General features: G+C 45.1%; 1 protein-coding gene and 1 long non-coding RNA gene across 5 annotated transcripts; both read right to left on the reverse strand.

Annotated features, from left to right (window-relative positions):
* Window positions 1-3,924: 3,924 nt before the first annotated feature.
* On the reverse strand, window positions 3,925-107,940 carry FBLN2 (fibulin 2). 3 transcript variants are annotated; one of them, XM_030501795.1, is made up of 17 exons: window positions 107,666-107,940; window positions 78,004-79,472; window positions 41,740-41,851; window positions 37,347-37,476; window positions 32,458-32,644; window positions 30,916-31,122; window positions 28,284-28,400; window positions 27,730-27,831; window positions 20,063-20,197; window positions 17,442-17,579; window positions 16,997-17,140; window positions 13,297-13,425; window positions 12,646-12,771; window positions 11,917-12,033; window positions 11,001-11,129; window positions 6,435-6,558; window positions 3,925-5,183 (listed from the first exon to the last, which is right to left on the reverse strand). In XM_030501795.1, the coding sequence occupies exons 2-17, from the start codon at window positions 79,382-79,384 to the stop codon at window positions 4,826-4,828; spliced, it is 3,636 nt and encodes a 1,211-aa protein (XP_030357655.1). In that variant the 5' UTR covers window positions 79,385-79,472; window positions 107,666-107,940; the 3' UTR covers window positions 3,925-4,825. The 3 variants fall into 3 exon arrangements, with proteins under 3 accessions (XP_030357655.1, XP_030357656.1, XP_030357657.1); XM_030501796.1 differs by lacking the exon at window positions 107,666-107,940 and adding an exon at window positions 107,010-107,137; XM_030501797.1 differs by lacking the exon at window positions 107,666-107,940 and adding an exon at window positions 96,288-96,375.
* A 22,098-nt stretch (window positions 107,941-130,038) lies between these two features.
* LOC115614408 lies at window positions 130,039-137,646 on the reverse strand. 2 transcript variants are annotated; one of them, XR_003993715.1, is made up of 3 exons: window positions 137,326-137,646; window positions 134,423-134,487; window positions 130,039-130,190 (listed from the first exon to the last, which is right to left on the reverse strand). It is a non-coding gene; the product is annotated as an uncharacterized LOC115614408 (long non-coding RNA). The 2 variants fall into 2 exon arrangements; XR_003993716.1 differs by lacking the exon at window positions 130,039-130,190 and adding an exon at window positions 131,077-131,155.
* Window positions 137,647-144,179: the final 6,533 nt, after the last annotated feature.

The raw sequence follows: 144,179 nt of genomic DNA on the forward strand, positions 1-144,179 counted from the left end.
GGTTTAGAATACAAAAGTCCCAAGTGTGTGACTTCAGTTTCACAGCGCTGGAACTGGATATAATTAAACCCTGGTTTCCAACAGCCTCTTCAAAACGAACGTCTCTGTGATGCAGAAAACTCTGAAAGCGTGAAGAGCCTTTTGTTTAACCTCAAAAATCTATTTTTACTCTAGAATCGTAACTCTCCCTGGCTGGAAGTTTCTCTTCCTCCTCACATGGGTGAGAGCAACGGAAAGATGAAGGGGGAAAAAAAGAAGTGGGGAACAGCAGCCAGGGGCTCTCACATGAGCTGTGATGGATAAAGAGGGAGACAAAGACCATGGAACGGATTCCCTATATCCTGCAAACCAGATGAAAGCAAATCCTCACCTTGCAAAGGTCTGATGGGACGTACAGGACTTATCCACCCCCAAAGGACACCAGTTTTAATCACACACTCAGGACTTCACCCCAGGACCACACAAAATCTCAAATGCAGCACCAAAACCACCTATGACAGCACCAGGAAACTGCAAAACCTTACTTCGTTCTTGTTTAGTTTCACTGTTCTTCTTTGCTTTTCACCTTGCGCAGGCAGCTCCCAGCGCTGCTGCCTCTGGCTGGGCTGTGAAGAGCAACACTCTGCAGGGCAATGCAGCCCCAAGGCTGGGTGAAGGTGACGGCACCAGCAGGACCTGCAGGCAGCGAGGGAGGAGCAATGGCTCCTCAAGAAGCTCCACCAAAGCTGGGCGCTGGCAGGTGCTGGGCTCTGCAAGGCCCCGCCAGCCACGGGCCCCCTGTGGGCCCTGTAACATCATCTGAAACCATTTACCACCCGCTCTGCCCGTCCTACCAACCAACACCCAGCACCTGGGCTGGCAGGGGCATTGGAATGGGACCTGTGCAGTGTCTGACCCGCTGATGTTAAAGCTCCTGTTGCAGTATCACAGAATCAGACTGGTTTGGGTTGAAGGGCCCTTAAAGCTCATCCAGTTCCAAGCCCCTGCCATGGGCAGGGACACCTTCCACTAGAGCAGGTTGCTCCAAGCCCCTGTGTCCAACCTGGCCTTGAACACTGCCAGGGATGGGGCAGCCACAGCTTCTCTGGGCACCCTGTGCCAGCGCCTCAGCACCCTCACAGGGAAGAATTTCTGCCTAAGATCTCATATGAATGTACCCCTCTGGCAGGTTAAAGCCATTCCCTACAGGCCCTTGTCCAAAGCCCCTCTCCAGGTTTCTTGTAGCCCCTTTAGGCACTGGAGTTGCTCTAAGATCTCCCCTTCAGGAGCCTTCTCTTCTCCAGACTGACCCAGCCCAGCTCTCTCAGCCTGGCTCCAGAGAGGAGGGGCTCCAGCTCTTTGATCAGTATGTCTCTCATTGCAGCTTTAACCTCAAAGGATGATCAAAACAATAAAATCCACAAGTTTGAAATCAACTTCTGTTCTAAATCTGAGGAATAATTGATATAAAGAAGAAGAAAAAGTACAGTGAATGAAGTTCTGTTTGTGGGATCCTGGAGCTAATGGAAGAATTTTGTCCCATTATAGTTAACATCTTGCTCTTCTGTGATGGGTGACACATGGACTCTGGTCCCTCAGTGTGAGGAGAAGTAAAGCCCAAGCTGAGCAATGCAATGCCGTTTCTCTCCACCAGGCTCAGGGAGGAATGCACAGACCAGACAGCCTCTGCAATAACCTACAGACTTACACTCTTTACATACAAACAGACTGTAAAATACTTCCTCCCTGGTGCAGAAAGGAAACCATTAACATCATCAGGTAAAACCTTCTTTCTCACTCATCTCCTGCTATTTCAACTCTATGTTATGTAAATTCCAGTCAAAAAACAGGCATTGTTCAGACAGGTCACATAAAGGTCATTTCCAATTTTTGGAATCTGAGTTCTTAACACGTATATAATCATCTGCCCCACGTCTGCTCTAATTCTTTATTAGCTTTGCAGCTCTTGTCTTCCTCAAGAATATATCAGCTTGCATAGCTCTTGGGTAGCTGTTCTTCATCCACCTGAACCAGGCCACAGAGAAGCTGGGGGAATAAATAAAAGCTACTTAACTCACGTGGCCATAAAGGTAGAGTCAGGCCTGCGCTCTTCTTGCTGAGACTCTTTGTGTAAGTGGATATACACTCACATTCCCTGTCTCCGTTACCCAAACAAATTAAGCAAAAGGAACATTACTGAAGATGGGAACTGGCCCTTCTAAGAGCTAGACCAGCTGAAAGAGACTAAAGTTCCAACCCAAAGCCATTTGGATCTGGTGAAAGCCCACCCCTGCTGGCCAGTGGGTCTTTGGTGGACAGGTCTGCTCCAGTTCAATCATGAGAAGAGCAAAGGCCGCAGTGCCAATGGCCCCTGCATTGCAGCTCCTCCCAAAACTGACAGGGACCACACTTTGGGTTGGTAAAAGATTCCTGTGGTCATGTTGGGAACAGAAGAATGGGAAATTGTCTCCCACAAGCCTTTCCTTTGCCTTGACCAGCTGCACTGAGCATCTGTTTGAACCCTTTTAGAATGCCTACTGTGCACAGTGCTGATGGAGACAGGCTTTTCTTATAACATAGCACTTCCTGATAATTGTATGCAAAGCCTTTCCTGAACTTTCCTCATCAATTACCTGTCTAGAAAATGAAATGCTGGTGTTACAAACTGCCAGATCCTTCATATGATTGACTGTGGCTGAGTTTAGTCAGCAAAAGGTCTCCAAGTAACAAATGGCTTGTCCATTTGTTCTCTGACAAGAAAGACTGTCAAGGCTCGAATATCATTTACGCTCAATCAAATAGTAACGCTGATGGAAAACTCTGGGTGTTGGCGACTCCTGATGTGCCCCACTGGCACTTGGAGGAATGTATCTCCACTTAACACGGATCCTGCATAATGGATGGGAACGGCTCTCCTGCTTGCTGCTGCAGCCGCCTCTTCCTGTGCCAGGGCTGTGGCTGTGAGATCTGCGTTAACCGAGATGACAAATCACATAAACGTGTGTTTGTCAGCTGGCACTTCCCTGCTCAGTGCCTATGGAACTGTTCACTATGGAAAACAAGGGATGGATGGAAGAAGGTCATTTGTACAAAATGATTTTTATAGGAAAAAACCAAAGAAAAGCTCAATGTGTGCAAATTTCCAAATCTCCCATGTTTTACAGCTGGAGCACAGCAGTAATTTTTCCGTGTTAATGGGTCTTTATGATATCAGATACAGGAAGATTTGCGCTTTATTACCAATAAGTGTCCAAATTAAAGAAGTGACTTTAAGTGGTAGAAATTGGCCTTGGGCTACAGCAAATACAGAACATCTCCCTTCTCACCATACTGGTGGTGTTTACAAGACTTTCAGCTGCAGTTCAATCAAGTATTTTACAATATAATAAAATTGTTGGTTATGGCATAAAAAGCCCCAAGATTTAGTCTCTCCATTTGTTTTGTGTACACACGGCTCAAAATAAGATCAACTGCAGAAAAGAACAGATGATTATTTTACTAGGCAAGGTTGGAGCAGATGACCCATGAGGTCCCTCACAAACTGGTATTCTATAGTTCTATGATTACTGAACTGTACTGTAGTAAACATCCATAGATTGTAGCTATGTTTTTCCTTTAAAACATTTTGCAGAATATTTCTAGCTGGAACAAAGGAAGCTCAAACATTTCAACACTGGAGCTTCTTCGCTGTTTTGGGAGGGAAATTAAAAAAAGAAGAAAAGAGCCATGAGGAAGTTGAGATACTCGTTCCGAAATTCTAACAAACCCTTCGATTATTCTATGCTTTGCCACATCTGGCCTTCAGCTTTGGACCTCGTCCAGTCTCCTGTAGAACTAGAGGAAATCCAACTCAAAACTCTGGTTGTGCTCTTTTCTAAACGGCGTGATACAAACCACCAGCAGAACCAGCATTTTCCTCTGTGCCACACAGTAACACAAGTGAAGTGATTTTGCTGAAGAAGAGAAGTAACTCTCCTTTCTGTTTATTTGAAATCACAAGTGATTCCTCAGTGGCACACCCCCAATCTTTAAAATAAGGAGCAGCAACAGATTCTTTCATCATTTCCATGTTTCCTCTTGGACATCCCTTTGAGAATGATAAAGCACTTACGGGTACCCAAATAGAACAAGACAATCCCAGCCTCTGTAAAGACAACTACAAAAAATGGCAATGTGAGCTTCCACCCTAAAGCAGACATTCTTTTAAGTCTTGCAAATATTTAGCATATGAGTAGTCCCACCAAAGCAAGACTCATTCATAGGCTTTTTCACTGGTGGAGTTTTCCTTTATTTATATATATTTTAGCCAACATAGTATGAAAGTTGGAAGGAGGAAAATAAACTGGTAATATGAGATGAGCCAACCATCAGTGTACACGTATGGCTGCCGACAGCATCCCAACACAGAGAAACCTCAGTGAAGCCCATGGCTAAGCCAAGCCATAAGCTGGTGTCATAAAGAGAAATTGCTCAAGGTTTTTTCCCTTAGTGGCAAAACCCAATACTCCCATGTGAACATCTTTCCTCTCTAGTGCAATACCCTGCAGATGTGACTAAACATAAAAATCATTGCTAAGAAAAGGTTCCAGCATTTAACACAATGTACGTGCTGCCTCTGTAACCCTTCCTTCGTTCCTTGTCAAACGATGATGTAAAGAACTGCTTAAGAAAACAAAACACAAAAGATAAAAATTAACTTAATTTACAAAACCAATAAAAAAGTTTAAAGCAATGATAGAAAAATAATATAAAGGCTAAATACATGAAATGCCAGTTCAACAGGATTAAGCTTTGGTAGAACAGCTAAAGAGCATAGCACCAATAAAATCCAATGTCAATACATGCTTCAGTACGCATGAGCTGTGATGAAAATGTAAATTTTGGCAAGAAAAGTGGTGTATGTTCCCTGACGCCACAGTTTCATTTCCACATCCAGCAAAAAGTCTTTAGGCTCTTTCACTTGCCGCTGAAGATAGACGATGCCCGTGTACGAGTTCAGCCTTCGAGTGCTGAAGTAGTTTTCTTCATTTCCCTTAATAATAGTAAGGATTATGTTGTCTCCAGCATAGGCAGGCGATGGTCCAATACGGAAAATGTGAGCTGGGACCACGATGTTGGTTTGGAAGTTCAGCTGGTAGTAGGTGATGCGCACTGGGGTGTTCTGGCAGTCCAGATAGTTAAAACAACTGATTCGTTCACACCTCCTAAGAGATGACAAATGAAACACAGTCAGTGCCCATGTAAAAGCGCGAAAGAGTCTATGTATTTAAGAATATAGCAAAATATTAGACAAACAGGAGTCCCAGACTTCAGTGTGTAATTACCAACTGCTTGTTCTGCTTTTACAATGCCCATAAAGCATTTGTAAATGATGTAACATTGTCAGAGTACAACATCAAAAGGAAAAGAAAGATCATGGACATGGGGAGCTGTTTTGGGAAGCTCCACAATGAGGAAAGAATCACAGAATCCCAGACTGGTTTGGGTTGAAGGGACCTTAAAGCTCATCCAGTTCCAACCCCCTGCCACGGGCAGGGACACCTTCCACTAGAGCAGGTTGCTCCAAGCCCCTGTGTCCAACCTGGCCTTGAACACTGCCAGGGATGGGGCAGCCACAGCTTCTCTGGGAAAAGTCTGTGCCAGCGCCTCAGCACCCTCACAGGGAAGAAAGATCCAGAGTCATGCTGCAAGCAGCACAGAGCTTGGAGTAGGAGTCTGTGGTTCACCACCAACAGCACAAGCCCCGGACAGTGCCCCAAGAAATATACCTGAAAAAACCCTTAAAAAGGTAGCTAAAACATTGGAATGGCAAAAAAGCTCCTCAACTTGCAAAGCTGCTGCATTCTTTAAGTCAGGAAAAGTATGTTTTAAGTCATAAGCAACTAAATGTGGATTCCTAAAGCACTGGCAGCCACTAAAGCAGGAAATGGGTAGGGAGATTTTGGGGCTCCCAAGCCTCAGCTACTGAGGAGCTGGGAGCTGTGGAGTGTGCCATTCCCAGAACCCTGCAGCCTGGCCAGCTCCTGTTCCTGCTCCACTTCAACGTTTCAACAATCTCTGAGGAACTGCAATCTGAATATGAAACAGGGAGCCCCAAACCCACTGTAAGTGGTGACTGAGCAGCCTGGCAGCCACTGCTGCTGGAAGCAGCATAGAGGATCTCATTTTTTGAAACTTAATCATAAACAGAGCCCTTCTAGAGCTGCAGCACGGAGAGCTGCAAGCTCTGGTGGCTGCTGTTAGAGCAGCAGTTGGAGGGCAAATGGGGGATCTCTAGCTTGGAAGAAAGGAGAGGCAAAACCAGCCAGAAACTCTACATGGGGAAAATCAGTGTGTTCCAGGTACCAAAGCATCTCCTTAGAGCTCTGAGCACTTACACACTCCCTACAAACTAAAGCACGATGTAACACCCCCAAGCACTGGGCTGGGCTGCTCACTGTTCTTGCAGTACTCACATGTCAGACACTTTTCTGTAGTTGGAAGGGCACTCGAAGGACAGGCAGCGGAAGCTGCCCTGGATGTTATAGCAAGTCTCTGCAGCTGAGCAGTTGTGGGTTCCTATTGCACATTCATCGATATCTAACAAGAAGAAACACAAGGAAAAGATAGGGTAAGTTCAAAAGTAAGAAGTAATCACAGTTTAGGGGCTGTAATATGCTCATGAGACTGTGTGCATGAGAAGCAAGAGGAGCCTGGGGCTCTGCAGGCTGAGGGCTCTTGTCCTCACCATTCAGTTGCTGCGTTACCTCTTCAGGCAGGACCGTGTATGACGCACAGCCAGTGGGGTGTGCCAGGCTCACCCCGGTGCACAGGCACTCGCGGTGACGGGTCCACCACACTGCTTCCAACCTGCTAAAATCCGTACGTCCTCAGTGAAAAAGCATTCCTTCCTTGCCACGATCAGCTGATGGGAGCTGCCAGTGCTGCTCGGCAGCCAAGGGAGCCCACCCTACCAGCAGCTTCTGAGCCTTCCCCTGCTCTGTGATAGTCCCTCCCCTGCTCGGCAGCCAGCATGGCTGGTTGCGGGTGCCCAGCACATGGCCAGGGCTGGCCTCCTACCAGAGGGCATGTTTGTCTCTGTGCCTGTGCTTTGCAAACACTGGCACACTCCTGTGGACCTGGCTGTTCTCATTCTGACGCAACACAGGGTTTAACTTTCTGTGGAGAATAAACACAAGAAGGAGAAAAAGTCCTCAAAACCCAGGATCCTCCTGTCTTGCCACTCCACGCTGCAATAAAAGCCAAACACAACCATGTTTGGTTCAAACCAAATGTGCACATCTAGACAGAACTGACCCTGTTGTCACATTCTCTCTTGATCCTGAGGTGACAGAGATGTGTTGTAAGTCATGTTACAACCTAAGCTGAAAGGAAACACAACAAAATACCTAGGTAGCAGTAGTCTAAGGCAGTACAACCCTGAACTTCTCAGAGCAGCCAGCCTGTCCAGCCCCACAGCTGCTCTGTATGCACTCACTGCTGCTCTGCTTGAAGCTACTTTTCAGTTTCCTGAAAGTGATGGGCCAATTCTGACAGCTTCACAGCTCTCTGGTACTCCCTGAACCACAGTTTCTTGCTTAGAGCCAGCCTGTGTCATGCAAGGAGTTCCTAAACAAGCCTGGGGCACGTCCATCACCATGCACTTGTGACAAGCTCATTAGCTGGGGGAAGCATCTATCTGATTTCAAGCATCAGAACATGTGCACAGACATTGGTCCATGCTCCTTCATGGATGAGGCTGTAAAACGTCCACATAGCCCAAGCAAACAAACATTCCCCCATCACCCAGCTTGCACATGTAATGGATGGAGGGATACCCTCTGTCTGCCTACACATTAGCCATTCCCATGTCACATTCATATGTCAAATTCCATATTGTGACAAAAGCTATCCCTCAGGAATAAACAGATCCCATCAGAATATAACCAACCCATGCTAAAAGCCAACAGGACCTTCTCACTGAGGTTTTGAGAACTGAGGAAGCTGGGCTATGTCAGGAGAATTTATTTGTGCATGAAGGTTGGTCTGGATTAAAGCAGGGGGCAAGTACAAAGCAAAGTAACCATGGCTGTACAGCTGCAGCATGCAGGAGGTACAGGGTCCACCAGATCAATGTGAAATATGAGAACTTAAGAACACCACTTTGGAAGAAGGCACACCTATCTGAACATTTAAGTTAATGTCATGGTTTAATCCCAGCTGGCAACTAACTCCCACACAGCCGCTCACTCACTGCTCTGGTGGGAAGAGGGAGAGAACTGGAGGGGTAAAGGTGAGAAAACTGGTGAGTTGAGGTAAAGGCAGTTCAATAGGTAAAGCAAAAGCTGCACATGCAACCAAAGCAAACCAAGGCATTCGTTCCCTGCTTCCCATGGGCAGGCAGGTGATCAGCCATCCCCAGGGCAGCAGGGCTCCATCACACCTAAAGGTATCTTGAGAAACAAATGCCATCACTCCAAATGTTCCCCCATTCCTATTTCTTCCCCCCACTTTATACACTGAGCATGATGCCATATGGTCTGAAACATCCCTTGGGTCAGTTGGGGTCAGCTGTCCTGGCTGGGTCCCCCCCAGCTCTCGCTGGTGGGGTGTGTGAGGAGCAGAAATATTACACACAGCCCTTGCCGTGTGTAAGCACTGCTCAGCAATAGCAAAAACATCCCTGTGTGATCAACACTGCTTCCAGCACAAAGCCAAAACACAGCCCCATACCAGCTACTATGAAGAAAATTAACTCTGCTCCAGCCAAAACCAGCACAGTTAAATATAAATATCTCTCTGCAATGAGAAGTAATGTTGCAGAACACAAAAAAGAACATTTAAAGCTTAAGAACACTTTATGGCCTAGAGCATAAACATGGTTACCTAAATAAGGCCCAAGCCATGGACCTTAAAATGCTGAAAACCAGATGCAATAACAAGGATCCAGCCTGAGCAGAAAATATTGGCAAAGACCTCACAGTCACATTGTGTACTCCCAAATGTCTAGACAACGCACGGAGGCTTTAAAATGAACTAAATGCTAACAGACAAACCATGTGGACTGTGCAGGGCTCTGCAGTTCTGCCAATTGTCACAGAGGAGAGAGACTCTTCAGAGGAAAACTATAACCTCCCACACTCTTCATTCCCCTGGGATGAGAACTGATCTCAGACACCGAACTGACTGGTTTAAAAGTCTTGCAAAGAAAAGCATACAATAGGAAGGAGAGAATCAAAGCAAATGAAATCCTTGGCTGATCCTCAGACGTGCCCCTAGGTGAAAAGAAAATTTCTTCCACATTGCAATCACTGCTGTGAGACCCTCCCTTCACCAGCTTGGCTGTGCTGCAAAATACCACAGGCAGTTTCTCCACAGAGATCCATATGTTGAGATGTTATTACATGAGCTACAAGTCGTCTGTTTGGAATGAAAGGTACAAAGAATATACCACCAGTAACTTGTAAGAGCTGGTCAGATGGTGAGCAACTGGAGCCCAATCTCAGCTGGTGGAAACCAATATAATCTTGAGTTTAGTGCAGCTGACATCGGTTCAGACTGTTTCTCTGACCACAGTTGCAGGGTCAGTGTGTGAGCCTGCCCAAACCTGCAACTACGGATTTGCAGAGCTCAGAAAAAGGGCATGTATCTGGGATTACTCCCAAGGCCTGACTAAATGTTGCACACAGAGCTGCAGCACTTGCACTGTTCTGCAATTTGACCACCTTTGCCCTCTAAGGAGGGTGCATGTACCAAGTGGCATAGGTGCCTTGAAAAGCTTCTCCAAACACTGCTGTTTGGCTGACCTGTACAATAGGAACCCTCCCCACACAGGATGAGCGAGCAGGGAGGATTTCACCCCACACAAACAAGTGCGATCCATTGGTCTGTGTGGCAAAGCCTCTTCCTGCACCTCAGTGACTGGAGCATGCTGGGTGCCTCCAGCTTGGAAGGGCTGTGCTGGCTGATGAATGCAGTGACTCACACTGTTAACTCTGGAACCGGTCCTCAGCTCCAGTCCCAGGTCTGGCAGAGGTGGCAGGGAACATGCCAGCAGCGCTCAGAGTTAGCAGAGGAAAGAAACCAAACAAACAAAGCCTGAGGAGAGGAACAGCTGCAGTTTCTGAAGGTGACTTTTACATAAGAATTTAACTTCATGTGGATGTAACTGCATCCATACTTAAACACACCTTCAAAAAGAACCAAAAAGATTTTGTCGTTCAGTCTGTTTCTCTGTTCCGAAGTCAGGACCAAGCACGCCCATGCTGTTCATGATTTACACAGTGTAAATTTACATCAAGAAGAGAATTTAAGCCTAAGAGATGCATAACCAAAAATTATGTGAAGGGTTCATCAAAACCTGAGAGCAGGAAATGCCTGGTAGTTAGTGTAACAGACTGCAGGAATGCATGTAGAGTATGGAAAGGTAACCAGATCTTCAGTCATTCCACAGTCAGGGCATCCTTTAGAAATGAGGGATTTTTACTTCAAAAACAGACAGCTGTGCACCAAATGAAAACCATCAGACACCCAGAAGACATTTCTATGACTCTGGAGAAAAGGGGTGTGTGTGGAGGACACATGTCATTTACACTAACATTTACTAACATCAACATAATTAAGCTTGGGTGCAGGCTTCTGGATGCCCAGGTCCCCATTAGAGCTCCTGCATTCACTCTCCCAGTTTTCCACGACAGGAAACTGCAACCCATGCTGAAGCCATGGGTTTCTACGTCTGGCACCTCTAAAACACCAGGTCACTTACTGCTGTGCCAAGGTGCACATACAGCTCATGCAAGTAATCAAGTGCCCCAGTCTGAATGATGAAGTGGGGTCCCTTAGGAATTAATTTAAGCAATTAGCTCCCATTGACAGCTGGAATGCTACAGGAAAAAGCTGACATAGCAGATACCAATACTTGGCTTTTTAACAGTGACTGATATAAAACATGGAGACTTGACTGAATAACCAAATTGGCTTAGATCATTCCAAGGATTAAAGCTTCATGATGTAATTGTTTCAGTTCCTAAACTCCTCATTACCTCGACAGGTTCTTCCATTGGCTGCCATGGTATATCCCTGCTCAGGACAAGCACACTGATAACTACCAGGAACATTCACGCAGCGGAAAGTACAAAGAATGCCTGCACTCTGTGTGCACTCATCAATATCTGGGGAAAAAACACAATTACAAACATATGTAAGGAGAAAAACAGGAATCTGGAAAGGGAGGCTGCAGAACACAAGGAAATTCTTATCTGACGCATTTATAATATATTCTTAAACAAGAATGCAACCATGAAAGTTTGACATTGCTCTAGGACCACTGATGGTGCATTCTGAAATGCTGAACATGAGACTGCTCCCAAAAATACTGGTTGGAGGTAGTATGGGCCTATGGAAAAGAACAAGCCTAGGGTACATCTGGGTGAAAAGCTCTCTCTGATAGCTCTGTAATTCTTCTAGGATTTAGTTTATTCTAGGATTCTAGTTTAGGGGCTTCCTTGTGCTACGAAGAACATGGGTTTCTTCACAATTTCTTAAATAGAGACTCTCCAGTGTCAGTATTGGTAACTTCAAGCAAACAGCTAAAACCCTTCCTTTCTCCATTCTGACCACTCCTCATTCAGCCACCATGAGCAGAAGTAAGAGCAAGCCTTCACTCAACCATGACTGAGTGGAGGCTTTAATTGGCGCAATGTAGGTAAACCTATCTTCCCTTCTACTTATTTCAATCATAAGCTCTAGCCCCATGAGACAATAGCCCCACCACTTCTACTGTCACACAAGTGTATTCCAGTCCCAGGTGGAAGGCATGAAAATGAACTGCATTTTCCAATTTGCAGCTTCTGTGGCAGAGTGTAACTCACAATCATCCTTAGGCATCACTTGCAGCATTAGGTCCCTGTTGAAGAGTATACGCATATTTAATTTGACCTGCCAAAGCAGCAGCCTTACCTTTACAAGAATGCCCATCTTCTGCTAGCTGGAAACCTTGCCTGCAGTAACACTGATAGGAACCATAAACATTGGCACACTCCTGGCTGCAGGGACTAGTATCACATTCATTCACATCTGTATCCAAAAACAAACACACAGACATTGCCACAGTGGTCCAGATCAGTATCTTCCACTATTTTTTTCTCCGAGAACAGTTACCAGGTCCTTCTGGTTAGAATGAGTAAGGCTGGACTCATTTGCCCCAAGATGTTTCTGCTCTAGGCAGGATGCCAAGAGGCATAAGGATGTTTGTTCCACCTGAAATTCATTTCTATACATGCCAATGAAAACACATACACATGCAAACATGTGTTTCAGACCCTATGTTACAGTTAATTAAAATTATGTAATCATTGCCTTAAAAAAATCACGGAGAACTTTCAATTCAAAATCAATTTTTTCAAGTTTTGTCACTACCAAGTTTCACCTTTACTAAAATTGGCATGAACAGTCTCCTGCCCTCACTTTGCTCTGTTCTCCTCTGTTAACAAAGGAAAAAGCATGTGAAGGAGAAGGAGAATGGGAAGAAACTTGTTGGCTGTCATCTGACAGTGAGAGGGTTTAATTGAATACTTGCAAATTTGAAGACATCATGGGTTTACTCTATTTATATTGAACTTCAACTCCTTCTTTAAAGTTCCTTAAGTCAGACTGCAATTTCTTCCTCATGGGAAAAACATCTGGTACCTTCGCAGTGCTTCCCATCATAGGACAAGTGGAAACCAGAAGAACAAGTGCAATGGTAGGACCCAGGGGTGTTCTCACACGTGTGCTGACACAGGCGTCCAGGGTAGTTCCAGCACTCATTTATATCTGCCAGCATAAGAAGCAAATACACACTCAACTTAGAAACAAAAGCATCAAACAAAATGCAGGAGGTTATTTTAAAAAGTGTCAGCGATTGATCTGCAGAGCATGAAACACTGCAACCTCAGGTTTTATGCTGTCTGACTTTGTACTCTAACTGGTGTACAGTAGTGATAAACCACAAAATGCTGTATCATAGTCTCTTACGAAGAAAGTTATGGCATCTTCAGAAAGATAAATATCTACAGCAGCAGAAGCATAACCCATAGGGAAGTACTCTGCAGATTACTTTAATTGATAACCTGCACCTAACCCAAACCAAGGGCACCTGGGCCGCAATCACACCACAGAGTGGCAGAGCTCTAAATGACCGGCCGCACACAGGAATGGCTGCTTTGAAGGTGACTCTGTTATCTATTGAGGCTCTGCATTGCAGAACTAATAACTGCACACTACAACGGTGCTAAACACTGCCTTGAGGTCCAAGGCTCAATCAATCAGTCCTTTCATCTCATCTTGTGCCTTACATACCAATGCAGCTCCTGCTGAAGGCATCGTACTGATACCCCATTTTGCAGTCACAGCGGTAAGCCCCAGGCAGGTTATGACAAACCTGCCCTTCGCCACAACGGTGCACACCAGTTTGACATTCATCCACATCTGCAGAAACAGAGAAAGTGATTAGTTAAATACAGTTTGCTAAAAATCAATGTTTATGAAGAGAAAATATAAAGTAACAGGAATAGAAACTGCTTCAAAGAGGGTTGTCCCCTGAACAGAACAAAGAGAATCAGCCTTTCCCACTGTGCTCCTCCAAGTCAGCTTTATATATCCTAAGTCAAATTTTGAAAAGGAATGCATTATCTTAGAAGTGAAAATGGCAACTATAACTGCAATGGACCTTTCCCAGTATATTCTGCATTTCAACCTACACACATTTTGATTCTGATCAAACCATGACATTTAAACACCCTATTCTGATGTTCTGCCATTCTGTGAGTCACGGCAAAGCATTTAAAGCAAACCAAGAACTAGCCAGAAATTCTGCTCATCCCTTCAATTAAAGCAATTGCTATTTTCATCTCCAGTTGCCCTTTCAGTCTTGCTTCTGCTGTCTACCCTTTACTCTTTCTCAATGTTGATCTTTTTTCTTTTCTCAATCAACTCACATTTTCATATTCTTCATGGCCTCCCATCCAAACCCCAACACCAACAAATTAGCTGCTTCTCTACTCATATGCATCATTCCCAATCTCATTTTAATAGTCCTCAGATGAAGACGAGAGTTTTCAATACACGCTGATTTACAAGACTTGCAACATGACTAAATAGCTCATCAGTATCTAACAAATCCCTGTTACCATCTGTGACAAGAAGCATCAAAAATTCTGATTAGCCCTCAGAAACTTGTATTTCTTCAAGTATTCCGAGTTCTGCTGTTTCCTAAGCCATCAGGTTCTGCTTCCTTCCTGTTACTGACACCTTCAACTACTTTTACAACCTAAATTCCTGTTCATGTAACATTAATTAGGATGGTAGTCTAAGGATGGAGGTTCTCCCTACTGCCCTCTTTGAAGTGATCAATTGAAGCACTATTGCTTTTCAAAGGGTTCCTGGGCAGTTCTCCAACAAACAGCAGCCTTGGGAGTGCTCGGGAAAGCAGTCACTTGTGGAGAAAATGATAGGGTAGTGAGAGCAAGTTACATGCCACAGAAACTTGGATGTGGAAAAATGGGGATTATATCAACCCTGATGAGAGGTGCTGACAAATAGTTTGCTCAATATTCAGCACAGATTCCCACCTACACAACTCCTGCTGGCATCGGGAGGTCACAGATGGCAGGGAATGCCAAGCAAGGAATTCCTGACAGGCTCATACATTTCTGCTGAAATGCTGTCTCATTTTCTTTTAATTCAGAGGCAGCATCAAAACAAGGAAGTTTCTAATGCATATATACATTTGTAAAGTAGCAGTTTTATTTGTAATGAATTTGTGTGTGTAAGCATTTTATTACTTTGTCCAAAATGATATATTCCATTGCATTCAGACTTCAATTAGTTCTAGGGAATTATACCATCACTAGTGTGCTGTATTTCACAATAGCTACAGCATTTTCAGTTAAATTAAGAGGTAGCTTTCAATGACTCATTTACTAAACCAGAAAATACTATCATTTTCAAGAGAGGTGAATCCTCTAAGCAGAAGAGATAACCATATAGGTATAGTTCTGCTGGAGAAACGTGCAGGTGGTGTATTTACTACTGTGAATAAATCTGAATCTGGAATCTAATTAGCTATTGTAATGCCTTAAAGAAACTAGCCTTTACCATAGAGAGAGCAAGTAGGACCATATGGTTTTCTGTTTTCTTCTCCACGTCTCTGCCTACTTACAGAAAGGCATACAAAAAACTACCAGAAGATCCTGACTGCGGAGACACAGCGACACAGCAAAGACAGAGAAATCACCAATTAACATTAAACATTTGTTTTCCCAAAATCAAACTAAAGAAGCTTCCTTATACCTGCTCCTTAAAAGCATTGTCAATCATGTAAAGTGGAGACAAAGCATCATCAGTAATTACAATGCATTGTGTTATCTCATCAGGCTATGAAGATATAAATGCTGTATGAATAGTGGCAATTTCCTCCTCTGTCACACATTACACACATTCTCTTTTAGGAACAACTGGGGAAAAAGGCTGGCTTCTTTCTATAAATCATCCATTTGAAATTTAGGAACAGGATTTGCCCTAGCCATTAGCAGGACTTGAAAGTGAAGGCTATTAGCACTGCAGCCAGTACTTCAGTGACAAGACACTGACTTGTCACAGGTCAGTGACAACTGCTGACCTGTGAAGGAAATGGTATTTATGGAGATGTTGATATGGTGGTAACCCTAAAAACAACATCAGGGTTATCACACTTCAGGTGGGGCAAACATACCCAGCCCCCTGACTTCTCTGAAGCAGGACTGATGGAAACCAGCTGAAGAACTGTGTCTTTACAGCAATAGAGAAAGATGGGACTTCGGGACCTTTCCTTTGTGACAACCGAAATACTTCAGGCTGCACTACTCTGCCCCCTGGAGCTGTTTTAGGAAGCTTTCTCCACTTCCTCAGTTACACATAAACTGTCCCCATCTTGTGCTACTTCCAAATCTTCCCCACATTCTCAGTGGCCCAGCATGGTCTGGGTAGTCCTGGGGATAAAATCATGAAGGGAGACAGAGCATAATGAATAGGAAAAAGGAGAATGCAGAAATTTATGCAGAAATGGGGTCTATTTATACCACTATTTTTCATTAAAACTTTCTAGACATAGAATCACAGAGTCATATAGCTTCTAACACAGCTTCCACACACTGGAGCAGCACAAAGCAAATCTTGTTTATTTTTCACCCTTCCTTTTATTCAAAGGGAACGTAAGCACAGATCATTAGGATTTCATCACTAACCAAAATGCTGATTTGTCTTTTTTTTTTCTCCCCACTGTTGTTTTATGATTTCCTACTTTGTGTAACACAGAACATAGGGAATTAAAGAACACATAGCCAACCTTGCCTTGCCAAGCAGCAAGCTTTCAGTTCCTCTGTGCCTAGTGTGCGTTTACAGCACAAATGCTAATAAGAGATAAAATCTGCTATTCTGAGTCAGTAACTCATAAACACATTGGAACAAATACAAATCAGTATCAAGCTGCATGCCAGCCTGTATGAATATTTCAACATTCTTTCACAAAGAAAGTAAGAATTTATCCTAAACAGACACATAACTGGATGTAAATGAGGAGCACCACTCCTAGTGCTACAAAGAACACCCACTTAGTGCTACTCTTGTGAGTCCACAAGCTCAGCGTTTGCTGCATCTCATGGCTTCAGATCATCTCACTCAGCGAGATACTGTAAAAATAGCACAGGATTGTGGTTTTGACTGACAGCATGAGTTTGAGAAGTAACTAGAGTACATTCACTCCAGAACAGAAGCCAGTGAATCCCATATGCAGTCAAAACCAGTGTCACCTGGTGTACCAGGAGGAACTCCATACAGCAGCCAAACACCAGTGCAGCATCCCATAGTGCAAACACATCACCAAGCTGCTTGGACAGCAAATGCATACAACAAACTCCCATTCCTCAAATACAGTTAGCAATCTCAAAACCCTGTTTTTAGAACCGAAATGTTCTTCTTCCTCTGAGAGGGCACCTGACCAGGCCCTGGAGTCTAACCTTACCGACGCATCGCGTTCCATCCTCGTTGGAGTGGTAGCCTCTGCTGCATGTCAGCATGTTCCTTTGGCAGGTGTAAGACCCAACGGTATTGATGCAGTTGAATCCTGGTTTACATGGCTCAGGGAGAGATGTGCATTCATTAATATCTGGTGAAGAAAATGAATTAGAATAGTGAGAGAAGCTACTTAACCTTTCTGGTCTGTTTTCTTCCAGCTGTCACTTCTTTTCCTTCATTTCAATGTATTGTGCTGATGAAGGTCTGCTGTGGCAAGGCTTTCAAATTCAATATGCAAGCATGCATATCTTTAAAAGGACAGTGATGTTTAAATTAAATTCACAGCATGATTTGATGAAGACCACATGTGGTCAATATATACCTCTTGGAGAGGCTAAAAGAGGAGTTGGCCAGTGCTGCTGCACATATGACATATTCCTGGTCAGACTTACCAACGCAGTTTCCCTCAGGGTCTTGTAAAAATCCATCCATGCAGCGCTGCTTTGACTCACAGTAGAATGATCCTTCTGTATTCTGACAAACGAAGTTTACCTTACAACTGTGAGTTCCCCTCTCGCACTCATCAATATCTGTTATCAGATCAAAACACCAAATTGTGACTAGTTAGGCTGTAATTTTCAGTAGTTTTCATGACTTGTTAACTTCTCAGAAGGGAAGTTAGGAGGTACTACTGAAATCAGACAACAAACATTGCCCATGGGAAATCTGAGGTTTAGGTGTGCTTACTCTTGGACATCTATTTCAGCAGAGGCTTCAGAACTTGTCTACAGCAAATTTGATTCAGGTCCCTACTGCCTTGGTCACAGCATCTCTTGTAAACCACAAATACTCAGACATCTGCAGTTTTAAAACCCTAAAGACCCAAATTAAAACTACAAATAAGGTACACATAATAAAATATGTACCACACTCTTTCAAAAGCAAAATGGTCTCTTATTCCTTATATACCTCAGGAATTCCAGGTAGAAACCTACCTCCACTGAATCTGGTATCAATAGGGCACCTCATTTCAATAAGACTGGGGTTTACTGTGTACGCAGGTACACGTGTATATATTCATGTACCTACATACATAGAACAAATACTTATCCAACTCTGAAAACTATCCTGAAAAAACTGGAATGAGAGACAGTACTATCAGTAACCAATGTTCTTCCTCTGCAGCCAGAGCTGAACACAGATTTCTCAGTTTTTATTACATGTGTGAGATTATTTCTCAGACGATGTTCACCAGCCCAGTGCTTTCTGGGCAGACTGAAAGCTTAAAAGTTTCGATGTTATCAATTTACACACAACTGATCTGTGTTGAGTAACTGCAAGGATCAGCTAGCTTGCTGCCACTTTCCAGCTGAGGAAACCTCACCCAGGAAGAGATTTCAGCTGTAAATTCATCCAAAATTCAGCTCCTGTGAATATTTTCAAATGCTGCTGGTTCCTAAGAACACTCCCTGTGATAAACAAAGAGAAGAAACTCTAAACTGAGGAGTCCCCACTCCTCCAGGAGGACAAGGAGAGAACTGTTGGTACTTCTCTTTCTATTCTAACTCCTCAGTTAAATGCTAGGGCCACAAGGGAACACACGGAAGGTACTGTGTTCATAGGTTCATAGAATCCCAGAATAGTTTGTGTTGGAAGGGACCTTAAAGCTCATCCAGCTCCAACCCCTGCCACGGGCAGGGACACCTTGCACTAGAGCAGGTTGCTCCAAGCCCCTGTGTCCAACCTGGCCTTGAACACTGCCAGGGATGGGGCAGCCACAGCTTCTCTGGGAAAAGTCTGTGCCAGCGCCTCAGCACCCTCACAGGGAAGAGCTTCTGCCTCAGAGCTCATCTCAATCTCCCCTCTGGCAGGTTAAAGCCATTCCCCTTGGCCTGTCCCTACAGCCCCTTGTCCAAAGCCCCTCTTCCAGCTTTCTTGTCGTCCCCCTTTAGGTATTGGAAGACTCTTATAAAGTCTGCCCTGAGCCTTCTCTTCTCCAGGCTGAACCAGCCCAGCTCTCTCAGCCTGACATGTATTAATTGTCTTCCTACCATATTTATAGACTGATACAAAGAAAAATGTGGAATTGAGTACTTCACAAACTGCAAATTCAGTAGATCTCTGTAGGCAATTTTACACAGAGCAGTTCTGAAACTTTAGTCCTTCTTATAAGTCATTAATTTAAAGGCTACTTTAAAACTATTTGTAAATTTTGTAATCTTTTATAATCTAACTTTGAGACTAGAAAGATTAGCAATAAATGTGGGAAATGCTATAGAATCAGACAACAGAACAAGACATTCACAAACAACCTCTCCAAGTAAACCAAGGTTTACTTATGACAGCTATATACAAAGCAAGATTTCTGAACAGTTCTGTTTATGACCTTATGGTATATGTCAAGAGCTCAGTTCTTCCCTTGGGCATCTCTTACTTCAGCTGTCAGGAAACTCTTTGTGTAAAAAATTTAGGAGTAAATAGCACTGACTTTTGCCCTGGAAGACAGGGCACATGTGTCTATTGCACACTCCCATGCTGCAGAGCAACTTCTGCTGTGACTACTGATGCTAGGAGCTCCAGTCAACCTCTATAATAGATCAAGAAGAGGGAGATGAAGAATAACTTCTTAACCCCATGAGAATTCCAAATGTAAATAAATGCAGACAGACGTCCTAAACACAGGAAGGGCCAGACTGAATCAGCCCCATGATCCACTCAGGCTGTGATTCAGTGCTTAACAGCAAACAGTATCAGCCCCTTCAGAGAAAAGCAGAGCTGGGCAGAGGAATGTAGTAGGAATTCCTCCATCAGTGAAATCTCTCTCTAACACCTTAAAGACAGGGTAAATTCTAATTCATAAGGTTTCATCCATTTTCCAAATAATTTATAGTTATTGCTGGAAACTATTTCAAATAAATGCATGTCAGAAGTGGCCTATGAAGCCAAACATTTGATCAGCCTTTTATAGTTACAACTCTGGTATCACAGCCCAACCACAATAAAATGCTTTGCAATCCCTTTCCTTTCCTTTTTGCTAACAGCTATTGCATCAGCTGAAAACCACTTGTCTTACCAACACATTCTCCATCTTTCAGTTCATAACCTGGCTGACAGCTCAGTTCCTGGAGACATTTGAATGATCCCACTGTGTTGAGGCAGTGCTCTCTCCGCTGGCAGGTGTGCGTGTCTGTCACGCATTCGTTAATGTCTACAAGAAACAGTTCAAGAAGTCAGTGCCATGTATTTGGCAAGGGATCTGCCTCTTCCTGCTCTTTTGGAAGGAGTCAAAAGCTCAAGTGAAATAGTTTCTTCCAAAAGATAGCCAATACAGACTGTGCTACAGTGTTCTGATGAAAGACTTTTGTCCCAGGATCTTCTGTTAACACAGAGTAACTCGAGAGACACAAATCACAGGGAGATCTCCTTCTCCTCTCCTCTTGCCAAACGTACAGTGGCATCGAGGACAAGGGATGCACAAAACTGATTAAATGGAGGATATGGGCAGAGGATTGATAATCAGCTTCTGGTTTACTGGAGAGAAACCTCCTGGATGAGAAAGTGGTTAATGCTCATTGCTCATGACCAGGTTTTCCCAGCTCAGGGTATGGAACAGCCCTGCTGCTCCGAGCCGCACAGGCAGGAGCTGCTGGTATGGAACTGCTGCTTGAGACAGGAACTGAAACTGCCTGCCTGGCTGAAGGTGGAGTCATGTAACACACTGATTGCCTAAGGAATATGTCATTAGAACTGGATATGACAAGAAAATATGGAGAGAGGAATCCTGAAAGGCTCAATCAAGTTTGTAAATTTGTATTTCAATATTAAAAGAGATCTGATTTCAGCAGGTGGAGAAGGAGAAAAGGTCTTTTTTTAAAAAAATTACTCAAATACAAGGTTGCAGAACGTAGGCCAATTTGGGAAGGAAATGCCATGCCTCTAAAATTTTGACAGGCTTGGATGAAATAACCTCAGATTTAGGTTTTGCTTATTTTAATACTGAAAGCTAGGAATAGCACAATGAGCAAGTACTTAAAAGCAACAAAAAGGGGTAGAGACTGGGAAGAGAAACTTTCCTGCGCTTCTCCACAAAATCTTACACATTCACATCTCTCTATGCAGCTAAGAAGTACTTCTGGAACTAACAAAAGCCAAATGTGACAATAACCATTACCAATGATCTGGTTTCTCTGCACATGAAGCTGTTTTCATGCATACACTAAAGCAAGTATTGTTTAAATCAGATTCTCATATTGGCTGTAGAACCTCACTCTCAGAGCAGTACAACACAATCAGATACATTACTTCCCCTTGTGAAGCGTGAAAACAGGAAAAGCCGTTTTTAAAAGCTTTGTCTCAGAAAATGTCTCAGCTTGTTTTCTACCAAGTAGATTAAGAGGAGCACCAAGACATTTCAGTTCCTGCTGAAGTCAGCTAACTGGTGACATGCACTGAGTTTGGCAAGAGCAGTGAGTTAGCTTGGTGCCATTTCATTTCTCATTTATTTGTGCTTTCTTTTCTTGCCATCACTATTCTTCACATGTTGTGTACTTGCTGTCCAATGGCAGCTGATTAATCCACAGCAAGGTCACTGCTGTGCTGGAGATCTCTCTGCCTGTCCCACACAATGCTGGAGTACTTCCACTAAGCGGCAGGTACTTGCCTCGCTCAGTGTTTTTACATAGTGCTGGCCTCCTAAGGCTTGTACATGCTACAGATTAGAATGCTTGCTACGGATTAGAATGAAGAGTAAGGAACAATATTCTCATAAGTGGTCTTGGGTGGGGGGAAGCACAGCCAAAACAAAGAAAAAACCCAAAACCAAACAAACACCCCCAGCTCACATGAGCTGCTGCGATAGACCTCTCACCCAACTAGACCCAGCTCTTAAGTAAATTAGAGAGGTTTTTCTCTTGTTGTTGCTTGGGTTTTATCGAACTTTAGAGGTAAATGGCTATGGATAGCCACTCAACAGCACCCAAACCAGTTCAAAGACTCTCTGCTGGCTATACAACACATCTGAGATTATCTTTTCTTGCAAACCACAAAAAGCCTTCCCATATAAACAAACTGTCAGCACTACACTGCATCACGTGAACTCCACTCAGTTCACCACGACGCTGGAAAAGCCGCTAGGAGGAAAGCGTGCTCGTCTGAAATACTACCCAGAGAAGGAAGGAAGCGTTCCAGCTGACTCGCAGGGGTACACAGGTAGAAAGGTCAAGATTTCACAGACGAAAAAAGATCTAACATAATTTCCTGGTTTGTCTACATTTTTTTATTCAATTTTCAGATCTCTGAGTACTTGAGAGAATAAGAAGTCCAACTGGCCAGAAGGCATCTGAGGAAATTACAATTATGGAAACTGGATGATTACAAGCAGAATTTCTGCTTTCAATGAAAATCCTGTGCACAAGTGATGCACTGACCATCTCTAAAGCCTAATGATTGTAACCTGGGTTTAAACTGTGAGCCATGCAATATGCAAAGCTCTGCTCTGTCATATCCAGTGTTAGGGCATGAATCTCCACCTCTGGTATCAGGCCAGTTGCCAGCCCACCAAAGTTCCCTCTTCATTTTATTACAGAGACATGCCCTTTTTTGTTCATTTTCCTAAACAAATTCCTAAATGGTCATGCCACAAAATGAGATCTCTGAAGACTTGCAGCATCTTTCTCCTCAGTTCCCACCTGCCCATGTCATTGCTCTCCCTATCAATGCCTATTGCAAAACAGCATTTCTTAGCGTGAGCAGGGGAAAAGGCATCCCTGGGAATACGGCCCGTTTGTGTTCGGGCAGCACACGGCTCCTGCACTAGCTCTGTTCAGCCCAGGTGGTACCTACTATCATTTTCCTCTACAATTATGACACACGGTAGAAGGGAGTGAGGACTGACTGCATTTCTATAAAACAGGACAATCTCTCTCCTTTTTCCCTCCCTGTTGATTATCCATAAAATCAAGAGTGCCCATAACCTGTCTCTTGTCAGTACTGGAAACCAGCTCAACAAGTCAGCAAGATGATTTGCAGAGCACTAGTAAAAACATGAGTTACGTTTTAAGTTTGAAACGAAGTTAACTCCCAACACTGGAAGCTGCAGCCTTCATCTGGCGCAGTTCAGACTGGGAGGTAGGGCAAGATGGTATTTAAAAAACACAGGAATAAGAGGAAAAATAATTCAGTAAATATTAAAACCAAGGAACAGTTAATTTTTGAAAAACCTACTAGGTCTGTGTGTGTGGCAACAACATTCCTCACGTGATGTCAGTAAAACCCAGAATGAAATGTAATCATGCAATACCTCTTCTTTTCAATACGTACTTTGACATTAAAAGTTAATTTTTATGCACTTTTTGTAACAATGTGAAATGCAGACTTTGATTTTTCCTGCAGCTGTAGTTCCTTGGGATTTTTTTTTTCTCTTCAAATGACTTCAGCTCAATTTGCTTTATGGAATACATCTGCTTAATGTAGACCCGCTGTTACTTTGCAACCACCCATCCTGTGCTCACGCGCAGTCCCTGTGGGTCAGCAATAAAATGACTGCTTGCTGCTGACTCTGGCAGAAGGGGAAATTTAGATGGAAGAGCAAAGAAAGCAGCAAAGTAGCCTCCTGTCAGTGTGCATGTAGGTGGTGGTAATGACTTTGCCTGAAAGTCACCAGGAAAAGCAATCCACATTAAAAACATCCAACCTGGCTCTTATCTCTGGAGAACACTGAGCTTTCAAGCCTAAAGACATTTTAATATCTGTTCACACAGTTATACAAAGCTGGTGTGCACAAGCTGTTTAAACAGCTGGTGACTCTTCATTGTGCGTGGTTGGCTTTCAGGAATTCTGGATATCTGCTCTTGAATGCACCTGGAATTATAATCTTCCACAGTTTGACTAAAGGAAATTCAAGAGATAAAAGGTTATCGGCTGTTTTGTTGCTGTGCAAAGATTGCTCCTCCTGTCCCTAAAATATGCAAAGAGTAACATCATTAAAACAACGATAATTTGCAAACAAATCACCAAAAAGCTTTCCTCATGGAGTTTGAGATAGCTCAAGATGGAGCACAAAAGCGGTTAAGCTGGCAAAGGATACCTTAGGTGAATATGGCTGCAGTGAGGCAGTTGAACAAAACAAACCACAGTATGCTTGTGGCTTTCCCCTCTGAGTAGAAAAGTAGGAAAAATGTTAACTGCTGCAAATGTCCTCCAGCACCACAGAGCAGAGCTGTGTACGAGCAGGGAGCACACAGGGCTGATCTAGCAAAAAAAGAGAAACTTCGAGTTTTCTAGATTGTTTACAAGGATACCTGTAAAAACCTGACCTGCATTAGAGAAATACAGAGGTTTGATACTTCGTGAAGGAGAAGAGGATCTTTCATCTTTACAAATGAGAGCTGTATCCTTCATTTAATAAGCAATGCCTAAGGTTTATCTTGTATCAGTCACAATAAAACTCTGTATAATGTCATGGGGTAGAGGACAGGAGATGAAGAAAGTGAAAAAAAGGAAGCACTTGGCATCTTCTATAGCCCCTTCTGCCAAAATTGCTGACAAACATGCATTAATTTACTTTCAGAGCACTCCTGGGAGATGTAGAAAAGGACAGCTCTCTGTATGTATCTGCATAGTCCAAGAAAAACATCAGGGGATTAAATAGCAAGATCTTCAGAAGCAGAATGCAAGGTGAGGCAGTTCCTTCAGCTCCCCACTTACCAGACCTTCTATTCAGAAGTGTGGTACATGCAGCAGGCTCTGTGAAAGCCATGAAACCCACCATGCAGACTGTAGCTAACTACAAGTACTATCTTTCATCTCACAATCTGGTACTTTCTCTGTAAAGGCATCCTTACCTCCAGTAGTGTTTTCTCAGCCATTTAATTTAAACTACATCATTTCATTAGTTTTCCATGCTTACTAGTATCTCTGATTTCAAAAGAAATAATAAAACTAAATAAATAAAAATCCAATTTTGACAATTTAAGGAAAACCCAGAAGATAGTAAATTGCATTTCTGCTCTAAACTATGACACTGTAAAAACTTTCCTGCTCATGCCCTTATGCCATATCATAGAGTCATGGAATGGTTTGGGTTGGAAGGGACCTTAAAGCTCATCCAGTTCCAACCCCCTGCCACAGGCAGGGACACCTTCCACTAGAGCAGGTTGCTCCAAGCCCCTGTGTCCAACCTGGCCTTGAACACTGCCAGGGATGGGGCAGCCACAGCTTCTCTGGGCACCCTGTGCCAGCGCCTCAGCACCCTCCCAGGGAAGAACATCTGCCTGAGAGCTCATCTCAATCTCCCCTCTGGCAGGTTAAAACCATTGCCTATACGATGCTCATTAATAAGATGAGAGCATAGAGCTTTAAAAGATAGGAACAAAACCAAAGCTGTGATTGTCAGAAAATCGATGTTATAAATGTAGAAGGACAGGAGTGGAAGGAGGTGAATGTATTCACACATGACATTATAGTCACAGGCACTGCTGCTTTCATTAATGACTGCAGGTCTCTGGGTGCTCCATTTTTCCAGCGTTACCACACAACACTGCTGCAGCTCAGGTATCTCCTAAACCAGCCTCTAGAAAAGAACCCCCAGTAGAAGCTCTTTCATAAGCTCGCCTTGGCTTTTGGAAGGAAATTAAATCCTCATAAATACACTTGTAAAAATAGATTGGTTTCTTACATGAACTTAAATAGCAGGGATGATACAGCAGAATTATGATGCATCTTTGACTTTTACACAAAGAAATTGGTGCCAGAATCACCAATGGACTAATCCGAATTTTTTCCATTGCTTTGGAATGGATCTTTTCCACTGCCCAGACTTATGCAGATTTCTTGAACTGTATATATGAACTTTTGTCGCTTCATGATGTCTGGTGATTTGCCACTATTGACACTGTCTAGAGAGATCAACTGCTGGTTTCTTAGTCCAGTTTAATAGTTATTGGTACTGCTGTGGTCATCATACCTATGAAGTTTTATGATTTTTGCACAAAGTTATATGTATCCTGAGGATGTATTGCTAGGGAAAAAGCCAAATAGCATACAACTCATGATGTTAAGTGGCTGAGCAAATGGTGCACATGTGTTTTTACTAACTCATATTGAAATGTCATATGCAAAGATGGCCAGAGAGCCTTTGAGCACAAATGGTTTAAATGCATTGCAGAGCATGAAGAATTATGATGCTGTGGTGAACGGCTTACACCTATCATCTTACCAACACATTTTCTATGCCTGTTGAGTATAAAGCCCTCTGCACAGATCACTCTGTGGTTGACACAGTAGAATGATCCCAATGTGTTCACACATAATTGTCCTCTGGAACAAGCGTGAGCACCTGTGAGGCACTCATCCAAATCTATATCAACATGTTGCAGCCAAAAGGGAAAAACAGAATTCTATTAGAACAATTGCTGAAATGAAACGATACTTCTTGCACAATGGAGATGTCTAAATGAAGTGTGTTGGAACTACCACATCAGCACCATGCTATAATACATACAGTGTTACACTGAAAATAGGGCTGGAATAAACCCTCAGAGATCATCCAGTCCCTGCTTGCACCCCTACACTGTTGTCATCACAGAAAGAGACATTCTTGGAAACAGTCACACAGAGGCCATGCACACTCTGCAGGAACCTGTTCCAATGCACCACCACCCTTACCATGAAATCCTTACTTGAATACAGATAATAAATGTCTCTTGCTGCAATTTAAACTCACTACTTCCACTGACATGACCAAATTCTTTCACCTCCTGTAGGAAAATGATTGCCTGGAAATGCCCCTTTTGATGCTGACATCAATTAATCAGATTAGCTTCCACCACACTTGAGTAAGCAATGCACAGTGACTATTTCGGCTGGTGATATTAAATGCCCATTTTCTTCAGAGACTATCCAGAATTTCATGAAAATGATTTGTAATTTGTTACTCAATAAGATCTGAGATTAAGAGGGATGTGGATCACTTGTTAGCGATTCTGAGCGTCAGAAGCTTCTTTCACTTCACTGCTGGCTGTTATTGCTCCCATACTTACAGATTTATAATTAAAGTATGTCACAGGGCATTGCTTTTAACCTCCAGCGCTTTCCCGAGCAAACATATCCTTTGTCACCTCCCAAACATGTCCATTTAAGATTTATACAACATGAACAATCATGACGCAGCTTTGGAATTCACCATTCATCATTGTGCAGGCCTGAGCTTCAGTGTCGAGTGAAACACATGGAGCTGGACCAGCTCACAATGGCACATTCTTCACAGCAGTAAAGCCTCATTGAATTCAGGTTTTCAAGAAATAAAACCAAACAGAACAGATGACAGGGCAGAGCTGTAGCTCTGAGCGGGTTCTCCAGGACAGCAAACATGCCCAAGTCCTGCTAGCTGCTCCTGTTCTCAGGAAGAAAAGCTGCGTGTCCGTAGCTGTGTAGACAGACACTGGGGAGGAACAGCAGTGGGAAGAGAAACCAAGAGGGCTGAAAAAAAAGCCTGGAACGTCAAAGGAAAAGAGCACACATCCAGGCTTGGCTTCACCTGAAGTCCCCAGGTAATAGGCACACTGGACAGATGTGCTTCAGGAGTCATCTGTGAAGCAGATCTGGTACTCCTCTGCCAGTGGTCTCTGTATTGCCATTTGCAAGTCACAATACTGAAAAGAAGGAACTCTTAGAGAAACACCTAGGGATATGAGGTAGAAAAGTGCTTTAACCATGTCTCTGTGGTGAACATGAACCACTTACCTTCACAAGAAATCCCATCAGCCATGATTGTATATCCAGACAAACAAGAGCACACAACATTTCCTTCCACAACATTGCAGATGTGTTTGCAGGGACCGTTATCTATACAAAGAAAATTGCAAAATACATTAGCATTCACAACGCAGATCAGCTGAAGTTACAAACCTCCGGGTCATCCAAACACAATCCCAGTTTAGGCAATGAGGAATGCAGTTTGTAAACAATCTGTCCAGGCAGCCTTAATCACTACTTACAACCCTCCTACTACACAGAAGCACACCTGTGCCACTCCTTACCTGTATTGCTCACATTATGCTGCACAGCTGTACTGCTTACCTTAAACTACACAGCAGGTGTGTAATAACCCTGAAATAAGAGCATAGCCTCAAATTACTTCCACAGCTTTCCCCTGTCAATTCCTCAGCCTCATGCCAGAGGTAACAAATTGAGGATGTGCATTGAAAGCAGATTGGTGAAGGGATGTGTGGAATTCTATTCTGGTTCTCTAAATATTCCTCATTCATCTGCACCTTCAGTTTATACCTCCCACATACCTTTACACTTATCCTGCTCTTCTTCTAAGGACACAATGCGAAGAGGCTGAGAAGGAGAGGCTACCGGAGGGATGGTGGCTTCTGCTTCCAGCCTTGTCACCTGTCCTCTGTCAGGATCTGTAAGGCAAGAGAGGCAGAGATGGATCAGGGACAGCATCACCTCCACCAGACACCCCATGGCAAAGGTCCCCTTCATCCCACTCCATTGTGGTTTGCAGGAGGAAACATTCTGGTGACCTGAAGAACTGCCTTTGCATGGAGGTGAAGAGTCAGTTTTGGAAGCTGCCATCTGTTTGATATGAGCAACTGTCCGACAGCACACACATGTAGAGTGCTGCATGCTAATGGGGATGCTCGCAAACACCGTGGATACAGATCAGGGAGTTTGCCTGAAAACAACTTCTGTAGAGTAAAATGAATAAAACAAAGTGTTAATTCTGTTTCCTCAGATACTGTTCTATTGTAAACACAGTGGCTGTCTTTCAGTCGGTGTATGACCAAAAGAAGAGCTGAACTCAAGCCAAGTCTTTAAAGTTCTTCTGTACATCCCATTTCAACATGGATGAAAAGGAGATGCTGACCTTTGCAAGCACAGGATACCCTGGAATGACTTTTACACACCCAAGTGGAAAACATGACAGCTGCTGTCTGTCATGGAGATTTTCAACAAACAGTAATGTTAAAGGTATCAGAATAGTTAAAAAGACAAAAAGCTCCATTCCATTAATAGCAGTAATCCAGTTTATCAGTATCACCAAACCAGAAGCCTAAATCGTAGAATCACAGAATGGTTTGGATTGGAAAGGGCCTTAAGATCATCTAGTTCCAAACCCCTTTGCTAAGGCTAAATTCTTTCTGAAGAGGGATGTGTCCTATTCCCACCGGTTTGAGTTCAAGTGTCACCTGGAGCAAACTGTGAGCCACCAAACAGTGACAATGTTAAATGCCTGAGTGATTGCAATGCAGCTTTGGGGTACAAAAAGAACCACTTAATTAGAAAAATACAAACATTAAATCAGAGACAACCAATGGGCTATAACATAGAGGCAAATAAGTCACCTGCTTGTGGCATAACCTGAACGATTTCCCCAGAAAGAGAGCAGAGAACAAGTAGCTTTTGAAGTTTCATCGATGTCTGCTTTCTCCTTGCCTCACAGAGCCATTGCAAGAACATCCCTCCTTCCAAGGCTCATGAAAAAGTGTGACATGTTTTAAAAAGCAAAAGTTACACGCAAAAACATTCACAGTCCAAAGAGCAGGAAATGTCCTGGGACAGGTTCAAATACAAAAGCATTCTATCTAATCACAGGAGTACAAATTACCACCCGTATGAGATTTACAACTGCCTGGTGCGGGCCTCTGTGCACAGAGCGCATGACAGAGCTGTGCACATACACAGAGAAAAATGGGAAACGGAAGGCCACTGTGCCACGTTGCCAGGTAGAGCACAGCTTATGCAGGTGTAGCAAGAGAGGTGCCCTGCCATCTCCCTTCCCAGCCTTTGATTTGACCAGGACTGGAGGACAGCAGCAACCCTTTCCCACCTCACTCTTCCTATGTGTCTCAGCTGTGCCACTTGCAGTCCCTACCCTCGCTGCAATCCTCTTCCTCAAGGGATCTCTGTAAACCCCCCCTCACTTCTTGGCACAGCCATGAGCACTGCAGTCCTGCACATCTGCCAGGAGCACTGACTACCCAGATACAAGATGTATTAACCCAAATCTGTACTCAGAGTTAATAGTGGGACAAGCAAAGCAAAGCAAAACCACACATATGGTCCAGGTGAAGGATGAAGCCAAATTTTGCAGTGCTAAACTAAGAACCATTTTCTTTGCCTCTTTTGGATCAGGTTCCTTCCCCAGATTTTTAATATAAGCAATAAAGCAGAGCGCTGCTGCAGAAACCCTGTCAAACACATTACTGATGTAAGCACTGTAACATCACGTTGAGAAGAATGACATAATGAATGTTGTTTGGCTTGGGCAGAAAGTATCTGAAGTCTACGGAACTGTGTCATTGGATGGCAGCACTTACTCTGCTTGTTAAATAACTGAAAGCAGTTGTAACTAACATAAAGTTTCAACTTTTGGGGTTATCTGATTTCAAATCTTGCCATTGGAGAACTCCAGACATCAAAACAATTACAGCACAAGAGACTTTCTTTTCAAGCCTTCCACCACACTAGATGTATTTAGATTTTGTATCACTGAAAGATGTTAATGATTTTAGATAAAAATCAAAGCTCAGGAAGCAATGATGTCTGTCTGAACTGGGGAAAGTTCATCTAAAGGGAAGCTAACGGTGAAATACAAAATGACTCTGAGAAGAAAAGGTATTTCATTAACAATCTTTACAAATCCTCTTCTGAATAGTGAAAACAGTCTTGATTTGAACGTATTAAATACCACTGTGACCCCATGCCACCGATACACAAAAATAAGGCATAATTAAGTTTCCTAAATGGTTGTTTTCCTCTACATTATTAACCTGTCCAATTTCTACAGCAAACGTCCATGTATCAACACCCATAAAATACCTCACAGAAACTACCGAGAAACAAAGAAAGCTTGGTAGATAATGCAGGTGGCAAAAAGACATCATCGTTTATGGTGTTTCCTGCCCATTTTCTCACCTGGAGAGCAGCTGGTCCCATCCTCTTGCAAAGTGAATTCTGGAAAACACGAGCACTTGTAGGACCCCACAGTGTTTATACACAAATGCTGACAGAGCTCTCCACCATAGATAAGACATTCATCCAGGTCATCTCCAGGCAGGTTATTTGACAACTCAGCTTCATTATTGATAGACAAAGCTTCATTGTGATCTTCTGTCTCTGAAACTACAACAGAACAACACTTGCTGGTTCTCTGGCAGGTGTGTTAGCATTAGGACTGTACAGTACAGAGTGTTTCACCACACGAACTCCAAATATAGTTAAATCTACCCAAAACAATCCAAGGACAAGAGCAAATGAACCCATCCTGAAGATAAGACCATTGTGCTGCAGGTCCACCACCACCTCCTTCCGTAAGGCTGGAGGAATAGGCATTTCACAGGAGCCACCAAGAAATACAGTGACACTGGGAGGTCACAAGCTCACCTTTCACGTGGACTAACACCATTGCTACTTGTTATTTGAACCAATGTACCACACTGCAGCCCCATCTGAAATTGGCCCCCGTGAAGAACCACACTGAATTTCAAATTTCAGGAGAAAAACTTGAGCAGTTGGTTTGGAAACTCTTTTCAACACGATACTACTTTATTGGTTACCTCTGTAGCTAGCATCACAAACCTTCGGGGACTCTCTTGACAATGACATGGCTGTCCTGCCTATTGCTTTTAAACCCTGCCAAAAGCACCATCCTTTTCATTTCTTGACCAGGTTTGACAAGACTTTCTGCCATACTAAAATTAGTTTTTCAGCCAGCTTTCCTTAAACATATACGTGCAAACTTCCTCAGTGAGGCCTCAGCTAGGTCAAAATAAACCCTTACATTTGCTGGTGAGGAAGAATACACACTTAGTTCATAAGAAGAGAATGGACAAAAATGGAACCTCAGCATATGCAGGAGGTCACCATGCAACTCGTGTGACCAGTGGCTACAGAGTGATGCAGAAGGAGTGTGATCTTGGGCTAAGGGAGGAAGCAAAGCTGTCGGAGCTCCAGATTCCTCATGCTCTCTTTGTCACACCTCTTTGTCTGCAGGGGTTTGACTTAGCTCTTCACCATCACTATGTTCATATGCTGAAAGAGTGCAACCTAACTTGCAGTGCTCTGGGGCTTCTCCAGAGCATGCTGAGAGAAAGCTGCTGTGATGTTCAGCAGTACAATAGGAAATCTATTCCCAGGACATTTCACTGGTATCATAACCCATGGGACTACTTTGTCTTGAAAAAAAAAAAATCATTATTTGCTTAATGAAGAATCTTTCAGGATTGCTTCTGCTAAAAGACAATGACCTGCTTCAACTTTGCTTCTTACCAATGGCTTGTGGCAGGTCCCTGTACTATGTGACTCAGCGGGAAAACCCAAACAAACCCCCACACTACTAAAGAAGGTACATTTTAACAATCAGAACACCTGCCTTTTTTTTTTTTTTCTTTTTAAAAACTGTTCTAAGAACAAGGAACTCTTTCCTGCAGTGTCTTCAAATCATAACTGGACACTTACCCTTCTCTGGTGTCACTGTCGGCAGAGGTTCAGGTTGCCTTTTTATTTCTGGATGGATGAAGTGGTCTCCCCCTTCACAGCAGGACAGCATCACATGGCTGCAGGGGTAGCCCAGATTGATGCTGGACTCACAGGATTTCCCCTCACTCCTCAGTCGCAGGCCCAGATTACAGCAGTCACAGCATTGCTGCAAGAGGAGGAGAAGCTCGGTGACAAGGATTTAACACAGCCCACTCAGGGGTGAGCCCACACACACCCCTGGCACTGATCTGCACTGTTCTCAACAGTGGAGCAGCTGGAAAAGCACCTTGGTTTAGACAGTTGCAGACATCAAAGCTTTGCTGGTGCTTGGTTTTGCTATGATTCTGTGATCCTACACTAACTGTGCCAGGCTGCACACCACGTCTCCGTGTGACAACGATTTCAGCAACTCTGCATGCGAGGAAGTAATGGCACCACAGACCAACTCTTTGCAGCTCTTGCACACAGCCACTGCTCTGCATATAGCATATTATAAACAAAATAACACCGACGTACACCTCTTTGCATCAGAGCTCAAAAAATGGTTAGTTGTTTGAAGCAATGTGAAACGACTTGTAAATACCTTGCATGGACATGAGGATCAGCATCAGCATCTGAGCTCTGGCAGTAAAGACTTTCCCCTGTGCACCACTGCCCTGCAAACCTACTCTGACCTTTAATCACCTGAGTGTCCAGGGGACACCCTCCTGCTGAGACAGTGGCTAATGAAAGACCAGCATGAATTTTATGAGCTATTGGCCTTCCTTCTCTTTCCTGAGTGCATCTAAGCAGCAGCTTCACTGACAATTGATGCAATGGAGCATCCCTGAAATGTTGTCTCTCCTCCAGTTTCCCCTGCTGCAGGTGGCAGACAGAAGCTGTGTTGTGCTTTACTCAGCCACATCCAATATATTGCAGTCAGGCCACAGAAATACATCGGGTTTCTATCGGATTCAGAAAGTCCATAATATGTATGCATAGTGGATACCTAATCAAGAAAGGAAGCTGAGGAGCTGCAAGTCTCTGCTAGAAACATACAGGAATTACATGTGAATTGAAGATGCCTGTCTGGATTTAAATGCAAGTATTCTGACATCTCTAATATATACATACATTTAGATGCTTTCACTGACAGAATAATTATAAAATGTAGAGTCTCCTTCCCCCTGCAATTCCTTTCATGGTCAGGACATCCAGCCCAGCAGCAGTCATTTACAGGTTGCAGCTACACTGAAACAGCCTCTCTGAACCAGGGGAAGTGATTTCAGGGTCTATTCAGATACTCAAGTCTATAAAAAGCTGTCAGACACGTAAAATGAAGGTCATAATTCAAACTGGCACCAGTTGGCTGCATCAACAGAAAGCCCAAGGATGGAACTGAAGAAAACTAAACTAACTCCTACTTCCCAGGAGAGAGATCCCTGACCTGAGGAAAGCAAATAAGAGCAGCAGTGTTGTGAAGGTTGGACGCAGTATGGAAGTGGCAAGGAATCACGTTTCATGATTAGCAATCCTAGACGGGTATTCACACAAAACAGAGCCTGTCTCTGCTAGAAAGGCAGCGAAAATGTCCTCTAACAGGACTCTTCCCTGAGTCACCCTTCTCCAGTTTCAAATGCTGTAGCTTTTCGGTTTTGAGCATTTCACACACAGTTTGTATCCCCTGCATGTTCAGCCCAGTACCTATGACTACAGCTCATGTTTTATGTCCCTCTTTCTAATCTGACCCCCCCCGAACATCATAAATATTAGATGTTGTTCACATTTGCAAATATGCACAGCCATAAAGAGTTGCCTTTATATGCCCAAATACTTGTTTGTGACAAATGTACAACACAGGTCCTGAAGATGCTGCATTATTTTTGATACTAACTGGGCTAAATCATCTCTTCAAAAGATGTATTAAAAAATAACACCTAAATAATGGCTTGTGGTCATGCTGGAAAAGAGAAACATCCTGTTTTCATCCCCCCAAACCCAGAATCCCCAAATTTAAGATTTTATGAACTGAAAATTCTACTTTCTGTAAATATTTTTTGTATGGGTACAGTTTTTTTTCAGTTTCAATATGCAAAACAGAAGTAATTAAGAAAAACGCATGGTTTTACTTAAGTATTGTAAAATACTGGAGTATTTGCCTTGCAGAATATGTATTTTTCGGTCATAGTTTTGATTCACAGCTTCTCCTATGTGCAGGCATCACAGGGAGTATTAAATCACTCACACACTTTTCACAGGGTTCACATATTTTCCAGTGGAAAAACTTGTTCATCGAAAAGTTCCTTTTAAAATGTAAAAACTTGAATGTCTTGATCTTCTATGAGCTCCCTTTTGAACTACACCAGTTTCCACAACCGATTTAATAACAAATATAATTATTTTTACATTACAATCAAGAAACACACCTTTAGAACCACTGTTAGATTCACAACATTCTATGTTCCTCTCAAATATATCTTTGCTGGAATCATTTACCACGGTGGCATCTCCATCCACTAGGAGAAAGTCCCTAAGCATGTGCTTTTTGTATTAGACTAAATAACAACTGAAAGCAGCCTAAAATTAAGTTGTATTGAACACAAGTTGAATACCTATATCTAAAGACTTGGCACTGCTGCATTCATCTAGAAGCAAAAGAAAGGACCCTAAATCTAAAATGCCTGAAGAAGCACACGTTCATTATCTGGAAGTAAAACCCCTGGCTTTGGGCAGGACAGTCTAAACATCTTGCAAGTCTTTGGGGCAAAAATCTTTCCATGTTCCAGACAAGTATCTCTGATCTATGGCTCTCAGCCATAGCAGTCACTAACACCAGAGTGGATCAGGGGAAACACTGCTACACACGGTCAGCATTTTCTGTGAGGTCACCTCTGAAGGAATGTTTCATAGAATCCCAGACTGGTTTGGGTTGGAAGGGAGCTTAAAGCTCATCCAGCTCCAACCCCCTGCCATGGGCAGGGACACCTTCAACTAGAGCAGGTTGCTCCAAGCCCCGTCGAACCTGGGCTTCCTAACATCTCATCTCCTCTTTCAACTTAAAGCCTTGTCCTGTCCCTCCAGGCCCTTGTCCAAAGCCCCTCTCCAGGTTTCCTGGAGCCCCTTTAGGCACTGGAGCTGCTCTGAGGTCTCCCCTTCAGGAGCCTTCTCTTCTCCAGGCTGCCCCAGCCCAGCTCTCTCAGCCTGGCTCCAGAGCAGAGCTGCTCCAGCCCTCGCAGCAGCTCCGTGGCCTCCTCTGGACTCGTTCCAACAGCTCCACGTCCCTCTTGTGCTGGGAACCCCAGAGCTTGGACATTGAGCTGTTGACAACAACTCTCTGTGTGCAGCCATCCAGCCAACTCCTTACCCAGCAAGTGGTCCATCTGTCACATCCATGCCTCTCCAATTTAGAGACAAGGATGTCACGTAGGCAGCATCAAAAGCTTTGCACAAGCCCAGGTAGATGATGTCAGTCCCTTATCCACCAATGTCGTGGCCCCATCATAGATGGCCACCAAATTTGTCAAGCATGATTGTCCCTTAGTGAGGCCTTAGTGAAGCCATTAACTATAACAGAACAATAAAGCCTTTCTTCGAGTCTCAACAGTATTTATTCATTTTTGTTATTTTTTCAAGCAGTAGCTGCAATGACTAAGGAGCTAAAGGAGGAAAGAGGAGGGAAAACCTGTTCCTTGATAATTATACCATTTCAGATAGTTTCTCTTGAAGGAAAATGTGACATTGGAACTGGCATGAGGAGCTATTCCACAAGCGTATTTTGTAACTTGTTTCAGTTCAGACAGGAATTATGACGTTTTCCCTCTCCACTTCTTTCTGAGCAATGGCATGTGTGCTAAGACTTACTCTACAGCTCGTGCTCTGTCTGGCATGCAAGAGACCTACAGTGAAAACCTAAGGATAATCATTCTGCCACACTTCTGAAATATTAGTGTTTTCTCCCAAATGCACAAATTCTCTTTTTATTCTAATGGTGAACTCCAAACCCAAGTAAATAACAGTTGTGAAAACTACAAATCAACGCAGCTGATTAAACCTTAAGCTCCACAGCAGCCACCCATGTATTTTGCTTTTCCAGTGAACAATTGTCCACAAGAATCTCCAGTGTATGAGAACAGACAGAACTAATGAGTTCCCTGCTGAGACAACGGAAGCTGCACTTTATCTTAGCTATGGCTATGTAAATTGTTATCAGAATGAAATGACTTCTGATATGCACTCTTCTGGTAAAAAGACAAGCGAGCAAGCAAGATGCTGAATCTTCAAACTGGTTTAAATTGGTTTGGCTCCACTGATTCTCATAAAACAAATCTCATTTTTATAAGCTGAGGCTGTGGCTCATGATTTGTGATTTGAACCATTCTTTAATGGTCTGCCTTTATTTATGAACAAAAGCTTCCATCATCATCTCAAATGCTGCTTCATCTAGGCTGTCATCTTGTTTAACTGATAAGTGAGGCTACAGTTCAACACTGTAGGCAAGCAAACTCTTCACTAATGGGTTTCACATCAGATCTTTGAATCAGTTTTGCTCTATCATTTTCTAAAGTCTTCTACACCACAGATAGATAGAAAAATTAAAATGGTCTTTTAAGCTATTTCCAAGGTGAGGAAGCAAAAGTAATACAGCAAGTTACATCTTAAAAACAGAGCTGGAAATAATTCAAAGCAACATTCCTGTGAAGTTTTCAAAGAGACTGCATCACCAGGCAATTGAAACCTCAACACAAACAGCATCATTTCCCTGCCACATTCCTGCAACTTTATAATCTTCTCTGCTCCATGATAATGTATGAAGAAATTACTGCTAAATGCAGGACATGAGGACACCTTATATTCGCAGCAAAACCTGTAGAAGCATCAGAGCAACTCACCTTGTATGCTGATCCTCCACAGGGATCCCCTTCCTCTGGCCCACACATGTCTCCTTCCTTCGCAGCGATCATGCCAGCCAGGCAGCTGTTCTCCTTCACAGTGGAGACGCAGCACTGCTTCTGAGCAATCCTGCAAAGGAACACGAGCTCAAGCGTTCACTGACACTGAAGACATCAGGAGGGGATGCAAAACCCCCCAGACCTATTGGATTCACAACACATTCCACAGATTTGGTCTCTCTTTGACATATGTCTCAATACTAGTGCAATACAGATGGTACCACTGACCTTTACAGGATATATTTTGTTCATATTACTAGTAAAAAGATTCACTAATAAATGCTCAAGAAGCGTTGAGTTTAGGTCTCTCAAAATCCGGTCACTAATATCCTTTACAGCTCAGCTATACTTGTGCAAGAGTCCCTCTGCCGTAGGTTTTATTTCTCAGAAGTCTTCGGAAGGTTTCAGAAACAGAAAACAGACAGAAGCCTTCTTCCCTTGACAGTAGCAAAGGGAAACACACATCTACACACTTCTTCAGCAGCCAGAGGACTGAAGCTCTGGACAGGATTTAAGGAAAGTGTTACATCACAAAACCCCTATAAACTCTCCTTTATAGCTCCACAGATTGTAACCCAGAATTTAGGGTTCTGGTTATCAAATAGAAGGTTATGGGTGACTTGATCACTGCATATGACGTACTTTGGGTAGGTACATTTCCTATACATGGCTCTCCAAATCAAACATTTTAACAAGATTCACTGAAGGTTGAAATGAAACAGATTAAAAATCTAAATGGCAATTTCGTAAATGAAATTCAGATGTTCACTGAAATTAATATTCTTCCCTACTATTTTAAAGTCTATAGTGTATTTCCCCACTCCAGCCCCTTCAAAGAGGTACATGCTTCTTTTATTCATATACGAAAGGGGAGCAAAATCACACAGTCCCTTTGGCTGTACCCCATGGCTGTACCCCATGGCCCTGTCTCTTAGTGCATGCAGTGCAGCACCAGGAGTGTCTGTTCCTGGGAGAGGGAAGGGTCCCTGTGATGAGGAAGGGTGAAGACTTAGAGCTTCAGGCCACAAGAATTCTCCTGAGGGGCTTATGCTGAGTATGTGATCTGTGGATTGGGCATATGTGACACAGAGGAACGTGTTAAAGCTCAGATTAAATTGTGTATTATGTTATGAGTAAGGGACGACAAATCTGTTCTGGACAGATTTGGTGGCATGAAGAAATTAAGCAAAGTTTTTCTTTCTCCAAGAATAACCTTGGTGTCTAACTATCTTTTGCTGATGCACTGTCACAGGGCATGCTGCCTTGTGGGGCACCCTGGTAATGGTGAATGGGAGGTTGGTGCATTTAACAGCCAGCAACTCACAGCAAAGCAATTCTCCTGCAAACAACTTCTGTCAGTCAGATACCATTATTACTGAAATAAAATAAAATAAAATACAGTTGTCCCAGGAAACAAAAGCTTTCCTTTTCTGAAATTTTCTGAAAATATATTTCTAATTCACAGCTTTCATCCTAATGCTTCAATTGAAATTAAAAAGGAAAGAGATGGTTATTGCCCAAATATATTTAAGTACCAGTAATTTAACCACTACTGCTTACCTGAGACATCCCAATCTTCACTGAAAAATGAAAAAAAAACCCAAAACTAACTAACTGAAAGGTTTCACCATTTGTTGAAATGACAAAATGCTACTAGAAGCATTTTTTATGTGCAAAGTGTTTACTGTATTGAAACACTGAAACACTCCATAGATTCGTGTTCTTCTGAAATGTGACATTTATCCACGAGACATTCCTTTCCTGTATGAAATATATCCTAGGAACAGCACTGGCTGGAGTACTAATGTATCAGTGACTATTTTTTATGTTGGTATTTCTTCACCTATCAGCACAGCTCAGCTACAGCTGCTCTTTCTCCAGAAATGAATTGGGAACAGTATTAATCACATTCTCTTGTTTTTTCTTCACAAACCTCCTCTTTGCAGACCAGATCAATGAGTTGTTGGTTCAAAAATAATATTCAGAATGTTTCTGCTTTAGGGGAAGAGTTAATGAGTTCAGATCAGTGAAATGACGTCAATGTATTAAACTGATGTGAGTCTCTAATCAGGACACAGTGTCAGCAAAAAGCAGGATTCATACTTGTACAACTGATGCAGATGCCACCCAGATAAACACTGATCTGCTATGATAAAACACACATCAGTTAGGAAATAAAAACTGCTATATTGGGTCAGAGGAGATTTCATCTAGCCCAACATCCTATTTCTGATACAGCCAGTGGCACAAGCTCTGGGAATATTTTTATATCTGGCTATCAAGTGACTATCTAAGGATTTCCTTAACTTGCTTTAAGTTCATCCACCAGTTACCACACGTGACCTCTTTTAGGTAGCCCCAGGTCCCATCCTTCAGTTAGGGATGTTGGTTGCTACACAGAGATAGGCCAATTTGGTACATGAATGTCCAGAGACATCAAGATACATAGAATCCAGCCTGGTTTGGGTTGAAGGGACCTTAAAGCTCATCCAGTTCCAAGCCTTCCACTAGAGCAGGTTGCTCCAAGCCCCTGTGTCCAACCTGGCATTGAACACTGCCAGGGATGGGGCAGCCACAGCTTCTCTGGGAAAAGTCTGTGCCAGCGCCTCAGCACCCTCACAGGGAAGAGCTTCTGCCTAAGAGCTCATCTCAATCTCCCCTCTGGCAGGTTAAAGCCATTCCCCTTGTCCTGTCCCTACAGGCCCTTGCCCAAAGCCCCTCTCCAGGTTTCTTGTACCCCCTTTAGCACTGGAAGCTGCTCTTAGGTCTCCCCTTAAGGAGCCTTCTCTTCTCCAGGCTGAACAAGCACATCCATGAGTAGCTTTAACCTTTAAGATTTCACCACTCTAAAAACCCAAAATGACATTTGGAAGCAAGAGACCCCTCAATCTGCAACCTCTCCAGAAACAATCTCCAGCCTTGGCAGACACAGGGGAGGCTTCACACATTTGCCTCAGCTGAAGCAAATCAATACCTTGTACAGTGATGGTCGCTTGTAAACCCCAAGGACTTATAGAAAACTACCCTGGCACAGGAACCAGTTTTTACAATCAGCATCTACCTTCTACTTTCTAAAATCTTCAGTTACTGAGGCAAGCAAGTGGCAGACCCCTGGGAGCTTGTGTTACTTGCAGACACTCTGCCACACAAAGTGGTGCACTTGAGGTCTGGATACATGCATGGTGACCAGCTCTGCCACTCTCCAGTGCGGGAGCAGCAAGGTTTTGCCTATGCTTTCCTTTCTGAGGCCAAGGATTTGAATATGTCTTCATGTCAAATGTTTTCTTTACACAGAATTTTACAGGTGGTTTTAAATCTTTAGAGCAGGGACACAACTGAAAGTTTGAAAGTAAAACAACTGAACTCTTGATAGCTTTTAAATCACAGCAGATTCACAGGGACTGAAACATTTCGGATCTGGGATTTTTCATCTAACCCCAGCCTCAGATGTGCACGTGCAGCTCATTACTGTATTGGATTTGCACCTACTTAGGGCAAGGCTGGAATTTTTTAATCTGTCTTTACTTCGCAGACAGTTGGTATGTGTCAATTATGTCATGCCACATCCCAGCGGGAGGGATTTTCATCTCCCAGTAACTCCAGAAAGGTGCAATGATATTAACTTTGATAAAACCAGTTATGTCAGACTCTTTTTAATGTTGAAAACATTGGGATCACTCTTACAGAAACCCATCTGGCTCACGTTGTGCCATGTGAGTCTCAGATAACTTTGCTTTCATCCCTCCCTAAGGCCTATTTCAGACTAGGGGGGAGGAGAGAGAGATGAGATGAATTACAGCCAGTGTAATATGCTGTCCATGTTACTCTGCACCCATTCTTCTTTCCTTGCTGTGCAGTTGGATTCTGGCACCCTCACTCAGCCCAGATGCTACTGGTACCAGCACTATTGCCAAGGCCTATGGTCCCCCCTCCAGCTGAACACAGACATCATACTGGACAATAAACACATCATTTCATGATCCAGATAACCATTGCATTTAGCATTGCCAAATGGAAGACAAACTCTGCCCTGTTATTTATCTGCAACTCCACAGATGTGCGTAAAACTGGGAAACACAAAATCATGCTTTGCTCACGCAAGAGAGGGAAAGAAACCTTAAGAGGCTTTTGTTTAGATAAGATTTTGGGAAAAGGGAGGGGGAAATTCTTCTTTCTAATTTGCCAAGACATATTGCCAGTCTACCAATAATTCACCCAATGAATGAAGCAATTCCCAGTCTCCTGGACATCCCATGAACTGTACAATCATTTGATTTCTCCTGAAGGGTTGCTCTCTAAGTTAACCTAAACCACTCGGGTTTGCCTCACGTACCTGCAAATGTCACCATCCATTCCACTGACAGGGATTTCTGTGCACTCCCCATTGTCTATAGCCCACTGCTGGCCAGCTCCACAGCAGCTCTCAATCAATTCCTTTGTGGAACCTGCATAAAACACACACAGCATTTTTTATATGGAATAGATTGGTTTTAGCTCTGTTTTCTTAATTGAGAAGATCTTTAAAATAACAATACTTCAGGTTTTCCTTCTTCTTCTTTCTTTCCCCATTTCATTTGCTTATATGCAAAAAGAGGCAACTGATACCTGCAGTATCTTGACATGATCGATCACCTGGTAACATCTTTCAGGGAGGAACAACAGAAGCAAATTAGAGTTTTAAACACAATAAAAGACATAACTGGTTTGAAGACAACTCCACCTTTGACATCTCTGAACAAAAAAAGCCCTGTAAAATCATGCATGGCTACCTAACTCAAGTTGGTTTAGTAAGTCATGACGCTGTTGCAACAGTGCCTTCACCACAAGACCAGGTTGCTCCTGAACACTGCCAGGAACGAGGCAGCCACAACTTCTCCAAGCACCCTGTGCCAGTGCCTGAGCAATGCAAGGCACACGTGCCTCACATGTCAATACTCATAATAAAGATGGGCTATCAGACCACAGAGCTCTGCTTTCTCCACAAAGAGTCAATGGCCCGGTGCTGCACCTGCTGTCTCCATTGGCTCATCAGAAATGAGTTCACCACTTCCTTTTAAAGCCATTTATGTGGATGTAAGGAACATCTTGCATATTTCATTCATACTTCCAGGCCAGTCTCTGGGATGGTTTGGTGTTGCCATCAAGAGGAAACAAGACAAAACCACCCCAAGTCCAGTTGTAAGAGATGTGTGGGTGCAATGGACCTTGGATGTCTCCACACCTGGGCACTCTCTGACCAACACCCAGCAACCCCATACTGCACAACAATGTGTTTTCAAGAACCCTCAGCCACTTTTGGGGCTTCAGTCTGTGCAATGCTTCCATTCTATACAGCATCATTAACAATGTTAAAAATGTACTTGAGTCTCAAAAGCTGTGTTATGTCTAAGAGTTGCTGTATGAAACAAGAGGGATGATATGTGCAGTTAAACTAGGCAGGAAATATACTTGGTGTCAGGTAATTACAAGACATTGTTATAAAACAGTGTTTCAACACCATTTTAATTCAGTCCCTTGGTGTAAATGCCATTCATTTTACCAAGTGCTGAAACACATTTGTTGCTACACTACTGTTAGGTTTAAAACACAAGAATACAGCAGAAATTACTAATCTACAGTAATCTACATGATTTATAATTCCAATCAAAATGAATTACTCAGTCCTCACTAAGGATTCAATAGCAGATTGTTGGGCTCGAGTGCCATACTACCGAGCAGTCACATTTACAAAATATATTGCCTTCTGAGTTTATGAATAATTAACTCTAGAATGCAGTTATAATAAAATGAACTATTGCATTTTATCTCAATCAGGAATTAGAAAAACTGAATAATTCATAATAGGACTCAGTCATTAGCATGGATTTATGATACTTTGATTTTACATTAGAACTAGATACATGCACAAGACTGAAGATCACATAGGTCTATGCGGGATGAAGACTTTCAGCTGTAACAGACTTTGAAATACTTAAACATTCAAACAGAGCTTTGTTTATCTGGGGCTTTCATGATTTTAGCAGATTTAGAAGTAGATTTGCATCTGCTCATGGAAAACAAAGTCATTTTAGTTGAGAACACCATAATCCTGAATATTTGTTATACTGTGTGCATCTCTGATACTTCACAGAGTCATTTAACAGGACCTGTTAACAGATAATTTGCTACTTATGAATTTCTTCACAAGTAAAAAAACCAAACAACTTATTCAGGCTATACTATAAAACACCATCACGTCTCCTCACTTGTTTTCCATTTAGTAACTTATTTCCTACAATTATCACTCCATGTCACTCTGAAGATAGATATGAACCAAAGTACATTTTGACATAATCTCAAGTTTGTGTATTGTCTTTTAGAGGCATTCAAAATTTAATTCAAATAGTTAGAGAAACATTTTCTCTCCAGAGAATTTTAACTCCTCCTTGACTGTGCCTTAAAATGTCACCTTGCCTCAATGCAGGTCCAAACCTGATTCGTGGTGCGACGGCCTCCCACTGACTCAGAGATACATCAAGGTTTTCCGTATGATATCCCTGCAGCTTTGACATGCTGGTCCCCAGGAATTTCATCTTTCAGCTACAAGAATCAAAAAATCTGCTATGGGAGGTGGGGGTGTGTGTGTGTGTGTGTGTGTGCGCGTGTTTTAAAAAGTTCAGCTGAAGCTCAACCTTTACACTGCAGAAAGCAGACAGTTAAAGGCTACTGAATTATTTACACAGGGAGTTTGATAGAATAGCAAAGGAGGCAAAAGGGATTTTCAAAAACCCTCCCCTGCTTTTCATCCCCCAGTGTTCACAAATCATGTTTTGAGAGTGATAAAGCACCAGCCAGCTCTCTGGTGGTCAAGAAGGGATAGGATATTTCAGTTGCTTAGCAGAGGTTTCCTGACACTAAAGTTCCACTGATTTCAGCTTCACCCGAATTTCCACAAAAAGGCAATGTTCATACCTCCGTAACTGAGCTGAGCTCCTGTTCTTATGATGAAGCAAGCTATCCAGTTCCTATACCTGAGGAAAATAATTTATCTTCCTCAGAACTACAGAACTTACTCTTGGGAGGGACAGACAACGACACTAAAAGCCAACAAACACCACAGGATCTTGCAAGGAAATGAGTTTGTGCACTGAGATTAATTTTCATGTGGAGCCTTCTAGAAATGAGGCACTCCATTAAGATGCATCTTCATTCTGCGGGTCTCATTGCTCATCCACACGGGAAGCTGACAGCCCTGACTCTCAAGCCATAACATCATTTTGAACAAAACAACTGCACAAACTGCCCGAGTCCTGAGCTGCCATAAATTATCCACCCCCGAGACCAGCAGAGCGGCCTCGCAGCCCAGCATCACCTGCAGGAAGGCAGCAGCACATCAGCTTAACGGGCTGGCCTCAGGGAGCCCCATATGAGCCTCCTCAGCAACACCAGTGGCGGATGATGACTTCCCAAGTAGCAAAGTGTAGAATCATAGAATCCTAGACTGGTTTGGGTTGGAAAGGACCTTAAGATCACCCAGTTCCAACCCCCTGCTATGGGCAGGGAAAGCACGAAGGCTGACTCCTTCATTGGTGCGCACCTAGCACCCTTCTGCACCTTAAAAGCAAGCTGTGATGTGGTATAAAAGCTGACCCGGTAGGATAGGCTGCTTTCACTTGCTGCAACCACCCTCACCCATCAGAAATGAGTGGAAAAGGAACAAAAATGGTACAGAGCAGAACAGGAGCAGTTTCCATCACCTTTCCATGAGCACGTATGATCAAGGAAAGGACCAAAGCAGCGTGCTGCTTTTCCTGTCTAGTCAGTGCTCATGACTTGTTTCCCACTCCCTTATAAAAAAACCCAAGGCAACTTGAACATGTGTTTATAGTTTCATATGTGTCTATCTTTCCTCTTAAAAGAAGGGGTACCTAGACCTGCAGAGCACCCAGCACATGCATTTTACAAGAATTCTTTGCTCACACTGGAGAAAAAGGTATTGTATTTCCTTATCAAATACCTGCCTGAGAACATAAACCTCTATGTTATGGCAAATAATGAAGAACTTCACAGAACAACGATTAACTTGATGGAGTTCTTAAAAAACTCAAAAATACCTGTTTCCAGGGGGTCTTTTTTCTGCTCCAGTCTCTTAATCACTTAAAGCTTTAATAAATAATAATAATCATAAAGTACTGTAGCCCTGTAATAGTTTGTCATTTCTTACCCATCAACAGTCTGAGAGGCTTTATGAAATTCCCTCACTGAATTTTGCCATTCGGTTTGCAGTGTAACATATTCTGAACTTGATTCATCAGAGATGGCTGGGAAGACATTTTAATGAGTAAAGGTGAAGAGGAGAACAAGATTTATCTTGGCAAAGACAGAGGAGGGGAGAGTGACAACACAGTCCCAGAGCCAGCTGCTTTCACTTCAATCTGAACCACCACTTACGTCATTACGCCTGGTTAAGCTTTCTTCAGGACCTGTTCCCAGATAAATGAGTACATGGTTTATTCTGTGCAGGTTACTCCAGGCTTCTCAAAGTGCTCAGTGTTCAGGAGCAGATTTGACTCTAAATCTCACTGAAATGAGAGGAGTGCTTGAGTGTTTCCGTGACCAAACCCTCAGTTAGCTCATTGCTCGGGAAGGGGCTTTAACCCACATGCACTCATGAGGCTTTTAGGCTCCTCTCATTGGAAATAATGAAAAAGCAGATTGCAGGAGAAATACAGGCTGAGCTGAGTTCAACGCATATCCCATGGCTTCAGTCCAGTACCTAATCCTTCTCTCTTCTTTTCCATCATCCCCTTTCATTCCTACAGGACTCAATTTGCCATGCCATCACCACAGTAATGTGAGTGAGTTCCATCACGCTTGCGGCAACCTGCCTTCATTTTAAACTTCATGCAGCAAAGCGGCTTTCTACGGTCTCCTTCTTCCCCTCAAGTCACCTGCATCTCTTTAGAAATCCATCCCACTGTTCATCCAGGACAAGTTCCTGTTTTATTACCTTCACTCCTTGGGAGGCATCTGCTTTCTATTTCAACCTGAAAATGCTGTTTCCTACATTATTCTTTTTTCATAAATTCCTTATGCTGGCTTGCTTGGCAAAATATAAAGAGTTGTGTCTGCCCAAAGGCACAATATAAAACTGGATAAACCCAAGTGAATGTTCTCATTTTACTATGCACTGTACAATAGAGACATACATCAACATAGCCTCAGCCAGGATTGTTTGGCAGATTTTGTTCAAAGTGTGAATGAATAGCAACCTTATATTCCCTCTGGCTTTAGCTCTGGATAATCCTTGCAAGTCAAAACCTGTATTACCTGTGCCAGAGGTCAGATAATTTAGACTGTGTTTGGTCTTTAATGTTTCCATGACAGCACCCTTTATTAGGTCCAGGTTGGGGGGGGGGGGGGGCAACTAAATAAATTCCTTAACCTTTTTCACCAACTAGAAATCTAAGCAATTTCTCTTCCTGCTTTTGAAAACTTTGGCTCACTGAGATCCATCCTTCTGTCACTGAGTTTAAAGTGAAATGGTTCGTACACAACCATCCTTCTATTAGCTACAATAATAACTCAAAGCAAGCATAATGTTTCTTGCCCTTCAGCATAGTCTTGGCTGTATTTTCCTCCTTGACTTTCCTTCCCCAGATATTGCACACAGTATATTTCTGCTGGCTATTAACTTTCAAAAGAGCTGAGGCTTTGAAAGCCTGGTTCCGATTATCCTTGTAATTCCTGCCTAAAGAATTTTATCTTGGAGGACAGCGTGCTCTTTGCAAGCTCCTTTTTGTGGCTAGGTAGGCTTCTTTCTTCACAGCCATCATTTCCACCAGCCCTGTTGAATTTCCAAGTTAAATCAAGAGGCACAGTGAGATGTAGCCAGGGAGTGCCTGTCGGAGCACTTGGGAAATTCAGGCAGGACGACTGAATCTGCTGCAACTCAAGCATTCAGTAACACAAGCACTTTGAGTATGTTCTTACAAATTGAGCTGTGGCTGGAATGGGAGTTAAATTACAGACATAATATTCCTTAAAAAGAAAAAGCAAATAAACATAAAGAGGCAAAAGGATGTGTAAGAGCTTAATGTAGCTTATGTGCTCCCCCTACTTCTGAGGGGTTTTCTACAGAAAAAAAATCACTAGTTTCACCATGTAACTATTCAACCCCCATGGCTGCAGTGCTAGGGACAGCCACCCATCAAGACATGTTGCTGCTTCTTTAAGAGTGTAGCAGTGAAAAAGGTCTTTGGGAAGGTTGAAGGACAAGCCAAGCTGCTGTGCCATGTCGGAGTTCAAGTGCTTAACAATGCTAAATACACCTTAATCACGTAATCCGTATCAATAATATATGTATCACCATTTGATCTCATACCAATCACAGCAGAAATTGTACTTTTGTTTAGAGTCACAAAGGAGGGTTGTACATTTGTACCTGGATCGTATCTTCTCCACTGGGGCACACATTGCAGGTTCAGACACTGCACACACACATGAGAGGGAACTGCTTATGAACAGTCATAGGAAGCCAATCCCAAAGTCCCCTCATCTTTCACGTTGCATCTTTGCATTTGAGTTTTGCAACTTCAGTAACTGAAAAACAAGAAGTCAAGAAGCTGACCAGTGCTTGATGTGCTTCCATGAGTCCAACCACACGTGGCACAGACCTGGAATACGCACCCCGAGCTGCACTCTAGGAGAGCCCATCCAGACACTGCTCACAGAACAACTCTTGAATCATTCTGGGGGGAAAAAAAAGCCAAGATTTTCTTTCTCTTCACAACCAATTCGTGCAAAGTAGAAAACCAGTAAAATTCATCAGAGAAGTTATTCACTGTGAATTGAATGCTCATCTCTATTTAGAACACTGCTGAAACAAAGTGGGAAAATTGACTCACTGACTCATCCCCAGCTGCTGCCTTGATTTTCCTGCTGCATTTCTCAGCACAGCTTTCAAAGTAACCTGACACAGGGTGTTAAGCAGGGGCCGCAGCCCTTGCAAACCACCTCGCGTACCTTGAGAAGGTAACAGAAGGCAGGATTACACACCAGCATCAGGCAGTGACCCGGTCCCAGGGGAGGTATGTGCCCTCCAGCTCTGCTGGGACAGGGCTGAGGCTTGTTCACCACAAACTGCTCATCAGAGGAGGGAAAACTCCGAGTTTCACTGAGTTTCTCATTAGTGCATAGGGATGCTTAAACTGCTCAGAAAAGCTGCTGCAGGGCTCCAGCTCTCCTTACCTGGGTATCCTCCTGTACCCCTTGCTAGCCCTTGTCAAGCTTCTAATCCTAAATGGCATTATTTGTTTTACGATGTTCTGAAGAGCTCTCTCATTTCCTTTGACTTTTCTTTATGAAGTTCTGCAGCCAGTGTTTGTGCAAGGATTGCAGCAATAACGATCGTGGCCCGGGGCATTTCCTGGATTAATGACAGGCTGGAAGAGTTGATGGCCCACGGCTCCGCCTTGATCCATTAACCCCGAGGACTTTCAATTCTCCAGGAAGCACCCACTGCCAGAGCAGTTATTGTGAAGGAAATTCAGTGGGATACTTTAGTGAACGGCACAGAACAAACTTCCTTTTATCCCTCACAAATGTAGGAGGAAATATTAATTCGAATGAGCTGATAATGCTGTTTGGAGTGTTTCAGAGGAGTTTAGCAGCCACTGGCAGGAAGCACAGCAGGAAATTTCTCTTTTGCCATGCAGTGTGCATCAGAACCAGAGCTGTTTGGAAACAAGATTGTTCAATTCCCTAAGAAAACAATAATTTAGGGTGGAAATTAGGAAATGAAGCACCTTGTTTGAAACTGTCGCTGTGATTTCACCCAAGAGGTACTGGGTACTCATTTGTCTCATTTCCACTTCCAACTTTACCTCCAGCTCAAACTATCTGGTCTCCCAGCTGCAGCTCAGTGTGACCCCACTAGAGCCTCTGGCCACGATACACCAAGAGAAATACAATGACATGAAGTGTTTAATTCCCTATTTCCTCCCTGTCAAAAATCTACATCACTCAGATCACACACAAAAGTCCTATGATTTGTTACAACTCCATATTTCTAACTAAAGGTAGCAAGTCTTGCTTGTATGTGCTCATCAGCATTAACAATACCGTTGCATACTTGCAAGTACTGTTAGCGAAGCCACCTTCAAATAAGACACCTTTTGCAAATTACTGTAAACTATGGTCAAAGTGGGTGTTTTCACCTGAAGCTAGGGCTTGAACCAGTGCCCATGGAAACCTACAGGCCCTGTCTGCTCCTTTACTAAAACTTAAAGCACTGAGCCCTTGAATAGGTAGAGTAACTATGAACGTGTTTATATCCATGCAAGTCCTTAGTTCAGCAGCATTGATGAAACTCAGACACGTGCTGATTCAAGTCCTGTACGAGGCGCAGTGTGATGGAGGATAATAGTGCTTCCTCCAGGGAACATTCAACAAGAAACAGCTGTCTCCCACAGAGTATGAAACAATCATAGGGATGTTGTGAATAGATTGGCATTTCATTAGCTGACAGCTTGTATCTGTCTCCACAGAAACTATTCCTTCAGCCATATCATCATTTTATGCTTTACGTAAAGACAGTCGCGATGCTTTTCCTTCTCAAGCTCTTATGCATACACCACTTGAACCAAGCACAAACACAACTGGAAAGAAGGAGCCACGGCCCAGTTTAACCATGTGCTCCATACGCAGCTAGGAAGGAGGTTTCCCTTCCTGATCCTGCCCATCTGGAGGAGGGCTGTGTGCCACAGCAGCACCGGGGCAGGCTCCACTGCCTGCCTGCAGCACCCGAACCAGGCACGAGTTAAATCTCAGCCGGAATTCCATCTCCTGCAATGGACTCTGGCTACACTTCCCACTTGGAAACTACAGACTGCAGCCAATTTTAAAGGAATTTACATTCCTGAACATATTTTACTTTGGAACCAGAGATGAAGAGAGAGAAAAGGGACTGACTTGTGAGAAGCTCCAACTCTGATTTAAATGTGTTTTGGAGCATTTGGGATAAAGGCAGCAAATTCTACTGAAGGGTGGAGGAGTCTCTTCATCTCTCCCACAGAGGCTCATTACAGTTACTTACTGCAGGAGACTTCTGAAACAGAGTAAAAGAAAATACTGAAAGAGGCAGAGCTTTACATGCCATTTCATCAATACATTTCCAAAAAGCAGGATTTATTATTTGTATGTAAGTAGTAAAGAGTCCACTGCTCATTTTCTTTCTTTTTTAATATTCAACCACAAAGTGGGAAAGCAATGTCCATTGGCACACAGCACCTGCTGAGGCTGAGGAAACAGAAGCTAGATAAAGGAGGAGATGGTGGAGAACAGAAGTAACTGCAAAGCGGAGGAGGGAAGTGGACTCAGTGCTCCAGGTTTAAAGATCAAATTGTAATTGGATGATGGAAGTATCAGGACAGTTCCGTTTTGAAACTTCTTACCCAGGTTTCCACTTCAAGTCAGCCTACTACTAGCTAGTGATTAGTGTGCAGTCTTAGTTCAGTACTGGAGGCTGTTGATAATAAGATCCATACGAAGCACTTTGTGGTGATGGAAACCTTTTGGGGCAGCACATGAGAAAGGAACTAAGTGTCTGTATATTTAAACCCAGAAAAGTCTGGACACAGCTGCAAAAAGAAAATAACTTGCTGAGTCATCAGCCATGAAGAAGGGATCTGAGTGGTTGAAACCAGGCTCTGGGTGGCTGAGAGGTTTTGGAGCCCCACCAAACTGTAGAGGCCCACACAGGCAAGCACAATGCCTGGGAAGGCCGAGGCCCTTCGCATCATTTTCACAATTTTAGTTCTTAGCTTAACAACTGTGCTCCATTAGCAGAGTTAGCCAACAGCTTCAAATGGGACAGTGTTTGTTTATTGTCTTAGGCTACAAAAGGTTGATGCAGAGTCAAGCTTTTTAATGTCTGCCTGTGTTTAAAATGAAAGTTTTTCTCTCCCCCATCTTGAGTTCTCAGTGGCCTCTTAATTCGTAAGGAAAAAGAGCACAGTCCTTGCACCCTCACTGAGAGGGACCTGCCCATTTTGTCTGGGGAATGGAAAAATACATTCACAGCCCAATAAGGCATAAATGTATCTTCACATATGAGGCACTTACTTCATACAGAGCTGCTTGCATTCTGAATCACTACAAGGAGAATTCTGGTAAGTACTGACACATCGTTCACACAGTCTGCATGCAGTCTGAATGCAGAATGTCTGAAGTGTGTGGTTACCACCTCAACCGTGTTCCAACAATCCAGCTACATTTCCACCCTTGAAATCAAAGGGATAGAAATATATCCTGCACAGAGACCAAAATCACTAGGCAGATACTGGGTTTCAGTGCTTTTGCCTCCCTGTGTCAGTACACCTTGTGAAAAACAGATCCTTTACATAAGGTCTGAGAGCACAAGTGAAAGAAACTCATCCCCTCTTGGTTGTTCAATAGATCCAGGCCAAGAGGAGAAATATCTTAGTGCTACCTATGCACTGGCTGTAGTTGCAAACACTGACACCATTCTGTAAAAGGGACTGTAACGTACATTTTTAATTCTGTAGCTAACAACCTAATTTGTTATTTACGTGCACAAAGGACAATGAGCACAAACCAGGTCTTTTATAACCTACTCCACAGCAGCAGGACTCTGCATAACTTCTGGTCTCTCCAGCAATCACAGAGATTTGCTTTTATTTGGATTTGCCAATTACACCTTTCTATGCTGTATCTGAAATCTCAAATGGGTGGGAAATGGATCTGTAAAGGCAAATTACAACACTAGTGAGCAGCACAGGCAACCTAGAGATTCCAGTGAAGTGCCAGTGGCATCCCCTCATTTTCCTCATCGGATGCAATTTCTTCTATTAACCTCCAAACCACCCTCTCTTGCTGAGAAAGTCCTCTGACAAACCAATATCCCACACATCCCAGATGGGATCCTGGAGGCAGGGAAGAAGCGAGTTCCTGTGGGAAGGACTCTACCTCTGCCAGGCTTCCGGTCACATTTAAACCCACCAACTCTTTACCTCAGTACCTGACTAACTCATGCAAGGGTTAGAACTCACGCAAGAGGCTAGAACTCAAATGGTTTAAGACTTCAGAGATGAAACCTGATGTAATGCAGCATGAACTTCAGAATAATGTGCTTTCTGATGACACCTGTGAGATGAGAGCTTCCACGCTTGGCACCAGCTGCATTTCTACATGGCCTAGAAGCTGTTGCACCACTTCCCACCCCCCATTGCCCCATCACTGATAAACTGATGCAGAACTCAGTGGGAAGAAGAACGGAAGCAACGTGCAGGATGGCGCGGAACGGTACAGCACGTTCTTGGCAGTGGCCGGGCACCAGCCACATCCCTCCCCCAGTAAGGAATGCATCTTTCTTAATCAAGGGAGAGGTTCAACTTTGAACTTGCGGCTTCTCCCAGCCTACAAACACTCTTTGTTAACTGTCAGCTGTTTCTTAATCGCTGCAGGACATCAGCTTTCACATAGGACAGGGGCCACGCAGGGGTGAGAGGTGAAGAATTGTTCCCCTCTACCATACAGCTGGAAACATGGGGTCAAAATCTGACTTCTGCTGTGGCTTTGCCACTCCACATAAACCTGCAAGGAAAAGGAAAGGGGTGGAGGCAAGACAGGGTATATACAATTGTAACGGAGTATCAGCACATATCTTCACCAGTGTCTGCAAACCAAAACGAAAGCCAGAAATCTTTATCACATCAGAGAGGCGAGTCCTTATAAATATTTGAAGAAAAATATACCTGTTCCCAATACAGGAGTGCTTGGAAGGACATTGGCCCAGTGAGCCCAAGCTGCACGTATCTAAAATGCGTTTTGATTTGAAGGATTTTCCAGTCCTTTCTGCAGATGAGATAGAAAGCTTTCTGAGCCCGAACACTGTCCCCATGGCTCTGATGGTTGGTACAAGGACATGGGAGAAGGCTCTCCTGTAGCAGCAGCACCACGACAAGTTAAAGCTGCTGTGCCAGGGGGAGCTCCAAAGCTGCTGGGAGAAGCACGTGCTCCAAGCCCTGCTGCCCTCGGCAAGGGTTGGGACCACCAGCAGCCTGTTGGCAAGGCTGCTTTTAGGGAGGAGTTGTTTGTTTTTAAATTCAAGTTAAATGCACTGCAACCACATTATAATGACAGATTGGCTATCTGGCAAAAAGACAAAGTAAAAACTCTTGGGATCACAAGCTTTCTAGGCAATTTGTTACAAAAACTTTCACACAAAATATGAATATTCAGCTTTCAACAACAGAGAAGTGCCATCCACATGTTTCAGGTTAGGACCACTCTAATCTTGCCTCACCCAAATTGCACTGGGCAAAGGCAGAGCAGTGCATGCAGCTGTGTCCTGAGCCGAGCCTGTCTCACACAGCACTGTACCGTGTTGACAAAAGCATCAGTCACCCAGCTGCTGGGGCAGACAGAAGTAACCAGAGCAGCAACAGCCCCTACAACACTAAGCAATGTCATCTGTGTCCAGCTGGCTTCCTGTAGCTCTTACCCTGGAAGGTTTCTCTCTTTCACTCCTGCTTTTCATCTCCAAGTCCCTTAGTCTTCTCCCTTTGCTAACCACATGCATTATTCCTATTTTTCTTGACCTTTTTTCTTTATCTCCCCCAAATCTCTTTTCCCATGTCTTTTTGGAAACTCTCCAACAGAAAAAGGCAATCCCCTTCCTTTGGAAAGGGACTGTGGAAGCCCACAATTCCTGATGTTCCACACACTGCTCACAGTCTACATTTCCCCTAGCCCTTGATCAGTCTTAAACGTTTTTGCACTTTGGCTCACTGACTCAGCAAAGCTTCTGATTTCAGCACGTATTAAAGATCTGGGAAGAGGAGCATTCTGCTGTTGGCAGCACCAGCACATGGTGTGCCTGCGCTGCACCACCCCACCGCACAATTCCTGCCTGCAACCACCTCAAGCCAATGGATGAAATCAAAGTAATACAACACCTGCACTCAATTCATACAGTTGGAAAAGATTTGATTCCTGTGCAGTGATTCACTGACTTCATACGACGTTCAGTCTCCAGCATCTGCACATGAACCAGCACTCTAATAGAGTGAATAATATTTATCATAGAATCCCAGGTTGGAAGGGACCTCAAGGATCGTCTGATCCAACCTTTCTTGGCAAAAGCACAGTCTAGACAAGATGCCCAGCACCCTGACCAGCTGAATCCTAAAGTATCCAACATTGGGGAATCCACCACTTCCCTGGGAAGATTATTGCAGTGGCTGATTCTCACTGTGAGAAATCCTCCTCTTGAGTCCAATTGGAATCTCCCCAGGCGAAACTCCTACCCATCACCCCTTGTCTTCTCCATGGGACTCCCGGTAAAAAGGGAGTCTTCATCTTCTTTGTAGCCACACTTTAAATACTGGCACAGAGTGACAAGCTCTCTCCTGAGACCTCTTTTCTCTGAGCCTTTTCTCCAGGCTGCACAATCCCAGCTCTCTCAGCCTTTCCTCACATGGTGCCCAGTCCTCGATTATCTTTGTGGCCCTTCTCTGGACCTCTCCGGCCCATCCACATCTTTTTTGTACAGCAGGGACCAAAACTGAGCCCAGTATTCCAGGGGTGGCCTGACCAGCACTGAGCAGAGTGGGACAATGACATCTTTATCTCTGCTGGTGATGCCCCTGTTGATGTAACCCCGCATCCTGTCGGCTTTCTTTGCTGCAGCTGCACACTGGTCACTCCCATTGAGCTTGTGTCCCCCAAGACCCCCAGCTGCCTTTCCACAGAGCTGTTCCAAATCCAGGCAGATCCCAGCCTGTGCTGCATGCCTGTGTTTTCCCAGGTGCAAGACCTTACACTTGTCCTTGTTGAACTCCATCAGGTTCTTGTCAGCCCCCTTCCAGTCTGTAGAGGTCATCCTGCAAGGGTGGCTCTCCCTTCCCAAGTGTCCACTTACCCACTCAGTTTGGTGTCATCGGCAAACTTCATCAGGGTGCATCTGATCCCAGCATCCAGATCACTTATGAAGATGTAAAACAGGTATTTGAAGAACTTGAGAGAACATAGAAACCTGAGTTCAGAGTTTCATGAATTCCTAATGTTACTGAAGTAACTTACATTTCCAGCATGTTAAGCATAGAGCAGAACTGCCTGGCGTAGCGTAACCAATTTGTTAGTGAGGCTGATTTCTTTTCCACACCCTCACCTGTTCCAGTAATGACCAGTGCAACTCCGTGCACTTGATTTGTGCATTTGTGGATTATTTAGATAGGAAGTAATATTTAATACTGAAAGGAGTGAAAAGAAGCCTTCTAAATACATTTTTGCTTTCACCATTCTCATCCCCTCTATAAATCATCTCACATTTTAGTTGCTTAACTGGCTAGGAGTGGGGAACTGTTTCACCACTTCCAGCATTCCAAGGTCAATGTACATCTAGGATACAAAGTTTAATAACATCAATTGTCACTGATAATCAGAGATAAAAGAAGTTATTTTACAAACATCTGTGCAGTGGAGTTGGCACATAAAAAAAACTGCAAATGAGCAAAATATGTTAACATTTAGACACAGAAGGTTACATTAGTTCCCAAGAGTCAACATCTGGCTTCAAACAAAACCAGCCCAAGGCCAGCAAGGGCCTAAATTGTCCAGTTCTCTGCCAGCATCATATAGATCCAACTTGAACAGAAACATGACAGGTAAGACTTTCTGAAGGTTTTTTCCATGGAGCAGTTCCAAAACACTTCATATGTTGAAGAAGTCAATTAAATTTGATATGGTTGCTTGACATCCAGTGACATTTGCTAAAAAGACAGACTTGACATTTTTAACTCTTGATGTAATATTTTCACAATCCAGCCCAGCATAAGAAAACAAGTTACAAGTTGAACTTATGAACTATGTACCCAGCACCATCCAGTATCAATCCTATTGGAGGAGTGCAAGTGATCTGAGGTTTTACAGGTACACATACTATCAGCAATGTAAAAAATAACTATTGATTACAACCACACAGCTTCACAAGTGACAGATCCTCTCCTGATTTTTCCCACTGCGACGCATCCACTTTTTTAGTTACTATTTTCTTACTTTAAATTCTGAGGACAGACTGACCTGACACTCATTAGAATGACTGCAAGCTGAGGACACTTTCCCTTCAGTATGGCCACAAATGTAAACCCCAGCAGCCTAACTCACAGCAATCTCTCTTTATGCATAGCTTGACAATCTTCTCAATGCCTTAAGAACATGTTTTGGCTTCACGTTTACAGCATGAAGTATTGTGCCCATATATGAAGCTATGTACAGCGTGGCTGAGGTCACCTTCATTTCATACAGATCTTTTTCCTTCCTTTGTCACCCAGATAAATAGATGGGTCTGTCACACCCCATCTTTGCAAAGTCATTTTTTTAAAGTAGGACCCAAGCTAACATGCAAGTTTTATATATTTTTTAATCATCTTATCAAGGTACTTCTCCCTTAATAGTGGTAATCTTCACTTACCAGAGCTGGTGCAATACAAACGCCCCTCCCAGTCCTTCTGCCCCCATAAAAGAAAAGATTATGCAATTGTTTATGTTTTGTGAAAAAACACATTCATTTTCCTTTTGCAGCTGGCAGGATTTGAGGAAACCAGGGAATGGGGATGTGACAAAAGACTAAAACATGGTGGGGCTCCTGACAACAGCAGGGAGGGGCAGACTCCTCCAGACAACGAGGAAAACATTGCAGCCGAGCTCCTGCTCCACGTCACTCGCTCAAGCGAAGGCTGCCAATTCCTGTGCCAAGAGCCTCTGCAGGTGCCAACATCCGCTGCGGAGCCAGAGGGAGGGAGGCGCAGGCAGGGAGGGGGTGCCTCCCGTGCTGAATGGGTTTGCACCATGCGCTGCGCCCGTGGGCCAGGACACCCACTGCCGGTGCCCTGCTGTGGTCCCAGCGGCAGAGCCCTGCGCCACCCGGGGCCACTGGCTAGCTCTGCTCTGGAGCAACACACGTTCCTCCTTCACCGGGGCAGGAGCCAACAGGTCAGGCTGTCTACGCCAAAGTTCTCCTTCAAGAGCTATCTCCAGCTCTGCTGCCACTCAGGAGTTCATGCAAACCATGTGCATTGTTCTCTTCATTTACTACAACTACGTAGCACATTCCTGCCTCCCCCCAGGAGGCCTGGCTCAGCCAGCTCCAGCTCACAGGTATGAGCATTATGTTAGTTATGATTTACTTCCACAGTCACAAGTTTATTTCAGCAGACCAAAAAAAAAAAAAAAAAAAAAAAAAAACCCAAGAAAGAAGAAAACAACAAAAGATGCCGGCCATATGTCCTGATAGATCCAGAGGATCACACTTTCTGCAGCTGAATCTGACACTGTGACAAATGAAGATCTGCCCTGTCTCATAGCACGTGGCTTTTGAATGACATGTTCAAGAAGTACATTTGTAAATAAGTCATAACTGGCGTAAACTGAAGAACACAGGTCGAAAAAAGTGATGCCCTGGCAAGAAACCAACAAAAAGTAGGCGCTACATGTACTGCTGTTCCTTTCCGAGTTCCTTAAAAATGGATATGGAGATCCACCAAAATCCCCCACGCTTCACTTGCTATTCTGTGTTTTCTTTAAAAATATCTGAGAATATGCAGTGCAAATTATACCCATGTCTGCAGAGCAAAGAGGAAGCTGCAGTCACTTACCTATTCCTATTACCTGACACAATACTCATTTGTTTTCTTTTTTCCCATAGGATTTCATAAACTGCAAATGACAGAAGTGGACTTTTGACCTGTAGGGATTAATGCTGCTTATCATAGCACAGTCCCCAAAGATAAGTCATTCTGTGTAAAGACCAGCCTTAAAGCTGCAATGACAGCTGAAGCAAGGATGCTGAGTACATCTTCAGACAGCCCACTCTGTTCTGTAAGCCTTGCGGCAGCTTTAAGCCCTGCGTGGTGCAAAGCTGTTTGCTTTGCCAGGCTGTAAGGAGTAAGCTTTCTCTTTTTTTTAGAATCACAGAATCACCCAGGTTGGAAAAGACCTTCAAGATGATCAGGTCCAACCGTTCCCAGCACTGCCAAGGCCACCACTAACCCATGGCACTGAGGGGCTCGTCTGCACAGTGTGTGAACACTTGCAGGGACAGTGACTCCAGCACTGCCCTGGGCAGCCTGTTCCTGTTCTTTCCTGACTGAAGAGCCTGTGTGAATGACCTCGCATTTGACCGTGGCTACAGTGCAAGCAATGCACACAGCCCTGTGCAGGCCTCCTTGCTACTCGCTGCTCCCTCAGCCTACGTGTCATCTACAGGCTGCATCTACCATGACTTCTAATTTGCTGCTACAAATGCTGCTACAGGACCCCATGGGAGCAGCACACAGGCTCTGCTCTGCTGCCTTTTGCACTTTCATACCTCATGTCAAAAAGAAATGCCCCACAGAACAGCACATTACATGTCTCTATAACTATGTCCAATCTTACACATTTTTTTAACTTGTCAGCCAGACTTCCAGTTGAATCCCAGATTCCCAGCCTGGTTTGGGTTAAAGGGACCTTAAGGCTCATCCAGTTCCAACCCCCTGCCATGGGCAGGGACACCTCCCACTAGAGCAGGTTGCTCCAAGCCCCTGTGTCCAACCTGGCCTTGAACACTGCCAGGGATGGGGCAGCCACAGCTTCTCTGGGAAAAGTCTGTGCCAGCGCCTCAGCACCCTCACAGGGAAGAACTTCTGCCTAAGAGCTCATCTCAATCTCCCCTCTGGCAGGTTAAAGCCATTCCCCAGTATCCTGTCCCTACAGGCCCTTGTCCACAGCCCCTCTGCACGTTTCCTGTAGCCCCTTTAGGCACTGGAGCTGCTCTAAGGTCTCCCCTTCAGGAGCCTTCTCTTCTCCAGGCTGCCCCAGCCCAGCTCTCTCAGCCTGGCTCCAGAGCAGAGCTGCTCCAGCCCTCGCAGCAGCTCCGGGGCCTCCTCTGGACTCGCTCCAACAGCTCCACGTCCCTCTTGTGCTGTTGCCCCAGAGCTGGATCAGGACTGCAGGGGGGGTCTCCCCAGAGCGCAGCAGAGGGGCAGAATCCCCTCCCTGACCTGCTGCTCACGCTCTGGGAGTGCAGCCCAGCACACGGGGGGGGGTCTGGCTCAAGCCCCACTGAAGCTGGGTCATGGGGAGGTTCTCACCCAACACCACCAAGTCCTTCTCCTCAGGCTGCTCCATCCAGGCTCCCCAGCCTGTAGTTGTGCTTGGTGCTTGAAGTTGCAGACAGACAGCCATGACAAAGTGTCAGGCTCCTGGAAACACTGTGAGGCTGGCTGGCCCGGGCAGAGAGAGGCAGCCCGACTGCGGTGCCACAGGGAGGACCAGCCTCATGCCAGGCAGCACCTCACCACAGACACACAGACCTCCTCTCTGGAGGACTGTTTGAAATGCCTGCCCTCCCAAGGAGGCTCAGCTTGCACGACCAGTATTTAGGACAACTAACACCATACTGAAGTGCAAAACAGACTTTGATCTTTTTTAAATGGGTAGACCCACACCTTCTCATGCATAAACACATTTCTTTCAATTTAGAGACTGGAAGAGGAAAACCAACTGTGCTGGACTTTGAAATGCCCTCCCCCCGAGCAGCTTCCAAGCTCTGATGGACAAATGGTTGAACTAAACTGGTTTGGCCAGAATTAAGATGATACTGTCTGGAGAACCTGCAAGTGCCTCACACATGTACTGCTGGGCGAGGTCAGGCCCCAAGCGCCTAGGTCCGAATTCACCCCTTGCAATCCAGTTCAGTTCAGTTCCCTTCCTTCCTTCAAGAAAACTTCAGCTGCACACACAAACTGTTCCAGCATCATTGCCCAGAGAAGCTGTGGCTGCCTCATCCCTGGCAGTGTTCAAGGCCAGGTTGGACACAGGGGCTTGGAGCAACCTGGTCTAGTGGAAGATGTCCCTGCCCGTGGGACAGGGATCATAATCTTTAAGGCCCCTTCCAACCCCAATCATTCTATGATTCAATTAAATCACAGGTAGTTCACTAGTTAACTAAAATGCTTTTTATTTTTCACACATACACCATGGGCTCACCCTCTGGTTCAGCTGCAGAAATCCTTATCACGTAGGATCTACCTCTTCCTGCCTTGGAACTCCAGCTATTAAGTATCGCAATGTCACAAGCCATCATCTCCTCTGTTCCCAGATTTAGGATGTTCTATCAACCCCCCTCAGCCTGGAAGAGGCCCAGGGCAGAGTCACCTTGCACATCAGTGGAGCCAACCCTGCGTAAACCTTTTACTTGGGCACAGATGTGGTGCAGCCACAAAACTTTCATGTCACTTAGCACAGCAGCTCCCTGTTTACTTATTTCACGCTTCTCTCATGACACCTTCAAGTGTTCTTTCCAATTGTGACACAGTGACATTTCACTGGTGATGCTGCAGGACCACATGGATTGGCGCTGCACTGGAGCTCCGCTGTGCAAGAGGCTTTCTTGGACCACAGACTCTGCTGCTCAAGCCATGAGTCCAGGTCCAGTGATGAACAAGTTCAGAATCATTATGATGAATGCAACTCCTTCAAAAATAAAGGTATTCTTACATTGTCTTAAATGACTGTTTTGGTAAATGGCAAAAACAATGACAAAAGTAACATACAGCTATTCACAGAGTGGGAAATGGTTTAGGAGTTCATTCTGGCTGTACTAATTCCATCATGTATCAAATATTCGGTTAAAGAAATACCTCTGAAGTAAAGAAGAAAGTCTCATTCTTCTTTTTGAAGAAGTACTTAATGGGGTATTTAAAATCAAGCTCCATTAAAACCAACAGAAACTACCACAACAGCCTGCTACCTATCAAGAGATAACAATTTCAATCTGTAAAAATGCAGCCCTGAAGTGACAACCCAAAGTGAGAGAGTGATAGAGAAACCTGCTTATCTGCTCATTAAAAGACAATTAAAAACTAAATCTCTCATTCTGTTGAACCAAATTACTAGCAAACAGATAGCTATTAAATGCTACTAAATTAATCTTTGCAAGCCTCAGACTCTTAATTTCTTGATTGTATGTGTAATAAATACCAAGAGCTTGAGGTAATACAATATGCAAGAGGACTGAATCATTTCTTGGCCATACAAAGAGGAGATAATTTAAAAACTTTATGTAATCTTAGCAGACTGACAGCTGAGGTAACCACCTGGAATGACAGATATATCTAAAGAACCATATGAGACACGGCATTATCCCAAAACTCCCTTCTCTGTCATCATTCACTGAGTGAAAGCTATTGTCAGTGTGCAACTTTGAATACTAGAACCTCTTTTCAGCATGGAAAGAAAACCTTTACCCAAAATATGAAGCCAATAATACACGGAGTGGAAAAGTCAATCAAAAGTAAGGATGATTTGCTATCATGAATGTGGTGCAGGCAACAAGAGGATAACTCCAAGTAGTGCAATGGCAGTGCCAGTTCAGAGTACACAACTTTGGTAATGAAACCCATGGAAAAGCAAAATAAATTATTTACTCACTGCAGTGCACTGTATATTAAACATTAGAGTCCATTTTGCTCATAGGAGGATGAGGGTGACTTACAAAAGGAAAAGAAAGCTTACTGCACACCTCAATGCTACTAATGAGTTGGCTGATGAACATCCTGACCAGTAACCCAGACCAAGACGCAGAGGAAGGACTGAGAGGAGGTGGAAGGACTCATCTGTGCATGAGGCCATCACCTCCCCCTAGCACACAGGACTCCGGGTGGGAACTTGTGGTGTTCCTTCAGGAGCAAAAATGTACTGTAGCCTTAAACAGCAGAGGTTAAGTCTTAAATGTGTATGTACAGGCAGGTCATTCTAAAAGGAGTTAAACACCTTATGACACCTGCACCTCCACTCCTGCAGCCTAACCTGCAAAGTAAGAGTCCTGAAAGGTTCTGCTGCAGACCCTGAAGCTGACAGACATGTCACACCAGCAGCACAAACACTGTGTGAGACTTGCCCACAGCTGTAGCACAGCTCTGGAGCCTCTGAACTCCAATGTGCTAGGACATCCTGCACAGAGGCACATGGCACTTCAGAGCATTGTAGCCCTCTAAGCCTCCTGTGATCAACAAGGATTTCTGTGAATCCCATGGGTTTGTTGCTCAGTACACTGCCCATCAATTAGCTTCCTTAAAACATTATTATATTCACTATAAACTTCAGTAACAAAATCTCAAACGTTGTTGCAAAGGTGATCGGTGACACCACAGAACTCCACACAGACCATGCTATATGATGGACAGATCACATTGGGAATTCATTATACTGGCAAACCACTCACAGGAAAGCTGGAAGAGGAAAGATCTGTTCCCATTCTAGACAGAAGGACTCAGAGGCATACATCTTTGCAATCTAGGCTTCTCAGCTGCAGCTTCAAGACTTGAGACAACCTGAAAACACGAGAAGTGAATTTTTACCCTAAAACTTTCTTAAAACTCGAGTTAAATTTAAAAGTGTGGCCAGCAGTGCCAGTCATTTTTAAGCTGTGAGGAGAATGAACTCCTTAGCGAAGCATACATTATCACAGCACAATAGCAATGAGAGAAGATGCTGATGATAAAGAAGCTGAGTCAGATCAGGAATAGACAGCTTGAGAGCATCTGCAAAGCAGGATGGCTGAGAACGCTCTGGGATGAGTCACCGGAGATACGTAGGAAATGAGGATTACTCAAACCAGGAACAATTATCAGAGCAACATAATGGTTTTTAATGGAAAATTAATGTTTTATTCAAGTACTGTTTGAGAGGTGTAATTCCTTGTATCCAAGCAAGTCTGGAACTCCAGCTCCACCTTTAAGATGTGGATCTGATCGAACTCCCACAACTGCACAAGCCTCCTGAATGACAGACTTGGGCCTTTTCAAAAGCTAGGAACAGAATGGTATAAATGAGATTTATCAGAAATAAGGTCATATAGATGTGGATGACTTTTTTTTTTTTAATAGATAAAAGCTCTTTGGGAACAAACATTTATCCCAGTATATGGTATAAAAGATAAACAAGCACTGTAAAGTCTTCCATAGATTTTGAGAAAGGCTGAGCCACAAAGAACACTCAGCTCCAGCCTTATCCAGAAATGTAAACAGTTTCAGGGGGCTGGTTGCTGTCCACAGCCTGCAAGTAATTAAACACTAATTCTCTACCACCTACTGAGCAAGAAATTGGAGAGGAAACACGACACAATGTTCAGTATGTGCTTCTCAGGCCAGACTGTGTTGCATCTCTGTCATCTTCACCAGAGCAGTACTTACTGACTTGCCCTCCTCATCTAACAACAGACAGATGAGGCTAGAAACCTCCACAGGCAATATGACAGATTTCTATCTCAAAGTGAGGGATTTCCAGTGTCAGCTGAAATTGTCCCAATACGTCCAAAGCCACCCACAAAGCAGAAGGATAGGGCAAGAAACATTTCCAGTTCCCTAAGTGGGGCTCATTTGCGATAACCAAATCCTTGAAAAGACCTTCATACATTTCACCAAAACATTTTCCACTTTATTTGCAGATTCTTTTTCACTGAAAGAAGATGAAAGGCTTCATTGCTTTATCTGTAATTAGACACACATTGGCCACACATTCCTGGGACAAATAAACTGAATTTACCTTAATAGGATGCTTTCATCCAGCTGAACTACTTTAAATGTGCTGCTGCTTTGTTGCACAGAAACATTTACAAAACACAAATCAAACCCAGTCCCAGGATTCCATGGCATTTTTCCGAGCTCTACAGACCTCCTGGGGCAAAAAGTAGGAGGAAAGTGTTTGAAGCATGAAGGATTTTTCCCTTCCCAGTCTCCAGGCCCATATGAACCATTGCTGGAGCTGCTTGGTGATGTCAAACACATCCTCACCCTCTGCAGCAAGGCTGAATCAGACTGTGGCAACGCGAGCGTCGGCATCACTCCTCAAACCCACTCGGGTTTCATCACCGGGTCCAAGCTTTGCCTTGGCGGACAGACAGAATGCCTGGTCCAGACCTCTATTTCCAATTCAGACCTGTATCTATGGCAACTATGATACTATTTCAAACCACTCCTGTCTAGCTGCCTCCAAGTTGCAAGTAAAAGAGAAAAAGCCAACCCCAGCCTATCCATCCACTCCTCTACCAGCACAGTGTGTGACAAGCAGGACATACCTGTCTGATCATCTCCCTCCCTGCTGAAAATTTCTGCACAGCTGATTTCCCTCTTCAGTGTTCCCTGCGGGGCTCAGCAAGAGAAATGCCTTCATCTTTCACCTCACACTCTGAATTTAGCAGCTCCTCTCTGGTTCCTCCTTGCTGCACTGACCTTCCTCTGAATGTGTTCCAGGTACATACAAAGAGAGGAGCTCAGAAAGATGGGTCCCCCCTGGGTTACGGCCACCCCACCTCAGCCTGCATGCCCACAGAGCACGATGGCTGGGGAAGCGCAGCAACAGGGCCTGACCCAAAACACATACATGTTTGAATGCTTTTCATTTGCATTTTTTCTTTTTTTTTTTTTAATTAACTTTTGCTTTCCTTTGCTTCTTCTAATTGTCTACACTTTATTTAGAAGGTGGGTTGAGTTTTTTGTTTGGTTTTAAACACTTGAGATTTAGTTTTCAAGGAAGATTCTGTGGCTCTCTTACATTTTAACTGAAAGGTGATGTTTTGGGACAGCCACATGACTCTAGGGGGTTTACAAATAACCTCAAATACCAGATTACTTGAAACACGGTGTGGAATTTGGCACTCCTTCGTTAATTCTGCAGGTGATGTCCAAGGCACACATTTCCATGCTGGAAAACATTTATCAGTCTCCCTCACCTACTTCACCACCCTCCTAATCCTATCTCACATCATCACATCCTTAGAAAACAAAATGCTTAACTACTGAAGTACTCCAACAGTTTATGAAAAGCATTGGTCTTGTAAACCAAAAAGTGAAGACTACACCTTTTCTTAGAGCTCCCAAAACATCTCAAAATAATTGGGGCTGTTCAGCCTGGAGAAGAGAAGCTGCATGGAGATTCATAGCAGCCTTCCAGTATCTGAAGGGGGCTACAAGGATGCTGGAGAGGGACACTTCATCAGGGACTGTAGTGATAGGACAAGGGGTGATGGATTCAAACTGAAACAGGGGAAGTTCAGGTTCGATATAAGGAAGAAGTTCTTTACTGTGAGGGTGCTGAGGCGCTGGAATGGGTTGCCCAAGGAAGTTGTGAATGCTCCATCCCTGGCAGTGTTCAAGGCCAGGTTGGACAGAGCCCTGGGTGACATGGTCTAGTGTGAGGTGTCCCTGCCTATGGCAGGGGGTTGGAACTGGATGATCTTAAGATCCTTTCCAACCCAAACCATTCTATGATTCTGTGATCTCAGAAAAAGAGGGCTCAAACCTCTCTCTTCCCCAACTCCCAAAGCCAGTATTTTACATTAAACTGTTTCCTGTTTTCCCTCATCCCTTCCCCTCCTAAACTACCCGAATTGCTCTACGAGACAAGCCCCGCACAATCTCCAACACAACCAAGTCAACAATAGCCCTCAACCAGACACCAAAACCAGCCCTACCCCACAGGAATAAAATATAGCCACCCCACTAACCTCCAACTGAACAGAAACCATCCCCCACTATCAACAGTACCCACCCTTAACTTTCAATTCCCAATAACCCCCCCAAGAGCTGCCCCCATAACAAGTACCAAAACAAGACTCACATATACTCCATAACACACCAATCCCCCCAAGCTTGGGTAAGGGCTTAGCTGCTAAAGCAGCAGAACAAACATTACTTTGCATGACTTTTGAGGACTTTGGGCTCACCTCCCTCACCCAAGCAAAGGCTCCCTGGTTCAGGAGGGATAGCCTGCAGCACAGGTTGACCACCTACTCCCAAACCCAGGGGGCTCTCTGCAGCACCTCACTTTTCAGAGACATGAATATAGTTTCCATCAGTCTATATGCTAAATCTTTACACTGAGCTAGCAAGCATTCCTACAGCACCATGCAAGCCTCTGGAGGAATTTTGCCACTTATAAACTCCTGCTTACAGAACTTCTCTTTTCAATGGCCATCATCACTGCAAGACTGAACTCTCCCCTGCTTGACAGACTGGATCAGAGAACATTAGGAAGCATTTTAGTGTCAGATTGAGGTGGTTTTATAAGTACACAAGTACTTAAAAGTTGCTCAGCAGTTTTAAAGTTAGTAACCAAGTCTTGCTACCAAGGAATAAGAAAAGGGCAAAAAAGATAAAGTAATTTTCCAGGTCCCCAGCACACAGCTGGAAGTTACTTTGCACCTTTTCTAAGGTATGTGATACTCAACAGAGTAACACACAATCTGTACATCAGTGTTGGCTGTATTTACACATTATACTTATGGTCAGGTGCAGGATTAACTCCCTGGGGGAGAATGGACTTTTCTGTGTCCTATCTGAAATGCAACAGTGTGGATCTCAGTTCTATTCTGCAGGCATGGGTAGGGGAAGCACATTCATGGATCAGCACCAGCTCTTTCTCCTGCAGGACTGCGGTTTGTGATGCCGGATCAGTTGCATCAAGCCCTTTCCTGCCTGCCATGGGAGGAGGCAGTCAGCACCATGCTGTGCTGTGGGCTCAGTCACTGCTATCAACTGCATCTCCATAAATATCCATTATCCAGACATTCAATTTGTGGAATTTATAAATAAAAAGACAAATGGGTATCATAATGTATTTGTATAATGATTGTGGGGTTTATGAGGGTTTTGTTTATTGTAACTTGAAGATCTGGGAGAGGAATTTGAGTCTGCCTGAAAAATGTAACATACAAGTTTTTTGTGACTGCAAAGAAAGGCGTGTGAGGAGAGACCAACTGCTGTATGTTCATGGAAGATGTAGGGAGTTCTTTCTTAGGGATAGAATTTGATTTTTAGGATTTCTAATGCTTAACAGTTGTCCTTCACCACTTTAAAATACTACAGGAAGCAGCAATACAGCTAAATGAGTGTATTCCTTACTGAAACAAATGGGGTTAACATGGCAGTAACAGGACAGGATTTGACCTTCAAAGTCTTCTTTTTAAGAAATGTTACTGACTCCATTGAAAAGCTGAATATCAGTGAGCAACCCCCCTGAAATATCAGGGTCAGATTCCAAGACTATGTAAAGCTGCTCCTCACTCCAAAACAGGACTTTAATATCACCTAATAAGGGTCAGATCCCATGGTTTGAAGGAGTGCAGACAAACAGCAGTGCTGATGAAGCATCCACCTTTGAAGGCCCTGATGTTTCATCATGCAGAAGCTGCTTGCTCTGCCCGGCTGCCCCAGCATTCTGCAGGGCCAGCACTCACCAAAGTGAGAATGGGGACTCTGGACTGAAGGATAAAGGATGCTTAGTTTCAGCCTCAAAGTGTTAGACCCATCTAACCTTAGCACAGGAGTGTGAGTATAAATATTAAGCCCATGCTGGCCTCTGCCACATACAGAATTTTTCAGCATACCAAGTTATTCACACTGAAAAGCAGATGTAACTGGTTCACTCCACAAGCTCCTATCCATTTTAACTGGTTGGTTACATTCATCAAGCATAAGAACACCAGAAGTATAACTTTTCTCATCTGATTTGGCTAGTTTCACCTAATACTCAGGGAGTGAGAGTCCCTGCCTGTCCCACAACAGATTCTCACAACAGTACAAACCTGCTCCCCTTGTCCCTGAGGCCAAGAACAAAGGAGAAATAGTGCAGGCACCACCAGGAATGTTGCTTCCCACGGCCAGAGGCTAAGGAAGGCAAAAAAGTCCATTCTTCAAGAACATATGTAAAGCACATTCATTAGTTTAATGAAACAACTGAAACCTTTGAGACCAGTGCACAAGATCTTGCAAAGTCTCCATACTTATCTTCCACCTCACTTAGAGATACAAGAAAAACACAAGTTGCTTGTGACTGCAGTCAATCCAAGCTGATTTAAATTAAACATCTATGTAACATTCTAATGTCAAACCCAGCCACTGCTGATGTGTACTATAAGTTTCTTTTGATTTCAATGCCATGAGTTAAGGCAGAGCTTATCAACTTTGATCCAGAACCAGCAAAAGTACAAATTTTATCATTATTACACGAGACATTACTTAAGTGTGCATTATCGTCAATGAAAACAGTCCCTCAGAGTAAATGTCTTACAAAATCATTTGGCTAGAAAGCTGCAGTTCTGAATCTGGAAATTAAAACTACAAGTAGTTTCATGCAAGGCAATTCCAATACAAGGAAAATTAATGCACATTGCAGAGAAAGAATTCTTGGATGAGAGGGAGAACTATACTAATCTTCGGCTGCTTATAGGCCATAAACAAGATGTTTTATAGAAGTAGCTGAAGAATTACAATTGGGTCTACTTGACCTTTAGAGAGAAACAGCCATCAACTGAAGGCTGGATGGCCAAATACTGACAGCGTTTGGCAGAGGTGTCGGGTGGGTGTAAGGCTTTCCATGCCACCAAGCAGCCAATGGATTGACTTAATACTCTTATCTGGAAGTCCTCCTCCTAGTGATTTCTCAGAATCATTATTAAAGAAAAAATAAAGAAGACTCCTTAAACACCCTTGAACAAGCTGAAAGTTTCCCATTCTGCTTGTTCAGTGCAAAAGAGCTCTTTGTGGAAAGAGTCCAAAGAAGTAACCATTATATACAGTAAGCTCCATTTTCATTCAAAAGATGTGTTTTCAGTACCAAAGCTAGCCAAGGCTATCCACTTTTGCCACCCAGCTGCGGAAGATGATGTGCTTTTCAGTTCAGTGTTTGCTTTGCAGGAAATTCTGTTCCGCAGTGGAGCAAGGTTTGTGTTTCTGGAATGTCAGTGCATGTGGCATGTGCCAGTGGCAGGCTGTAGATTTGGTATTCAGTATAATAAATTCTACGTTACAAACCACTGACAGCAAAATATAATTGTTTCCTACGTTCCTGTAGGATGTCTCAATCAGAATATACAAATACAAGAAACACTTCTGCTGCTTCACTTCATACAAGATGTATAACTCTGTAATATTAATCAATTTAACTTGTGCTCAGAAAATGCTTCCAGTAAGTAGCACATACAATGTCTTTCAAACCTCAGACAGAAACTAACATATAAATAGTGAGAGGTGAGAAGAAAAGGAAACTGAAGTATAGCCAGATGTTCTTGCTGCAAGAGCTCATTCATTTTCTTCTCAATTCTGTTCCCTGCATATGAGCCAGCTCCAGTCAAACTCCAGCTCCCCTGCTCCAAACACAGCTGATGTTGTTGCTCACAGTGAACATAAGGAGGAGGTGAGTGCTATTACAGCTTCATGCCAGACTGTAGCCCTCACATGGTGCTATCAAGGTTATGACTCACAGAAATACACCAAAACATCTCAGTGACATACTAAGACCAGAATATACTGTGTAAAATTAGCTTAAAATTTCTTGGACTATGTATTTCTTGGACTATCCATGGCCATGACGTTTTTCCCCATCTGGTACTTTTCTGTCCCTTTTCAGCAGTGCTCATTGATGATCCCGTACTGAGCACTTGTCTGAGCACAGTTTATATGGGTTTTGTTAACCTGGTGACTTCCCTAACACCACTGGAGGCAAGTCTTTCTCCTGCAGCTCTCTCAGAAGGGTTTCTCTACTGGTCCGCAGCGTCTGGTGGCCACCTCCAGGCTGCAAAGTCCCTGTGCTAGCTCACCAAGCCCCCATGCTGTGCTGCAGCCACCCACTGCCACTGCAGCAATCAGGGGCTGCCACTCCACCCCAACCTGCAGCTACCAGCATGCCCCAGAGTGCTGCTTCAGGTGGAAGGAAACAATTCCTCAACTGCGAAGCCACACGACATGGCTTCTCAAGGGCTATGGGGAGGGAAGAGGAGACAGCGTCAAACAAGGAGGGGGGAAATCCACAATGAGGCCCAGTGATAGCAAAAAAACACACGGGAGGTAATGGTGCAGCACAGATAGCTAACACAGGAGAGAAGGTGCAAATTCTTCTTCTTGAAATAAGATTTCTACAAAGTGACCTCATACAAAATAAAGCTTATCCAAAGCACTTACTTTACTTGAGACATACTCATGTGCCCAATTCACCACATAACCCCCGTGGAAAGGGGTACAACACTGTGTACAAACCTGTTCCTGTGCAGTACCGGTCACTGGAGATGCAAGCAACAACTTGCCCCGTGAATGGTAGCAGTAAGGCTACGAGGTTGCCTTTGATGATGTTCATTGCTTTTGAGATGTGTATCATACACAGGGGATGCAGCTCCCTGGCCCACAGGCAAAGACAGGAAAGGAAAAACCCTCCAGTGGAGGTTTGATGCTCCTAAAGATAGCACAGTTCCTTTTTTCCCCTGTCCCTCTCAGGGTCTGGCTTAGTGCCCACACCACCACTGCTTTGGGATGGCAGTTTAGGACTTTTTGGTAGCTTTGGAAGAGAATTGGCCATCTCAGGCACAGCACAGGCAGACTGGGAATAGTCAGTAAAACATAAAACCTGCTCACACATAAGGGGATCTTTATGAAATTCCAATTACTGCTGGCTTGTTACCTAAGAATCCCTAAGAGGTAGGAGAGATTGCTCGCTGTGAGGCCCAGGGTAATGAAATTACAAATCCTTTCATGAGTAAGCAGATGCTAGAAAGCTACGTCTGTTTGGCCTATGTATTTGAAACTGTTCAAAAGGTTATTGTCCCACCAAATTTGAATCACACAGTGCTTCTATTTGCCTTTCTCTAACAAGGAGCTGTATTCAGGGTCATTTTTAATTCCTCAGTGATCGATTAGAATACTACAAACATGGCTGCAAAGAACTCTCATTTCAGTTCTGCCTTCTGAAGACTTATCAATCATGCAAACCAACCCAAAAATACTCTCAGATACATGCTATAAATAACCAGCAAATGCAGTCCCCTCAGGAAACCTGGCGAGCCCAGCAGCCTTAGCTTTTCAAGTGCTTCATTCATTTGTACAAGAAAACTCCCATCTTATTTCCATAGTTTGTCTCCAGCATGTTTTAATTTCATAACTGGGATCAAATGTTCTTGTTGCAAGCCGTAGATGGAGTTAACTTTTCACAAATGGTGATGTTTACCTCTATACAATAGGTACATGGGATGGGATTCCAAACATATATTGATGCCTCCATAGGTTAGGTTCTCAACTCCAGTAGAATTTATCATTTCAACATATAAGATTTGAACTCTCTTGGTAATTAAATCCCATGAAGTTAAGGATATTTGAAAGCCCTAGCCTGTGTTCAGTGTCACTGTGCAAGACCTGTCCCATGCAGACACTGCCTTTGGGGCTTGTCCCAGCAGCGCTGTGCTCCTCCAGAGCAGAAAGGGACATGGATACCATATCGCCCACCTACATTCCCCAGCCAGGTGTGAATGCTTCATCCTGCTTCACTTTCTCTTCAAACATTCTCTGCACCTCCCCTTGGTGCCAACACTTAACACAATGAATTTCCTTATAAAACACTGCTCCAGCCAACTGCCTGAGTACCAGTCCTTGTGCTGCAGCAGAAGAGCCGTGTATAAACGCACTATCAGTGATGGGAAGTCTGACTACACCACATCATCGCACCAGGAGCTGGGAAAAACACTTTGCTCTTTAGAGTGTTTAATGAAGGTATAACTAGCTATATCTGAAGGAACATGCATGTTCATCCCACCCTGTACTGCACATTGTACCTGCTTGCAGTGGTCCCCAGGGATTCACAGCCTTATCCCTAAGATCACACTGAAGCTAGGAGCCATTATCTTCATTGTATGGGTAACTCAAGAAGACAGGGAGCCACTTTCTCAAACAGCTCTAGTTATGGATTAGTGGGTACTGGGGTTTAAAAAGAAAAGGCCTTGAGATCTGAGCATTTCTGTAAGTTCATAGAATCACAGACTGGTTTGGATTGGATGGGACCTTCAAAGCTCATCTAGTCCAATTCCCCTGCAACGAGCAGGGACATCTTCAACTAGATCAGGTTGGTCAGAACCACATCCAGCCTAGCCTAAATCTGTCCACGTCTGCCTACAGCAGGTAACGCAGTTTTTAGAAAAGCATGGCACTGAACCTTGGCACTCTGCCTACCAGGCTGGTGCTTGCACCTCTTCGCAGATCTTCACATCACTAAGAAAAGATCCTCTGAACTATTTTCTCTAACTCAAGATCATAAGCTCCTGGTTCAGTATACAGCTACCTCTTAAAATACTTTCTAAGAGCTAAGGACCAAACCAGCACCACAAAAGACTGTACAAAAGTATTTTTTTATAATTATAAAAATATTCATGACCTTTGGTTAGTATCTCCATTTTAGCAAGGAGATGCACGTGATGAATGGAAGGTCTGTGGTGAGGAGGGCTTGGGTCACCAGGGGGATTCTTGCAAAGGAAGAACAATGCTCTATGTTCAGTGTCCGCAGCTGTCAGAGGCTCAGTGACCTGAAGCCAGCTGGAACAGCAGCAGCAGTGCTCTGACCCACAGCAGTTCCCAAAACACAACCAGGCAAGCAGCAGTCATGCAGCAACACGTCCAGAAAGACCAGCTAGACACAAACACCAACCCATGACCAGTGACCCCACGGGTATGCTCCTGGGTAGGGCAAGCCTGGATGCCCACAGTTCAGCTGCATGTCCAGGCTGGCAGGATGCATCAGCCCTCCTGATACGTGCTCTAATTCCTCAAGTGGGACTACAGGCCTAATGCTGCTTCCACTGAAAGCAAGAGCTGTGGAAATGGAAAGTCAGGCCACATCTGGCAGTCCAGGAAATTACAGAATCAGGGAATCTCAGGTTGGAAAGGACCTCAAGGATCATCTGGTCCAACCTCTCCTGCAAAAGCATGGTCTAGACTAGATGTCCCAGCACCCTGACCAGCTGAATCCTAAAGTATCCAACACTGGGGAATCCACCACTTCCCTGGGGAGATTATTCCAGTGGCTGGTGTTCTCATGGTGAAAAACTTCCCTCTTGTGTCCAGTCAGAATCTCTCCAGCCCATCATCCCTCCCCTCTTCCAAGTGAAGATCCAAGTGAAGTGCCTGGCGATTTGCTGCTTTTGGCTACTGTTTATTTCAGAGCCTGCAAACAATTGGTGTGAATGCACTCCTCATGTCCTTGAGGCAGGCTTTGGTTTTCCTTGCACCCTTTGCCCACAAACTCATGCCACAAGCAGTGTTTAGTGCACACACACTTGAAATTACTGGTGGTCTTTAAACAGAAAGTGCCAAGAGGGCCATCCCATCCCAAGTGGTTCCCTTCATCTTGCTATCCAGCTTCAGCCCCTACTTATGCTTTAAGGTTGCATTTTTTCCTCCTAAACTAGTATCCAGCTACCTAATCAGGTCTGAATGCCACTGTTGGCACAATAGAGACTTCTATTTTGCAGTTTTCTCTTAAAACTTTTCTTAATTTTACAGTATTTTAGTCTTCCTTTATCTTAGCCTGCTTTATCTCCATTCACACTATCTTCCTCTATAATCTATCTCAGAACTTTAACTACCAAAGAGAAACAACTGAGCACAGTCCCCTGGGGCTGGAATTCATGCCAATTCACACTTGCAGGCCCAGAGGCTTTTCTCTCCACACCCCACTCTCCCAAGGTTTATTTTTATTCCTTAAGTTATCCTAGTTTGAGGGCTCAAAGCTGATTGCTTTCTGTTGCAGAGAGAACTGGGACCAAGTAGACAAAAGCAGAATTGAGCCTGAGGTAATTTAAGGAGATGTGAAAGAACACTTCATCCGATATCAAAAAATACAGCGTAATTGCAAATAGCTTGTGTTTCTGAGGCACCATCCACAGCATCCTCCCACCTGCAGCGACGTTACGGTGGCAGAAGGAGGGATGAAGGGTTGGTGTGCTCAGGGAAGACCTCGATGCAGGTCTGCTTAATGGATCTCATTTCCTGATTGTCCTCAGTTCAGAAATTCAAGGTCATCTTTCTTCATGAGCCTCAATATTAGCAATCATGCAGTAGATGGCCTGTTTGAAACCTCAACTACATCCTTACAAGTTAGAGAGCCTCCTAGTACCTTCTACCTGATCAGGATTCACATGCCATAAAAGCCATTCTCACATTCACTGTTCTCAGCTTGCAAATTGGTGAGAGCAGTTGGAGAGCAATTATCTTTATCTCTAAAAACAACCACGATAAACTCATCCACAGCTGGGGGTTGTTTTAAGTGGAAAATACCTCCATTCTGAAACACAAAGGTTCCAAGCTAGACACAAATTCCTATCCAGCCTGCCAAACCCAGAATGCAAATCATAACCTATTCACAACAAGGCTCTTTGCTACCTGAGTTACATTGATCCAGGAAATAGTACTCCACTGGCAGAGCATGGGGAAATGGGAAAAAAGCGGGAAAATCATAACAAAATTTGACAGTAAGATCTTTAAATACGTTTTATCCAACCCTCCCCTGTTCAGGGCATTTTCAGGATGAGGAAATACGGAAACCTAAAATCCCTGTATTTGCTGCTCTTGCAGTAAGTGACAGGGTAAGATCAATGTTTGGAAAGAGACTGTATAATGAGAATATTCTCCATTAATCTCAACCCTTCCCTTTGTGAAAGTACTTAATTTATACTTTCTCAGCAGAGTAAGTACCTCTACTTTACACTTACAGCTCCTTTAGGAATGATGCAATTAGCATTTGCCACAGAAACTGCAATAGATCTGTACGTTCCTGAAGAAAGTTGCTCTTCAACCTATATTCAGGATCTACGACAACAGCACTCACACATGGAGTAAAAGCCCAATGTTTCCTCTGCAGGGAGTGCTATGGGCTGGCACTGAGCACAGGGTGCTGGAAACCACAGCCACCCCTGTCAGAGGCAGGAAAGCATCCACTGGGATCACCCAGCCCTGCAGAGCTGGTGCTGTGCTTCCCACCTTGCGAACGGAGAAACCAGCTCCCCAAAGTCACCCTCTTACCAGCCGGTTTGCAACAGAGCCCATTTCTGTGATGGCAGCAGCTCCCTGGGGCTGTGAGTGCTGCTGCTGCCCCAGAGGGCCACCAGCGAGGGCCGGGTACCACACAGCACCCAGAGAATCACCGTGAGGGTGCTGAGGCCCTGGCTCCCCTGGAGGCCCAGAGAAGCTGTGGCTGCCCCATCCCTGGCAGTGTTCAAGGCCAGGTTGGACACAGGGGCTTGGAGCAACCTGCTCTAGTGGAAGGTGTCCCAGGTTGGAACTGGATGAGCTTAAAGGTCCCTTCCAATCCAAACCAGGCTGGGATTCCATGAAAACAGATGGTTCCAAAAAAGCTCAGAGCAGCCAAATAAGGAGAGGGGAAAAAATGCCCCCAGACAAAATGCACCTCACTGGAGTCCACGAGCTAAATGGATCATGTGAACTGGCTGATGCAAAATACAGTGCAGTGTAACATCTTGTTGCACGTGCTTGTGTCTAACAGCAGCAGCTTGTCAGATGCAGTAATTGCTGTCCCCAGGGTGGCCTCACCAGGACACAGCCTCTCCCAGGGACCAGACCAGGGCTCAGTGGGAAGGGAACCAGCGTGGGTCATACTGGAACACAGGGAAAAGCAAAGCGCAAAAGGAGAAAGAGAATCAAAATACAAAATTAACCTTTCTTAAGCACCGAAGTCCTCCACATTGTTTCCACCATTAGATTACATATGAGCCATCAGAGATTTAGGAGATGAAAACTCAGCTACATATAAAACCAAAGTGAGATATATAAAATATAAGTAATGTAGCCAAGTTTTTAACCAAAGGCATCAGGGATCCAGCCACAGCTGAGTTCTTGTGCCAGGATACAACTAATAGGAAGAACAAATGCAATAGCCATCTAGCTTGGGCTCAATTTTTAGTGAATTTCTGTGAAGCCTTCTATACTTTTCATAGAATCACAGAATCCCAGACTGGTTTGGGTTGAAGGGACCTTTAAGCTCATCCAGTTCCAACCCCCTGCCACAGGCAGGGACACCTTGCACTAGAGCAGGTTGCTCCAAGCCCCGTCCAGCCTGGCGTCAGACAGTTTTCTTAATTCTGGAGAATTACTACAAAAGCCCACCAAACTAGAACGATCCCACAGCCACTAAAGTGCGTCTGAGTGACGCTGGAACAAATGTAAGTGAAGAGCTTTGTGCTTCAGCTGCACAGTAATACTGCAGATTAACTCAGTGCACCACGTAGGCAGATGCTTTCTGCCACTTGCGTTTGCACTGGGCAGATGAAGGTGTTATGGACAGATCCTCTTATTCATGTTACACAAACTGGAATGCTGGAATCAGTTCACTATTCCCCCAGGATAATCAGCCCTTCACCCCTGTTTGATTCACCTTTCACATAACAAAAGGAGCTAGAAGTAAAATACAACAGGCAGCCGTGAAGAGAAGGTAGCACAGAGGTAAGGCTTGGAGCACATGAACTATCTATTAAATCACTTTTGAAAGTCTGCACTTCCTAATGGCATCCCTCTGGATGGTGGGTGTGAGGTTCTTCAGGCAAGACTGGTTTGTAGAGCATCATTTTGGTGAAATCCAGAAGTCAAGTCACCTCACTAACTGTGAGGTAAACGTTTACAACAAAAACAGACGTGGAAGTGACAGAAAAAGCGCCACCATCTCCATTCGTGGACCTGGCACATCTTTTGTTTGGTAAACAGTCATGAGGTGCTGTTTGTGTTGGACCTAGAGTCCCAGCTCCAAATCTGCTCTCCTCCTATCTCCCTTAGGCTTCTTGAGTAGATGGACTAGGCAGCTCAAGATGTTGAAGGGCCATCTAGATAACCTGGGAAGAAGTATCACTGTCTAGGGAGTAATCAGTATTCTCTACTCAGACTGCAAGTACTATACATTTGAGTCTCAGGAGACCATTTTGTGTCACATCTTGAAAAAGGAGATATTACTCTTGATTTGATGAAAAATGAATTGGAAATATGAGCTGCATATGTGCTAATTTCTAGCGATGAAGTTTGCATTCATTACAGTAATGAGCATTGCATAAAGCATATAATCAAAATCCACTGCAGATGTCAAGAGGAATCTGGAGGCACAGAGGAAATACGTACACTTGCCACAGTTGATCATAAACATCATAAACTTCCAGCCCTCAAAAAACACAAGGCAAGAGGGAGTCCTTTTTCTCCCTGCTAGTCCTCAGGGGTATTTGAGTGTATCTACCAAGTTCTTGTACTAAGCAGCTTAGACAGCCTTTCAACCATGGGATAAATATTACAACAAGTGCTGTCAATATTTTTGTAGTGGAATCACGACATTCCACTTCCTCCCCAGCAAAAGACAAAAGCTACAAATGTCATTACATTCAGGTGGTAACTAGAGGATCCAAGCAAATAACTGATTAAATCCTGGTGTGTAGAGTAAGATCTTTCTCCAACATCACATTAGAAATCAAAAGCAAGTAATGGAAGGAAAAGGTCGGAATTCATCTGAAATAAAGTTCAAATACCAGAAAACACCATCCACGGTCTGTGAAATCAAAGCAAGGCAGGCAATAGTGAAAGGGAATCTATTATGTCAAATGAAACACAAACCATCCTCTGACAGAGATCAAAGAAGGTAAGTGGTTTCATGCCCATGTGGAGCAATAAGGAGAAAAGAACAGTGGATATACACCAACATTATTATGAGTAAATGCTCTCTAGGCATCTACACTGGAAGCAGTTCTTACCTTCTGGTAACCTGGGGTTAGCGTGAATAGAGTTGGGATCTCCATCTTCCTCGGGATGGTAACGATAAAGCGTCTGGGACTGCTTTTGGGATGACTGACTACAGTCTTCCTTTAGAGCAACAGGAGGAGAAGTTGTAGCACTGAACTTTACCTTGGGGAAAGCATTTCCCTCCTGTGTTTCATGGGAAGATTTTGATGCGCTCAGCTCTGTCAAATTCACCTCTTTCAAGCCTAGATACATGCTGTTCCCTGGGTCGTCTTTTCTGGCATGCTTTTTCATTTTAGAGTGAGGGGCTCGTTCTTGATCTTGCTTCTCTTTGTCTCCTTGCTTCCCCTTTGGTCTCCTCTCCAATTCCTCTGGGTGCTTGGGTGTCTCAGTGGTGGCTCTTGTGTGCTCTGGAGGAGCACTTGTGGTCAGTGGTGCTTCCTTATGTGTCACTTGCTGGAGGGATGCTGCAGTGGTGCGCGGCACCCTCTTTCGCTTGTTTCTCTCTGTGGCACTGCGAACTTCAGAGGGGGCCCTGGGCACTGGCGTGGTGAGCAGAGGAGCCGGTTCCTCCGTGTCCAGGTCGGCCGGAGCCAAAGCTGAAGGAGCGATGCTGGCTGGTAGGTAGTCATAATCCTCGCTCTGCTCCTGGCTGATGCTCTCTTGCTCTAGGTGGGACGAGTAACTCCTGTATTTTTTTGGAGACTCCACCTGGGTGTTGTCTCCTTCTGGTGCCTCCTGGTCATAGCTGTATGGATCGTCATAGTGCCTCTCAGGCTCGCTATCTTCAGCATCTATTGGACTTGCAGTGTTCAGGGCGAATGTGTTACAGTCTGGAAGCTGGTAGCACATCAGCTCACCACCAGCATTCGGGCAATGGCAAACCTTGCAGGGGGGCATGTGGAAGGTGTGCCCCGCTACATACTTCTGGCCCTCGTGGAGGCAGCCTATTCTCCCACACTGAGGACACCCGTCTGCTGGCACCACCGCATCGATGCAGTTGGGGGGCAGCTCTGGGCACAGCATGAACTGGCAGCTGATCTTGCCTCCTCCCTTGGGGCACGAGCACTCAGTGCTTCCAAAGTCCACAAAGTAAGACTGCCCCTCGGGCACCTTGCCATTGATGAAGCCCACGTTGACGCAGTCATAGTACTGGTAGCCTTCACACGTGCAGCCGTGCTGCAGGCACGTGGCACAGCACTCGCCGGGCTCCAGCACGTCCTCGATGCAGTTGTCCAGCGGCTGGCACTCTGCGCCCGTGCAGTCCCTCTGGGCATGGGAAATGCTGCTCCACAGCAGCACAAGGAGGATGGCATTCAAACAGTTCTGCTGCCAACTCTGGTACCTATCCATAGTCTTCCCAAACAAACACAGCTCCAGTTCAAACTTGCACATTTAATGGTTTTGGGGTTTTTTTCCTAGAAGGTTGTAGATTTAGCTCCAAATCTGCAGTGTTTTCCCGAGTTACCTTGTCTCATAGATCCTAGAGTTATGAAAGAAAACTCTGTTAAAGACTATACTCAGCATATATCCTGTTAAACATTAGAGGTCTTTGAAAGTTGGGACAAAATCCAACATCTGGAAACCTAAGTACAAAATTAATCATAATGTCTTCCAAGCATCATAGGCACTAAGTTTGGAGTTGCGTGCTTTCCCCTCACCCCCATTTTGAAACAGAAAAAGAAAGAAAGAAAAGGTTTTGACTGTTCTCTTTTGAATCGGTTCACAAAATGTAGATATTTTCAATAAAAAGAATGCCTTTATACTTCAATGCCTTTTTGTTACTCTTTCTAGCTAAAGAGAGAGATTTTTTTGGCAGATAAGAAGTAAACACACAGTTCTTGCTCTGCAGATGTAAGTTTAAGATAATGATTCTTTCTGGTTTAATTACAAAGACCCAAATCATAAAGATCTTTCTCAGACAAAACTTAGCCTTGAGACGTGAGAATTTGTCTGTACACATGTTAACTCAAAAGAAGAGGAGGCTTTTTCCTGCCTCCTTCTCCCACTTTGCCATCTTTTGCTCTTCAGTCTTCAGCATTAACAGCTAATTTTTTTTTTGCTCTAGCAGTGCTAAAATAGAACTTCTTTGTATATTGTGGTTACTGTGTGGTTAAACATCATATTAGCTATCCTGTAATACAGATTAGAGGCCGGATCCTCAGCTCACAGAAGCTGGCACAGCTCCACAGCAGGCCTGTAGCTACAGAGGGATCAACTCTGACTTCACTCGAGTTACAACTGTATATGCAGTGGATGTTCACACCAGCTGAGGATATGCCACCATTGGCAAGTACCTCTTATTTTTGACATCAGTAATAACTTATAGTGAACTATTATACTATGAACAGAATATATATATATGTATATAAATGAACTGGCATAATAACACTTTGTTAAAATGTGCTGAGGAAAAGGAAGTGGTTTGTTTTTAATTACTAAACCCTTTGACCACAGAAAAGTTTAAGAGTTAAAGTAAATCAGCTGGTGTCCTTTGTATCAAAAGCATGCTAAAAAAGCTACACAATTAACAAGGAAAAGTAGTTAAAACCAAAAAGGTTTCCTATAGAATTTTATGGAATTAGCAGCCTGATTCTTTTTCCAGAACCCCTCCCATCAACAAAAAACTAACGACCCTCAACCATTAATCTAGGGGGTAAAATGTGGTCACATCACCAAGAACAATGAGCCACACACGCAACAGGAACCCTGCCAGAAAATCCATTCAGAAAGATTACTTCTCCCATTGAAACTGGGCTTCCAGCAAGTGTGTGGGGCGCTGCCGGCGGGGGAAGCTGTGCTGATAAGATACGGACACGCTGTGCTGAGAGTTTCCACAGCTCTGCCTGGCAACTTGAATGACTCCAGTATAGTGCACGCAAAGAGAGACTTCTTACAAATTCAGGTTTTCCATTACTAACGTGAGTGTAGTGGGGTCAGTGTGCTTCAACCAGGATACTGGTTGAAGGAAAAATAAACTTGGCAGAAATATGGCTTAGAAGAATCATAGAATCAACCAGGTTGGAAAAGACCTTCAAGACGATCAAGTCCAACCGCTCGCCAGCACTGCCAAGGCCACCACTGACCCATGGCACTGAGGGCCTCGGCTACGCGGTGTGTGAACACTTGCAGGGCCGGTGACTCCAGCACTGCCCTGGGCAGCCTGTTCCAATACCTGAGCACCCTTTGGGGAAGGAATTGTTCCTCATCTCCATCTAAACCTCCCCTGGTGCAGCTTGAGGCTGTTTCCTCTTGCCCCATCCCTTGTTCCTTGGGAGCAGAGACCAGCCCCCTCCTGGCTCCACCTTCCTGTCAGGTTGTTGTAGGGAGCAATAACAACCCCCCGAGCCTTCTCTTCACTGTTTAAGAACTGCTCTCAAACCCAGGATATTTTGTATGCAGGAAAATTTTCAATATGTGGTGCTGCAATTAATTCTTCAGAATCCAGGTTGGGAATTAATAATTTATCCTACTTTCATCAGCTTTTCCAGGTAATCCAAATTTGTAATTATTACATAGCTTTAGCTGGGAAATAATGAATGGAAGGACAATTAAAGATAAGCTGCTTCTGTAGGGGTCCCACCACAGGATGTTGTCACCATCCCCTCCCATTGGTACCTCCTGGCTCCAATGCTCCAGCACACACAAGTCCTGTGGCCAGACTCTGTGCTGGTGCCAGCTGAGCACAGTTATACCCTGGCCTGGCTGAAGGAAAAAAGCCCCAGGACCCCGATGTGGCCATTTGGGTGCCACAGCCCCAGGCCTGCCCAGCCTCTGCAAGCATGAAGATAGGGCACAGCACTGCCATGATAATCAGCACCCGCAGGCCACATCAAGGGCAAGCTTGTGTGCATCACCCACTTTATATCCAACCAGCATCTGCTCACTACTGCTGGCAGTGAGGCTACTGCTGGCAGTGAGGCAATTATTGCTGCCCTGGTACAGTGCAGCTCGCAAGGTAAATGTGACAATGGGAGCAGGACACCCGCGTGAACAGTGTTTGCCCTCCAGCTTGTACCTTTAGGTTTCCCAAAACAAGCACTCACTTCTTGGGCATAAACTTGAACTGCCAACAAGAAACCCCCAGATCACCCCGTACCCTGAAGCAAGAAGCAGAAAGCCAGTCATATCTATATCTAACATGCCTGGAAGTTCAAGCACAGCTGAGGGTTATCATGGGACAGTCCTGGTTTTGTGCAAGGAGCTGCTCAACTGCCCTCCCTGTACAATTGCCTCCTCTCCCCATCTGCACCCCTCTTCTGCCCAAGGGTTCGCTTGCTTGTCTAGGTCATCTCCAGTTTTCCCTCTGTTCCTCTCCTTGCTCCCTTGCCTCTTGCCCACAGAGAGGCCAGAGGGCTGGTGGCCCCTCTCCGCAGCAAGCCCTGCCCCTGCTCCCCACCTCTCAAGCTTTCTGCTCAATGCCTCATTCAGTCCCTCTGTACCCTTTCTCTTTTGATCATTTCCACATCCTTCAACATTTGGTTTCTCAAGCTACTAACCTCAAACTGATAAGGCTGAAATCCTTACAACCCCCTTTTCTGTCAACAGCACCACAATCTTCCCCATCCTCAGGCTCACTTTCCTTCATCAGAGGCTCCTTGTTTCTAGTGCAACGATCCCAACAAAAGTATCTCTTTTAATTCCTCTCAAGCACTGCATTTTCCCTGTGCTTTCTGCATCTGTTCCCCACACCCATCACTCCCCCACCCCATAAACTTGCATATCAAAGAAACAGTCTCTACTTCAGGCACTGAGAAAACAGCTTTGAGTGAAGCACAGACACGGCTGTTGAGCCCCACTGTGAAAGCACATCCCTCCAAACTGAGCGTGTGTGCTCGTGCCAGCCATGCAGCTGATGTGCTGCTGCCTCTGGATCCATCCCTTCCCAGTGATGAAACAATGCTCTGGAGACAGCAGCTAATTACTTGCTAATGGCATCAAAAGCTGGAGCTGTGAAATAAAGGTGTCTGTACCAAGAGGGTAAAAAAAGCACTATCTCTGGAGGACAGGAGAGTCTAACACCAATAGATATCGCAATCCTTTGGTTCTGTTAAATATTTTAATGCTTTCCTCAATGTCCTTTTACATAACCAGGACAATAGGTTCACCTCAACGAAAATCAAGTCTTCTTACTCTCAGCTCTGTCCTTCACCCACTGTTAACAATGTCTCTGACTTTCACTGCTCAGTTGAGATGTCACCACAAATTAAGCCCTGCACATCTAAAACAAAGGTCTTTCAAAGTCTCTGTTGAAAGCTTTACAGAGCTCTACAGCAAGATAATCCAAGTGTCACCCCAGTCCTCATGCCCATGAAGCCCTTCATGACCCAGAAGGCTTCAATTTATGTCCTTTGTGGAGTTCCCTAACCCACTGTGCTGCATGTCCTGCTCTCTTTTGGTTCAAGGACTAACCCCGTTGGCTTTAGCAGGGTTGTACTGGGCCACTATTCATGTAGCTGTTGCCAGTCCCGTGCACACTGTGTGTCCTGAGCCCATGCACGGGAGGGGCAGCGCTCTGAACTTGGACTACGTCCCTCAAAGTCATCAGAGGTAAACCTGTGAGGTAAATCAGCAGTAAACAGAGGATGGTCAGAACACCAAGGAGTTCCTTCTTCCGCAGTTCCTTCATTAACAATGATTCCTAGGACAGGCAGAGCAAAGACACCTTATGGAAAACCAGCTTGAAGAAGTGAGAGTCCAAATGAACATGAAATATAGGTACACGTATTCATGGAAAAGGAAATGAGAATGCTTCACACTGCAGATGAAACCATTATCTGTGTGACACAACAACCAGAGCTAACAGCAACCACCAAAATTTTAACTAGCACTGGCTGAAAACCATCATATTCCTGTCTCCTGGCAGGGGAACAGAACAGAATTTCAAAATGCTTACTTCAATTCAATTTAGGGCCAGAAAGTTATAAATTCTGATGTTTTTGCAAAACAATATACTCAGAGTGATTTACTTCAATCAAAGCCATAACATCAAGTCAAAAGGAAGAATGTTGACTTGATTAAACCAGTTCAGCTGCATTACTTGAAAATGTTGATGAAACCAGCGTGTTCCCACAGAAGATCTAGACATTTTAAATGTGCAACTTCTTTAAATTAAGAGGAGTATTTTATTGGGAGATTCTTTTTGCAGATGGTTTCATTTCAGTGCTGAACCAAAAAGCTTATTCTAGGTAAGCAGAGGTGACAGGAGGCACTTTCCTTCAAAGACTTAACACAAACACCATCTTTCTGTGTGAAGGTTGCTCCAGAGACAGCAGAACAACTGCAGAATGTCTGCACGTGTGGAAGAGATGCTGCAGGATCAAGAGCATTCTTTCAAATGTTCACTGCATAAAGAAAGCCTGCCATTTACAAGCAAAAAGCGATAAATAGAATAATTCAGGCCGCTGCAGGGGACACCACCTGCATGAGCACCCACTGACCTCCGGCTTTGCAGATGTACCTGCCATTTACCCAGCTACAGACCCTGCAAACAGGTTTAGACAGAACAGTTATTTTCTCTATCCCACTTTGCAGTTCCTCACTAAACTGCCCTTTTCGAGGATGGAAAAAATAGAAATGCTGGTTTGATACACATAATCTCCTGTTGAACAATGTGCAGGGCCAGATGCCAGCCTGATGTGAGGGCAGAATGTGGCAGACACATGCGAGCCCTCCTGTGCCATGTCCTGGGAGCATACTCCCTGCTGGGTGCAACCACTGGGTTTGCCACTTTGGTTGTCCATTAATCCACATGCAGGCTCACACATACAAAGAACAAGCCTGGCTGTGCCCTGAGCTGTGGGAAAGCAAATGCACTCGTGGCACTCACCACGTGTGCGCAAAGCAGGTTCATCAGCCCATGGCGATGCTGTGAACAGCTCTCCTGGTCTGCAGGCTCAGGCTGTCCATGGCCAGGCACCAAACACAGCCCTGCTCTGTGGTATTGCAGCTCTTCTCCGTCGTGTTGGTGAGGGCATTGCAAAAAGCCCAGCAGCAGTTTGAAGCACACGTGCACACCCACACTGAACACCCGGGTGAATGTGTTTCACCAGCCTGTGTTTGAGCACCTCTGTGCAGCCAGCGGTCTGTCTGCTCAGCTGCCAGCAGCTCCTGAATGGCTGCGGTCATAGTTTAGACTAAGGGAGGAAGGAGGGAGCGGACGGAAGGAAACATCCATTTAAAACAATCCCTTTTAAATGCAAGAGAAAAATGGAAACTTGTGAGAGAACTTTCTTGTATGAAAAGCAGAAAAAGCCCTGAGCCCAGTCACTCCTGTGCCAGGCAGTGGATTAGCTCTTCCTTTCACACCCTCCCAATCTGGAACCTGGTGATCTCATGGAGCGCTGGAAGGGCTGGATGGCTGCAGCAGCAGAGGTACCGGCAGTGCTGCTCACCACAGAGAGCAATGAGCAGTGCAGAAGGGTTTCCTCCACTGCTCTTGCACAACATCCAGTGCACACAGCCCAGCCTGTCTGCCTGCTGATGAATGGAATCTGGATGAGCTGGAGCCAGCCTTTGCAGTCCGGGTACAAGGGGTGGGGAGAAAAAGGAGAGGGGTAGGATAAACCCCAGCGTAAAGCCAAGTTCAGTGAGCTACTTTTGCTTATCAAATGGAAAGCACAAGATGCTTAGTCACTTCAGTGTTGTCAACACTCCAGCTCTTGGCAAAACGAGCCTGTTTTCAGGAGTCATAGCTTTTGCAGGCGGTTTTCCTCAGCTTTATTTTCAATAAGCAATCAGTTACAGTTAACTCCCTTTTCATGGAAAAGCTTAAAAAAATGGACATTTGGAAGTCCGGAGGATCACTCAGAGAACTCGAAAGTGGGACAAACACGGAGCAAGAAGCACAGGATCAAAACTCACGCAGCTTCCCAAGAGCAGCTCTGATATGAACTCCCTTCCCAGAAGCAGCACGCCAGGCAGAGATGCTCCCAACACTCTCCAGGACATTCCCAACACTCCAAACAGGAATCTGACATGCTGCAGTAATGGAAAGGCATCACCCAAGGAATTTCAGCTGAAGTACCCAAACGTTAGCACTAGTGACGAGGCAGCTCTGGGATGTCCTTCCAGACTGCGCAGCTTTTGAAGCCATTTCTGAAGACCTGGAGTGTGAAGGCAGCTTTTTTCCAGTGACAGGGCAGAGCCAAGGAGGGGAGAATCATGTCTTGGGTCTCTTGTGTCAGTGCTCCCCTCTCATCCCAGACCAGCCCACACTAACAGAGCAGTTACGTGGCTCACTGAAGGGTGAAATCGTGTGTCATTAGGAGTCACCACTGCAGCAGGTCCAAGTGATCAGCAGGAGCACGGCAGCTGCAGAGGAGCCAGAGAGACACAATCCACACGGGTGAACAGATGTGAACAGAAACACTGTCCTGCCCACCGCATGGGCCGGGGCATAGAATCACAGAATAGCTGGGGTTAGAAGGGACCTTCAAAGCTCATCTAGTCCAAACCCCTGCAATAAGCAGAGACCTCTTCATCTAGATCAGGTTGCTCAGAACCACATCCAGCCTGACCGTGAATATGTCCAGGGATGGTGCATCCACCACCTCTCTGAAAAACCTGTGCCAGTGTTTTACCACCCTTATTGTAAACAATTTTTTCATCACATCCAGCCTGAACCTCCCTCTTTTAGTTTAAAACCATCACCCCTCGTCCTGTCACAACAGGCCCTGCTGAAAAGTCTCTCCCCATCTTTCTTATAGGCCCCTTTTAAGTACTGAAAGGCCACAGTAAGGTCTCCCTGGAGTCTTCTCCAGCCGAACAACCCCAACTCTCTCAGCCACTCCTCACAGGAGATGCGCTCCATCCCTCTGACCACTTTTGTGGCCTCCTCTGGACCCTCCCCAACAGGTCCATGTCTTTCCTGTACTGAAGGACTGCAGAGCTGGATGCTGTACTCCAGGTGGGGTCTCACCAGAGCAGAGTAGAGGGGGAGAATCCCCTCCCTTGACCTGCTGGCCATGGTCCTCTGGATGCAACCCAAGATATGACTGGCTTCTAGGCTGCAAGCACACACTGCTGGGTCATGGTCCCCCTCCCAGCTCTGACCCCCTGGCAATGGAGGGCTCAGCAGAAGGGCTGTGTGTGGCCAAGGGGACTGGAGCAGCTGAAACAGGCCAAGCATGGAGTCTCCAACAAACCAACAGAGATCTGGTTTCTCTCAGGACAATGCTGCCTCCATTCACAGGAGGCTTGGCATGGACTTGCAGCTAGGCCAAGGTCACACAGCTCTGCTTTTTAGTGAAAATATATGTGCTTGTTACTGACACATGAGTTTTTTACACCACCAGAATTCAGGTGACTATATATGCACCTCAAAAACACGATTAAAATAATCCCGCTATTTCTGTGACAGCCAAAAGAATCTGGGCAAAGATTAAAGCACAGCAACAGCCACTCAGAAACATTTCCCAAGGCACAGCCAACAAAAACTTGTCAAAGCTCCCAAGTTATGAACCAATTTGCACAGAGAGCTCCCCTGGCAGCAGGCAGAGTGTGCCCCCCGGCTCCACAGCACCTCGAGCAGCCGCACGTGTCTGGACACAGCCTCAGGAGATGTGGCAGCACAGCCCCAGCGACAGCCCTGCCCCGGTGTCAGCCCCAGCTCAGGTGAACAGTCAGTGGGAACCCTGGTAGCTGCCATGATGAGTGAAGGGAAGGACTTTTTCCCATTTACTTAAAGAGCTGCACTCCTCCCTTCCCGCTCAAGAAGGGACAAATCCTGTTTCCACAGTGCTCCCCAGCATGTAGATACCTCTTGGTGAGAAACTGTAACTCAAGCAGAGCATAACCCTGTACAGACTCGTAACTAGCTCCTCAAAAAGCATCCTGCCAAGGTCCTGGATTATATTTCTCTCTCTTCTCCTTTCTTTCCCTATCTTCCTCCAAGATACTCCAGTCCTCTGCCCCATCCACTGTTTTACAGACCTCACGCACCTGCAGGGCTGCTGCTGACTCTTACTAAGGAGAAAACCTCCTGCAACCTCAAGGACGGTGCCATGCAAAACCTGAGCATCCCATCCCCACTCTCTGCAATTCCCTTCCTGACTTCTTCTTTCCTCAATTACATGACTATGATGCCTATTAGAACTTCCTGTAAGCAACAGATTTAAGCTTTGGGTTTGTTTTCTTAATCCGGTGTCCCATCACGCACGAGTCCTGTCAGCACTCTGAACCCCACTGCCTGAAGCAGTGGCTAATACAGATGATCTCCTTTTGTTGAGAAACGTTGGAGCACCTGGGCACTACTGAGAACCACATCTGGGCACTACCTGCCTATTTCAGGCAGCCCTTTTGGAACAGTTGAAAATGCAAATTAACCCCACACCTCACCTAAAACACAAATTAGCAAATGAAAGGCCACTATTTGCTGATAGCTTTGCAAGTGGCCTTCCCTGCCCTGTGCACTGCCACGTGCCAGACTGGACATAATGAACAGCCGTTTGCATTGAGGGAAGGCTGAAGGGAACTGCAGCAGCTTTCCACAGCCTACCTGAGGCAGAACTGCTCAGAGAGGAGCGGCGGCTCCTCCATCGTCTCAGCTTCAACCTCAGAAGTGAAGACTGTGATTTGAGACTCCCCAGAGCAATTCGAGGGGTTTGCTTCAGCCTGTCAATTAATTCCAAATGAGTGTCAAAACAAAACGCCAATACAGTCAGTTTATAGTAAATAATTCTTTAGTAAACATGTCCTGGCCTTGTCATTGTCATGATTAGTAGTGAAATTCTATCTGCTGATGAGGTGAAAACACCACATATTATACAGTGAGCATTTTATAGTCTCTTACTAATTTGCTTCACAGTTTCTCCAGGGCTTTCATTTAGCACTTGATCAACATACCTCTTGTGATCAACAACACAAAGCTGCTGTCTACAATTAGGATTTCCCTAGGAGTAAACTATGAATCTTGGCATCTTCCCCTCAAAAGGCACAACAGTTTTTCACGATATAGCAAAATCCTCAGACAGACCCAAGATCAAACCCTTTTCTCTGTGACTCAACAGGATCCAGATCTGTCCCTCAAGAGAGTAAACGTGCTTCCAGCAACCAACTGTAGCAACAAACCAGCTCCTTTCATTAGCCATGCTCTGCTCCACAGCTGAGAAAATACATGTAGGGCTGTCGCAGCTGCAGAACGCACCTAGCTGAGCCCCGCGTGAGAGCAGTGAACTGCACACCCACCGTCCTGCCCATGCTCTGCCTCTTCATGGGTAACACTGACACACAGCACACCAGGCCATCGCTGCCTTTGCTCCATACAGGGCATTCTCTGCCCTGTTCTTCTGGATGAAGGCTGGGGACACAGGGATGCCACTGGAGAAGGAAGACTCCTTAGCTTGTTATAAACTGCTAGCTCAAATGTAGCCATCGCAAGCATACCATAGCTTGTGATCCTTTTCAGGTTTTGGAGGCATCATTGCTGTCATCCTCACCTCCACCTTATACTTGGAGGAAGCATCTCTGTCTTGAGCCACAGGGATGGCATCTTCTTCATTACAGTATGTGTTTCAGAATTTTTCATTTACAGCATTGTCAGCCCCCTGTGTAGCCCTGAGCATGTGAGTACTGCTGGAATCATCCCCACATTTGCCACTTCTGCCCTTGACAGTGATCCTGAGAGTTTGCTGTGCTCCAACCTGCACAGAGCCTTCCTGTTAGAATGATGGGGCAAGAATAAACAGTGTAAGAAGAAACAACTGTCTTGACCACTACTGCTGCCTGTAATGAACCGAAACCTGGAAGCTTCACTGCAGGACAGGTTGTGCAGGACCTCTACTGCCTGAACCTGCACACAAGAATCATGGATACAGGATGATATGCATATCCCTACTCAAACTAGTATCAGTATCACTAAATACTCATCTCCTTTGCTTTCCTGCTGCTCAGCCCCATTTCTTGATTCCCCAATCCTATGGTTTTCTACAAGCCATGAAAGAGGTAAAAGTTTAGAAACCAACTCCACGAAGACAGGCTGGGTGAAGGATCCAGCCGTGTAATACCGCACTGAAAGATCTTCCGCTAGTTAATCTGGTTGAGTATCTGCCCAGACACTCTTTGGTGGGAAGACAAGTAACCCAGATTTACTTCAGCACTCCCATCCATGCCCTCTCTCCACCCCACAACCAGACAGTGGGCTGCAGACAGGAGCGTATCTGTAGAAGTGGATGGGATGTACCATGAGGCACATATTGCCAATTATAAATTAATGAAGCACAGAAAAAGCAGCAGTGTCATTCCTCAGGAACAGTTTCCTCTCATATGGTGAGGGAAGAACTCCCATACCAGGGTTATTCTAGATACCAATTAAATTCTTTAGCTAAAGCAAAAAATATATTACGTTAATGAAGGAAAAACTAGACCATTTGGTTACGATGTTCTCCCAGAAATGTTAATTAGCACAAGCATTAAGCAAATGGAAATAAAAGCCTGCCATTTGTTGAGTACTTTGAAAAGTTGTAATGCAAAAAAAAACATGCTGGAAAGAAACCTGCAATTTTTCCTGATGAATGAAAGCAAATCCCTGTAAATGAAGCTACATCTATCATGCTGCTAATCAGTCAGCAGCCGCAGACACAATCCATCAATCAAAACTGGCACTGCACCAACTCTCCATAAAAGATAATGGAATTAATTTGGTTTGTTGGATACCAAAATGCAGAGAGCTGCCCCTCTGCTATTCCATCTGAGAGCCGATCGTTCAGAGACAACAATAATGCCAGATGTTACTAACAGAAGCTACACTCGCAATACCTCCCATCTTCCACCCTGTGGGTATTGTCACTGATCCTCAGAGACTGTGAAGAGTTGTGTAAGAGAAGATGAGAGTTCCTGTGTTTGGAATGTAAACTACCTGGCACTTCACTGGCTGGGCACAAGGCTGAGGAAGGTTTTGCTCCTCAGCTGCCAGCGAGTCCTTGAGGTGATGGGACAAGCCAGTTGGGGTCCCATGTACCCAGCACACACACGCTGCCTGGGACCTTTTATTGTAACTGCTGTCACACACAATCATATGAACTAAACATGATGCTGACCAGGAACAGGCCTAGTTAGACAGACAGGGCCAGTTCCCTGCTGGAGAGGATCTGGATGGATGGCTCTTAGAGCCCTATTCATCCTTCAAGAGATGCCAAGGCCAGTAATGCTCCCTCCTTTACTGAAAATTAAAATCTAGAGAAGTGTTTCAGAGGACGCACCATGGAATCACAGAATCAGCTAGACTGGAAAAGACCTTTAAGATCATCGTACTACATGCTGGAGAAAGTCTGGTTTGTTTCTTCAGTGATAAGACCCGTTTCTCTTCTGGGTAGTAAATGTATTTATAACCAACCTGAAATAGATTTAAAGCTCTTTAGAGGCCGTTATAAAATGGAAGCTCTGACTGGTACTTTGAAACTCATAAAAGCAAACTATCTAGTATTAATTTACTGAAAGGTTCCAATATAAACAGATGCAGAAACTTGTAAATACACACATTTCTTGTACTCCCCTGTCATGCTTTTGCTCTCCAAGGAAGGTACGCAATCCATTTGTCTGCTGCACATGTGGAACCCCAGATCCTGAACTCCTTCCATTGATCTCAGTACCTTTGGACTGGGTCCAAATTGTCCAAGTTGTAACCTTAATGTGGAGGATGATTTCCTGGAGATAGGAACACTGGGTTTTTCCTGTATACTGTAGAGAATCTCAAGCTGACACACTCACAGTTCACCAACACATAGTTTGCTGCATGTTTAAAAGCATTCAGCCAACTTCTGCCCTCGGATACATGAATTTAGTTCTTGTGTTCTAACGATCTGTGGTTCTGCACCATATTTACCCTGCAAACCAGAACAATCATTAGAAGAGCAAATCTGGTTTACTTTGTAAGTAAGTTATACATTACATTATCTGTTACCACAGGAAGCTAATACGATCTGCTATGTAAATAGGCAACCCATACTCCTGAATATTTTAAGTTACTGATCATCAGCAGATACAAGTAAACCCGTGGAAATTTGCAACTAAAGGCAGAACATCGACATTAGAAATCTCAGCAATCCAGAAACACTGACAGTGTAGAATTTGGCCTTATTTTGACAGGGAAGGTACTATGGTTTTTAAGCTATCTATCTAACAACATGCAAGTTTAACTGCTGCCCAGAACAGAATAGGTGTCATCACCAAAGAAACCAACCAGACTTCTCCAACCTTTGTGAGAAGGCGGCAGCTCCTTTCACGCTGAACAGTAAGCTAGCCCTATGTTCTGGTACAGCATTTGAGGAAATGAACACACTGATGTAAACTCTGCTTTTCATGTCAGGCTACACCCAAGTATTCTGTCAACGCTGGAGAGAGAACCCAGAGCAATCAACTGATGAGAGCACTATTTTTGCATTAAATATGTAGCTGCAGGTAGTCCCACTAATATAATGAGCTGATTGAATATTTTTATGTTAGCTTATAGAGGTGCATAGAATTTAAACATGAATACTTCTTTTCCATTCACAACAGCTTGTTTTTGTAGAACACATTAACCAAACAATAAATGGAATGTGATTTTCATTGCAATGAACAATACTCCACTAAGGTGGTATTGACTAGTGCACACAATTGATTTAGTCTTGGTACATTTATGTATATGTGTGTGTGTGTGTGTATATATATATATGTATGTATGTTTTGGTCAATCTTTCCCTGGAAGGGGAGGAAGTTATTTTATTTTCCATCTGAAGAAATCTTACAACTGTAAAGATGATTTATGCAAGGGGAAAGAAATCATTAATACAACAGAAGAATGAGCTGATACTCCCTCCTTTCACGCTGCTTATGCACAGTCCAGCACATGACTGACAACAAAAATTAAGATGACTAAATTACTAATCTGAAAAAGATAAAATAATGTCTCCCAAAAATGACAGAACACTTGATATTTAAAAAACAACCACCACACCCCAATAAACCCAAACACCATGGAAAGCAAAGCAAGCTGAATGAGAGGTACCCCAGCTTCCCAGCTCCTCTCAAATTCCTCCCTTGTGCTTCCGCGAGCGCAGGCTCCATCCAGCAGAAAGGGCACCTGCAGAGAGGCTTCCTGAGGCACGACCTTGCCTCAGCCCACAGTGATGTTACATACTCTGGCAGCCCAGCCAGACCTTCACACCAGCTGCCTCATTCTGGAGGCTGGAAGAGGGAACGGTTTCACTGCATTTCCAATACTATAAAGGTACTACAACTTTGTAGAATCATTTCTAAAAGCAAGTTGCTGATATAGTGACCTTGGGTATTCAAAGTACAAAGAACAAGAATAGAACAAAGGGGACCATGAATTAAATTCTGCAAAGATCACACGTTCAGTTTAACTCCAGTTTTCTAGAAGTTACCTTGCTGCTGAAGCTTCCTATACAGTCAGTGGAGAGGTGGGTAAAACTTCAGAGGGCAACTCGTATCACTGATACTCTCTTTATAGTGGATTGCCCTCCTAGGTGTGAGCTTGTCTTCATGCACCATACGGGGACCTTACGTGATTAATCACCTAATCTTCAGGTAGATAAACCTGAAGAGCCTGTGATTTTTCAATTTGCAAAGGAAAACTCTACAGGGAATATGAACAAAACGTATAGAATTGTAAGAAAGACAGATAAACTGAAGGGGATGTTCCTTCAGCAAATGCTGACCCCAAAAGTGCAGAGGCTGGTGAAGAGAAAGCAATCATTCCCCAAGAGGCCAACCAGAAGAATCGCAGGAGAGCTCTGAAAATCATGGATTCCATCATCCTAGCAATTCCTGGTCATTTAGAAGAATGGAGAAGGAAAGCAGGGCAACTTCTCACAATGCTGCCAATCCTGTTTAACTTTCATGGAGGCTGCAAGATGGGCATCACAATGGAGATGTTCTGCTCAGTTCTGCAGGGTTGGCTACATTATATATTGACACAAGGAGGACTATCAGGACCTGCATCTTCATTGCTTCCATGCTATTCTCAGAGAGCCAAAGCTCTATAAATCAAACAAGACCCAACTTTATTGCATGGAGACAAGATGAAGCCATATCCAATCTATCTGACTGTAAATGTGACATACTCTTGTTACACACAGACTACTGTCAGTACATATTGACCAGGTTATATACTAAGCACTGCCTTCCAAGCCCTAGTATATAAGATTGCCCATTGAGAATGTTTAACCAAAGTAAGCGTTCATTTAAATAAAGGTAAGCCATAGCTTTCCACATTACCTTCCAATGCACGCTCCCACCTTAACCTACAAGCACCGGTTTTCCTTCACTAGAGAATTTCAAGTTGTTTGTCTCTACCCTGTTTATTTTACACAAATGCTATTCCTTTCTTACAGATGGATATGATCTATTGAAGACCTGGAACATTTTATCCCATAGCAAAACTCATTCAAAAGTACCATCTGTTCTTCCTGCAGGGGCACAGTAATGCCAGAAACTGTTTAACATTCCATAAATTAAGACCATATAATGGATAGCTCATTGTTAAAGTGAAGCAAGGAATCGTTTGGAACCTGATGACAGACATTTTGCTGGGATTTTGCCTTAAAAATAGTATCCAGTGTATTTTTTTTGGTTTGCTGCTTTAAAAACTTCTCATTCAATATTAGACAGCAAAGGCATGTGGCAATCTAGACCATCTTAATGCCTGGCTTTATCCCCACTTCCACCAGTGTCAGCAGGGTCCTTTCTAATAACTTCAGGGGAAGGCTTGGATGGGGCCAGTGGGTTAGAACAGACTCACTGAGAAACCAAATTCCGTTCTCATTTACCCTGGTATGTGTCTGTTGTATCTGCATGATACACTTCCTAAGAGAACAGAATTCAATCTTCGAGTTTAACAGCCATTAAAATATGTCTTATTTTATAACGCTACACTAATATATCACACACACACAGAGCTCCCCACCCTGCCTTTCACTTATTGGGAAGAAACCTTAGCCAGAAATGAACTGCCATTTGCTATTCCTTTCTACATCCAAGTGCTAAGACATGCAGATGTTTAATGAATAAAAAGGCTGGACATAAAATCCTGCTATGAGTATGTATCACTGGAGTCAACATTCAAACAGCCTTCATTTGCTATTCATACAGAGAAACCACAGATGTAAAAAAAGAAAGAAGCTTACAACAAAAAGAATAAACCAGGCACAGAAGAGCTCAATAGCGCTTAATTGGAACAAAATGGCACTGCGAGCCCCTCCACCCGAGAGCGGGGCTCGGTGGCACCGTGCCGCGGCTCCCGGCTGCCCGGGGACACGCGGTCCTGCCTCAGCGCAGCCCCGCCACACGCGCCAGGAGCCGTGCCGAGCGCCCGCACCTCTGCAACCGCAGCACCGCCGTGCGCTGCGGCCATTCACCACCGAGACACAGAACCAGGTGACGCTCACGCACTCTCAGTCACAAGAATTAGCATCTAAGAATTGAGCTATTTAAGCACGCAAGTCCTTATTTAACGCTATGTGTGTAAGCATAGAGTTATTATCATCTCTTGGTGAGGCTCACACATTGCTACAGTAAAATTTGCAGAAGCAACACACTTTCAGCCCAACCATTACTATTCCCAGGGACAATGCATATATTTTTCCATCACATCAGATCCTGGCTGGTGGGGGAAGGGCAGGAGTGGAGGGAAGAGGGAAATGCAACTTGAGAAGTGGTAAGCGTGTCAAAATCTAAATTACTTGGAGATATTTTGCAGCACAATCATCCTTTATGTTTGTGCAGCTCGGCTCATATGGCTCACATTCAGCCTGTCACAGTGAATCATTGCTACTTCTTGACTTCCATTAACAAAAACAAACCTCACTTTCGCTGCAGTATGTGAGGTAAAATGCTCCGAATTCCCACTCAAAAGGCCAGAAGCGGTGTTAAAAATAATTGTTTTTGTAAGAAGCGCTTCTGAGGAGAAGAGGAAGAAAAAAGCCCGTGAAGATCTAACTAATGGCACAAACATGTGTTGCTTATGGAGTGGTTTGCAGAAGAGAAAAAAACCCTGACTGCAAAAAGCTTTGTCCAGGAGCAGACACAGCTTTAGCAGTGCTAACAAAGCCAATCCGCCCCAATCTACTTGAGTCTTTAAACTTTATCAAACAGAAGACACTTAGCAAGAGCTTTAGATGAACAGTTAGAAAGGAAATCTGGAAAGGAAAACAAAGTACAGAATCAGAGCAACACAGCCAGTTAGAATCTTTGCAGCCAGCAGAACACAGGCACACAGCAAAGCCAGCACTCAAAGTTCTTTTACACTTCTCCCAGTAAATCTGCAACAAACGGCCAGTTAGGAAGAGTTTCTGCTGACCTGTGGATGCGCAGCAATTCGGATGCAGGGAGTTTTCCTATCACCTTTTGTTCCCAGCCATGTCAGCTGTGCTCTGCTCCAAGTGCTGCTCACACTCCCAAATCCCCTTTTCCAGCTCTATCTTAGGAACTGCCCAGATTTTGTAGTGTAATCTGAGCAGGGAAGTACCATGTGCCTATGATATGGTTAATTCTCTTTTTACCCCCCTCCCCAGTGCCTAAAGAAGCTGCTTCACATTTCAAAGCCCTGCCTATGGCCGCCTGACCCAGGTAGGGCCAGGGCAGCACTGGGGCTGCCTTCTCCACCCAAATGGGGCCCTTAAACAGCTTGTTCCCACCTACCAAACCCTGGGATGGGGGTCACTGGGCCAACGAGGCCCTTGTCTCCCCTTCCCCAGGTGCCCAGTGCAGAGGGGACCATAGCCCACACACCAAATGGGGCCAGCCCTCCTTGCTCAGGGCCACCACCACCCCCAAGGCCGATCCCAAGGCTCTCCGCTGAGATAGCTCTGGAAAGGCCCACTGAGGTGCCTCGAGACCCAGCAAAGCCTGGGCAGCTGGTTCTGGATCTTTGGCAATGCAGATGTTACACAGGTTGGGCTGCAAGACTCCCATCCTCTCCTCTCGAGTGCTGCCATCAGCTAACTGAGAAACAATCTGTTTTCTGCCAACAAAAGAAATCTTTCTCCTACCAAAAAAAAAAAAAAAAAGGGTGAAAAGGTGCCTCTCAACTTTCTATTGATCTACTTCTGGTTTGTATTTGCAATCATCATCATGATTAATGATGAGAAGACTACACTCCAGAGAAGAAGGAAATGTCTCTTCTTCCCCAATTCTGCACAGGGAAGAGTTAAACCAGTTGTGAAACACACAGGCACAGAAAAGGCACAGAGAAGAAAGGGTAGAGTAGCCCTCAAGTCCTGTCGTTCCGGCTCATCCAGCCCCAACCACACCATCAGGTCCTAAGTGCTGTGCACCATACCCAGGTGATTGACAACTAGCACCAAGCTGATGTAGGCTTTTCCCTGATGTTTAGATCTTGAAAAGGGTAAAGTGCAAACTGTTATTCCGCTACTTTCTTGAAAGCCAATTCCATTAAATCCCAACATCAACATGGTCAGTGTCTCAAACACTGCTAAATCAGGTTACACAGGGAGGCTGAAGGACCCCACTTAGCAAGGAAAGAGGAGGTTTCTACTACTCTGCCAGCCCCTGGCAGATGTAGGGAGCAGCTATAGCTGCTGTCAAACAGCTGAGAAAAGAGATTAAAGGGGAGCAACAGTCCAGGATCTTGGAAAAGCAAGGAAGTAAGGCACAAAGATGGCAGAAAATAAAAAAGCTATGGGGGAATTTTAACTCTCGGCCAGAGGAAAGCAAAGCAATTTCATGTAAGGAACCTGCTTTTTACATTCTTGGCCTTGTAACACCTGCAAACACTTGTGTGGGATTTCTAATGACTGCATTATGCATCTGCAGAGGTTTCCTTTCTTCAAACTCTAGCCATTATTTTAATGCAAAGGTGCTAGTTGCAGCTTCCCTGTGGCATAATTTACTAAGACCAGCTATGTTTGAAATCAGCATGTGAAACCTGACATAATGTACTCTGTAGGACTGTGTATCAGAGAAAAACATACATTCTTCAATGATGAATTCAAGATCTCAGCTTGGAAATGTGAACTTGATCAGCAATTGCTTAGAAAAAGTAACAAAAAGGAAGTGAAGTGATTTCAAAGGTTAGGAATTGTGGCCAGCAGACATCTCTCTTGCTGGCTGGCTGTGTTTCTGTCCACAACTTGTACCTCTGCCAGGCAAAGGCATCATCTTCCCTGTGCCCTGGGCACTGCTCCGTGGTACTCACCCCATTCAGTCGGACTCTACACTCCCCATCCTGACTCCTGACAGCAATGCTGGTGTGCACCTCAAGCCCTGCAGGTCCGGGCCAGGCGATGAGGCTGCACAGCTAGGGCAGGTCACAGCTAGCTGCAGGAAGCAGCTCTTCCCTGATTGCTTTCATTACCCCCTGTAGGACAGGCTATAATTTGCTGAAATGATGATTAATCAGATCTTATTTTTCTCTATGGCAGTTAATGAACAGCCAATTCAGTGTCTCAGTAATTCTGTAATGACAAAGGAACACTTTTGTGACAACTAGCAGCTACTTAACAGCACAAGCTAGCATCCCAGCAAGAGCCAGTCTGGCTGAGAGGGCAGAAGATACATGACAGGAAGGTCCTTTCATGCACACCACCACAAAGCCACCAATTTTTCCTGCTTCAGACAGTCCCTTAGAGCTCAGATGCCCTTTACTGACCACTGAGCGTGCCAAGTCTGGGTGCACCACCCCCCTCCCTGCTTGCTGCCAGGGCTTTGCCTTTTTATTCCTGCACCCCAGGCTGCAAAACCCCTCCCTTTCCCAGCTGCAGAAGGAACCAGCAGCTGTCTCCAGCCCATCCCCTGTGCCCATCACTGCTCCTCAGGCCTCTGAGCAGTGAGGAGGGCCAGGGAACAGGTACCTCTTGCTGGGACGCTGGGAACGAGGGCAGCACATGGCTACAGCAGCCCGACACCCAAAGCCTGCGCGTTCAGCAGAGCAGCGACCGCCTGTCTTGAGGCTCAGTTCGTATCTTCTCCAGACTCCAAACAAACCCATGAATGCTTGGTTTTGATCATATAAATCGGGGTAAGATTAAGATACATAAACACAACTTAGTGCCGTACCCACCCAGCAAAGAATTACTTTTTTACAAGAATCCATAATCTTGTTTTTGAAGTATTTCTTCAGTGGGAATTGTGCTGGAGCAAAGAATGCAAAACTCTGACTCTTCCAAGAGGGGGTCATGTGAAATTACTCTATTTCAAGATTTTTCCAAATCACTAACATTTTGATTCTGAGTGTATTTGTAAGAATCTGCCAACAAACCATTTTTCACTATCAGAACAGGCAAGTTTTTGCAGTTTTTAACTGTCCTTCTTTCCAGGTTGAGAAAAAGAGGATTCTGCAATCCACAATGACACTGCATATTTTTTTCATCTAAAAAGCACCCCCCCAAAAGAAGAACAAAGAACATCCTTTGTTTCAGACAAAGAATTTCAGGAGAAACCACAAAACATTCAAGCAAAACATTAAACATTTGATTTTCCACCCCTTTTGCCAGCAGTCTAAGTTTTCCCATAGTTCTAATATCAGTGTCAATAGGAGAGGAGGGGAGGTGGGTCACATGGATGACACTCACTCTGCAGTTTCAAATCTGTGCTAATCGAATGTGGATGAAAACAGGATGTGATTTGCAGAAAGCAGTTTTCTTCTTTAGCTTTGTTTCGTTTTAATGAGGGAACAACCTCCTTCATTTACCCATCAGGAAAGAATGCACTGAAAAGCAGCTCGAAGCTGTTCGCAGCATCATTACCCAAACCCTGGGCTCTGCTCCCGCCCGGTCCTGCTGCGAACCCCTCGCTCTGCGCCCATCCTCAGGACTGACGGGAACGCCACATGCTGGGCACTGCCGGGGCGAGGGCCCAAACTGAAGGGTGTTCCTGATGGCAGATGTTATTTAGGCTCTTTAAAGGAGTTATAGAAAAGCAGGCTTAAAAAGCAATGGAAGCGTTTCCTTTTAAACCCAGTGGAGACTATTCTGTTTGAAATACACACACATGCTTGCCTGACACACTTCCCTGCCTCTTTTAGCGGGTTTTTCCCAGAGCAAAACCAGACCACAATCGTGGCAGCATGTGGAAACTGAGCTGTGTATTAGAGTACCACAGTGCCCAGACATGCAACAAAGTGCCAGTCGCAGCCCCAGAGCCAAGCAACCACAAACTAGAGACATGTAATCAAGAATCAGAATGACATACATGCAACTGTCTAGCCTACATCAAAGAGCTAAGTTATTTTTCACTCTTTACAGGAGGAGAGATTATAGTAAATGTAAGTACAAGTGAGTTTCCTTTTTGATTACGAGCATCCGAGTTAATTCTATTTCAATGTAGGAATAAAAGTAGTGCCCTCAAGTTAACCTATTTGCCCAGACTGAAGAGACATTATTGCATATTCTTGTTCTTTTACACATCTTTAATATTCAGACACTTCCAGCACCCCAGGGTACAGTGAACTATAGCAACACTTCCAGAAGAATGCAAAAATCTTCATTTTTATAGAGAGCCACTGCCTATCATGCACTCTTGCCACTGATGTCTGCAGTTCAGAAAAGCCCACAAATGCTTACAAATGCTTTCCACAGAACGTATCCTTCTGGATATGCAAGCAGCCATGCCAGGAACCAAACTGCATGTCAGAAAGCTGATTGCCTGTTTGGTTTTGCTCTAAAGGCAAACTAAGGTTTCAGAGTATATTGTAGTTCCTCTTACTGAGCGGATCCATTTACCCTATTTACCACTTCGGAACTGACGAGTAATCCCCCAAATCAATCTGCTCTGCACAGTATCAGTTTATATCCTTTCCAAGTGGCCATCCAAGTTTTACACACTAATCATACCCAGTCTCTCAAAATCATCAGGCAGTATGTGATACTGATTATACATATGACAGAGCTCTATGCATGAGGCAGATTAGTTTGGAATAGGAGAACATGACATGCTACCAAACGTAAGGGTTCTGGTTATGAGAATTTAGTAAGTAGAAACTAAGCCTCATCAGAGGTGGTAGAGCCACTGGGCAAGCCTCAGCAACCCAGGAAGAAAGATGTTCTCCTTCAATAATGACTTCATTAGGCTGCTAGTGAGCCATGGTGACTATCCATCCCCCCTCTCAGCTGCAGCAGTGCTGGTGAGCAGACCCCCATCTGCCTGCTCTTACACCAACAGCCCAGCTCCCTTCAGATGTGGCTGGTCAAGCAGCCTCTCATGCTCCTCCCTAATTCACTTCAGGAAAGAAAAAGACAAACCCAAAAGCCAGCAGGATTATCTTCAATAGTCTAATTACTGGCTTGAGATAATCCACTTGATTTGGCCTAAAGCAAGTCAGGAAGTGCTCCTGTGAACCACGCAGCAGGACTGCTACCCTCGGCCAAGAGGCAGCACTGGGAAGCAGTGACCACCAGGCACAGCCGGTGCAAGGGGAAGGTCTGGTGGTGGGCAGAGAGGTGGGATATCTGCAGAGATGCCACCCTTGACCCCTTCTCAAGGGGTTCAGAAGGTGCAAGCCAGGTCCGGTAACTCTGCTCAGGCGAGCTGCTAGCATGTCTGCCAACTCCATTACAAGCCAGCAATACATTCTGCAAAGCAAAATGATATTATAAACAAAACAAAATGGGGCTTTGGTATCAGAACTAAACTCTGGCAGCCTATTCCCATGCAAAAATCCATCACAAGTGATACATTTGTGGAAGACAGCTGGAACAAATCCATGACATTTAATGGCATGGTAAAAGCAAACCTTGAGCAAACAACTTTAAATCATTTGAAATACTACTGTGAATAGATGAGACTTTACAGCACTCCCATGTTACAATAATTCATCATTTCTAAACAGCTGGGTTTAATTCTTTAAAAAAAAAAAAAAAAGAAAAAAATCATCATTTGCAGAAGTGGGGGGGGGAGGTTCCCATTCCAGACATATATTAAAAGTAGCATTCTCCTGTGAAAAGGTTTCAGGCTACACAACACTTCAGAGTGTTAAATGCATTCTGTCTCTCCTCTACCTAAAGATCCATGACACCAGCAAACCACCACTCTCCCAGCTTCCATCTTCTTTTATAAGTAACCTGGCCTCCAAAGCCCAGTGCACAGGACAGAAAGGCAAAAGTCCTAGAAGCTGTTTCTATGGAACACTTCAAATGGGATTGCCACAGAAACACAAACACAGATATCAAACTGCCTTTCAATTTAAATGGGGATTCAAATCTCAAAGGCATCCTCTCAATCTCTGTCCACGCATGAATATCCAGTATCATCCCAGAAGGTTCACAGATCCCCAGGTAAAAGAACAGGCCTGTCCTTCCACGGACAAAATCGGTGTTCACTCTGAACCACAGCCACCTGAAGGAGTTCAGCCGGTCCCACTCGTGCAGTGTCCAAGTGCACAGCAGCAGCGGGTGCCCTGTGACGTTTCCCAGGAAGAACTGCTAATGGGAGCCCAGCTCAGAGCTGGGGCACAGGCACCACGCTGAGATGATTTAGGACAGCACAAACATGAGTGTAAGGGGCACATCTTAAGCTGTCTCTGTCAAACGTGGTTGATACTGGACGAAGGCTCGGCTCTCATTTAAGCAAAGCCTGGAGGACACACAGATGGTCTCTCCTGGATGTGGCTACAGCAGGAGCTGGCTGAGGACCAGCAGCTGGCTGGTAGTCCCCCACCACACGTCTGGCAGGAGGGACAGAGAGAACATTCACTGCACTAGTGCAGACTCAGCTAATTTAAGTCAAAAACAAAGGTGGTTTGAGCTAACCTGGCTGGCTTTGCACTGAGGTGGATTAAGAACACCCATAAGACCCCTTCTGCCAGCTCTGTTAGGGATATAACCTTTGCTGGTTTTATTTTCTACTTCCAAAAAGTCATGTATCCATGCCCCAGGAATTGCTTTCTCTCCCTCCCTCCGTCACAAGTCTAGACAAAACCACATTAAAATCCCTTTTTGACTATACATGTACAGGTGTAAAGGGTTAGCAGTTACTAAAAGGTTTTGTGGATACAGGAAAAAATGAGCTCCTTGTCTCCAAGGTGTGTTCACTGAATAGAGCCACGAGTGAAAATCAGACCTGAACCAAAAGAAGTTTCATGCTGAGGATCAAAAAGAAATTCCTACCAAAACAGGCAGGAGAGAGCCTGTGAGGCAAGAGGGATGCTTTGTAAGCCTTCACACCACAATATACTTCTTCAGTTGCTCTCTCCAGGGTCCCCTGAGCCCAGGCTCCCCAGAGCACAGGAGCAGCACGGCTGTGCCAGGGCTGGACACGCTCCCGCTCCTGCCTCCACCCTCGTGGCTACAATAGCAGGTTGCTGGCACCGGTGGGGACTGCCTCCATTCATAAAATGAGACCACACTGAGGGAAGCCACAGGCTCCAGTGCTCCCAGAGCACATGTCAGTGACACCTCCCGGGCAGACATTCACTTCCACAGCCGCCCCTGTGGGAAGCCTGGAGGTCACATCTGGACAATGACGTCAGGGCGAGCTGCATGCGTGGATCAGTGACAGTGCTTAAACTTCTGCCTGATTTTGGATTTAATCCATAGAGTTCATTAGCAAACAAGACAGACAGGAATGTACATCTGTCTTAAAGCAGACCAGGAGATGGAATTAACACAGCTTAATTTTCATGAATAAGATATTAGGCTTGTAACACCAGAATGAGAAGGTAAAATTCAAAGGGTCTGGTCTGGCTCTAACGATGTTCAGCAGAAGGAGGAGTGGATCCAGGCCACAAGTGAGCTGCAATTTCTTCATACCTAAGTGGGATACATATTTGTTTCAGCAGTTTGATTTCTTACGAAAAGACCACAATAATGTAAGCAGAAGAAAACAAACCACTTTTTGGAAAGTCCCTTTCAGAAGTCTCTTTCTTTTAGCTCTAGATCTGTACAAACATGGGAGTCAGAAAAGGACTACGTGGGATATTAAATCCAGGTCTCTGTTATTAAAGACAACATGTCACTTCCAGCAAAACAAAAGGTTAATGTTATGCCAATGAGCTAGAAGGAAATCACATATCTAATGCAAGAGAATGAGGGGAAAAGCTAAACAAAAGTGAATGCATGAGACCATAGCACTGCATCAGAGCCTTACTCTAAACACACAGGCTGTTGGTACATCCAAGAGGAGATAACAGGCAGAATAACTAAGACCAAGGTTCTTTCTCTCACCAGGGACCTGCACACAACTTTGCAAAGAAACGCCTCAGCGCAGTTCAGCCCTGGCCCGAGGGGGATGGGGAGCTCCGGGCAGGCACGGCCCTCTCCTGCGGCGGAGGTGGCTCATGGAAGAGGCACGCAGCCCCGGCACTGGTGGGCCACCCAGCAGCCCTCTGCTTTCTTCTGCTGGAAAGCCAGACGGCAGCTGTAGGAGAGCATGTGCCCACTGTAAGTCTTTCAGCAACCACAAACATCTCTGCATAACTTAAAGGACACTTCTGGTTTTGCCAGAAGTAGTTAAATCCCACCTCTGACCCACAAACTAGGGGAAGAAACTCCCAGGCATGGAAAAAATCCCAAAGAACTGCTTGAAAGAGAAGACCAATACTGTAAACATTTGTCATCTCCTAGAATAAAGGAAAGAAGGCAGCTGTGAAGGTCATGGTTGGCAGTAGGCTTGGTTTGGTTTACACAGGATAAAACCTAAGGGCAGAGGGATGACAAGGAAGGACAGCCAAAGGACCCTCCATACCCAACAGTGTCCACGCAGGCTTTGAGAACAGATACCAGACACTACAGCAATGAGAGCCACAGGAGCCCTTGGAGGTTCAAACACACACACAAAAGGGAGAAAAAGCATGGTTTGTAACATGGAGTGAAAGCAGGTCACAGCCTAGAGATAGGATGTAGCTACTCTCTGCTCCTGCAAATCCTTCGGAATGGACATCCACAGGGCCGGCGCGGTTCTGGCAGCATGGAAGTGCCCCAGCACTGTCCTTCCTGTCGATGAGGAACTGTCCAGCAAAACAAAGTGTTTCCCAAAAGTTTAACAACAGAGCTCAACGCAACCAGAGACACAGCAGCTGAGAAGATGCCATGCCAAAAAAAGAGCCAAAAGCCAGCCTGGGGTGTCTGGTGGGCTTCACCTTGCACATGTGCAGGAGTAAAGCTACACCCATGAGCACCCCAGTACAGACTCCTGTGTGCAACGATCCTCAGCTCTGGTCCCCCAGCAGCCCTTGGGTATGGGCATGGCTGTAGCTCTCCCATGCTGCATGCCTGAGTGGGACAGAAGATGCTGACGGCACTGGGATATCACCTTTAATGCCATCAATCTCTGTGGGACTTTGCGCATCATCACCCCTGAAAGGCTACCTACCCCTCAGTGCACAAAACTGCATAAAGATGGCTTCTTCCAGCTGCATGGAGACCAGATAAATTTAGCAATATATAATGTCACATTATCACCTAATGACACTGAAAAGGTCTTCAAGTGGATGGATGGAAAACAGTGAGATCTCTCTCCAATTACAGAAACTGATTTGAATTAAAAGAAAAACATTTTTCCTAGGATTTAAGTACCCTCCAAGGCTATCATTTACCTATTATTCATCCCATAAAGCAAAGCAGCTTCCTGCAGAATGCTCAGACCAGCAGTCCCACAGGAGTGCAATCCCTGAGGATTGTCACTGGTTTCTTGTCTGTACTGCAGAAGGTAAAGCTCCAGCCACCACACTGAATTCAGTAATTCCTGCCCAGAGCCATGCCCGTGAGACAGAATATACGGATACAATTAAACTAAGGCTGCTGAAGAGCAAGGCAGCACTGGAAAAGGTTTGCCAACTCAGGAATGCCAAGTAAGGGTGTGATTTTTGGATGGTATTTTTACACCAACACCAGCCCTGTTAATGCTTCAGAGCGATTCTGAAGGTGCAGCTGACTCCATTTGGGAAAAGCAGTGGTTGAAAGGCCCTTTTTTGGTCTCCATAGGCCCCATTCTGCCATTAGGGGAAAATCTTTCACACTAAATTCAGTTTTATCCATTCCACTAATAAGGATGGTTCGTGTCCAGAAAGCTGTGTCTTTCTCTGGTAATTTCACACCCATTAACCATATACTACAAACTGTAGGGTTTGTTGCTAAATAACAGTCGAACCTATTTATAAGTAAAGCCATGTTTGTGGGATGTGCCCACAGCCTCCCCCTGCAACCAAAAGGATGCCTGAAACAAAGATGTCTCATGAGGAGGAGCAGGAAAGGAGAATTCAGGTGCTGATGGTGTGTTAGAAAGCCATAGGAACAGAAGCACTGCCAAGCACCACCCCTCTACTCATCATCTCTGGGTGCAAAGAAACAAACCTCAGTACTTGTATAGCTCAGCATCACATCTTTTCCTTCAGCACCAAAGGCTTAGAGAAAAAAACTCGCTGTGGCACCAGTAAGCTCAAAGGACCTTCCTGGAGCCTGCACCCAAGCCCACCTCCTGTGGCCTCAGTCCCTGCGGGTGGCTCAGCGCCGGGTGGACCTCCAGGCCCCAGCACAGGGCTTTGAGTGACAAGAGGAAGAGATAAGGTGAGGGAGGCGTGGGGCAGAGAAGAGGCTGGCTCTCGCTCAACCGTGGACGCGCCGGGGGCGACTCTGCTGCCGGGCTGGATTTCTGCAGCGATCCTGCAAGCCTGGTCCCCGAAATCTCCCCAGCACAGCACACCCTGCCAGGGAGGCGGCTAGCACGTGTTCTCCCCCAGCACCCCTCGGCTCCAGGAGTCCCAGCACACCGGCAAAAGCACGCAGAAAGCACTTTCCTTAGTTATCCCATGTATTTCCTCCTCTTCCTTTCAAACTTGCCATTGGCTTTGGCTGGGCTCGCACGAGGCAGTCCAGCCTGCACAGCTTGGAGAGCGCGCTCCTGGAACAATCCTGCCAGATTTCCCCCCACCTCCAAATGACATTTGATTTGCAAACACTCCCACCGAACCGCAGGCTGCTCCCCCTCCACCCAGGGAGTTGTCTGCACTAAAGCAACAGCCCTGAAACATCTCCAGCAACTTTTCTGCTTTGACAATCTGCCACTTGCAGAACAACAGAAAACTAAAAAAGAGAAGGAGAGAGCGCAGAGGAGCACCGTAAGGAAATACCCGCGTGTCTGTCCCACGAGCAGGGAAAGGGTTGTGGATGGTGTCCCCCGCACCGAGGGGGTGCAGCCGGCTCCGCTCCGCCCGGCACCGGCACCTCCCGCTGTGCTCCGCGGATGGGGCGCCGGGGCCGATCAGCGGCCGCGCTGCCTCCGCCGCTGCACTTACCGCGCCGCGCTGCTCCGCTCGGCTCCGCGGGGGAAGGGGCAAGCGGACCCCGGGAGCCAGAGGGAGGGGCCGGAAAGCCGCGGCGGGGCTGCCCGAGCGCGGGGTGTTTGTCTAACCCGACACCGGCGCTGCCGCCCCGCTCCGCTCCGGGCGCCCGCAGCCCCGGCGAGCGCGAAGCGGGGCCGGGCACGGCCGGACAATGAGCGGGGCTGTTGGGCAGCGCTCACGTGGAGGAGGAGAGGCTGCAACCCGCTTCCTGGGGCTTGCCATTGAAAAGAGAAAAGCAACCACCACCACAAAACAAAAAGGGGAGGGGGGGGGAAGGCCGAGCCCCGCGCCCGCCGTGGGGCAGAGCCGCCTCGCCTCTGGGGTCTGCCCAGGTTCACCCGCTCAGGCCACCAGAGGTGGCTTCGAAACTCCGCTAAGAAGTGCTTTCCGGTTTGTTTTCATCCCACCGCTGCTTACCGAGGTTTAAGCAGCCGCAAACTTACCTCGCTGCAAGCCGCCACGGAAGCGTTTGGTGATTTTGATCCTAATCTTTACCTCGAGAGGGTCCAGTCGTCATATTTCTATGACAATAGAGACTGTTTATAGAAACCCATCCTGATATAAATTAGAGACAAGTCCCCGGGAAGAGAACAAAGTCACTGCAGCACTATGTCATCGAGAAAACATCCCTCAGAGGGTCGTAAGAACAGCCCGGGGTGCCTTCTCCCCTCCAGGCAGCAGGACGTGCTTGCAGGCGGAGGGAGCCTGGTCCACCCTGGGTGGGGAGCTTTGGGCCCTGCCTTGGGACACCCTTATAGCCTGGCTGTAGGGCCAGCCCTGAACCTCTGCAGCAAGACCCTGGGGCAGCAGCAGCACAGGGAGACCCAGCTGGGCTGGTTTCACGCTGCAGAGCTCCTCCTTCTTCTCAGGCATTTAGTTATGGGACTGACCAAACACCCCCTGCATGTCCAGGCTCCACTGCTTGTCCTGCTTGATGCCCACCAAAGCTGCCAGCAGAGCTCAGCTCTGGCCAGGCCTGCACGGGAAGCACCAAAGCGTGGTGCTCAGTGCCCCACCAAGGCTGCCCATTCAGCCCTCAGCACAACGGCCCTGCACTGCCCCTGCCCTGGCCCAGGCGACACGGACACCAGCCTGGAGCAACTGGCTGGTGGAGGTAGTGCTATGGTCTGGCTGATGACTTTGCCTTTCCTTGCAGCCAAGGGATGGAGCAGCATCTACTCCTGCAGTCAGAGGTGGTGGATCCCGGCAGTGCTTGGCCAGCTTCTCCTGTCACTGCCACCCTGGGGAGAGGTTCCTCGTCATGCCCTCCTTCTCCAGCAGTCTTCTCCTTACAGCAAGCACAGCTCAGCCCTGTCTATGGCAGGAAAAACGCAACATTATCAAAAACAGTTTTGGGCTGCCCCTGGCTCTCAGCAGCTCCCATTCACAGGCAAGTCTGAAATCGGCACAGACACAATGTGCGGACAATTAGGGAGAAGTAGCAGTGGAAGAGTTTCCATTTCTGAATGCTGCGGTATCCTGTCTCCGACACAGCCAAAGCTTGGGAAAGTGGGACTGTCTTATTGTGTGATGTTGCAGCATGTGTGGGGAGGGGGGTTGCTGCCGATTGCTGCTGGACACCCTCAGGGCTTGACCAGCTTTACAAAATCATTGTGTAACTTTAGCCAGAGAGAAAATGCTGTTTACTGTGTGGGGAAACAACCCTCAAAAACTGATCCTACACAGTCCCGGATTTCATCCGCAGGAGAAAAAGCACAGGAAGGACAGAGGACTCTGATTTCTGTGTACCTCTGTGAAGGTGCAACGTGAGCACTGCTGCTCTGAAGGTGGCATCTACAGTCTCCTTAAAACACCTAGTGACAGCCTGTGAGTTCCATTTGCTGTCACCCCGCTGCACCATGAGGGGACGAGAAGCAGCAGGGCCCGCGGTAACGCCTCAGCCAGGCTTGGCCCTGGCTTTGTGGCTGAGCTGGGAGCGAGACCACATCCCCCAGCTCCACAACCTGGGGTCAGAGTCATGCGTGTTTGAGGGAGACCAGAGGAATCACCCCCAGCACTGGGGCAGAACTAAAACACGAATTACAGGAGACTCCCAAAATCACTCCAGCAGTTTTTGCTGTTAAAGTCATGGTGGCCTCAGCAAGGCAGAGTCTCTAAGTAGGGGTAAAACTTCTCAGACCAATTGGTGCACATTGAGAATACTTAAGAACCTTTCAGGCACATAAATCCACCCTCGGATCTAAGGGGGGGGTGCAAGCTGCACCTCTGACTACGTTAGACCTTCAACATGAGGTTTCCTCTCCCTGAAACACCCAACTGTGCCCACCATTTTTGCTCCACTAACACAACCAGGCAGAGGCAGCAGGAGATCCCAACAGCCAGACCCCTTAAAGACTGGTTCACAGTCCTTCTCACCACTTGTACAACAGCGTTTCCAATGTCCTTGCTATGGCCAGAGCTGCACGTACAACAATGAGGAGGACTTCAGGAGGAAACACAACCACAGACTCTGTCGGTGCACCTTTAGGAGAGGTGTGGGGAAGTCATGCTCAGGGTGTCAGTCTTGTGTCCAGCAGCTGAGGATTGAGCCAAAGGAGAGTAGGGTGGATAACTGTGGCACAGGGAGCAGACTCTACCCTGCTCTGCCATTGATCTCCTCACATACCACTGGGACAAACCAGTTCATCCCTCTACATGCCAGTGTGAAACAGCAATGATGGATGCAAGACAGCCCCAGGGGACCTTGCTGTAGAGCATAGAAACTCCTCAGCACAGCAGAGCAAAATGGCTGTTAAGAACCCGCCAGCTGAGCTCTGCTGCACCTCAGCACACCACCACTCACCTGCATAAACCCAGGAGGCCCTAAACCTGAATGGACAGTTGGAGCCCTACGCTGGTGGCCCATCCTCAGGCAGTGCTTTCACTGCCCGAGTGAAAATATGGCTCAGAAACAGGAATTTTTTTAACAACATCAGCTCACTTAAAACATTTTGCTTTGGCTTCAAGTGACACTGCAGAACTAATACATCCAGGATTTAATGAAGTGAGGCTGAATGGAAATATCCATCATTCCTGAATGGAAGAAAACTGACAACATTGTTTGGGGCCTGAAAGGATAAGGCAGGTCATACGAATGCACACAAAGATACAAAGCAGCCATCATCAGTGGTGTGATTAGCACATACACACTCAGGGACTAGCTTTGGAAAGCAAAACTAACTCTGGAAGTCTGACATAAGGAGGGAAAGTGTTCTGTTGGACTTTCATTCAGCCATTTTTTGCATCTCCAACACTCCTGAAACTCTGAGCTCTGCACTGGGCACCAAAGGGGAGAGGGGTAGCACTGCCTCCTTCCAAGAGACAGGAGGGAAACCAGAACATATAGAGAAGACTCTATACATGGTGTGGTAAATCCTAGAGATGGTTAATCCTAGACAGCTTGACCCACTTAGAAGCAACTGGAGCTTTTCCAAATAAAAGCCCCAAAGTGGAACCAAATCAGGGAAGATGGGACTTTTTAGAATTCCAGACCTAACACAAAAAAAGTCTCTAATGTTTCCTAAGCAACCATTTCCTAATTGCAAACCAGTGGGAAGCACATCCCAGTGTCCTCTGCCCCTTTTTTTTTCTGCCACTGTCAATTGTAGGAACTCTTTTGTCACATCTCTTCCATGACTCTCTCTTCCACATGGCTACAGCATTCCCGCTTCAAAGCAGTGCTACTCTGGTTGAATAACCACGGAGCAGAACAATGTGAAGTGCAGGCAGGCTCAGACTGAAACATTTCCTCCCCTGTCCTCATCCAACCACAGTTTTTCAGACTTTGGGAAGATGTCACACAGCAGCAGAAGACGATGCCTACGTGTCCAAAGTCAGGCCACTCGGCAGCGTGCCTTTGACTGCAGTGTACAGGTGAGAAGCATAAGAAACGTACAGCTCACACAGGAAAAGCTTTCAGCAGATACTGCTGCTTTGAAATGCCAGAGTCTGACACATTTCAAATGGGAGAAAAATGGCACAGTTTATAGACTAGCCCAATCCAAACAGATCAGTTACAATGTATGTCTACTCTGAACCCGGTGGAGAAAAGCTCATACCCTCTGGAGACTTCTGCTCACCAGGACTCACAAAGATGTGCTGTGAACGGTACAGTTGAATTCTCAACAGTGGAAAGTTGAAGAAACAGCTTACAAGAGAAGGTTCCTGCAGCGCTGGATGAATGCAGCAGGAGAATTACCTACATGGGCAGTTCAGGAGGAAAACAACATCACACTTTCTTTATCATCAGAGAGTTTTTCAGCAGGTATTTGGTCAAATTCAGTACTCTGCTGTACCCATCCAGTGCCCTTGGAGGAAGTAAAGTCATACACGCGAAACAGAGTAAAGCATAATTCTTCAAGCAAGGAGCAAGTGTGCCCAACAGTGACTTTAATGTTTTAATTTAATTTAGTTAATGTACTGACAAACCAAGAGCACTTTTAAGCAGCATTTGTGTCGTGGTTTGAGCCCAGCCGGTAACTCAGAACCACACAGCCGCTCGCTCACTCCCCCCCCCCCGCTTCTTCCTCCCCCCGCTCCCGGAGGGATGGGGAGGAGAATGGGAAGAATGTAACTCCCACGGGTTGAGATAAGAGCAGTCCCGCAACTAAGGTATAACACAAAACCACTACTGCTACCACCAATGATAATAACGATTAGTGAAATAACAAGGGGAGAGGATACAATTGCTCACCACCCGCCGACCGATACCCAGCCCGACCTGAGCAGTGATCAGGGCCTTCCGGGTAACTCCCCCCGGTTTATATACTGGGCATGACGTGCTGTGGTATGGAATACCCCTTTGGCTAGTTTGGGTCAGGTGTCCTGTCTCTGCTTCCTCCCGGCTTCCCCTCCTCCCTGGCAAAGCATGAGACTGAGAAAGTCCTTGGTTGGAATAAACATTACTTAGCAACAACTAAAAACATCGGTGTTATCAGCGTTGTTCCCAGGCTGAAAGTTAAAAAACACAGCACTGCACCAGCTACTAAGCAGGAGAAAAATGACTGCTATAGCTGAACCCAGGACAATTTGATAAGTTCTTTCAGATTCTGACATTTTACTGCGTCTGAAAAATGTACCCAAATCTAAGATCAAAGGGCTCTTCCAGACAAATAGCAGGAAAATTATCTCTATCTTGGAACCTGACTCAAAACTACTCCTTGTTCTCAGACTCTTTCACCATCTCTTTTTCCATTGCACGATGGAAAACACGGCTCTCGGAAATCAGCACTCTGATGCCAGCAAATGTCACCTCGTTGATGAACTTTCAGACAGCAAAGGCTACTGAGACAAATCCTCTGACAAGGAGAGCTCTTCCTTTACCCCACAGTCATAGAAACAAGTACTACATGCCCTCTTCCAGGGCTTGTTACCTTCATTTTTGTCCCACACATTTCCCAAGAAACCCCATCAGAGCACATCCATTGCACTTTAGTTTGGACTGATTCCTGGTTATGCAGTAGTGGCCCAAACCCGACATCCACACAGATGTGCAGCGAGCAGGCAGAGTTGTGTTTCTCCCCCGTCACCCCTGTTGGCATCTCCCATTTCCTCCTGGCCACCCCAGTTCCTCTCAGAGTCTTCTGTACCTGAACGTTTTGAGAGTGAGGAGGTTGAGGGTGCAATTCAAACAATGAGTTTCTTTTCACTGTTTTCTTTTTGGAAAGGGTTAAGCACTGACCTTGAAAGTTTTCAAAAACCAGATGAAGCTCTAGCTCTTCTTATGGTGGAGTCGATTTATGCACACTGTTCAAATCCACTTCAGATTTGCTGCAGCAAACAGCATGCAGGTTGATAAACTAAACACAACAGATATCCAAGATAAGAATAACCACCAGCACACCGCGTCATGCAAAGCTACCCTCCAAATAATGCTTCACATAATGATTCTGAAACATGCTCCTAATTTAGAAGGGGTAACAGTATTGAAATGTCATTTCAGCAGAACATATTACAAATATTTAAGGTTGTCAACTAGGACCCAGACCCCACAGGCTCTTTCTGTGTGGGCTCTTTTCATGTGGGTTTTGCACCCGCATACAGCTCTGCTAACGTCAGCAGGGTTCTCTGTGGGTGCAGAGATCTGTCAGCACTGCCCCAGCCTTGCTGGATATAGCAATAGGTAGGATGCAGGAGAGCAGCCAGTGTGAAAGCCAGGATGGCTACAGGTTGCAAGAAGAAAGTAAGCAAGGGGAGGCCTGGCAGCCAGGCCTGAGCAGGGCTGAAACGCCTTGTGGAGCTGTGCACGCTCTATGTGGCTGCTCTTGTAAAGAGCCACTCCAGTTTTCAAAGTCTGGAATCCTCTTATAGTTTTGTCCCCTATTGGTGCATGGAACAAATTAATGTCACAAGACAGTAATTTGTCTGGAGAGGACATACTGACAAGGCAAATAGGTGGCATTGCCCAGAGCTATTCAGAGCAAAGGAGGAATTAAGGATTAGGGTGTCTCCTAAAGAACATCGACTGGCAGGGGGTAAAACCAGGAGAGGGACTAACAGCAAAGGAAACAGGAGGCAGCAAAGGGCTGCTGTTTGGTAACATGGGACCATTGCTTCTCCATGTCCAGGCAGGATCTGAGCATGGGGCAGGGGCACAGGGTGCTCCCAGGGGTGCCCGGAGCAGCCCCCGAGAGCTGCACAGTGAGGAGACTGGGCAGCAGCCACTGGCCAGGGGTGAGAAGGGATGAAGCAGGAGAGGCTGAGGGGCACGCAGCCAGCCCCAGGCAGCATGGCTGGGGAACTTCAACCTCTCCCTTCAGTTTGTGTGGGGTTGGTTTTTAATCCCTTGCCCTTTCAATGCAAGTGAGGACTTGCCAGGCTGCTAACCTGAAGTAAATTGTGTCTTCTGTCATTCCTTTACTTACTTAGTTTACGTCCCTCCCAACTGCTGAATTTTGCCTGCTCCTCTTCTACTGCCAGAAGCTCTTCCCTTTCTGGAAACATTTCTGTTCACAGCAGTGTAGTGGCTCATATTTGCATGAGCACCTCAAAATTAACTGTTCTCGCATTTGCTTCCAAGGTGAGCGCATATCCACCTCCTGCTGTAGTATCCTGTAGCTATCAGAAGGAGCTGCTGCTGGAGTCAGCGCCTTTGCTCTTGTGCACCCTGCCTGCACCACGGAACTCCCCAAACCCAGTGTATGTGTGTTCACCAGGGCACAGACAGCCCTGCAGGCACATGCTTCTGCACTCGTATTTCTGCTCTTGTAAAATCTGGGGTTTGCTCCCATGTCCATAACATTAACTCTGTGCTTTTCACATGTCCCAGCCTACGCAGGATCCCTTTCTTTCCTTTCCATACTCTAAATTAGTTTTGTAAAGGTTTCATTCCCATCTAGATGCCAATGGCAAGCTTGTCATCCCCATAACACACTCTGCAAAATGGGAAGATTGTGTCTTCCCAAAGCAAGGTATGATTTCCATCTGATCTTTCTGTGTTTCACTGCATGGGAAGATTCATTTCTCAAGCTTCTGCTTTGCCATCTGGCTTGCCCACTCCCTAAGGTATCAGAAAACTGCCATAAACATAAAACTCTTCAAACCCCCTAGAATCATAAATAAGACTACCTCTGTCTCATCTCTATACTCACAAACACAGAGGAAAACACTGTTTACGCCTTCCACAGAGCCCCTCTATTCTCCAGCAGGATCTCAAATCCCAGCAGCACTTTACATCACCTTGTTAACAGAGGTTGTGGCTTTGTCTCATCTGCCCCAGATACCCGGCACTGCTCAGTCCCCACATACGACTCACACAGATACGTTTGTTCTAACCAGCACCTGGATTGTTGTGAGGACCCTGGTGTAACCCCAGCTGTGATAACACACAAGGCTAAGGCAGAAACCACCACTACTGATGAGAGGTTTCCAGCTCAGCCTGCTACCAATGACTGCCGGTCACCTGTGCACTTGGGGAGGTATAGCATGGTCCCCTTTGACAAAGAAGTGCATAAACCCCTAGAATTACTTGACACAGGTCATTGTTTTCCTCTGGTGGATGACTCAAATAAAGATGTTTGCACTGAGGTCAAGAGTGCAGGGTCTGAACCCTAGTGACATCCTGCATTCGTAACAAATACCTATTATACAAATAAAACACCCAAATGGCTGTTTCCCCAGATGACCAAAGTTACCCCATTCACAAGCTGCCGTTTGATGCTGCCTGCAATCCCAAAGGAGCGTGACAGGCAAAATGTCATGCTTGCCAAAATACCTTTCAGTAGCTCTTACAAGCTATTACAGTTAAAGCATGCAAGAAGCTGCCCAAGCCTGAGTGTGGGTTCAGCCATGAGGCTGGCAGAGCTGTGCCACACTGCCTGGCTCTGCCCTCCAGTAACGCACCATTGTGGGGACAACATGGCACAGGCTGCTGGTTTTACCACTAAACCTGTCGATCCCACCAGGCAGTGGTGGCCACCACCAGAACACTCTTCTTCCATTTTCTTTCCCCAAAGCTGTTCTCTAGTAAAAGCCTCATCCTCAGGCTTTCCACAGAAAACCAGCCTTATGCTGGAATAAACCAATTAGGTTAGAAAATAACTTACTGTTATTTAGTATGCAATTGTCATGACTGATTTCCTTGCTTGTTTTAAAATGCAAGTGGTCCAAAGAAACAAGTAAAATCACGCTTTGACTGCTGTGGGGAAAGGGGCGACCATCACCAAGTACTAACAGACCATACCTCACCCCCAGCCAGGAACAGGGCCTCCTATTAGAAGCTTCCCAAATTGGGTAAGGGGTGGAGCTAATAAAAACTTGAATCAGCCTAGAGACCTGATGATTAAACCTTGGAAAGCTGAAGGCCATGTGAGCCGGTTAGTACTGACTTCTACTGTGATGTATCTCTAACAACATGTGAAAGTTATCATCTAGTGAGGCAAAACATCCCTGTTGTTGGGCAGCACAGACATGCAGCTAGCCAAGTTCTTAGCAAAACCATCTCATGAGCCCCACAGGGACTATTTGGAGATGTCATCCTGCATAAATATACCTAGTTCACACAAAATCATCTCAGTTGAGAGTTAAAAAGTAGTCCCAATGTTACCTGCTCCGGAAAATCCAACTGAAAAGTTTCCTTTTCTTTTTTTCCACTGCAGCTGAAACTGCAGCTTTGGAGCTTGGTCCATGCAATAGGCATCCACATACAGCACATACTTTGCTGAATTTATGGATGCTGCTGTGTAGGAAAGTAAGAAGGCTGTAATACTGTGTAGCCCTGGTTAGTTCATACTCAAAGGTCAACTCGTGATTGCCTTGGATGTGTTTCTCCTGTTACTACTGAAGGGAATAGATGACCGTATAGAGCAGACAGCAGCAACGCCCCTTTCACAGCTGTCTGCAGTTTCTTTCTCTCCTGAAATGTGGCTGGGTGTTTTCTTCCAGATTCAGAGCACAGATGTAAACTGTTTAGGGATATCCCTATATCCCTGTTTCTCCTTAGCAATGCCAGAGAGAATGAGAAATGTGATCCATTAGTTTTATAACCATCAGAAAGCAAAAATAAATAAATAAACAGGACCTGCAGCGGCCTGGGCTGCCTTCTAGGGAAGCGTTGTTCTGCAGAAGTGTCGGGGCAGGTCCCACACCGGTGGTCTCCAGTGTAAACCATGAGCCTTTGCAGGGAAAAGAGAGGCTCAAAGGGGAGAGGTTGGCTGGTTGGGGGGGTTTTCTGTTGTTGAGGTCAGAGAACTGGGGTTACCAGAGCACTGTGGCAGCTGCTCATCCCAAAGGCGCCGCTGAACCTGTGCTGCCTGCTCACCTCCAGGTTTCCTGGCACAGTTACAGCTGTGCTACGCTCTGCCCTCGCACAGGGGGAGAGGGAAAACTGGAGCCCGTCGCTGCCACCAGAGAAGGAAGGAGGGTCTGATTTTCCCCCCAGTTTTAACATGAGCCAGGCGTTAGGAGGAGGAGAGGGAACCCTGCATGGCTGCCAAAGCCCTGTTCAACATGGCAAGCCCTTGGAGACACAGGGCTCCTCCTGCCTCTCCTGCCCCAGCACCTCTGCAGGGGCTGGACTCCTCGTCTGTGCAGGTGGCAATCCTGCAGGAGCAGGGTTCCCACTGGGAAGTGCCTTGGCCCAGGGTCAGAGACAGGGGAGGTAATTAAGGGAGGGAACATGGAGGAGTGCAGCTTGCAGCCCCCGAGGAGGAGCATCTGCCTGGAGCCAGGGAGCTGCTGACCACCGGGAAGGGTTTCAGGCCAGGGGAAAGGGGATGAGCAGGGGGACAGTGTCCTGGGAGAGGCCCCGGCACGGACATGGCTGGTTCTGGCCGCTTCAGCCCCTCAGGGAGCGGGCGGCGCCTCTGAGGAGAGGTGGGTAACAAAGGTTAAAATGCCACATGGCCGTGAGGAAACCAGTGTTGGAACCAGCCCCATGATGCCTAGGAGAGAGCAGGGAGGTGGTGTAGGGGTTGATTTGTGACAGTCCCTGTTTTAACCAGCAATAAATTACATTACTTTTCTCTCAGACTGACACCAGTCCTCTAGAAACAGGAAAAGATAATGAAGATTTCCCTCTTAAGTATTATCTGCATAAAGATAGTTGGAAGTTATCGCCATAGGAAGAACACCTCATCACGTTTATGACAGGAGTAGCTAATGTCCTCACAGTTTCGGATGAAGCCGGATGGCCAGCACCCGCCAGCCTGCACCTCTGGGCGAGGGCAGCTCGCCTGTTGTCACACCACTGCTGAATTCCACCCCGAGGTGGTGTGTGCACTGTGTGCTTAACCCCTATTTATCTTACAGGGGAGCTGTGGTGTTAGATCAGTGCTTGGGAACAGTTGGGAGATCCTCTGGAGGCGAACCCTGTGGCAGAGCAAGTCACGTTTCCATGCCGGCGCCCAGGCAGTGCCTCACATTCACAAGTTTTCCAGCAGACCTTTCAGCGGCTCCGCACGAGGCTCAGAACGGCTAAATTTAAGCTTGCTGTTATTTAAAAAGAAGATAATAAACTCATTTCTTAATGAGACGTATCTGTGCGCAAAGCACTTTGCGGGAAGTGCGTGTGGGCTTGAGGAGTGGGAGAGAGCTGTGAATAGATTCAAGTTTGCCAGCAGTTACCAAAAGTCTGCTCAAGATGTAAATTCATCCTTAGTGCTGAGAGCTTAAAACTGGGTGGAGGCCTGAGCTGATATTGTCTTTTTTATTTTGTGTAGACCTTTACCTTCAAATGCTAAAGCAATGCTTTGGCTTATGCAAGGCACTGCTGAAGAGGGAGAGAGAACCCTTTTATTTCCTACCTTGTTGTTACATGGCCTCAACAAAGCATTTAATAAAAAACATCTTGATATAATAATAATAATAAAGTTTGTTTTCCAAACAAAACTGTGTTTGGCCATAGTAATGTAAATTTGCAGTTCTCCTTCACCCTTCACAGACGAGGAGAGAAAAAGATTCTAAGACCTCCCCAAAGGAGAGATTTAATTGTAAAACAAAGCACTAAGTATGACATTTAGCTGAGACTGTAAAGGCTACAGTAATTAAAAAAGACTAAAACATATGGTGCACATCATGAGAGTCATTAATGTGATCTCCCAAACCAAACCTTTATAGTTACTGAGAAGAAACAGGAAAATACAGCTATTCTCCTCAATCCCAAATCACTAAAGAAGCCTTTGCTTTAGTCCTGGTGAATCAGGAATGACACTCCCATTTTAATTCAGTTAATCTGGAGGAGAATTATCTCCTTTCATCTGCTAAGCAAGATATGAGCTACAGTTGTGATCTACTAATGCATTTACAATCTGATATGAGGGAAGGAAATCGTCATTAGTGGCTTGTAATAGTCATGTCAGCTGATGCCAGCACATGATAGTGCCATGCTTCAGCTGGACAAGTGACAGATAATCAACACTTCAGTTACACTCAGGGCACCTCTCTAGTCACAAATGCTACGTTATATTTCAGTGATGTTGTAGATGTAACATGGACCACAACAAAGCTTTTGTCAGCAGGCTCTTTGACAGGATTCTAGCTGGAGATGTTGCAATGCTGTCAAATCCCAGAACGGCGGACCTGGAGATAGAAACAAAACAAAACCAAGCCCACAACAATAACAACTTGTGTAATCAGATAATTTATAGGAGCTGAAAGCCAAATCCTTAGCTCGTGTAAACTAGCACATGTATACTCACTTTCTCAATTCTGGCTTAGTTCTCATTATTCCATAGTTTTTAAGATCTACCTTCCCACTTCAAGGTGCAGAGCGAAAGACTGTAAACTTAGAGCTGGCAGTCTGAAACTGTTTTGTGAAAATCTATGCTTGTATAAAATCCATAAATGTCTTTTCCAAACATTTACATCTTCTGCTGCTGTGCTTCACTTGGATGCACACATCTTGGAAAAGCGTTCATTTCATTTAGATTAGACATTAGGCAGAAGTTCTCCCCTGTGAGGGTGCTGAGGCACTGGCACAGACTTTTCCCAGAGAAGCTGTGGCTGACCCATCCCTGGCAGTGTTCAAGGCCAGGTTGGACACAGGGGCTTGGAGCAACCTGCTCTAGTGGAAGGTGTCCCTGCCCGTGGCAGGGGGTTGGAACTGGATGAGCTTTAAGGTCCCTTCAACCCAAACCAGTCTGGGATTCTGGGATTCTATGACTGGTAAAGTGTTCATTTCTGACAGTACATCTGTACCTGCTTGTTACTTGAGCCCTCCATCCGAGAGTGCACTATGAATTAAACTAAAAGTGATGAATAGTAACAGGTTTTTTGCTTTCAGGAAGATAGTCCAAAAGGAAGCCAAGGAAAAGGGTGTATTTCTTGTTTCTGCTCCCTGAAAGGGCAGCCAGAAAAATAAGAATATCAGCAAAAGGCAAAAATACATATATGAAAAGGAAAGTAGCTAAGAAAACATGTCTGACTGCCATTGAGTCAAGCATTCAGTATCACACACTTGCCCATATGAGCCAGTATATTACATGTATGCTATGCTACATAAAGTGTATCACAAGAAGACTATCTGATGCTGGGCTCATGTTAGCTTCCAGTGCAATCCCTGGTGTCACTCGGGAAGATGGCATCCATTACACAAGCATGTGAGTATAACATTGACCAAGAACCCTCATCCTCAGCCTGAGCAGCCCCCACCACACAGAGCTTTCTCCCTGATCTCCTTTTGAATTGTCTCTAGATTCACAGTCACTTTGCTCTCAATCATAAACACCAGCACCCAGGAGCACATGCGGTAATAACCACACTCAGCACAACAGCAAGCCCCATCCTCACATCTCAGCAGGCAGGAGGGCTGGTGCATGCCACACTAATTAAGTCGGTAGCTCCATCGATTCAATGTGGCACTTCCAAAGGGAAAGAGAGGAATTTTGGCATGTTTTCCCTGGAGGGTAACCTGAAGCTCATAGCCTTCTGCCAGCAGTATTTATAAGAGATAATTTGCCCAATTAAATGACATGACTGGTCAGGAAAGATGGGCTGATCTGTCAGACCTGCAAAGCAAGAAATGTCCGTGACAGCAGCTACTAGAAGAGTAAGTGCATAGCAACAAGTAGCCCAAACCTTTAGCAAAGGAAGGAAAATTCTTCCCTAAGATACACCTTTCCTTAAAAAGTAATATCAAGCTCATAAAAGCTGGTAGGGTTTTTTACCTTTCCTTCTTTTTCTTCTTCTGTATAAGTAACATGGAAACAAAACAGAAGAGAGAGGATAATTTCTCTGGTATTAAAGTGCTTTCTGACTGCAACTATTTCTGGATTCCACCAACCCGACAGTTGCAGTTTCATCCCAGTTGGAAATGGTGTGGCTTGCATTTTTAGGAGAAAAAATCTCAGATGAATTTGTGCAGATTGGGATACAAATTACTTTCAGGCTCAGCTTCCATCACGATGGCAAGTCTTGTTTGTGACTCCCCAACTGTCTGCAGTCTCCAGTAATTGTAGCAGCCTGTAGGTATTCTCTCAAGTTGGGTTTGCTTCATTCATTTGAGAAAGACCTCAAAGGCAAAAATACGTTGTCTTCTACCAGATGCCTTATTTAGATGTGATTTACATAAGGGAAAAAAAGTGTGAGAAATATCAATATTTGCATTTTAAACATGATTTCAGGATGTCAGTCATGGCTCATTCATCTGCTTTTTGGCTCTTCAATAGATTTAGCTCACTTTTATTTGACTGCACAAGCATATGGGTCTCATTAGCTTAATGGTGTGCTTATTTATTCTTCATCCTTGCTGGCAGTTTTTAGCTGCAGTGGGGGTTTAGGTGAACTATGTTGATATTCAATATCATCCATATCATAACTAACCTGATTGGTAACTCATTGATCCTGGCTAAACACCCAAGGAAACCAGGTGATGATCATCTTGAGTTTCCTCTTTTCAGGTAAGATGAGGTACCTTTCTGCTGAGCAGAGCCTTTGGAGAGGGAAGGCCATCAAGGAAATGTTTCCTGAAGCTGACTCAGGACTCGTAGCCTCCAGGCATTCATGTTCCAACTAGGCTGTCTTGGGTCCAGTGCTGCCACATAGAAACCAAGAACAAATATTTTTCCTGCAACTGGACAGTGAGATTACATGTCCTGCTCAGCAACCAGGCAAAATGCTGGGGAGAAGCACCCTCCAGAGGTGCTGGTTGTCCTCAGCTTAACACAGGCATGTGTGCTGGTCACTGCCCCGGGTGGCACTGGGGTGGCACAGATGCCTCCCCAAAGCCCAGGGCAACCTCCAGTGCAGAGACAGGGCAGTTATGATGCAGGTCCAATGACCACCTCTAGCTTCGGGTTCAGCTCTGTGATAGTTTTCCTTAGAAATCCCTGCAGGTTACCTACTCCCCTGGGTGAGTTCAACAGGAGCATGAAACTTGAGTAGTGTCAGAATAGCAGATCTTTGGCCTTTTCTCTTCCCTGAAGGAAAAGAGATACAGATGTAGATATATAAAATCAACAAAAGACTAAGCCAGCTCCTGGAACGCAGAAAAAACTCTGTGCTTAGATATGTTCAACAGTCTCTGAGCCCCTTAGAGAGGAGGTGGGAAAGGAAGGAGCGCTGCTTGGAAAAGCTACTGAGAAAAATGAAGTAGCTGTCTTTGCTAAGGAAGTACTGCAACAGCCATTTAACACTCCAAGCTGAGCTCGCATGTCTAGGCAATACGTGGGTAATTCACCACTTACCAAGCATTAGTGCTGCACTGAGCCCAGCAGCTCATAGCCACAGACCTGCTAGATATCTGCAAAAACACTCCAAGTACATCTCATTTTTCACTCTAATCCAACTGATAAATACAATGCAGCAGTTTTGACCTCCCTGGTAAAATGTTTACATTACTGCTTCCATTGCTATTTGTATTTCTCTGTTGGCCTTTCTTCCACCGCGGGCGATGACTGACTGATGCAGGCCCACAGGCTCGCTTCCAGCAGCCATCCTGCCCCGCTTGGTGCCCGCTATCCCTCGCAGCTGCTTGGTGCCTGGCTGCTGTTGGCGTCGTGCTTAGACTTCATAGCAAGTCCCTGTGGTGGTAACAACTTGAAAGCATTAACACCCACCTGACATGCCGGAGACGAGAAAATTGGTGAAAAATAGAGCAATTGAGTTTCCCAGCTTCTCAAGTGGTGCTGAGCAGCCTTCCCCCTCTTCAGGTTTCACACAGAAGTCTCTCACTTTCTGTTGTTCCATCGATGCTGACAGGGTTTAAATGTGAAGTAGGCTGTAGTGATGCAGAGCTTGTTTCAAAGCTCCTCTAAGCCCCCTGCCACTGGGACTTTCTAGCAAAGGCACAGTTGGGCTCACATACCCTCATTGTGCTTCCTAAAACAGTAACTCCCCAGAGCTCACCTGATCAAATTCCATCTTGTAGCCTGCCAAAAATATCTTCTTATTTAAAGTCTACCTTTTACATTATACACAAGAGCTTAATTTTCTGTAAAGAACTACTTTGCATAATACAGAAATAACACATGACAAGGATTAAATAGAAAATTATTTTTGTTTCAAGAAATCAGTTCCAGGACAAGCTTCCAAAAGCAGATATATTGTTTCCTTTCAAATTTCTGCTTATAGCCAGCAGGAACACCTACAATAATTCCACTAAAATAGAAAAAAGGAAGTAAAAAAAATAGCACTCTCCAGAATAAAGTCTTCTGTATGCAAGTGAAGCTGATAAATTTTTACAGCATAATTCACTCTGCTGCAGAAGGAATGTCCCTGGGGCCCACGGTTTACATGCCTTATCTAACCTGTCCTCCTGTCCTACTCCTTGGTTCCTTCTACTCCTGCATCTTCCAAACCAGAGGCCCCATCAGCGCTCAGGGATTCCAGTGAGCGCAGGGAGTTCAGACCTGACCCCTGCTGAGCAGTCCCGGGGAAACCGAGGAATGCTCAGGGACAGTTTCTGTTTAGCTCAAGAAGACAATGCAGAATTCTGATCGTCTCCTCACTGGGATGTTTGAGTTTGCAGAAATCAGTGGTTACATCCTCAGGGGATCCCAAAGGCAGAGGTGCTTCACTCTTCACAGGGGCAGAGCAGGAGGAGAGGCAGCTCCTGGCAGGACACATACTGTAGACTTCCTCCCAGCATCCTGGGTGGATCTTTATCTGATTTTCCCTAATTGGATACATGGCCCTGGCCATTTCTGTAGCCTTCCATGTCCATCTGGGGCTGAAATTTGAAAGGTGTCTACCTACAGAGCATCTAGGAGGAGGTCATTAATGGAGAAAGCAAAGAAGTGTTACACTAGTGCTACACAGAGATCTTAGAGAATGAGTTAGCTGCAGTAAGCCAGCTTGTCACCCGAAAAGTCACCCTGACAGCCAGGTCACTCTGGGGAGGTTAGGAGCTCAGGAGCAACAGGGTGGAAGGCTTGCAAAGTGATAAACAGGCAGAAGCAGCCTCTGGTCAGCTATTCCCACAGCTTGAACTGAACGAAAAGTGCCAACCAGGTGGACCATTGGGCATGGCGTGCCACCTCCTCCACTGCAAGCACAGACCTTCAGGGACTATGTGAGGAGACATGAGGCATGGGAACCTGTGTGAGCTCAGACCAGCCACTGCCTGGGGGCAGTTCGCTGCCATCTACCAAGTCCACGTTCCATCTTAATAGACAGCCTTAAGATGCAGGGAATAGCATCACCTGCCCAGAAGAATAACTGAATAAAGCAGCTGGTTGCTGACACGCTCCAAACTCTTTCCAGTTACGAAGCGCTATGCACAACTATCAGTTTCACAGGAGCTGGGACACAAGCAATAAAACAGTAGGTAACATCATTATGTACCAACGTAAAGAAGAGGGGAAACAGCACTCGCTTGAGATTCTGTTTGTGCTTCCAGCATAGCAGTGATGAATGCAGCGGAAATACCAGGACAGCTCTCAGCCTGGAAAAGAGGAGATACCTTGCTGGAACAGCAGAAACAAAAACCAGAGCTCGTGAATGTAGCTGCAGTCCTGATACCACTAGTACTGAGGCTGCATCCTCTTCAGATTCAGGCTTGCAGGCAAAGTTAGTAGTGTTTTTAGCTGTACATGGAATGCTGAATAAAGCCTTAAATTGGTCTGCTGTGACAACAGAAAATCCTACATAGGAGATGAGCAACATGAGCATTAACAATGAGGTATTGCAGTTCTGGGCTAGTAAAACTTTACACACCACGGTGCATAACAGAAAATCCAAAGTTCTCCATCTAAGCCTAGCAAACCTCCTTCACACACCAAGAGTCCCACTTTGGTTTCCTACCTACCTTTATGCGCTGGATCTGCTTGGCTGATGGTGCCTTCTCTGTTATGGTTTAAACCCAGCAAGCTGTTTTGTGTCTCTTTAACGGAATATGGCCCAATATTAAGAAATGTTCCCTTAATATTTTGAGAATTAATGATGCATGAGTAATGCAGTAGTCTGATCCAAGAAATGTTCCAGTATACTTTCATATTATCAAGTTTTTCCAAACACCTAATTTCACCAACTACCCACAGAACATTGGAGGTGACTAGTCACCAGCAGAAGCAGCAGTGGCTGGGGGTTTAGGAGCTGGAGCAGTGGAGGCTGCTCCAGTTCCTGCCAGGCCCACCGACGGTACAGGGCAGGAGATTGTGGAGGGGCATCTGCAACACATGCACTCTCTCTCTGAAGGCTGTATGGCTTCTGAAACTCACTTCCACGAGTTACCTGCCTTCATTTAGAATTTGCAAAGAGGCTTTCCCAATGCAGTCAGACAGAAAGCTCTACACAGGCATATCCACACCAGTTCTGCAGCAGTAGCTCCAGGCACCAGCATACTGTGCCATGCAGCTCTTCCTTCACTGCCTGAGAACTTACAGTCCTGTTTTCCTCTGTTTTGTCAAACCACAGGATTCCTATTAGTTAAAAGCCTCCCCCTAATCAGCATTTTCTGGAGCTTTTGAAACACAAACGATCATATGGAGTTACTTAATGAATGGCATGGTTTGTCTTGCTTCTGCTTGTCGATGTTTTTAAGATAACACTCATTAGTCTGCCTCACCCACTGGTGTTTGTCAGCTGGGCCATCACCAGGATGTTAACGTGGTTGTCTTACAGTATATGTCGTGTTACAATATATTCAACTTCCATAAAGCCTGAAGTTTCTTTCCATTACTGATAGTTGCTCAATTCTGTGGTGAGGACACCCGCAGCATCTGTATGAACTTGGATGCATATTTTCTAAAGAATGGATAGCTTTGGGCCTTTTCAAAAGTATTAGCAAGTTCCTAAGAGGTTTTTCATGCAACACTTCAAGCAGATCTACCTGTCCTGGAGGTGGCAAACACCAGGATGCGACTGCAGAGCCCTGGGTTGGCAGGGCCAGCTGCACGCAGCCCTTTGTGCTGCTCTTTGGTTCAGCTCCAACCTCCTGTTAGTGACCCCTTTCTTCCAGTGCAATTCCACTCTGCAGTTTGACATCGGGAAGCTGGCCTGGTGGGGTTTCACAGTGAGCTGGAAATCCATGGGAAATGATAATGTGTGCACAGTTCACAGGGGGATTTTTTCCTTTGCTTTTTAATTTATTGCTAAGACTACAAAACCGAATCAGAGATCTGACAGGCAAGCTGGATTCCTTCCTTGTCATACCCTAGCAATAAAGAGCTGTAGGAAAAACTCGCTTAACCCTTCTGCCTAATGAAAACCATGCAGAGCTCTGTCTCCTGAAGCTGTTTGTGCTCAGCAGTAGGGAGAGAGGAGAGGGCAGGGCAAGGGCAGGGAACCAGCACTGACTGAGCTTGTACCTTCATTGAACTTGCACCTTCAAAAACTAGGCGGTGCTTTAAATAAACCCAAGTACATTTAATACACCTTTTTTTCAGCAATGAAACCCAAAACCAATTTCTAGTAAAATTCAGGTGCTAATTAGATTGTTAATGTCACTGTTAGATTCTCCATGACTATTTAAACTGACTGGATAAAAGGCAAAAGCTTTAACAGAGCAAAATCAGAGGCTTGGTTTGATTCTCTTCTTTCTGCTGCAGTCCCAGTCTCACTTCCCAGCCTTTGCACACTCCCCAGGGATTCTGTCTGTCACTGGCTGACCTGAAATTTTGGTTTTAGCTTCCTCTATTTCTACCCAAATTCCCATAGTAAGCCTCGGCCATTTATCACCCTGAGCCTCAGCCTTCTTTCCTTGATCTCCAGGCTGTCTCCACCTGATTGTAAGGCATTTGATATATATAATCTTCTTTCAAATCCTTACTATTTAACAAAGGTAAATGCTGTGGCTCTGCTCCTACCTATTCCAACTGCCAGACTGCCAGGGCAGTAAATAGGCAAATATTTTGCTTGGCAGCCCTGGTTGCAGTAGGAACATTGTTTTGCAAACTGAATTTAATGTCCAGAGCAATGAGTTGCTTTGTATAATGCACTACAAATTATACAGGAAAGTATGCTCAGTTTCCTGTACCTAGGATGGAAAGAAAATTACTATAAATCCCATAAAAATGTTAAATCAGTGTATCGGTTGATGGCATTGCTCCTGTAAAATGAGGGACAAACTGGTAGCTGCAGTTTGAGTATATACATGTGAAAATCAAAGCCCATTACATTCACAGAAATGAGATTACTTGACCAGAACCCTGAAGTGCGGAACAGAATTCTCCCTTCCTTGTTACAAGGCAAAGATGACAAACCAGTATACATTGTATTTTACTGATGTATTTACAGTGTGCCAAGAAAATACTAAAGCTGCTGTTGTAATCTTAACAGACAGACACAACCACGTCAATATTGCCCATAAATCCTTGTGTGGTGTGAAAAATATATGTGGTTTATTCTGCTTCTGGAGAGCTAAATGAAAAATTGCTCCATCTTTCTCCCAGAGCAGCTCCCTGTGCTATTGTGCAATGGAAAGATATTTCAGCACAGTGTAAACTTGGAACTGGATTTCAAAACTGTTGGGTTTTTTTCTTCATGGTTAATGCTGCTGTTATGCAGAAAAGAATAGTCTTTGCTTGTACCAAGCCCCTGTTGGGCTTCATGGCCCAGAGACCTTTGCACAGGGAAGATGTGATGCAGTATTTGTATATCACAGACACACACACCCTTTACCTTTCACTTAGAATCACAGAATCCCAGACTGGTTTGTGCTGGAAGGGACCTTAAAGCTCATCCATTTCCAACCCTCTGCCACGTGCAGGGACACCTTCCACTAGAGCAGGTTGCTCCAAGCCCCTGTGTCCAACCTGGCCTTGAACACTGCCAGGGAGGGGGCAGCCACAGCTTCTCTGGGCACCCTGTGCCAGCACCTCAGCGCTCACAGCAGCTCCTACTGGGAGGGAGATTCCAAGGCACAATCCTCCTTCCAGCCCCGTTACTGTAAGAATATTTCCTGCATTACTGTAAGTACCAGTGGGTTTTCCCAAGAGGTGGCAGTGGCCTTCTTGTCGTTTGGCCTAACCAGTCACAAAGACTCAAAAGGCCAGTTTAGAGTTGAAGGCAGTTTAGAGAACAGATTAAAAACTCATAATAAAACAAAAATAGAACATTTTTCATTCCTCCATTTAAGGTGTTTATTAACAGTTGTATTTGACCAGAATACTCACAGCTTCAAGTAAGTCCAGGACCATCAGGTCCCATTTTCAAGTAACCAGCTCTCTGCAAGACCTTGGAAATCTGGCCGCTGCTTGGAGCAAACCAGAGCTATTTTTTGGTAAGGCAAAGAACAAGTTGGTAGCAGTTGGTTCAACAATATCATTCCCAGAGCTGCCTCCTGCAGCCCCATCCCAGCACTGTACCGCTGGCTGTGTTTCTCATCCTGACATTTCTATGCTCAGCTGAGAAGTGCTGCTCTGGGATCCCTTCAGTCCCCGAGGAGAGTTCAGTTCCTCATTACCTCCAAACAATCCTCCTTTTTTGCCCCTTACCTTATTCTCTTTGCTGCCTTCAGCAGAAGTACAAATGAAGGTTATCTGTACCGGCTCGCTGGCCTGTGAGCTGTCTGCAGGCACCCAGAGTGGGGAGCCAGTCCCTTTGATCTACTTTTCTTGCATTCAGGCTCCAGCCCTGTGTGGGTTGGCGGGGCTTCATTAGACCTGCAGCCTCTTGGACTTCATTTTGCACCTACAGCTCAGCTCCTTAGAGAAATTCTGCATGACTGACTCAACAGCATAAGCATTTTAAACGTGCTTTGGACACAGAGGGTGCCTCTTTGCAAATTCTGCTGGGCACACTCCTCTTCCCACATTGTTCTTGCTGCAGGTTGAGTGCATGGTGGCTGTCCTTGCAAGCTGGCCTCCATCCTGGGCGATACTCGACGACACGGCCACCACTGTCACTGCTGACAGTTGAAGCAGCCTCTGGCACTCGCGCAACCATATAAATTACATGTGTCTCCTCATTTTGTTCATGCAGCTAGTGGAAATGTTTCGTGGCTACAAAAGATTTTATACAACTCGACTGAGGGTCTTTAGGCTTGGTTTTGCTTATTTCTTCATGTTCTATATGGAGGAATCTGATGTCTGGGGGAATTAGGCGGCTACAGAAGAAGTTTTACCATACAGCTGGTTCTGGAGCTGCTTAGGCCTCTGGAGGCAGGAGAAAGCTGAGGCTTTGCATACGGCATGCTCTGAAATTCTTCTTTATCACATTCCCATTCCCCACCAGCAGCACAGGCATTTCTGACACAGCAGTGGCCAACTGGCAGGCGCCCGCAGAGATCAAAGCCTTCCCCACAGCTCCATGGCTCTCCAGTGGACCGCTCGCTGCAGGTCAGGCCAGTGCTTTGTGCTGTGAATTGTGTGACCCTCATGAACCTGCTGAATCAGGACCAGAAACATGTTTGTCCCATCCTCACATCTGTGAAGTCTACAAAGAGCAAGGCTATTTTTCATTAATTGCTAACTATTCCTCTTGGCAAGCGCCTTCTCCTCCCACTTTTATTCACTTGGAAAAAATTATCAAAAGCCCATTTACTCCAACACTACAATGGGGCTGAGAGTATGTCCCTAGTTTCTCTTCCAAATTCCCATACAAGCTATCAAATGTTGGCACGTAACAACAACTAATCCAGCATATCAGCCGCTTGAAATCTGAGATAACTATAATTTTAAAGATATTATTTAAGTGATGCTTAGTGGTCAGTCAAAACCAGCACCATGTCTCAAAGAAAGAGCTGCAAGCCCAGCTGTAACCAGGCATGGTGAGGAAAAGCAGGCAAGCCCATCTTTCACTTACAGGAAGAGACTGTTTCTGTGAGGACAGCACAGCTATCGTGGCGACAGGGTTTTGGATGCTGGCTTCAGTTAGCCACATCTGGGGCTTTCCAGATCACTCAGCTCTGTATGTCATAGGCCGGCCCTGATGTAAAGCTGCTACACCCTCCTGCATCATCAGCTTCTCACTCCCCCTGCTTCCAAGCCCTGTTTTGCACCACACAGGACAAGATGGACAGGAAACCCACATCCGAGAAACACGGGTACTGTTTCAGAACCACAGAAACACTGTTCCAGTGGGAGCTCTGTCCTGGTGCCCACATCTTCCTCCACAGATGTAAAAATTGAATGCTTTGGGTGTCTCTGGTATTTCCTGCCAAGGCAGAAGTATGAAACATTCTGCCGATTGCTCTAGCCCAGACTTTAGAGCTCTGCAGCCTCCCAGCAGTGGCAGTGCTGACTTCTGTTTTCAGTTTTCAACACAGTTCGATGTGTCAGGCTGTGAATATGCTTCTGATACAAAAATGTACCTTTCTCCTTTCCTTCATTTCATGCTAATTTGCCTTTTCACTTGACATAACTAGTTTCTTCTCACTGGTATTTACAAATTTAAATATTTTTTCCTTTTTAGTCATCCATTAAATATCTGGTTTGTCTTTAGTTAGAGTGGAAAGAGGCACAGCCATTTCCTTGTTGCCTGGGAAACTCATCTAAGAGTTTTCACCAGATTAACATGTCAGCAGGGTCCTCTTTTAGACATTACCCCAAGATAACTGAGGGTTGCAGCAGCCCAACAGCCCCTGTCTGAAATTCTCCTTCTCCACTTCTCAGGAGTGAAGGTTACACCAAGACCACGAGACAAGTGATGCACTTGCTTGCTGGAGAGGAGGGAGACAAGAGCGATGCTCAGAGGTCCATGTCATGGTATCATTATCTAAGCAATCCTCAGTCTAACCCACAACATCTTGCAGGTGATTCCTTTTTCCGCCACCCTCTTCCACAAGACTCAAATCACAGCGTGCAAAATGGTTTGGATACAGCAGAAGCTGTGCCTCCTAAGCCTCTCCAGGCCTTAAGAAATGAGGCTATGCCAGTTTCAGGGCACTCCATATAGCTCAAGGGCTTTGTTTTAACTCGTCTCTTTCTATTTCTTAATATCTTCCACTTCTCAAAGTAATTTCACTTAATTAGTATAGGTGGTTGGGTGGTTGGTTTTTTTCTCCCTCATCCCCAAGTTGTCTCTGGATCACAGAGTTATTTTTGCTCAGCAGATAACACCTTCAGAGCTGACTGAGCAGAACTTCCCTTCTCCCAGCAACTGGAGTTTAAGTTCTGATTCTGATTTGGTAGATTTGGGAGAAATATTCCTATTTTAACTTATAAAAACTTGAAAGGGAAAAAAACCCCAAATGTAATTAGTAATTGCATATTCTGAGCCCCTCATAAAGCACTCAGTAAATGTGTCCTCCCCAACATAAGCAGATCATCAGTGATAACTGTCAGCTCCTTCTGGATAGCTGGCTGCTCCTTTCACTGTCTGACCATTCCAATAGAGGTCTTTAAAAAGCAGTGACCCAGAATAAACATGTAATTAGAAATGCTGCCTGTTTATGAGCTGTCATTTGACATTCCTGAGACTCAAAATAACCTCTTTGTAAAATATCCGTCATTTTTGTCACTGACTGCTAACATTGGCATAGTGATAGAATTCATGTCTCATATGTAATATTGTATTAAGATCCATTAGAAAGAGCAAAAGCTCTCTAAATTTAAAACCATTGTAAATAGAATTTCCTCAGTATGTTCGTTCATTGAATGATCAAAGCAATCCAAATTGGAAATAACAAAATACTGTATAGAGTGTAATTACATAGAGAATATGTTAAAAATGCAATGCAAAATCTGTGTAACTACATGTGCCAAAACCACAGCACAACAGTCTGTAAGAGCATATTGTGTACATGTGTACCAGTCTAACAAATCTTTGGGGACAAAAAGGCATCTACCAGAGCACAGGATAGTATTTCATCACCAGCCACCACCTTTGGGCAACATTCCATGTCCTTGTCAAGTTTTATATTAAATATATTGTACCTAGAGGATGAGAAAGATGTAAGAAAAATCTTGACAATGAAGAAAAGGAGTTCTGTACTTTCTTTTGAGTTAGTAGTTCATGAAATGCCTTCAAGGCCTCTCTTTCAATTTTGTGCTACAATGCTGGAAGTCCATGCAGCTGACATCCCATACAGCCCTAAGTGGTGTCAGCGCTCCCAAGGCAGCAGTTACGGGACCAGAGTGGGTTTGGCCTCCTGGTATTTTTTCTTTTTTTCCTTTCTTCCCCTCCTCCCCCAGCTGCCAGGTCCTGTGCAGGTCTGTGCTGGTCCTGAGCTTCAGCTGATCTGGCTGACCTACACTTGCCCCAGGGCACAGAGGAGCTGTACCACGCACCATCAACTGACCCCTTCTTTCTGTGGCTGAAGAACAAGGTGCACTGCAGCAGTGCTGGCACGAGCATGGGGCTGCTTTTGCAAAGAAGCACAAGGGAATTCACATAGAGCCTGGCCAGGTTGAGCAGCCAGATCTTGTGCAGTTATCAGTTAGACTTACAGAGGCTGGAGGCAAGGATCACCCAACACCTCCCAGCGAAACAGCACATATCATCAGCTGGAAAATATTGTACGGGAAGCTACTGTTGTTGCAGTGTTTGCTCAGACTATCAGAAGGCCAAGAGGGGTTTTCCCCCACCAGGTTATTTTGGCTGCTGGGGTACCAGGGCTGCCAGGGAACTGCTGCAGCAACCACCAGCAGCAAAACGGTTCCTGCATATGGAAAAACACCTCAGGGATGACATTCATCTCATCTCTGTTCCTGCTGACTAAGGGTCCTTCATAGGTATAGGAGAAGAGGTTTTGTTCTTTAACCGGGCTATTACTTCTTTTCAGTCATCTCCAACCAAGTCACCTCATTAAACTGAACTTAGGCTATCCTGGAGGCATATGGATTTGGTTTGGTTTAGAATGGTATTTGGCCCTTTTCTTTCTCACCTAACTTCACCATTGCATCCTGTGTGCACTGCTGGTGAGTCCCATGTGCTTCCCAGTGGTGTGCTGCATCAGTTTCGAAGTTTTAAGGCCCATATACCTTTGAAGTGGTTATGGTGCCCAGAACAAAGACATTCTCATCCCTTGACACACTGCACTGCTGAGGAATTTTGTCTACCAGATGGACTGCAAAGTGAAGTATTGCCACAGACGAGAACTAATTTATGATTTCCATTAACTCCTGCCACCAACCACACTAACTGGCATTTATCAGCAAAGAATGGATGAACAATTAGTCACAGGAATAAAAACAAGGGAGTAGACCCTTGAAATTGAAAGAGGATTATTACTGCTTACAAATCAAAATTATATTGGCTTCTTTTTAAGAGATTAGGTGGAGAATTTGTAGGAGACTATGCCAAGAGCTCAAACATGAACCCGCTTAATTGTGGGAAAAAATTATAATGGGTCTATGTGCTTTGGTGGGTACTGTCAAACTACTGCTGTATGAGACGTTCTTCCAAGATTTAAGTGATGAGGATGAATTGCCTTCAGCCCTTATTGCCAAATAGTCATTAATTTGTACAGTTATTAGGGGGAATTTCAGCATAAGAGGAAGATGGAATCCAGCTCTGGGACAGGCAAAGAAAGCAGCCCCAGCCCTCCCATGTGTCCAACAGCCCAAGTTCCCACGATCTTCCCTCAGAAAAGGACGTGTTCAAGTTCTGCTGCACTCGAAATCACTTGAACATGGCCCCACGGGGAAAAGTGCTTATTGTAGCCCACTGAGCCCATGCAAAGCCAGTGTCAGTGTCCCTCCCGTCTGCACCACCTGGGCTGCATCCCAGGGGCTCTGCAGAGCTGGGCTCCAGGAACATGAGTTTGTCTGTCATCCCAACAGTTCCGGTCATTTCTGCAGGTTACACTCGGAGCACAGCGTTTCTGGGTTAAAAGATCAGATCTGTAAAACACTGATAGGAGGGAAATATTCCCTGTGGGTTTTCAAAGAATTCCAGAGTACTTCCCTGAACTATGGTTTAGACCATTTTCTTAATGGAATGCAGCTGGCTTAATGAACAGGAATAGTCAAGAATCGTTTATTCAGTGACTGATGGGAGGAAGTTTCCCAAATAATATAGTTATATTCTGTGAAAATAATCTATTAATGAAGGCATTTATTCATAAGAAGTATGTTCAACAATGGTGGTGAAAATTAATCAAACACGTTATTAGCAATTATTATTCCACCATTTCTAATTGAGAGATAAAATGTCCTTTAGCTATAGTTTCTCTGTGAAGTGCATAGGGAAATAATTATTCAGGTGCCCGCTCCAAAAATAGCTCAGCAGATTTCAGGGGCAATGGATGCATCAAACAATATGAATTAAACCCATTCTGGCTAAAAATGGCAATGTTCTCCTTGGGGTTTCTGCTGCTTTCTAGTTATTTTGCATTATTAATTTGGAGTAATGCTTACACAGAATACCAACAGGAATTTGACAGGAAATTAATGTAGTGACTCTCCCCAGAGATCTTCAATGTTGCTAAGCCCATTTTTCCTTACCCAGAGTTAATGAATAATGATCTCCTTGGCAATGGTTCCTGGAGTAGAGGCTTGTACTTTGGTTCCTGTTAAATACAGAAAAATAAGAAGTGTCAGATAACGTAGGTATCGGGGGATTTATCTAAAGAAACTTGGTGAGTAAATACCCTCCAATGCAATGAGTCATTTGCTTGCTCCAAACTGTTAGGAATATTAATATAGCTAACTTCAGTTTTAAAGAAAGTTTTATATACAAGTTACATTTATTCCTGTTCATTCTAAAGATCCTTTGATGTCTCTTCCACATCCAAAAGCAGCACTCCCTCCTCCCTACATCCAGTTCAGAAGTCCAGGGGTTTCTTTCATTCTTTCTTTCTCAAGTTGCAGGACAGCTTCTTTCATAGGTGCTGCTCTGGTATTTCATCACTGAATTCATTGCAGGTGCAAAGGTGAGCGCTGGAAGTCGTTTTCCCGTTGCTCTTGTGCTAAGGAGAAGCTGGCCTCAGGGGCAAACTCACTTGGAGCAGGATTCCCTTGCAAAGCCTGAACCGCTGAGCTCAAGCTGAACACCCACTGAAGCTAAAAGGCCATTGGTTATATCCCACTTGCTGTCTGCCGTGGGACAGGGCTGCGGTGACTCCCGGAGCAAGCTCCACTTGTTGCTTCTCAATGTGCAACACCCCAGTACTAGTGTTCTGCAGGCCAGGCTCTGAGACACCCCTGAGCTGTCAGTGGCTTCAGGCACGAGAGTGAGACCACGGTGGGTATCCTGATCTCCATCCCCTCCAGTGCATTGCAATGGGACCAGAAGGGCACAACAGCCATTCCCAGGATCAGAGCAGTCCTTACTTTACAGGCTGATCCTTAATATCCACCCCAAGGAGACGCAGAATGACAGTGTGCTCTCCCAAAGTAGATAATACTGTGTTCTCCAGAGAATATTCTTCATCATCATCAGATGTCCCCAGCTAAATGCTAGTGCCAAATTAGATCCAAAGCTAATTTATTTTTGCTCCACAGCTACCTCCAATAATCCCCTTTAGCCACCCACTCAAGAAGAGCTTGAAGAGGCAGAAGAGGATGCTCAGGACCTTGTGTGGTAGGGGACCAACCAATGTGCAACTTCACCATCACTGAGTGTGAGAAGGGCTGAATGCATAAAATCTAAACAGTGTGAAGGGCAGGTTTGCACCCGTGGTGGTGCCGAGCTGTGTCCCTGCTGCCCTTCCAAGCACCACAGGCACTGCATGGCTCAGCATCCACCGAGACCCACGTCAGCACGGCTTGGCTCAGCACATCCCACCAACAACCAAACAAATGCTTTTCCATCAGTTTTCCACATGTGCTGCAACAGCAATAATGTATGTAGATCAGATCAAACCTTATATAAACTTTTGCATAGACTAGCAATGTGTGATCTAGCATCATTTTCCAATTTTATATGTATTAAAGGATGTGATATGCTAACCCCCTTTGAAATGCTCTCATTTTTAATGCATGGCATAAATAAGGTTGGTTGGGGTTTTTTTTCAATAAACATTTAGAATGACAGTGCTGCCACAAGAGAATTCTTTTTACAAATCCCTTCTCTACACCCTAAAAGGCAACTTACTCAGAATTATCCATTTCAACAGGGATTGCAGCAGCAGCGAGTCCCAGAAAACACCAGGGAAATTAAAATTGAAGTCAGGAATACAAACATAAAATACATACACTGCTTAAAATGCAGGTCCAGATCTGAAAAACTGATCTTACCCATCTGGAACTGTACTTCTACTGTTAGTGCCACAGGGAGACAATACACTCACATTCATTTCTGCCCATGTCCATGAGGCCCTGGGGACTTTGAGGGATGCAGTGATGCAGCTGGTTTGTGATGGCTCTCACGAAGGCTGGTTACTATGGTCTGGGGCTTCGCAGAGGTGAGACTAGAAGTAAGCACGAGAAACCGTTTCCCAGTATTTCTCTTGCATGGATTATAACTGAGTTTTTCCACATCGAGGGTTGTGTTTTGCTTATTCCTTCTCCTTTTTTAAAACAATATTCTATAGTTGCACTTTGATTTACTTTAGTAACTAACAAATGTACTTGTAAACTCCTTTTTATCTGGTCTCTGTCTACATATCCCTCTAATTAAACCTTTCAAGAACCACTTATGCTAGAACTGGTTCTTGAACCACTGCAAGGTAAAATTATCTTATAAAAAAAAGGCAAAAAAACCAATCTCCATCCTATAAAGCCTTCGAATTAGCTGAACCACACTGGGCTCTGTCACCTGGATCTGTGGGAGGAGCCTGGCAGAAGTAGCCCAAAGAGGTTGGTGATAGTCTAGAAAATGAGTTGCAAGTAGACAGGAAGGGGCAGAGACTCCAAACTGTGCTCTAAGCTCTGCTGTCAGACCACATCCCCCCTCAGGGGACTCCCCACAACCCCACATGATGGGGCTGAGGGGAACACCCCAGAAAGGGCTGAGCTCTCCATCCTGCTGTTGGATATCTGACCCTGAAGAAGTGGCTTCACCTCTCCAGCCTCTGCTTTCTCTCCTGAGGGTACCACATGCCTGCTGTCCGTACCACCTGGAGGTGAGCAGAGGACAGAGGATGAAGCAAGAGCAAAGGCAGACAGTGCGCAGTGAATGCTCTTGTGCAAGCATACACCACCTCTCTGTAGGATGCCAAAAACCAGATGTGGTTTTGAAGTTCAGCCATCCCTCAAACACGGCAGTATCTGTAAATTCAGCCCTCTAATCATGAAGAGCAAGAGCAAAGAGATCAATCCATCCAGCCCACTGGGCACTGACCCGTATTTGATAAACTCTGATAGATGTCATTAAGTCCAGGTTTCTGTTTGGAGAGTTCATTCTCCTCCTCAAATAAAAAGCAAACTCAAATGAAAAGGTAAATGTACAAAAGGATCTTGCTTACCCCGAGGTCTCTGGTGGGTGCTGAAGAGCTCTGAATAATTCAGAGGGCAGCTCTCCTCTGCCATCTGCATCCAGCTTTCCTTTGCCTGGGCACAGACTGGGGAATCATCACCTTTGCGGTAACTTCAGATAACACTCTGAACTTGCGCAATGTTACTGCTGCTGCTCAGACTCCCTTGCAAAGATCAGCAAGTTCAGAGCCCGGGCGGTGGCTTTGGCAAGGACTGCAAGGTGAGGCTGGCAGAGCTCAGCCAGAGGTGGGAGATAAATCCAACTGAAGTGACCCCCTTGAGGTAACTCCAACATGCGGCTGAGGGCAACATCAAACCAAAGCCTGTCTCTTGTCCCTGCAAAACCAGTTATCACTAAAAAGAGACAGTTTGTTTCTAAAATACTTTGGGGAAATCATGGCCATGGAGCCACTCCATCAAAGCTGGGGTTTTCCTTCAGTGTGTGGAGGTGCCTTCCCCAGCAGAGCACTGGCTCCTGCCCACTCCTGTTGAGAGAGGAGCACAACTAAGCCTTATGCACCAGTTTATTATCACTGTGCAGGAGCTCATCACTGTGACTGCCCATCAGCAGTCGCTTCAGACCTGATGGAGTAATCACTGAGAGCTTAATTAGGGAGGTGCTCATACGTTGTAATGCATGGATCACTCCATTAGGGTGTTTATTTCTGCTATCACCATCCTTTGCTAAAGCAGCCTAGAGAATTAGAAGCCTGAAGGCACAGAAAGTGCTCTCAACTAGACATGTATCTGAATGTGGATCATTCCTCTTGGTTCAGGTGAAAACAAAGGCATTTTAGGTAATATTTGCATCCTGTAGTGGCTCCTTCAATACTTACGCAGACAAGGGCAGCAAATGGAGACTTTGATAAAAGCAGTAATTACATAGAAGTGGTGTTGGGAAAGCAGGAGGTAGAAAAGTACAGGTGAAAGCAGAGAGTTCATATGATGTAAAATTATTGTATTGTTTAATTGATATACTGCAGAACGTTATTCCAATGGTATGGGGAAAAAGAAATAATGATCAGTTAACTCATTATTAATGTTCATTTTCTTTTCCAGAATTGCCAGAGGGTTAATTATTAAACATGACAGTTAGACTTTAATATATCAGCTATAGATTCCAGTCACAGCAGTCTAGTTCAATAATTGGGTCTCTTTCTGCTTCATTTTGACTAATAGCATACTTGCAGCAATTATTAACATTCATCATCGCACAGAAATAGGCCATTTGAAACCTCACCAAAAATGGCAGCATAGCAGACCTCTGCTTGTTATTTAGTGCTGAATTCAAAGCAGCTACTTGGAAAACATTGGGCAGCTTCTCTGACAACTTCTGAACAGTCACACCAGAATATGGACGTTCAGTGAAAGCCAGTGGTGCCTCAGGTGAGCCACGGCAGTGTCAACCAAGTAGGCTGCGTTCAGACTGCACAGGAAAATACACTTCCCCCTGGAAATGCAAATTCATACACGATTCTTTAGCTACAGATAGTTCAGTCATGGAGTGTTTGTGGAAAGGCGGGTGTTTAAACACTCTAGCATCAGACTGTTCATTGAGACTTGATAGTCTTCCTTCGAATGGCTGTAGGTACAAATGGACGCAGCATCTGCCATGAGGAAATTGAATTCATGGAGCTGCTGGAGTGAGTCCAGAGGAGGCCCCGGAGCCGCTGCGAGGGCTGGAGCAGCTCTGCTCTGGAGCCAGGCTGAGAGAGCTGGGCTAGGGCAGCCTGGAGAAGAGAAGGCTCCTGAAGGGGAGACCTTAGAGCAGCTCCAGTGCCTAAAGGGGCTACAGGAAACCTGGAGAGGGGATTTGGACAAGGGTCTGTAGGGACAGGACAAGGGGAATGGCTTTAACCTGACAGAGAGGAGATTGAGATGAGATCTTAGGCAGCAGTTCTTCCCTGTGAGGGTGCTGAGGCCCCTGCACAGGATGCCCAGAGAAGCTGTGGCTGCCCCATCCCTGGCAGTGTTCAAGGCCAGGTTGGACACAGGGGCTTGGAGCAACCTGCTCTAGTGGAAGGTGTCCCTGCCCGTGGCAGGGGGTTGGAACTGGAGGAGCCTTAAGGTCCCTTCAACCCAAACCAGTCTGGGATTCTGTGATAATGATGAAATCCTCGTTGCCAATCTTGCAGCTTCTTTAAAGAAGTAGTTTAACTTCCAACAGGAGCACAGCCCTGCATAAGCATCCTAAACGTAAGACCTACACGTATCAAGGCACGCAGCAGAAATCCTGCACATTGCCCCCACATTGGAGAGGGATGGGCCTTACACCACGACTGACAATTAAGCAAGATTTTGAGTGGTGAAAGAGATAATTAATTGTGAAAATGCAAAATGAAAACGGAAAACTTGAGCAAAGCCTGTTACAGCCACTGGAGAAGGGCTGAAAGGACTGCAAGCTGCCTACTCACCATCTCTCAGCACAAGTCCACCAAAGGGATGGAGCCAAGGCTTTGAACAGCCATGTGGCATGATGAAGGCATTAAAACCATTATAGACTTGAAATCTGTTCACAAGTAAAAACAAGGTCAGAATAATCAAGTTGCTGGTTACACAGAGGCTGGTGAATGCCTCACTACTACAATACGCTGCATAAATGTGTGCTTAAACATGATCCACACAAACCATCACAGGTTCCTCTTGTGCCCATCACTTGGGCTCTGTCCAGGCAATAGCCCGTGAAACAAGTTGCTCCCGCTGCCACAGTGGAGCTGGGAAGGTTGTGGCTGTGCTCTGGCCACAGCCCACACAGGGAAATGGGTCACCACAGACCCATAGAAGGAGCAGAGAGAAAAACTGTATTTGCACCTTGAAGCTGAAAAGGGAGCAGTTTGCACCTGAACAGCACTTTCCCCCCCCCCCCCCCAAATTATCTAAAAGTGAAAGCAGAAAAGGCTTAGTAATGAAACAACCCTCAGATTAATATCTGAGCAAAACTAAAGGCTGGAAGGATCACAAGGCTTACCCCACAGATCAGTCAGTGACACTGATCACAACACTGATCACTGATCAGGTCCCAATCTTCCAGCCGCTACTTAAGAGTCAGCAGGAGAAGACTATGAGAGGGAGAAAAAACCAATTTGTTAGAAGTTTTGCTCTGAATGAAAACTCCTTTGGCAAAGGACACCACACGTCCACACACGGTGCTCCACCATTTCATGCTGTTCTTAAGGGCCTTGTTCTATGTGCTCAGCTGTTGCACAGCCCATCATTTGGCTGAGCAGGCTGAGGCTTGGAACACCAAAGAATCTCATCAGAGCAGTGGAAATGATGCTGTAATTGCTGGTTTGCACAGTTATCTGCTTAAATGATCACCTGGGAAAATAAATACTCTGTATGTATAATTAATCTAGTTAGAACTTTCTGTAAATCAATCATACTGGATATTAAAAATGTTCCCTATTTGTTAAGAAACAAAATAATTCCTCATTATTTTCATTCTGATCTTACTAGAAATTACAAAACTGGATGTTGGTGTCTACCTCTTCTGTTATTACCTATTGCACTGCCAGGGAAGTACTATGTAAATGAACTGCAAGTTCCCTGCGGCACATTGCTGATCTATGTCCTCTGGCCTACAGATACCAGCGGGTCAGAGCTGTTCGGGTATCTAAAATCCTGTGTCTCTGGGGTGTTTGCAATAGTTGGTCCCAGTTAAGAGGTGAGGAGCTGCACTGGAGGAATCACAGCCACAGGGTTGTGTGTGCTGTGAGGTAATTTAAGTGTGGCCCACCCAGAGCTGCTGTTTGATTTCTTGATCTTTTAATTTTCAGGTTCGAGTTTTATATTGCCAGTATTTACTGGCCTGAAAACTTCCTGACAGATGCAGGTCTTCAGGAGGGCCATGAGGGACGCAGTAAGACAACAGAGATGTATCTAGGAAAGAGATGGAGACACAGCTCAAAGAGACCAGGGGAATATGATCAAGTTAGAAGCATAAGCAGTTACCAAAGGAAGAATGCCACAGCCCTTAACAGTCAATGGCCCATAATGTTCAAGAGTCCTACACCAGCACTGGGGGTGGCAATGGACACATCCAATAGGGAGGTCATCAGGACACCAACAAATCCTAAAAAACCAAGGAGAGCAAATTATTCTAGATCAGTAAAGTAGCCATGGAAGGAAATAGGAGAAAGTCTGGGAAAAAAGTAAAAAAAAATCCCCAAAATTAAGGCAAAAAATCAAAGACTTCTCCAAAAGCCCCATAGCACCACATCCCTCAGCAGTGTGTGAGGGGCTAGTGAAGGTTGACAGATTTGGTAAATAAGTGGTAGTGGCTGAGAGCACTGGGCAAGACTGTGACACAGAGGCAGAGGCAGACTGGAGAGGGTAAGAGCCATCACCTCACTCTTCAGTACTTTCTCTAGGAGAAATATTCTCTGAAAGAAACCTTTGGGGCTTTACTGTGAAATATTTATGTCACTGCTCTGAAAAATTCACAGGCTGTCTAAGTCTGATAAATCTTAGGAGGATGGATCCAGGAAGGGGCTGGTCTCTGCTTCCAAGGAACAAGGGATGGGACGAGAGAAAACAGCCTCAAGTTGTGCCAGGGGAGGTTTAGATGGAGCTCAGGAACAATTCCTTCCCCAGAGGGTGCTCAGGCATTGGAACAGGCTGCCCAGGGCAGTGCTGGAGTCACCGTCCCTGCAAGTGTTCACACACCTTGTAGCCGAGGCCCTCAGTGACATGGGTCAGTGGTGGCCTTGACGGTGCAGTTGGACCTGATCATCTTGAAGGTCTTTTCCAACCTGATTCTATGATTCAGTCTCTCCCCTTGCATTTCCCCTCTACATAACCAGCTGAGCCACTTCACCTGGGAAGCAGAGCCAAGCAGAGCAGAGCATCCTGCACACTGTGCACACACAGTACACACATGCGCACTGTGTATCTAATGGTGTAGCTGCTTATTGAAACACAATAGATTTTTATTTTAAAACAGATTTAGCAAATGATGACCCAAGACACTGCATTATACTGAACACATGGACTGCTAGCATGAGAGGAAGCCATAAGGGACCAGAGTTAAAAGAACAAATATTTGTAATACCACAGGACATATGTACAGGATTATTCTTTCCCCATATGGAGCAACTTAGGTAAACAAGTCGTAGAAACTGCAGTAAAAGATGCAAAGCCTGTTTCAAACAAACTGTTCTTAATTGCAGTGTTTTGTGCCAATATGGGTGTGAAAACACTGTTCAGACAATGTTGTGGTAAGAGTTAAAGATTTTCCATAGCAAGGAGCTCTCTGGAGATGTACTAAAATACTCATGGTTTTAGGTGAGACAAACCTACATGTGGCATCCACTTGATTTTGTCCCAGCTTTGGACACTAGCTTTCAACTATGTATTAAACCTGGCTCACCTGCTTTAGGAGCCTTCACTCAAGAATCACACCAGTCATCTCGCATGAAGGCTCCACGTGACGTCTCAGACCCCTGGGTACCCTGTGGGGCTTTTGGTTGGATGGGTTTTGGGTGTGGGGTTTTTCTGGCACCCCAGTGTGAAGGGCTGCAATATAAACCACCCCGAAACGGCATCCTGCAGCACCACCCACCCGCTTGGCTTGCCAGTTGCTCTTGCACAGCCAAGGAAAGGGCTTCCCACACCCACTGCGGGTGAGGCAGGCTCACTGCAGTGCTCACAGCCTGTGAGCAGACCTGCCAATAGCCTCCCCATGCCATTTACCTAACACATCTCCATCGCAATTGCTACTTGTTTCATGTAGGTGTCTTGAAGAAAAACATAATCTCAACCTGAAGCAGTTGCCATAACGTTCCCCTGTTTCTCTGTTTCAACTTTTTAGGCTACTCATTCCACTGCAATAACCAGCATTTGGGAAAATACCAGGAAAGCAGTTCAGTTACCTGGTGTGCAGCAGATGCTGCTTTGGCATTTGCAATAACCGAGCGAGTAAGCTCAGACGTGGCTGTAGCAAACTCAGAGTGCTCTGCGCTGGCGCTGCAGTGCAGAGACAGCACAGATGCACCTGCCCACGTGTCCTCTGCATCATGAGGAACTTCTGCTCATCTTCTGCCCATGCACAGCAATGTGGATACGAGCATGGAGACGTGGCAGGAGTGAACAGGATTAATAACCCTTGGCTGAGCATCCTTAGATGGCATCCACATTTCTGCTCAAAGCTCGGTCCCACACTCAAAGCACACAACAGGAGTATGTTCTTCAAACCCCACCAAAGCACTCGCTGGCTCCAACACCTCTCTCTGATCAGGTGTCTGCATCCCCTGTGCAGATCTCTGTTAAAAAAAAAAAAAATTTTGTTGAATTAAAAAAAGGTGATAAATTATAAATGATTCATTAATGCACTCTGGCAGTTTCACACCTCCCCATTCTAATCAACAGTAGCAATTAGACAGTAATAAATTGCATTTGTACAGTCTCCTTCTTACCTAATACCTAACTTTTAAACAAACTTTACAGGTGCTCCTTGTCTTTAAGACATTAATGAATTGAAATTATTATACCTGAGGCCAAAACACGGCTGGTGGTGGTGTCTGTGTTACCTGTCTGGTTTTCACCACTCATGGAACATCAGGGAAGGAATGGGCGACAGCAACAAAGACCCATGGAGGTTTTTAAAACCCACATTTTTTGTTCATGTCTCAGACCTGGGCTCCGTTTCCTGGTCTCAGCCTAGAGACCACATATGTGAAAGACCAAAAAAATGACAGTTTTATTCTTGCTGTGCTGGGACATCCAGTTTCTCCACAGCCACCGTTCTCTCCAGGAATATCATTCCAGTCCCCCAAATGCCAAAGTTTCAATTTCTTTGCTGTTATTTTTAGCTAAGTTAGAAGCTTGTTCTGCACTATCATCACTC

Source organism: Strigops habroptila, chromosome 11 (genome assembly GCF_004027225.2).
Source record: "Strigops habroptila isolate Jane chromosome 11, bStrHab1.2.pri, whole genome shotgun sequence".
NCBI classification, from domain to species: Eukaryota; Metazoa; Chordata; class Aves; order Psittaciformes; family Psittacidae; genus Strigops; species Strigops habroptila.

Bases quoted from the DNA above. Each gene is read 5' to 3' on its own strand.
- FBLN2 (XM_030501795.1), bottom strand. From the start codon at position 79,384: ATGTGCAAGTTTGAACTGGAGCTGTGTTTGTTTGGGAAGACTATGGAT. The intron at 27,832-28,283 runs GTATGTGGGAGG...TTCTTTGTATAG, and splicing joins AGAGCAGGATAAGTGTAAAG to ATAACGGTCCCTGCAAACAC. The intron at 17,580-20,062 runs GTAAGACAAGTG...ATCTGATAACAG, and splicing joins GAAAGATGGAGAATGTGTTG to ATATTGATGAGTGCGAGAGG.